This window comes from Halichoerus grypus, chromosome 13, assembly GCF_964656455.1.
Source record: "Halichoerus grypus chromosome 13, mHalGry1.hap1.1, whole genome shotgun sequence".
Lineage (NCBI taxonomy): Eukaryota > Metazoa > Chordata > Mammalia > Carnivora > Phocidae > Halichoerus > Halichoerus grypus.
In genome coordinates this window covers 35,412-140,789 of record NC_135724.1, presented here as the reverse complement: position 1 = coordinate 140,789, position 105,378 = coordinate 35,412, and the positions used below count along the sequence as shown (strand labels likewise).

The following is a 105,378-nucleotide window of genomic DNA, read 5'->3' as shown; positions in this document are numbered from 1 at the left end:
CCATCAGAACCCTGTATTCACCCTGCCTTGCCTGAACTTTTTTATCTCAGGCATACAACTGAGTTTCAAAAATCCAAATTTTAGGGACTCCCCTGGTGAGGACCCCTGCTGTTCCTCGGGGGTGTGTGTGTCTTGCTGTGCTTTTGCCATTTGCCAGGGAGTCCCAGGAAAGTGGTCACATGACTGTTCAGTGGTTCACACTTAATGGCAAAACAGAGCAGAAAGCCCCATCTAGACCCCCTGCTCTCAGCTGGCTTCCCTGCGCCTGTGCCTGGGAACAGTGTGGCACTTAGGCATCACCTGTTCTTCTTGCAACCCTGGAGATCCTGAGACCGTGCTGTCACACCTGGGATTCTGTCCCACTTCACCACCTGAGCACCTTTAAGCCAAGCATGTCCCCCACTGTAGCAGACTTCTAAAATTCTGATTTTATGCTTTGCTGCTTGTAATACTTTGTGGTAGCTTCCAGAAGCAGGCTCCCTTCCTGCTGCCGTATCCACATATATATACCCCCCAATTCAACTCTCTCACTGCCTACCTTCCAAAAGGTGGTTGCTTTTCTACTTGTAGACTTGCAGGGTTTTTTCTTTCAGATTGATTTCTTGGGTATTCAGAATGATTTGATAACTATCTAGCTGTGTTTGAGGGACAAGATAGGCTTAGGTCCCCTTAATCCTTGGCCATCTTAACTCCTCCTATTTATTTCTGATTTCATTTACTTGAGCCCTCTCTCTTTTTCTTGGGGGAGTCTAGCTAAACGTTTGTCAGTTTTATCTTTTCAAATATCCAGTTCTCAGTTTCATTGATCTTTTCTATTGTCTTTTTAGTCTATTTCGTTTATCTCTGCACTGATCTTTATAATTTCCTTCCTTCTACTAAGTTCAGGCTTTGTTCTTTTCTAGTTCCTTGAGGTATAAAGTTAGGTTTGAAATTTTTCTTGTTTCTTGAGGTATTGCTATGAACTTCCCTCTTAGAACTGCTTTTGCCACATCCTATAAATTTTGGTATGCTGTATTTCCATTTTCATTTGTCTCAAGTTGTTTATTTCTTCATTGACTATTTGGTTATTCAGTAGCATTTGTGAATTTTCTAGTTTCCTTTTGTGATTGATTACTAGTTTTGTACAATTGTGGTCAGAAAAGATATGTGAAGAATGTATATTTTTTGCTTTCAGATGGAATGTTTTTATAGATCTGTTAAGTCCTTCTGGTCTAATGTGTCATCTAAGACTGATGTTTCCTTATTTGATTTTCTGTCTGGATGATCTATTCATTGATTAAAGTTTGGTCTTAATTATCTCTACTATTATTTTATTGCTGTCATTTCTCCCTTTAAGTCTGTTAATATTTGTGTTATACATTTAGGAGCTTTTATGTTGGGTGCATAAATATTTATAAACATATCTTTTATTGGATTGACCCCTTTATCATTATGTAATGCTCTTCTTTGTGTCTTATTAGTGTGCTTTAAAGTCCATTTAAAGATTTATTTATTTATTTATTGAGAGAGAGAGCACAAGCTGGGGGTGAGGGGGAGAGGCAGAAGGAGAGGGAGAAACAGACTCCTCATTGAGCAGGGAGCCTGACATGGGGCCAGATCTCTAGACCCATGACCTCAGTCAAAGGCAGATGCTTAACTGACTGAGCCACCCAGGTGCCCTGTAAAGTCGATTTTTTTCTGATATAGGTATAACTACCCCAGCTTTCTTTTGGTTTCCATTTGCATTATTCAATCCCTTCATTTTCAGTCTGTGTGTGTCCTTACATCTGATGTGAGTCTCTTGTAGGTTGCATATAAATGGGTCTTGGTTTTTTTTTTTTTTAACCATTAAAATTATTTTTTATCTGTTTATTGAATTGTAACACAAATACAGAAAAGTACATAAATCACAAATGCACAGTTCAATGAATTTTTTTACAAAATGAATACACCAGGGGCAAAAAAGAGAACGTGACCAGACCCCCCCCCCCAGAAGTCCTCATGCTACCTCCCAGACACCCTCCCTGTCCTGCTCCTCAGTGATTTTACTGTCCTGCCTCCCAACACCATCAATTAGTGCTTGCTGACCTTCATATAAATGGAATAATTCAGTATGTTTCTTGGTGTTTAGCTCTTTTTGTTCAATATTATGGTTGGAGATTCATCTGTATTGCAGTACATAGCTGTGGTTTGTTTTCACTCCTGTAAAAATACCCTTATAAGAATATATTATTCTTATATATTTATATATAAATATATGTAAAATATAAAATATAAAAATATATATAAAATATAAAAAATATACTTATTTATCCATTCTACTGTTGATGAGCTTTTTGTGCTTTTGGTTTTGTACCATTAGCAATTGCTGCTATAAACATTCTTTTTTTTTTTTTTTAAAGATTTTATTTATTTATCTGACAGATAGAGAGACAGCGAGAGAGGGAACACAAGCAGGGGGAGTGGGAGAGGGAGAAGCAGGCTTCCCGCTGAGCAGGGAGCCCGATGTGGGGCTCGATCCCAGAACCCCGGGATCATGACCTAAGCCAAAGGCAGACACTTAACGACTGAGCCACCCAGGCGCCCCTCTGCTATAAACATTCTTGTACATGACTTGTGTTGTACTTGGGCCCACATTTCTGTCAAGTGAATTTTTTTTAAAATCCAGTCACTCTATGTCTTTTGATTAGAGAATTTAGTCCCTTAACATTTAAAGTAATTATCTATAGGTAGGTACTTACTGCCATTTTGTTAATTGTTTTCTGGCTGTTTTGTTGTTTCTCTGTTTCTTCTTTTCTTTCTCTCTTTGTGGTTTGATGATTTTTTCCCTAAACATAGTGGTATGTTTAGATTCCTTTCTCTTTTTTTTTTTATATACTTCAGGTTTTTGCTTTGTGGTTACCATGAGGCTTACATATAACAACCTATATTTATAACAACTTAAATTGAAAATAATTTGTTTGTACACATTCTAAAGCTGTACATTTTTAGTCCCTACCACATCTTATGTTTTTTTTTAAACTCTTTTAAAACTTAATTTTCTTCATTTCATTCTATTAAGATGATCATGAATCTTTTTTTTACGTTTTATGTTTTTGATGTCACATTTTATGTCTTTTTATCTTGCGTATTCTTTAATTATTGTAGTTATAGTTATTCTTACTACTTTCATTTTTTAAAGAGATTTTATTTACTAGAGAGAGATAGCGAGAAAGAGCATGAACGGGAGGTGGGAGAGGAAAAGGCAGGCTCCCCGCTGAGCAGGGTCCCTGATGCGGGGCTTGATCCCAGGACCCTGGGATCATGATTTGAGCCAAAGGCAGATGCTTAACCAACTGAGCCACACAGGCGCCCCACTACTTTTGTCTTCTAACCTTCATACCAGCTATAAGTGATTAACTACCATTACTATATATTTACTTTTACCAGTGAGTTTTATACTTATATTTTCTTGTTACTAATGAGCACCCTTTCTTTTAAGCTTAAAGAAGTCTCTGTAACATTTCATGTAAGGGTGGTTTAGTGGTGATGAATGCCTTTAGCTTTTGCTGTCTGGAAAACTCTTTGTCTTTTCTTCAATTCTGAATGATAATTTTGCTGGGTAGAGTAATCTTGATCGGAAGTTTTTTCTTTCAGTTTTTTGAATATATTGTGTCACCCCCTTTTGACCTGCAAAGTTTCTGCTGCAAAATCTGCTGATAGTCTTGTGGAGGTTCCCTTGTACATAACAAGTTGTTTTTCTCTTGCTGCTTTGAAGATACTCTAGTCTCTAACTTTTGACATTTTAATTATAATGTGTCTCAGTGTGGGTCTCTTTGGGTTTGTCTTATTTGGAGCTCTCTAGGCTCTGGATCTGGATGTGTTTCCTTTCCCAGTTTAGGGAAGTTTTCAGCCACTATTCCTTCAAATAATTTTCTGCCCCATACTCTCTCTCTTCTCCTTCTGGGAGCCCTACCATGTGACTGTTATCCCATTGATGTTGTTCTTGAAGTCCCTTAAGCTGTCTTCATTTTTTTTTTCATTCTTTTTTCTTTTTGCTGCTCTGATTGGGAGGGTCCCACTGCCCTGCACTTGAGTTCATTGATCCTTTCTTCTGCTTCATCTAGTCTACTACTGAACCCAGCCAATGTATTTTTAAGTTCAGTTATTGTATTCTTCAGCCTGTGACTTCTATTTGGTACTTTCTTATATTTTCTCTCTCTTTGTGGAAGTTCTCACTGTGTTCATCCATGCTTCTCTCAAGTTTGGTGAGCATCTTTGTGAACATTACTTCGACTTCTTCATCAGGTAAACCACCTATCTCTATTTCATTAAGATTATTTCCTGAGGTTTTATCTTGTTCTTTTGTTTGGAATATATTCCTCTGTTTCCTCATTTTGCTTGATTCTCTTCATATGTTTCTGTGTATTAGATGAAACAGCCATCTGTCTCAGTTCTAAAGGAGTGGCCTTCTGTGGGAGATGAATGTTATTGTTCAAACTTGCCCTAGCTCTTTGTTGTCTCTAGAACCTTTGTGATTATCCAAGCAGCCTATTTTAATAGCTCCAAGTTGTTGATGGTGTGCCAAGGCCTGTCAGTGTCCCAGTGGGTGAAATCTCAGACAGCATCTAGATTCAGGCTGATTGGAAGCCAGACATTCAGGCAACAGCTTTTGAAGTATACAAATATGTACAGTCCTGTGGGGCCACAAGCATAAGCCCTGTTGGTCACCAGAACAGGTGATCTGGAGGTCCCCTGGCCTAGGGTAGTAGACTCCCAGGAACTGTCTCTGTTACAGCTCCATGGGACCCAGTAATGCAAGCCCCCTGGCCACCCCAAGGGGGTGTCCCAGGGTGGTAGCCATAAAAACCAGGACACTAGATGGAAGAACTAGGGCACCAGACCTGTGTAAGAGCTCCCCTCTGCAAGACACTGGCACTCTGGAGCATGGCAGAGGGAGAGTGTGAAGATAGAACCTACCTTCCAAGGTCTCTAGGAGGGTTTACAGTCAACCCTTAGCTGTGTGTTTATTTAGAAGCCTGCTCCTCTGCCTGCAGCATTGAGGGTAGCTTATAGGCCTCTTTCTCCAAAAGACTGAACTCCTGGCTCTGTTCCTTCTTACTCTGCCCTGGCGTGTGGGGGGGTGGTTGTTTGAGAACTCTTTTTCCATTGGTTACAGGCCTAGGGGACCCATGAGCCTAAAGCCCAATTGACCACTAGACCCAGGTGATGTAGAGGAGGTCCCTGGCAGCAGCTTTGAATGTTGGGATGCCAGAAAGGTTGAAGCTCCTTCCTGGGAGATCCCAGTGAGCTGCAGTGAGGCAGAGGGAGAGTGCAAGGATGGAGTACCTTGGCCTCTCTCCCTGAGAGCACCTCCATAGCCTCTAGATGTGTGCCATACTGAAGCCTGCCCCTTTCTCAGAGCGATGGAGGTATGTTTCAGCCTGCTGTCTGTGCGGTGACCAGGGGGCGGTATTCTGCCGACAGCAGTCTCTTTGATCGTCACAGTCCTGTGGGACCCAAGAACAGGCCCCCTGGCTTCCAGAGCCAGATTTTTGAGGGGTGTTCCTAGGCTGCAGCTGCAAAAACCAGGGCACCAGATGTGTGTGAAAACTCCTCTCTGAGAGATACTATTATTGTGGAGTGTGGCAGAGGGGTAGCCTAAAAACGACTCTGTTCTGGAGGATATGTCAGGAGGCCTGGCCCCTCAGGCCGATGCTTCAAGATTAGCAAACGGATCTCTGACATAAAGTCTGGGCACTGTTCAAACAGCTGCTTCTGCACTGGCCCTGGGTTGGTGAGTGGATGCAAGACCCTTAGGCATTTCTCAGGTTGCTAGAGTGCTCTGGGTCTTGTGGTCACCTGCCCTGTTGCTTTTCAAAGCCAGATGTTTTGAAGGTTTGTTCCGCAGGTGCAGCTCTTAACAATTGGGGTGCCTGATGTGGGGTAGAACCTTTTGGTCCTCAGGGAGAAGGTCTGGGTTTGTGAGTTCCCTCCCAATTGTGGGTTACTGCACTGGGGGTGGAGATTATGGTGAAACCAAGACTTAGCCTCTCCCACCCACCGTGATGTGGCTCTGATTTGTGGATGCGAGGCAGCTGCTCAGCTAGTTTTCAGAGGAACCTGTGCCATATGTAGCTGTAGAGCTGGCATGTCCATGGAGGAGTTGGGTCAGAATCTGGGTTTTCACGGCTGTACTGGGGCTTTGTAGGAGAATGTCCTCTTTGTAGGAAATTGTAACTAACAGTTCTGGGGCATGGGGTTGGCAGCTTACTCTTCAGCTTTTTTGCTGTAACTTTTCTTTGAGTTTTTTTTTTTTTTTTTTTTGAAACTTCAAGTGTTCATACCCCCCCTTTTTTTATTAAAAAAATATTTTATTTATTTGAGAGAGAGAAAGCACACATACGGGGGAGAAGCAGAGGGAGAGGTAGAAGCTGACTCCCCACTGAGCAGGGAGCCTGATGTGGGGCTTGTTCCCAGGACCCCAAGATCATGACCTGAGCTGAAGTCAGACTCCCAACTGACTGAGCCACCCAGGTGCCCCTGTTCATAACCTTTGATACAGTGATTTCATTTCTAGCAATCTGTCCTAAGGAAATAATCAGAAACCTAAGCTAAGATTTATGTATAAAGCTTACACACTTTTTGTAATATAAACTCTGTAAATAACCTAGTATCTATCAGGAAAATGGCCAACTTAACTTAGGTATAGTTGCTATTTTGCAGCTATTAAAAATACTGCTTTGGAACAATTTTTATTGCTTCAGGAAAATTCTTGTGGTATGTTACATGAGAAAGTAAGATGCATCATGCTGGGTAGTCTCTCATTTAGTGTCTCTTGAGTTATCTCTCCGATGACTTCCAAGGAAGCACCTAAACATCAATGTGACTGTCTGCTGGGATTACTGTGGGTGGTTTTCTTCTTTATGTACATGCTATTTTTCAGATTTTCCAGAATGAGCATATATAATTTTTATAATCAGAAGAAAAGGTTTAAAAAAACCACATAACCCCACTGTCTCCCAGGAACCTTTCAGAGGCTTCAAAGGAGTTAGGACACTTGTGGTCCTCTAAGCACATGGCAGTCCTAAGATTTATCTGTTATTCTCATTTGCTCCATTTACTTTTTTTTTTTTTAAGTGAGAGATTCTGTATTTTTTTCTGACTTCAGAATGGATTGCTTGCATTTTTCTGAAAACCTCAAAGAGTCAGAAAGGAAAAGTCCACCACCTCATTCCCAGACAACTGGTTTTGGCTCACAGTATTTGTGCTTTTTGTGTCCACCTTGCTTTACGTTCCATTTCAGTGTTGACCTGTGTGGATGTCTACGCAGCTGTCTCTCCTCAGGGTTTGTATGTCCGTGATTCACGCTTTCTGGAGCACTTTGTGGGTTCAGGTTGTACACTTGAAGACAAGAGGGCAAGAACAGGCTCTGAGAGTAGAAATTTGGGTTCAGTACATGAAGATACCGGATATGAACTTCTGTACAAGGTTCAGATTTCTCCCGCCTGAACACCTAGAGGCCCTAGGGAAATCAAGGGCAGGAGAGACTATTTCTAGGGTACCATGTCAGCTCTGTGCAGTGCAGGAATGAACTTTGAGTCAGAAAACTTTGTGTTTGTCTCAGCCACATATGAGTGAGCAACTGGATTTAGCATGACCATGAGAGCACGTTTCCCACCTTCCTTGGTGGGGTTATGAGTGTCCGTGTAGGGTCACATTGTGAACTAGTGGCTCTTGGCAGTGCACGTCATTATGTAGAGAGGAAAAAACAACTGCAGCTTGAAAACTTAGGTCTCCGTCCTGGGATGAGATGTTTTCTCCCCCTGCAGTGCAGATGCATGGGGTCCCTGTCTCCCCTGGATGATTAGCTTGAGGCTAAGTGGGTTCAGGTCAAGAAATAATGTGTTCACTTTCAAAGCTCCCTGGGGAAGGGAATTCAGAAGATGGCACTCATTTCCTGGGCTGGAGAGACCAATGTTGAATCATTTTGTTTGCTTTTTATTAACAAAATAAGAGTTTATTCCATTCCTTAGAAACATGGTTCAGTAATGAAAAGTTCTCAGTCCCTGATCAAGTTCTCTTTTTATGAAGATAAAGGAGAAGGAAACAAGGCGAGGAAAGATAAGAGGGAAAAAGAATTTGTATATTGGCTTAGGGTGCCTTCTGAAATAGGGAATACTTAGCATACTTGGGAATTGGACATTAGAGGCAGAACGGAGGGTAGAGAGTGGTGGGGAACAGAAAGTGATTCACAGAAAGTTGTCTGCACATTGGGAAGGACATATGCAGGTGACCTGGTGTTATGTTATGGTCTGAGAGCCAGCATATAACACCCTAGAGGAAAATCCTGGATGCTTGTTGGACGGGCCCTTGGTCATTAAGGTCATTTGCTCTGAGGCAAATCCTACAACTCTCTAGGCAACACTTTTTTGGGGGATTAGCCAATGGTTCTCAAGGTGTGATTCCTGGACTGGCAGGTTCCACATCACTTGGGAACTTGTTAGAAATGAAACATTTCAAGCCCTACCGACCGGTCTCCTGCATTTGAGCCTCTGGGGGTGGGCGGGTTGCTCTGGCTGATTCTGACACAGATGCCACAATCTGGGCTCAGGACGTGGGAGCACCCTCCAGCTTGTGTCAAATGGGAAATCCTGAAGCTTACACTGAGTACCTTATCTTCCTAGAAGTTGGAAATCAGCTAAGTAGGTTTATACTTTCAATAGAAACAATGCATATTGAATATTTTTTCAAGTTTTTATTTAAATTCCAGTTAGGTCACATATAGTATAATACTAGTTTCAGGTGTAGAATTTAGTGATTCATATTAAATATTTGTGTTCATTTAGGGATTGGCTATGAGTTCAGCCTTATTATGTAATTTTAAGTTGAACTTTCAGACCACTGTGACTGATCTTCAGAGCTGCTACAAAAGCCACAGCATACTAATTCCTGCTATGAATGAGTTTTCTCCAACGGAACAACCTGTTACCACCCATTCTAGCAGCTATTTCTTTTCATGCAAGGACTAAAAGGGGGCATTTACACCATTTTTGGTTCATACTTGCATCAGAGCTATCATTCATTCATTTATATCTTTTAAAAGTACAATCTCCATTTTACCTGTTTCCAGAGAACACTTTTCCTTCAGTCCTTGAAGACTTGGCTCCTTATGTGGGCTTTGGTGGAAGTTGTGGGGCAGCAGCCGTGGGTCTAAACCGGTCCTTCTGGAGGGTGGTGCCTGACTACCCTGCTGTGGATGGCAAGGCTCACACAGGAAAGGGTTCACACACAGCTTGGCACACCTAGACAGCCAAGACGCTTGCTTCAGAAATGTCCCTGATGGCGGTGGCCTCTGTGCTGAACAACGACCTTCTTAATGTGTCCCTGGGCACGCCGGGTGCAGCTGGTGCGGCGGGAGGCTGCACGCAGCCCTGGTCCTTTTGGGCACCACCGTTACTCCTCTTTTTCTTGGTCATCTTGGAAACGAAGACCCCAGAAGTGCCTCAGAGCTTTCAAAAAACATTTGATGGAGACATGAAAATAACTTAATGGCCTTCTTTTGGAAGACTTATCTCAGATTTAGCTAAACTGGATTTTTTAACAATCAGGACTTTTCAGGTACCTTTGCAACTTGCCATGAGCCCCACTCCCCATGTGTGATCACTTTGAGTAATTCTGCAAGATGCTACATAAGGTCTGATTCGTGGACAGCCTCGTCACCCGCTGACAGGCGGGCTCCTCTGGACAGCACCATATGCCCTAGGGTGGGCAATATGGATTACTGGGTCAGGGAGACCGGCACCCCGTGCTGTGCATGCAGGTGCGTGCGCCTTGTACAAAGGCAAGCCCTGCATCTCCACCTCCTTCACCAGCAGCTCCATGTCCTTGGAATGTGCAGGGGACAGGCCAGCTATTGGGAGTTTCCCCAACTGTAAACTTGAAAAGCCACTGAAAGGGTTAGGTTGATGAATGCCTGTAGAAAGCACTTTCTTCCAGGAATTATTGGTGCTCACTGCTACCGCCATAACATCCGTGACGACTGAGTGAGTAGACCATGATGCTATGCACTCTATGTTTAGTAATGTCAGAGTGAGAAAGCATGAATGACAATTCTGCAAACCTGGGTATATTTAGGAAGAGCTGTATAGTAAGTATTTAGAAAACCTCTTTCCAAAGGACTTCAAAAGAAGTTTCTAGACCTAAGACACATCCATCTCCCATCAAATACAACTATAATTTAGTTATTTGAAATGACCTACTACCTGTTTGAGTTTGAGCCCATTTTCTCATCTGTAAAATGGGGATAATGCTACTTGCCTCATGGAGCACGTGTGACGATTAAGTGGAAAAATATGGCACATGACAGGCACTTGGTAAATATTAGAGGCATTCCATTCTGAGTGGCAAGTTTCTGCTCATCACTAACACTGCTAATCTCTCCAGTATTTAGAACACAAGTAAAAAATATTAAATGCAAAGAAAAAGTTTTTATTCTTTGATATATAAAACCAAGAAAACTTTAATGTGTAATACAACATAGTTTTTTTGTTTAAGGAGAAAATGGCAGAAGTAAAGATATGGGTACAAAAATACACTCAAGCAGCTGTTCCAAGAAATTGAGAATTCCTAAAATTATGAACAACAGCATACAAGTCTCAGAGGAGGCTTTTTTTTCTTTTGACTAAAAAATTATTCACATTTGCTTAACTTAAACATGGTAAGAAATATAACTTTCCTTCTTGGTAACAGATCCAGTTACTCAACAAGATATTCAATAACCAGCAATAACTTAGTAAAAGAACATTTCATTTGTGATAGTAACTAGCATTAGAGTTTTGGTTCTATAATACTTACTGTAGTAAAAAAAAAAAACAAAACAACACTTCTGACTGCTTGTGTGCCAGAAAAGATGCTCATACAGTTCACTGGAGCCCATAAATTTGGGTGTATTTGGACTCTCACCCCAGACCTCAAAGGGAGAGCACCTTTGGTCTTCCCTGTGCTTAGGAACAAAACCAACAGCGAGGCTGGCGTACAAATAACAAAATCAAACATAGGTGCAGAAGACCACAACTACTCAATAAAAACTATTTCTGCCCAATAAATAGTTTCCAAAAGAAAGAAAAATAATTGGCTTTTACACTTAATGAATTCAGGAAAAATGAAGATGTTGAGGTACTGTTTTCCGTTAGCGGCCATAAATCAGGACAGTTTTGCCACTGACCAGCAGGGGGCGCCGGACCACAGGAGAAGCAGCTGTGTGCTCTCCCAGGAAAGGCATCCTAGAAAAATATTTTTACCTGTATTTATATGAAAGCTTTATTTGGTCAAAGTTTAGTTCTCCAAGTATAAGTGTAATTTTCTCCTCGATATTGGATTCAAGCAAAATAGACTTCATATAAAATTGGATCAAACATGAATAAACTTTTAAAATTACTAAATATATAAATATTGCTGGAAGATCAAAGGGAAGTGACAATGAATTTAATCTGTGTTAAAAATCAAGTTCCCGGTGACTTGTTATTTAAAAACAAAGAACAGAAACTATACATCCAAATGAATATGAGCTTTCAAAGGCCTGGCTGGAGGTGTGTGGTAGGCTTATCCATCCTTTCTGCTGATAGTATTTCAAAAATTGCCCTCAGATTCAATCAGTCCACAGGAGAAGACAGTAAATATTGGCTTTTGGTCCCAAAGTATTGCTGAGCATCGCCTTCCAACCCAGCAGGGCCGGCACTTGCCCTCCGCCCGCCCGCCCGCGAGGCCTCGCTGATTCCGGCCAGCTCCTTCTCCCCAGCGGTGTTTGGGGGCCCAGCACCCCCGGCCGTCTGACCTACAACCACCAGCGATGTGGAAATTTGACGTCCATGGTCCACAGTCACGCGTCCTGTGGGTGCGGCGCCGTCCTGCCGTCAGCGGAGCGAGCAAGGCGGGGGAGCTCAGTAGAAACCGGCTGCGTCTGCAGGAGCCACGCTAAAAACACCACGTACGGTCTGTAAAAAAGTACTTTTAAAGCTTCATTTATAAAAGTATTCTTGAAACTGAAACATGTTCTGCACTTGGTCAGGAAAGTGCCGGGACGTGCGCCCGGCTGGGTACGGGCTGCAGGCGTGCGCACTTTACGTTCTGTGGAGAAATTCTATAAAAATAGCATTTGTGTTTTCTATCCGTAAGTTCGAGCCAAGCACGGGGTGTGCGAGCATCAAACAAAAAGGGGTGAGTCTGCGTCCCCGTCCCGATTTTCGGCTCGGACTCCGCCTGACCAGCGTCTGGCAGGGGCGCCCCGCGGGCCTACAGCGTGACGGCCGGGCCGTGCTCCTCCACGGCGCCCGGGGGCAGCGGCAGGGCCAGGCTCTGGCGCGGGTCTGCGCGCAGGGAGCTGAGCAGCCGGTGCGCCGGGCCCGCGCCGTTGACCCGCGCCTGGCTGCCCGGTGGCGGCGGCGGCCTGGGCACCGGCCGCGGCTCCAGGACGCCCTCGAGCACCACGTCGGGCTCGTCGTCGCTGTCGGCGTCGTCGGGCTGCAGGTGCAGCAGCGCGGGGGCGGCGGGCAGGCTGTGGCGGCTGGCCGCGCTGTCCGAGGAGCGGCCCGAGCTGCCCGACGCGCGGCTGCCGCGCACCACGTTGTTCCTCTGGTTGGCCGGCTTGACCGTGACGATGAGGTTGTGGCTGTTGGCGATCATCATGTCCGTGACCTGGTCCAGCGTCTTCCCGGCCACCTCGATGCCGTTCACCTCCAGGACCTCGTCGTCCACGGCCAGCAGCCCTGTGCTCTCGGCCAGGCCGCCCGGCACCATGCGCGAGATGAAGATGCCGGGCACCTTCTCCAGCCCCTGCGGGGCGACGCGCACACTCGTGCCGTCACGGATGTAGAAGCCCAGCGGCTTCTGGCAGCCGTGCCTGTACAGCCTCACGCGGCGGTGCGTCTCGGGCAGGATGTCCACGTCGATGATGGAGGACACGGGGCGGAAGTCGTGCGGCAGGCCGATGTGCAGGTGCGCGCGCCTGCGGGGGCCGTCCTCCCGCAGCGCCAGTGCCTTCCTCCGGCGGGACAGCGAGCCGGCCCCGAAGCTGCAGTGCTCCGCCTCCTCTGAAACAGCAGGGGGGACGGTCAGGACAGGGGCCACAGGTGTGGGAAAGCACCGACGGGCACCGCAACGCGTGCGCGCCGAGGCTGCCCGTACCTGGCAAAGCCTCTCTGCTGCTGGCGGGGCATCTGCTCCTCCGGTGGGCCCCAGGATCCTGCGAAACTCTGAGCAATGCGCCCCACAATCGCATCACGTCTTTCAGCTAATTCCCTACGAGTCTCACGCACATGCCTAGGAGTTACCAGTTTGTTACATCACACCTCACTTTTTGGGGAAGTCTCCACCTCCAGGAGGATATGCTGGAGTAACTTTCTGAGTTGTTTCACTGAGTCCACAAATAATCCTGGCATCCGTTGACCTGGCCCCAATAGTTCAAGTGCAATTGCCTCCCTAAAGTTAGCTCTCTGGAACTCTCCAGAACCACCCACAGGCCACCGACAAAATGACTGAAAGGTGGAGAGGCAGAAATAAGAAACTGCAATAAAGAGGATTAACAACAGATGGAAAGTTTAAAAGTGCCTGATTGGATCCTGGGAAGAGGGCAGAGCAGGGAGCACCAGGAATCTCTCCCCACCGGGCAACGACCACACGGCAGAATCTGTCTGATGGGACTATCTGGGGACTGCAGAGTCGGCTGAAGGCTTGCAGCTGTCCAGGAGAAGTAGTCAGTTTTGGTCTCTTCTAGCTCCCAGCACAGAGCAGCTACCCAGCCGTGCGGCAGGCAGCCGTGCACGTGTTTCTGGGGCAGCCTGCAGACGCCAGGTGGGCAAGAAGCACCCCGTCCTCCAAAGAGCAGGAGTCTAAGCTCTGACCACCGCCGGCTGCTTCTGATCACACAGGTGCAGACACAGAGCCTGGCGGCCGTTGCTGTCGGCACTCCAGCTCCAGTGACTCCAAGGGCATTGGAAGGGCGAGGGCCCCCTTGTCCCCCTTTTGCTTCTCACTTTTCCCCTTTTGGGAGCCACACAGTAGGACATTCAAAAAGAGGGGCGCCTGGGTGGCTCAGTCGTTAAGCGTCTGCCTTCGGCTCAGGTCATGATCCCAGGGTCCTGGGATCGAGCCCCGCATCGGGCTCCCTGCTCTGCGGGAAGCCTGCTTCTCCCTCTCCCACTCCCCCTGCTTGTGTTCCCTTTCTCGCTGTGTCTCTCTCTGTCAAATAAATAAATAAAATCTTTAAAAAAAAAACAAAAAACAAAAAAACAAAAAGAGCTGCATACGTGGGAAATTAGGAAGGGATCGCGCGTGCCCAAGGAAAGGCTCAGAAAAGACCTGAGAAGACATTCAGTTTACACCTCAGGCTGGTCCTCGGCACAGAGACAGCCCGCAACCATCAAAAGAACGATGACAACCAAACAGCAAACCCCGGGGAAGGGGGAGAATCTGATTTCCAGAGTTACCACGTCATGAGATTCGAATGTCCGGTGGTCAGCCAAAAAAATCACAAGGCACAGAAGGAAACAGGAGAGTCTGGCCCACTGAAAGGAAAAAGAGAACTCAACAGAATCTGTCCCTAAAAAAGACCTGAGGTCAGATCTACTAGACAGTCTTTAACACAAATGCCTTGAGACAGTGGGGTAAGATGGTGGAGGAGGAGGATCCCGAGCTCACCTCCTCCCAGGGACACACCAAGGCATCCACCACATAGAAAGCAACTCAACCTGAGAACAACCTGAGGCCAGCGGAACAGGTCTTCCACAGTCAAGGACAGAAAGAAAAAGCCACACCAAGAAGGGTAGGAGGGGCAAAGACTGAGTCAGGAAACACATTCCTGGCACACGACCCACAAGTGGGAGGGATATCACAGGGGCAGAGGTCCTCCCTGAGGACTGAGGTGATCAAGTCCCATGGGCACCCCCGGCACTAGGGACCTGCACCAGGAAGTAAGCCCCTGTAATGTCTAGCTCTGAAAATCAGCAAGGCTTAACCCTGGGAGCTTTAAAAACCAGTGGGGCCCAGTTCCAGGAGAGCAAGGGCTAGAGGAAATTGAGACTCTGCTCTTAAAGGGTTAGTGTACTGTATCGCTTGGCTCCAGAGGCAGCAGTTTGAAAAGTGCCTGAGATGTATTGACAAATTTTAGGGCATGTGCTGGAGGGGCAGGGATCTGTAGGAGCTTCCTCTGGGAATGGAAGTGCTGATGGGCACTTCTGTTCTTGCCCTCCTTCCGCCTAGCTGGCCAGGCACCACTTCTGGCACTCTCCATCTAACCTGCTAGGACTGCTTCACCTGCCCTGGCAGGCACCCCTCCAGAGCAGCCCCCACCTGCCACACCCAGGGGGTAGCCCCCAACTGGGACTGACACCCCTCCAGAGGGACTCTTGCCCCAAGGAGGGGGGTCAGCTCCACCTACCAGCATGCTCCAGCAGTCATGGCCCAGTCATAACAAGAGGGGGCATGCAGGCCACACAGGGGACAACCTTGAAGCACATGGTTCTGATGACCAGAGGGGACTGTGGCCCCAAAGGACACCTTTTATGTGAGGCTACTACTTTCAAGATCAGAAGATATAGCTGGTGGACTTAATACATAGAAATAAACACAGAATCAGGCAAAACCTCAGAAAAAGACCTAAAGAAATGGAGATAAACAACCTACCTGACAAAGAATACAAAGTAATGGTCATAAAGATACTCACCAGACTTGAAAGAAGAGTGGATGAACTCTGAGAACTTCAATAATGAGATAATTATAATGAAAATCACATCAGAGAAAATGAATAGCAGATTAGAGGATGCAGAATGGATCAGTGGTCTGGAAGACAGACATGGAAAGCACCCATGCTGAACAACAAAAAGAAAAAAGAATTGAAAGATGAGACTGGTTAAAGGACCTCCGGGACAACATTAAGTGTCTAATATTCACAGCATGGGGTCTTAGAGGGAGAGGAGATGGAGAAAGGGACAGAAAACCTATTTGAAGAAATAGCAACTGAAAACTTCCCTAATCTGAGGAAGGAAAGGGATCCAGGTCCAGGAAACACAGAGAGCCCCAAACAAGATGAACCCAAGGAGGTGCATACCAAGACATATAATAATCAAAATGGCAATGTTAAAGAGAGAATCTTAAAAGCAGTAAGAGAAAAACTACTAGCTACATACAAAGGGAACCCTATTAAGCTATCAGTTGATATTTCAGCAGAAACTCTGCAGGCCAGAAAGGAGTAACATGACATAGTCAAAGTGCTGAAAGGAAAAAAACTTACAACAAGAATACTCTATCCAGCAAGGCTATCATTCAGAACTAAAGGAGAGATAGAGTTTCCCAGACAAACGAAATTCAAGAGTTCATAACCACTAAGCTGGTCTTATAAGAAATGTTAAGGGGACTTCTTTAAGCAGAAAAGAGAAGGCCATAACTAGAAATACAAAAATTATGAAAGGGAAAAATTTCACAGATAAAAGCAAACATATAGTAAAGGTAGTAGATCAATCACTTACAAAACTAGTGTGAATATTAAAAGACAAAGGTAGTAAAATCAATTATATCTATAAAAATTAAGGGATACACAAAAAAGTAAAATATGTCATAAATTGTAGAGAAGTAAAGTATGCTTTCCGAGCGTATTTGAACTTAAGCAACCATCAACTTAATATAGATGTTGTATATATGTTTTATATGAATCTCATGATAACCAAACCAAAAACCTATAAATAGATATGCAAAAAAATAGAAAGGAATCCAAGCATAACACTAAAGAAAGTCATCAAATCACAAGGGAAGAGAGCAAGAGAAGAAGAGAGGAACCGAGAACTACAAAAACCAGAAAACAATGAACAAAATGGCAATAAGTACATAACCTATTGATAATTAAATGCTCCAATCAAAAGACATGGGGTGAATGGATAAATAAACAAGATCCATCTATATGCTGCCTATAAGAGACTCACTTCAGATCTAAAGACACACACAGATAAAAAATGAAGGGATGGAAAAAGATATTCCATGCCAATGGAAGCAAAAAAAGCGATCTGGGGTAGCCATACTTATATTGGACAGACTAGACTTTTAAAACAAAGACTGTAACAAGACAAAGAAGGGCATTATATAATGATAAAAGGATCAATCCAACAAGAGAATATAACAATCATAAATATGCATGCAACCTGAAACAACTAAATACATAAAGCAAATGTTAACATACTTTACAGGGGGAAACTGACAGTAATATAATAATAGTAGGGGACTTTAGCACTCCACTTGTATCAATGGATAGATCTTCCAGACAGTAAATCAATAAGGAAACAGTGGCTGTGAATGACACATTAGACCAGATGGACCTATTAGATATATGCAGAACATTCCATCCCAAAGCAGCAGCATACACATTCTTATCAACCACACATGGTTCATTCTCCAGGATAGGTCACATTAGGTCACAAAACAAGTCTCAATAAATTTAAGAAGATTGAAATCATATCAAGCATCTTTTCTGACCACAATGGTATTACTAGAAATCAAATGCAAGAAAATCTGGAACAAACCACAAACCTGTAAAGGCTAAGCAACATGCTACAAACAAAGGGTCAACAAAGAAATCAAAGAGGAAATAAAAAAAGTTCTTGGAGACAAATGAAAATGGAAACAGTAGTTCAAATTCTTTAGGATGCAGCAAAAGCAGTTCTAAGAGGGAAGTTTATAGATATGGGCCTACCTCAAGAAACAAGAAAAGTCTCAAACAGTCTAAACCTACACCTGAAAAAGACTATAAAAAAACAAAGCCCAAAATTAGTACAAGGAAGGAAGTAATAAAGATGGGAGTGAAAATAAATGAAGTAGAGACCAAAAAGACAATAGAAAAGATCAATGAAACTAAGAGCTGGTTCTTTGATAAGATAAACAAAATTGACAAACCTTTAGCCAGACTCATCAAGAAAAAAAGAGAGACTCAAGTAAATAAAATCAGAAATGAGAGAATTTAAAACTGACATCACAGAAATCCAAAAGATTTTAAGAGATTGCTATGAAAAATTATATACTAACAAATTGGACAACTAGAAGAATGGATAAATTCCTAGAAACATACAATCTTCTAAGACCGAATCAGGAAGAAATAGAAAATCTGAACAGACTGATTACTAGTAATGAAATTGAATTCGTAATCAAAATCCTGACAAACAATAAAGTCCAGGGCCAGATGGCACCGGTGAATTCTACTAAGCATTTTATTTATTTTATTTTATTTTAAGATTTTATTTACTTATTTGACAGAGAGAGACACAGCGAGAGAGGGAACACAAGCAGGGGGAGTGGGAGAGGGAGAAGCAGGCTTCCTGCAGAGCAGGGAGCCCGATGCGGAACTTGATCCCAGGACCCCGGGACCATGACCTGAGCCGAAGGCAGACGCTTAACTAACTGAGCCACCCAGGCGCCCAATAAATAAAATCTTAAAAAAAAAACCCAAAAAACTGAGAGAGTTTGTATCACTAGACTTGCCAGGCAAGAAATGCTCACGGGGGTCCTGCGGGTGAAATGAAAGACAACTAGACAGTAACTAGAAGCCATGTGAGAAATATCCCAATCAAGGTAAGTACATGGGCTACTACAAACGCTAGTATTATTATAACAATAGTCTGTAGCTGCTCTTTTTGTTTCTACATGATTTAGAGACTAATATATTTAAAGGATAAGCATTGTCTAAAAGCTGGTATTATTGTAACTTTGGTTTGTAACTTCAAATCTTGTCTTCTACATAATGTAAAAGACTAACGCATTTACAAGAATTATCAGTTTATGTTTTTGGTCACACAATATACAAAGATGTAATTTTGTGACACCAAACAACTAAAAGAGATGGGGATAGAACTGTTCTGCTTTGTTACTGAAGTTCTGCTGTTATAAATTAATATTAGAATGTTATATCCATAGGAAGTTAGATATAATTTCCATGGTAACCACCAAGAAAACAGCTACAGAATAGACACAAAAGAAATTAAGAAGGATTTAAACATTTAATTACAAAAAATTTAACTGAAAAGAAGAGAGGAATGCAGGCAATGGGGGACAAAAAAGCTACAGGGCATATAGAAAACAAATAGCACAGGGACAGAGGTAAGGCCCTTCTTATTAGCGGTTACTTTATATGTAATGAATTAAGCTCTGAAATCAAAGAACAGATTGGCAGAATGAATAAAAACACATGAACTAACAATATGCTGTCGACAAGAGACTCACTTTTGACCCAATGACATAAACAGGTAGAAAGTGAACCGATGGAAAAAGAGGTTCCATGAAAACAGTAACCAAAGGAGAGCTGGAATGGCTGTACTAATATCAGATGAAACAGACTCCAAAGAAAAAGTTACACAAGACAAAGGACATGATATATTAATAAAGGGCTCAACAGAGCAAGATATAACAGTTACAAACATTTACACACCTAGTGACAGACCATCAAAATATGTGAAGCAAAACCTGACAGAACTGAAGGCAGAAATAGTTCTACAGTAACAGCTGGAGACTTCAACATTCCTCCATAGTAACGGATACAAACCCAGACAAGAGAGGTAGGCAAATAGAGGACTTAACACAATAAGCCAAGTAGATTTAATAGATAAATACAGAACACTCCACCCAGCAAGAAGAGCATATGTAATTTACTCAAGTGCACATGGGACATTTTCCAAAATGGACCAAATATTGGCCACAAATTAAGCCTCAATAGATGTTAAAAGATAAATATCTTGCATGCAAAGTATATTCTTGGACCACAACATGATGAAGTAGAAATCAATAACATAAAGAGAACTGGAACATTCACCAAAATGTGAAAACTAAACACCACTTTATAACAACCAATGGATCAAAGAAGAAATCACAGGGAAATTAGAAAATACTTAGAGATGAATGAAAACAAAAACATATCATACCAAAACTTATGGAATGCAGCAAAAGCAGTGCTAAAAAGGAATTTTATAGCTATACATGCTTGCATTAAAACCAAGAAAGATTTCAAATCAACAACCTAACTTTACAACTTAAGGAACTAGAAAAATAAGAACAAACTAAATTCAAAGCTACCAGAAGGAAAGGAATAGTAAAGATTAGGGCAGAGATATAAGAAGTACAGAATAGAAAAACAGTAGAGAAAAATCAACGAAACAAAAAGTTGTTTCTTCAAAAAGATCAACAATATTGACAAACCTTTAACTAAATGAACTAAGAAAAAGAGAAGACTCAAATTACTAAAATCAGAAATAAAAGTGGGGACATTACTATCATTTCTACAGAAATAAAATGGATTTTAAGAAAGCACTATGAATAATTGCATGCCAATAAATTGGATAACCTAAATGAAATTGACAAATCTCTGGAAACACAAAACCTACCAAGACTGACTCATGAAGAAATAAAAAATATGACTAGATCTGTAACTAGAAAGGAGATTGAATCAGTGATCAATAATCTCTCAACAAAGAACAGCCCTGGATCTGAGGGCTTCACTGGTGAATTCTGCCAAACATTTAAAGAAGAACTAATACCAGTCCTTCTCAAACTTTTCCAAAAATTCAAAGAAAAGAGAACACTTCTTAATTAATTCTAAGGCCAGCATTACCCTGATACCAAAGCCAGACAAAGATACCCCAAGGGCAAAAACCGCACAGACCAATATTCCTTATGATCAGTGGTGCAAAAATACTCAACAAAATACTTGCAAACAGAATTTAGCAGTATATTAAAAGGATTATACACCGTGACCAAGTGGGATTCCCCCCCTGGAATGCAAGGATGGTTCAAAACATGAAAATCAATATGATACACTACATCAGCAAAATGAAGGGAAAAACACATGACAATCTCAATTGATGCAGAAAAAGCATTTTACAAAATACAACACGCATTCATTATAAAAACACTCAAGAAAACAGGGATAGAAGGAAACTACCTCCACATAAAAAGTCTACATATGAAAAATTCATAGCAAACATAATACTCAATGGTGAAAAAAAAAGCTTTTCCTCTAAGAGCAGGAAGAAGACATAGACTCCTGCTTTTATCACTTCTATTCAACATAGTAATGGAATTCCTAGCCAGAGCAATTAGGCAAGAAAAAGAAATAAAACCCATCCAAATTGGAAAGGAAGAAGTAAAATCATCATCTCTGTTTGCAGATGATATGACCTTACATGTAGAAAATGCTAAAGACTCCATAAAAAAGCTATTAGATCCAATAAATGAGTTCTGCAAAGTAGCAGGATATAAAGCCAACACACAAAAAGCAGTTTTCCATAAATAAGCAATGAATGATCTGAAAAGGAAATTACAAAAATAATTCCATTTAAAATATCATCAAAAAGAATAAAAGACAGGAATTAACTTAACCAAGGAGGTGAAGACTTGTACAATGAGAACTACAAAACACTGCTGAAAGAAATTAAAACATAAATAAATGGAAACACATCCCATGATCATGGACTGGAAGACTTAATATTGTTAAATGTCAAGACTACCGTAAGTGCTCTAGAGATTCAGTGGAATCCTTATCAAAATCCAATGGCTTTTTTTTGTAGAAACAGTAAAACCCATCCTAAAATTCATACTGAACCTTGAGAAAACCCAAAACAGCCAAGATAATCCTGAAAATGAAGAACAAAACTGGAGGACTTACACTTCCTGATTTTAAAACTAACCACAAATCTCTATTAATCAACACAGCATACCACTGGGGTAAAGGCAGATCCACCAATGGAACAGAATGGAGAGCCCATAAGTAAGCCCTCACAGGTATGGTCAGTGGGAAAAGAAGCGTCTTTTCTACAAACAGTGCTAGGAAAACTGGATATCCACAGGCAGAAAATGAAGGTGGATGCCTACTTAATGCCACACACAAAACTTAACTCAAAATGGATCAAAAACCTAAACCTAAACATAAGACCTGAAACTATAAAACTTAAGAGAAAACACAGGAGAAAAGCTCCAGGACACTGGATTTGGCAGTGATTTCTTGGATGTGACACCAAAGGCAGAGGCAACAAGAGTAAAAAGACAAACTGAACTTCATGAAAATTTTAAAAATTTGGTGCATTAAAAGTGCAATCCACAGAGTAAAAAGGTAACCTGAAAATGGCAGATGTTTGCAAACTGCATGTTTGATCAGGATCTAGATCCAGAATATAGAAAATTCCTAAAACTCAGTAACAGGATCCCAGTTCAGAAATGAGCAGTGTTTGTAGTATATACAATATCAAAGAACTGCTGCACACCTAGTATACACACATCGTGCGCAGCTGTATAACCGAACTCATACAACGTCGTACGTCGACTATTTCTCAATAAAAACCACAGTTGTGGTTATGGCGACAACAAAAGGCAAAGGATTTGGAAATATATTTCTCCAAACAAGATACACAAATGGCCACAAAACACTCAACAGCACTAATAATTAGGAAAATGTTCATAGCATCATTATTCACAATAGCAAAAGTGGAAGCAACCCCAAATGTGGTTGATCCACACGTGGACTATTGCTCAGCCTTTGAAGGGTGTTCTGACGCCTGCGACATCATGCGTGAAACTGGAGGACACTGTGCTCAGGGACACAAGCCCGTCACAAAAAGACAAATACTGCCAGTTCCACGCGGACGAAGTCCTGAGGAGTCCCCGTCACACTCACAGCAGGGGGGTGGCACTGGGCAGGCGGGTTCGTGTTTCGTGGGGACAGAGTTTTAGTTTTTCAGGATGAAAAGAGCAGGTGCATGGTGGTGATGGCGGCACAACCAGAGGGGTGTCTCATTCCACTGAATCCTACGCTCAAAAATGGTGAACATGGTAAATTTTATGGGCATTTTACCACAATAAGAAAACCTGAACAAAATCCATAAAATTCTCCTGGGGGACAGCATTATGTGTCATCCCCTACACTCCAGCCTTGTCCCCTGGTGTCCCCTGGGTGGGCTCAGGGAGGGGACAGCCAGTTACCACAGTATGGATTTTTATAACTTATTACATCTGACCAGGGAAAGATGTATATTAGTATTATGAGCAAAACCATTTGTGCTGGGAATGGGAAGCCCTGGGGCCACTTAAGAGTGAGGTGTGCCCTCGTTGGCTCCAGGAGCACGTTCAGGGGAGTCCAGTGCAGGGACACTCCTACCCGGCCACACTCGTGCCTCCGTGCTCCCACCGTTCCCGCAGAGGGAGTCAACCCCAGCAGGGCTCCAGGCACCAGGAGCTTTCATGGGGGCAGGACGCCCTGCACTTACCCAGTTGAGTTCCTGAAAACGGTCCAGGTATGTTCTGTCTTTCACCTGTAAATCAGAGACTCCATTCCTTTTCTAGGTTAATCAGAAATAAGCACCCATGAATGAAAGTGTTTGCAAGTAGCAGTTCGATGTAACTGAAGATGTGTTTGGTCCTCGGTAGAGGGAGTGAATCACTCTTACTTATTTTTGGTTAGTAAGTGACAGGATGGACCTTCTCCATTGAGTCCTTGGCCCTTCTCCTTTGGGTCCTTGGTCCTTGGCCCTTGGTCCTTCTCCACTGGGTCCTTGGTCCTTCTCCATTGGGTCCCTGGCCCTTCCCCAGGTCCTGGGCCCTTGGAGCACAGATGGGGGCACGGCAAAGCACCAATGGCCCGGGACCTGGGGAAGGGCCAGGGACCCAATGGAGAAGGACCAAGGGCCAAGGGCTCGCTTATAATCTCTGTTTCTCCAGTACTTAGCCTGCAAAGCATATCTTCCAGATCCACCAGGGCCTCTCCTCCCCATCTGCGTTATGTGCTCATGAGGCCATCCCAACTCCCTGCCACACCAAGTCCAAAAGACTGCTAACACGTGTTCTCTCTTCCTTGGAGTTGAAACCTGTCAAACTTCAAGGGGCATTCCCCCGCGCCCCATGATATTTTCTCTTCTTGTCTAAAGGGCTATAGAGCTTATAAAACTTTCATATTTGAGTATTTTTTTGTAGGGTCCATATTGTTCTTCACTAACATTGTGTCTGAGTGTTGGGTTCTGGGCCTTCTTGGACCCTAATACATGACTGGGTGCGAGGGAGCCTTGTTTACCCACCTGACAACAATATAAAGTATAATCCCAGCCAACTTCACATTTTAATAAATGCTTTTTTTTAAAAAGAGTGTTGAATTGCTAACCTCTAGGAAGCTGCCAGAAAACATTATCATTTATCATTTTCACTTATTTCCTGAGTGACAAAGCTACCACTCTGTCGCCATCTGGACTTGTAAACAAATGCCGAGTCTTCTGGTGTGTTTCCCCTCTGAAATGAAGGCAGGCCTGCCAGCAGTGCCCCCCCACAATACCGCCCGGCTCCCCGAGGCCATCTGGTCAGGTTGGCACCGGTCATTAACTACTGTGTTTCTGCTATCCACTGCATCCACCTCAAATAACATGTGTCCGGCAGTCCCAGCCCCATGTCTGGGAAACCGCGCTTCATTCTGCCAACGAGGCAGCAGTCCGGGGGCATCTGTGCGTGGCAGACGCTGCTGACCCGACCCACTCCACAGCCTGGGGGGCACCGGGACGACTCCTCATCTTGGTGGGAAGTTCTGGAATTAGGTTGTTTGGAGATGGGCAGGAGGCTGGCGGGAAGGCCAGGGGGCTGTGTTGTCTCAGCACGGGTGAATCATTAGCATTCCTAGGGTTCTCAGTCAATGGGAGACTTTCCAGTTCCTTAGAGCTGTTCTTTCTAGCAATTCACGTACAGAAATGCCAACTATTTTTTATATTTACCTGACCGCAAGTCAGAAAGTTACTTTAACAAAAGCCAGCTTGTACTTCCAAATAATACACTACAATTTTTTTGTTCAAAACACTATTCCATGCAAAAAGCATATCAGCATGAAGTTGGCAGTTTCTGAGTTCCTTAATCATCCTTTTTTGTACACAGTTTTGGTTTTGACACTTTTCCTTGAACAACATGTTGTACATTGTAGTGTTTCAACACAAGGTTGTTAACCTGTTTTCAGTGATGAAGTATTCTAACCCTACCAGATAAATGTTTAAACTGAACGTTGGTATTAATTATCCAATTACACGCACACACTTACACATACTCCCCCTCCATTTGAATCTAAAGACCAGCAAGTTTCCACCGTAAGCAATTAATTACAACCTCCCTGTTCCGGGCGTGGCGCTGGACCCGCCCCTTCCATCATGAGATGTCCTTAGTTGCGGGATAAGAAAACACAACTGCTCCGTGCCAGTTTAGTATTTAAAAACAAAACAATGTTTTCAATTTTCTGTTAAATGTCCTCAGTAGAGATTATCATAGGAGTGGGGAAGACTCCTGCCCACTTCAGCCTGTTCCTGCTTCTTACAGCCACCAAGCGCGTGCCGATTTACAAAATGCGTCTCTGTCCTCAGTGACCTTGGGGGCGGCAGGGCTGTGCACAAGGGCTGGGAATGTGGGCGCGAGGCTTCAAAACCCACAGCCAGCGGGCCCTGGCCATGCTCTGGCCAGACTGACCCTCCTCATCACATATCCCGAGGGGCTGACGGGGGGTTCTTTCCCCACACCATGGTGGCCTCCTTTCTTTAGGGACCCTACAGCCCCAGGGCTCCTAACCTCTGACCTTTATCATGCTGGCAAGACCCAACATCCAACACTGACCCTCAACCCTGTTTGTCCAGCTATTCTGATTTATTTAACAGCACCTCCGAGAAAGTTTTAGCAAATTTAAAGGTGACCCAAAGTGTCAACACACTGGAGGCTCATTACTTTTTGGTAGAAACTGGTCAGTAGAAACAAAGGAAGCAAATGGCTACCCCTGGGGGCAAGGAGCAGAAGACACTCCTGTTGTAGGTTCTCTGCTACGGTTCCCCTCCCAGGAGCACCTCGTCCACTGGGAAACACATATGTGGGCAGCAAGCACAGGTCCAGAGACCTGAGAAGTGCTCCTCAGGGGGTGGGACGGGGTCCCGAGAGGGGCCCCCACGATGGGCAGTGGCTACCTGCACACCTAGCCCAGCGTGAGCCCCTCTCTAGGAGGGAGGCATCTCAGATCCCTGAAACACATGTGTGTTGGCCGGGGCCCTCCAGAGGAACAGACTGATAGGATGCGTGTGTGTTGGGGGGAGGTTATGGATCCCTACAGAGAGAGGTTTATCATGCACTGGCTCACCCAGAACTCTGCATCAGTGAGCTGGGGACCAAGCGGAGCCAATGGTGGACCAAGCCCCAAAGCCCAAGAAGTAGGGCACTGACATTCCAGCAAAAAGGGAATCGGCCCTTCCTCCACCTTCCTGTTCCATTCAGGTCCCCGACGGATCGGGGATTGGATGAGGCCCATCCACACGGGAGAGGGTGGTTTGCTTGACTCAGTCTTCCAGAAACACCCTGGTAGACACACCCAGAAAAATGTTTTGCCAGTTGCCTGTATCTGAGGCCATCACAAGGCTCCGAGGGCTTAGGGGCTCCTGCCTTCTTTCTCAGGGTGTGGCTGATCTGGGACTTGTGGCTGGAGGTGAGGAGTACCAGAATGTGGCCCAGGATGAGTGTGTTCAGGGCATTTTTGAGGACCTGCTTTGTAAATGGACTGATGATCCTGGGCCTCATGCAAGTCTGACCACAGGGTCTGGGATTCGGCCCTCGGGGTGGCTGATGCCCTTGGTTCACTGGCTGATTCTGAACAAGGGAGCTGATGAGGTAAGGAATACCTCCACCACAGGCAACGATTGTTAAAACTGAGAGCTGATGAGCCTCTGGGCATTGGTCAGTGAGTGTTCAAAGGGCCTCTGGAGAAGAGAGAGAGTGAGCATGGGATTCTTAAGGAGGTGGGCCGACGGTCACAGCTTCTCCTGAACCACCTTTCCCAGCACCGAAAGGACAAACCATGTGTCCGCTTTCCAGTGAGCCGCGGCAAAGGCGTGAAAGCACGCACTCCCTCTGTGTCCAGGGCAGGAGGCGCCAGGAAGGAAGCGTCCAGCTCTGTGCAGTTTCCCCAAAAACCATCGCGTGTGCACTTCATTAGTCAAAAATTCCCAACTATCTTAAAAACAAAATTTGTTACAAAGAATATCCCACTCCTAAAATTCCAACGTTGGTTCCTAAATTACCTTTTACAAGAGCAGAATTGTCACAGCTTCTATCAAGCACTATGTTAAATCTCATGTTTTCTACAAAGCGGACAACTAAGGGAGGTCCGCAGATTCAGGCAAATGTCGACACGCCCTTCCCCCCATCCTGTTACACATTTTCAGTCAAATTACAGTTTTTTCTCTACCTCTATTTCCGCAGATCTCCAGTGGGAGGAGAAAGGTTGTCGGCCCCGCTTTTCCCCAAGCAAGCCAGAGCATGAAGGTGGGTGCGGGTGCCTGCTTTCCCTCCTGCCTGTCTCTCTCCCTCTGCCCAGGTCCAGTTCAACAGGCTCTGTCGCGAGGATGGCACCAAATACCTTGCAAGAGGCAGGTTTCTGCCGCTTCCCAGCCCCCCTCGTAGGTGAGGAGGCCAGCTCAGAGTCAGGAGCTGTTTTAACCCACGTCAAACACATACATCACACATGGGGACTCCTTTGTGAGAAAATGCTTCTCAGATTCATCTTTAGTTCGAAAATGTATGATGTCACAGCTTTTTAGGGACAGGTGCAAATGAGGGCAGGCTGACAGGCCTTGCTCCTTCTACCAGGGACCGACTCCTGGAAGGCACGCCAAGCAAGTGAGCCCACCGGCCTCGGCCAGGAAAGCCGAGCACAATCACAGGCACGTGCTGCTGCCGTGACCAGGATGCAAGCGGCAGCCGCTGGGCTAACGCGGGCCTCAGGGAAGTTCACTCTCTGCATCTAGGTGGCGAAGAGCCATATAGCTGCCTAAGAATGCTGATGAAAGAATTAGAGACGTTCTCATTTTAACTGGCAGATGAGCAGATTATTTCTCTTTGCTGCTGCTGTTACAGGAAGACTGTGACAAAAACCACGGCTGGGTCAGCAGCCCCACCAGCTCACCCCTCTGTTGGAACAGGTGGAAAGGCAGCAGCACACCGTGGCTGTCCCCCACTTCTGCTGACCCCTGGGAGCTCACCAGGAGCACGCAGGTGGGGTAGGGCTGTTCCTTTTCCGGAGCAGCTGCAGAGGAGGCATCCCTAGACCAGCAGGGTAGAGAGGGGAGTCCTTTTCCGTTCAACTGAAATGTGTTCTGAAGCGGCACTGGGTTAGGGACCCTCACAGGGGAGGAGGGCGATGTGTGCCGGGAAATGCGGGGCAGGGGCACCCCTGGTGGGTGCAATCACCTAGAGCAATGAGACCATGAACAGAAAGGTCGAGGAATTGCAGAATGGTGCAGCCAAACCACAGTGGAAGACAGTTTGCCGGTTTCTGGCAAACTAAACATACTCTCACCATATGATCCAGCAAATGCACTCTCTGGTTTTACCCAAAGAAACTGAGAACTCACGTCCACACAGAAACTTGCACAAGGATGTTTATAGCAGCTTCATTCCTAATTGCCAAAACCCGGAAGCAACCGCAGACGTCCTTCGGAAGGTGATGGATTCATACACCGTGGTGCGTCCAGACAACGGGATACTGCTCAGCACTAAACAGAAATGAGCTACAAGCCATGGAAAAGACACAGAGGAAACTTGAGTGCGATTCACTAAGTGCAAGAAGCCAGTCTGAAAGGCTACGTCCTGTAAGACTCCAGCTTAAGACGTTCTGGAAAAGGAAGAACCATTGAGACAGTGCAGACCCGTGGTGGCCGGGAGCTGGGGGGGAGGAGGGATGCGCAGGCCGAGCACGGGGTATTTCCAGGGCGGTGAGTCTCCTGTGGGTAGTGTCACGCCAGATACGTGACATCGTGCGTCTGGGAAAGCCCACAGAATAACCCAATACCGATAGTGAACCCTAATGTGAATGATGAACTTTAGTTAATGATGATGTATCAATATTGGCTCATCGAGTCTAACAAATGAACACATTAACATGAGATGTTATAGTAGAAAAGCAGCGTGTGGGGAGGAGAAGGGGTAAATGGGAACCTGCTGTGATTTCTGCTCAATTTTTCTATAAACCTAAAACTGGTTTGAAAAAAAGTCTATCGAATTTTAAAATACCTGAAAACATAAAAGGCTAACCATCATGAAATGGTTCAAACACAAAACAAACCATTCCCTTACTGCAACTGTTTTCTTTAAAAGTAAACGAGGCATTCATGGTTACATGCTGTAGAGCGGCGGGAGGAACCACGTGAAGGTCTCCACATGCACCTGCATGTCACCCTCGCACACCAGCCTGGACCGGTGAGCACCCCAACACAAGAGCCAAGAAGGAGCAGGGTCATGTGGGGGTTCTCAGCCGGGCCAGGACCCTGGGGACCTGTCGGGGGCCCTGGTGTGCCCTGGTGTGCCCTGGAGGCCAGGGGACGGTCACTCACATACCAGCACCTGCCCCTCTGTGCCCACAGCTGCTCAGGACGACGGTGCCCAGGACAGACGAAGCCTCCGCCTCACAGAGCCCACAGCCCGGCATCGGAGACAGGACAACCAGCAGTCAACAGCAATTTTCAACAATGCTCTAGGAAGAAACCAGGGGTGGGAGAGGGTCCAGAGTTTCCACACGCAGCCCTTGTACGATGGGGACAGTCCGCAGGCTCGGCAGCACCGAGAGACCGAAAACACTTCATTGCTTCAGGAAACGGGCAAACGTAAAGGCCTAGCTTCCTTTTTCAGTAACGCGCAGCAGTCCTCCAGGATACGGGAGGGGAGGGTCAGACAGACAGAAACTTTGTGGGGGTCCAGAAGTCACCATACACTTTCTCTTGTCCCTCGATGGAGCCACCTAAATCTTGTCCTGTCGGAGCCAGTCCGGACCCAAGAGGCCACCGAGGTCCCATGCCCTTCAGCATATCTGCAGCTCTGGGAGCCCGGAGACAGACCCAAGGGATAAAGCACAAGACGCAGTTTGCCGGCGTGAAGCAGAGGCAAGACTCTCTTCTCTTCCCGTGCCCACAGTTTCCCTGACTTGGGAAGGACGCCTGCTGGAAGACTCTGGCGAGCCCATCACTACCCTGCGCCCAGCCCCTCCCCCATCAAGGGGAGAAGCTTACAACACAGTCCTGGCCGCCGGCCCTCCCGTGTGGCTCAGTCCCTGGTGCCCTGAAAAGTTCCCAGCTGCTCCCTGCCACTCCTAGTTTCTCTCTGCCCAGCACTCGGGATTCACCACACGCGGGCTTAGGACGGCTGCAGGGTGATGCCCAAGGAAAGCACCTTGCTTCCCTCACCCATCACACTAAGCAGCTACTTTGGGGCCCAGGAAGGAGCTGCCTTGAGCTCCCCCACCGAGGGCAGGGACACTGTCTGCCCTTGGCCCTTGGCCCTCAATAAATCCTTCAGCAATCACAGAACCTGGAGACCCTTCCCCTCCAGCAGCACTCATAAAGCACCTTTGGGCATGCTGAAATATTTATTTCATAATTGGCAAAGACAGGAGCTAACTGGAAAGTCAAAGTTCGAACTTTACAAAACAGAGTAACTGCTTGTTGAATTAACGTAAACCAACTTGTGAGCTTAGAACTATAAACGGTTTGCCATTTGCCTCCTGGCCACCCATTCAGGCAGCACACAGTGATTTTAGAGTCTGCGGAGGGCACACTGGCTGAGAGCCACCTGCTCTCAGGAACCTGTGGTCCCACACATGGTTTCTGCACCTGCGACGAGCAGGAGCCAACTCCAGGGTGAGAAGTGCCTGCAGGCATGGACAGGGCACGGCGGCACAGGGTGACCACGTGGGCTCCGTAGACCCTGCAGACAGGGACAGCCTCCGGGGGGAGCAGACCGGGAGGGCAGAGAGGCCTGGGGTCCAGCCAGGCAGCTTCTTAACTTCAGCGTCCTGCCCGCCCTCCACCCCCTCTGGGACTTTAGGGCCTGTCTCCCTGCCTCCCAGCTCCAGACGATGGTGGGCAGCAGCGGCCACGGTCCCTGGGGCTCTCCTGCCCCTTGTGCCCGCTCCCAGGGAGGACACACACATGCCTCCCATCTGTTGTGGGGTCTGGGCAGCAGGTAGGGGCTGAAAGGCTGTCGGGCAAAAGTGAATGTTATCAGTCTTGCTGTGTATCCGGCAAAAATAAAGCCAAGCTCCACCTAACCAGCACGTGTCCTGCTCAGCTTCGGCTATTCTGTGTGTCTCTAGAAACCAGGAACACCCACAGTCTAGATCAAGAAATAACAGAAAAGGAGCTGGGCTCCCCTGCACTTGAGGACAAAGAGCTTGGTGCCCATGGAAGGCGTGTCAGCCATTCCTACTCACACAAGAGGGACGCGTGGCCCAGAAGAGCCCAGCCTGGCAGGACGGCACAGCGGCCGGAAGCAGGGCCCGGGCATCAGCACCAAGGAAGGCCTCCGTGCGGCCGCATGCCCCTGGCAGCGCTGGGCCTGGATGGCCTGAGAGCTGGCTAATACAGCAGGTGATCTGAGGCGGGGATCCCACGCCCGTCCACGCTCCGCACCCCCAAAGCTGACCCAGGGCTGCTGCCGTGCGAACCACCGGCCCGCCACAGCCACCCCCTCGCGTGGAAGAACACCTCATGGGAGCAGCCAGCCGGTCACACCCTGCTGGCTCCAGCCCCTTGCGGAATGCGACGCCGTCCTTGTCAAGAAGGGCACCTGTTTTCCCCACGGCTGCTCTTTTCTCCTGATTTCGGAAACAATACATGCTCACGGCTATATTTCTAAGCTGTGTACATACATGACATAACAAAATCATCTGCCCCCACAATTTGGGATGATTTTTCTGACCTTTGGCTGTTTCCCTTTTGTGTGTGTATGGGGAGGGGCTCACACCATGTGTCTGGTGTGATGCTTTTCTCATTAATGCCATGGTTTAGAAACACGTGCTCAGTAAATATGTGCTTTGAGATGCTTTTCAAGATGACATAAGATTCAACATATGAATTTTTTTTTAATATCATTTTTTTAAAGATTTTATTTATTTGAGAGAGAGAGAATGAGAGACAGATAGCAAGAGAGGGGAGAGGGTCAGAGGGAGAAGCAGACCCCCCTGCTGAGCAGGGAGCCCGATGTGGGACTCGATCCCAGGACTCCAGGATCATGACCTGAGCAGAAGGCAGTCGCTTAACCAACTGAGCCACCCAGGCGCCCTGAACATATGAATTTGCTTGAATTTATTTAAGCCATCCCTTGCAGTTGGACGTTTGATTTTACTTTTTAGTCTTACAAACATCAGGGAGGTAGGGGGCTGTGCACATCTCTCTTCCTTAAGGAAGATTCCCAGAACTGGACCGGCCAGGTCGGACGGTGAGCACATCAGAGGGCGTGTGCTGTCAGGGGCCTGAAAGCGTGCCCGGCACACCCCCCCTCACCCAGGGTCTCACAGGGAAACACAGACACAGAAAGGTGGGAAAACACCACCTCGGGTAGCTTTCATCTGCAATTACGGTAGTGGCCTTGTGCACATGCTTGCACACTCTACAAAGCAGCAACTGGGCCTCGGGCAGCAGCAGGACGGACACTGTGGGCGTGCACGGGCTGGCCAGGGTGAGGGCTGGGGTGGGATCCATGGGGCGCTCCACCCACACGCTCAGACAGATGCAGGAACCAAGGCTTTTCCTACGCAACCTGAGCCTCCTGCTGCTGCTGGCTCGGTGTCTCACCCCACGAGCTCTCTTTCCCTCCCTCGACTTGAAGAGAAGAGCCCACTCATCAGCCAGATTTGATATCAGGATCACAAGACGAGCCACTAACCCTAACCCAACCCCACTTCAGTCACCCAGGAGAGTCACCTGGGGGCAAGCCCTACAGGAAGCGTGCAAGCAAAGGGATGCTGGCTTCAGGATAAAAGCATTCTAGAAATAAAATGAAAGGAGGGAGGGGGCAGAGGCCAGGAGGAGGAGGGGGAAGGAGGTGGAGGGAGGGGGAGGGAGGAGGATGGGGGAGGGGAAGGATGGGAAGGGAGGATGGGGAGGGACAGGAGGGGGATGGGGAGGGAAGAGAGGGAGGGAAGAGGGGGAGGGAAGAGGGGGAGGGAAGAGGAGGAGGAGGGATGGGGAGGGGAAGGATGAGAAGGGGGGATGAGGAGGGACAGGAGGGGGATGGGGAGGAGGGGGAGGGAAGGGGGATGGGGAAGAACAGGAGGAGGATGAGGAGGAGGGGGAGGAGAGGAGGGGGAGGGAAGAGAGGGAGGGAAGGGGAGGGGAAGGATGGGAAAGGGGCATGGGGAGGGAGGAGGGGGAGGACGGAGGGAAGAGGGGGAGGGAAGAGGGGGAGGAGGGATGGGAAGGGGAAGGATGTGAAGGGGGGATGGGGAGGGACAGAAGGGGGAAGGAAGAGGGGGAAGGAAGGGGAGGGGAAGGATGGGAAAGGGGCATGGGGAGGGAGGAGGGGGAGGACGGAGGGAAGAGGGGGAGGAAGAGGGGGAGGAGGGATGGGGAGGGGAAGGATGGGAAGGGGGATGGGGAGGGACAGAAGGGGGATGGGGAGGAGGGGGAGGGAAGAGGGGATGGGGAAGGACTGGAGGAGGAGGAGGGGAGGGGGGGAGGGGAGGGGAGGAGGGGGGAGGGGAGGGGGAGGAGGCTAGAGGGGAGGGAGGGGACAGGAGGGGAGAGGACAACAGATTTTTCACTCTGGGTGGTGACAGGACACACACCACACAGGGATGACTTTAACCAGGCAGCAGCATGGCCATGTGAAAATACCTCTTCCAGTCTCAGCTTGTCCAAGGGTAGCTAAGACCAAATAGCTCCCCTTTCCATAATTAAACAAACATGCAGACACATACAAAAAACACTCTGGAAGAACTGCGCCACTGGATCAAAAAACAAGTCAGAACAAGATTTTATTTATTCTTAAAGATACCGGAAATGTCAACATTTTTAACACCTGCCACCTAAGTTGCAAAACAAAATGTGCCACACGTTACAAAGGAATCCACAACCCCCAGCAGTGTTCTCTCCCCCCAGACTTTGTCTTGAGGATGTTGGGGAGGGCCTGTCTCGGACTCAGTTCCCCCTGCCTCAACCCACACTGCACTCCAGGGAACTGCCCTGTGGAAGGAACTCAGGGGGCTCCTGGGGTCAGTCCCTTGGCCCCCCGGGGCGCAGGGCCCACAGCCAGAGCCCCCGCCCCTGCCCACCAGCGGTCTCCTCTCCTGCAGCCCCCGCCGGGCTGCCAGAAGGTGCTGGGTCCATGCATTCCACCAAGTGGCTACTGTGCTCCAACATCTGTCCTGGCCTTGCGGTTGCTTTTATCAGGGCTGGTCCCACGTTTAAAGTCAGTTTAATAAGCATTTTTACAAAATGACTCAAAGTGAATGCAGAGTAAGATGAAGGGCAGCAGGTCCATCCTGGATTCTGGTATCAAGCAGCTCAGAGGATGGAGGAGACGTGGGGCTCTGGCAGCTGAAAACTGCACGGTAGGCTGGTCACAGGTCAGCCCGTCTTCCTCCTGAGCCCCTGCCTCCTCCTTGCTGGGAGCTCCCTGCACACCTCTCAGCCCACTCCTCACTCAAGGGATGGGGTGAGGCCGGAGTCACGTGCCTCAGGCCAATCGGGGTCCTTGTAGTTGTGGTCCCAGGACCCCCTTCCAGAGCAACTGAGGTCATCACTGAAGGCAAATATGCATTTCAGTCCTTTATAGGAAGGGGCCTGGTCTGCACAGCTTTGGGGCATGCATCACATGACAGACACAGAGGGTCCCCATCTCACAACACCTGCTGCCCTCGGCTGCACAGCCACACAACTCTGCATGGACACGCAGCACGCGTCAAAGCTCGTCGGCTAATTATCCCGTCAGGGAAGGAGCTGGTAGTTCTGGGTCACCAAGGACCAGCTGTGGGCTGAGGGGGGCGGGTCCACGTGGAGGACAGGGCAGACGCCGGTGCTGCCATCAGGAGGCTCGGAAGGAGAGTGCCCAGAGGCAGGGGCCTGAGGTCACCCACAGAGCTCCCTGGAGGTGGGGTCCCTTCTTGGTGAGCTACCGTGTCCCATTGCGGGGAGGGTGCCTGGGTCCCTAAACTTGCCTTTTGGGGCTTTTACTTCTCCAGTTATAAGATCTGATTTTAACAGCACAGAGGATCTTCTAAACTTGTTTTCTGTTTGCAGTCACTCTGTTTTTCTCCTTCCTTCCTTCCTTCCTCCCTCCCTCCCTCTCCCCCTTGGGTCTTCTTCCCGCAGCCCCCGCTGAACTGCCTATCATGCCTCCCTAGCACCTTCCAGATAGGCTCTCGGTGGTCCTGTCCGCACATCTCACTCAGAGGCTGGTTCTGGGTTGACAAAGGTGCACAGGGTGGTCAGCAGGGCGTTGTCCTGAGCAATCCCCTATTCCTGTGGCAGGGCCCACTCCTCAGCCTGGGAGGAGGCGGCACTGGACAGGCAGAGCATCTCTGTCCCCAGCCCGGGCAGTGAAGGGATCATGACCCGAGCCGAAGGCAGACGCTTAACCCACTGAGCCACCCAGGCGCCCACTTTCTCCCCCTTTTGCTGGTGGGTGTCTGCCAGGGCCGGGCCACCTTTCCAGGCACGTCCAGTTCTTGTTGGTCTGGTCTGCCTCTTCTACTCTCCTCCGTGATAGACTTTTCCAGCATCCTAGAGCAATGTATTTCCTGGCACACATCACATTCATGTGAATTTGGAGAAACTGGCAGCTGAGCTCAGTGGGACTTAATTCCTTAAATTAGGACTTGGCACACTGGATAGCTGGTTGGTTCATTTTTACATCATGCTGGGGTTCCAGAAAACTTCTATAAATGCCTGGTATCTGGGGTTGGACCTCCTCTCTGGGGCAGACAGAAAGAGCTTGTAAGACCAGACCCCAAGCAAGGACAGTATTCATGTTTCTGTTTGTTTGAACAAGGGCCCTAGCCACTTTGCTTAGAAATGACCTGGGGGGCAAAGAGGGACTTGGATTAGGTGATGGTTTCCTATATATGACACCGAAAACGACAAAAGAAAAAAACAGATAAAATGGGTTTCATCAGAATTTGAAACTTTTGTGTCAAAAGATACTATCAAGAAAATGAAAACAATCAGCAGAATAGAGGAAGATATTTTCAAGTCATATATAAGAGACTTATATCTAGAATACATAAAGAACACTCACACCAGTATAAAAAGGCAGTCCAAATGAAAATGGGCAAAGGATCTGGATAGACATTTCTCCAAAGAAGACATACAAATGGCCCATAAGCACAGGAAGAGGTGAAGACCAATGAAAGCAGATGTGAAGAAATCCTGAGATGGTGCAGCCATCGTGGAGAACAGGTCGGGTCCTTCAGACGTTAAACACAGAGCTGCCGTCTGACCCAGTGACTCCACTTCCAGGGATACACCCGAGACATGAACTCACATGCATGCAGAGACTCGCACGCCGATGTCCAAGCAGCACTATTCACAGTCGCCAAGAAGTGGGCACAACCCAATCCGCCAGTGACGCGTGGATAAACAAAGTGTGGCCTGTCCACACAGCTGGCTCTGTCACTCGGCCAGTGAGACCCCGCCACCCACTACAGTGCAGATGAACTGTGGGGACATCACGCCGAGTGAGGAGCCAGACACAAAAGGCCACGTGTTGTGCGAGTCCACTTACGTGGAAAATTCAGAACTGGCAAAGCTAGAGACACAAAGTAGTATTTGCGCAAGGGTGGAGGGAGGAGGGCATTGTAACATGTGGGTTTCTTCTGGGGATGATGGAAAGGATTTGGAATTAGATCATTGTGATGGTCCCACAACATTGTTAATATACTAAAAACCACTGGGGTGCCTGGGCAGCTCAGTTGGTTGGACGTCTAACTCTTCATTTTGGCTCAGGTCATTACCTTGGGGTCCTGGGATCAGGTGCTGTGATGGGCTATGTGCTCAGGGGGAGTCTGCTTGAGATTCTCTCTCTCCCTCTGCCCCTCCCCGCCCCCTCTAAAAATGAATTTATTTATATAATATATATGTATACATATATATACTAAAAACCATTGAACCGTACACTTTAAAATAGTGTAAATGGTGAATTTTATGTTACATGAAATTTATCTCAATAAAATAAAGCTTTAAGGCAGATGCACAGGGAATGCACACAGGCTAGTGATGTAAGGAGCTGGGCAGATGCCTGGGTCCTGGACCACTCCGTGTTCTGTGCTGACCTCCCACCCTGGGGCGGGGAGGGGGGACTGGTGTCATCTGCCACAGGGGTCTTCTTGGGGAGGGTGGAAACACGTGCTGACTAGGGGGGGAACTGGGAGGAGGGGTGCCCTGGAGCAGATGGGGCAGGGGGCGCGGTGTGATCTTCCCAAGGGGATCCCAGTTGTGAGGAGATATGGTGAAATGCTGACAGTGGTAACCTCAGGGGGTTGCAGCTTTTTAGATTTTTTAATTTATTTTTGCTTCCATTTTTTTCCATAGTAAATATGGATCATTTGAGTTGATTTTTAATAGAGGGAAATAATAGAGAATCAGAACCAGAACAAGATGCTTCTTAAATGCTCTCAGTGAAAGTTTAAACTCTATTCTGCTGCTTCCTTCCCTGTGTCTCCTTGCCCTGGGCTTGGGGGGCGGGGGGAACATTCCAGAAACGAGACCCTAAAGTAAGTCAAGAATGTCATGCCCTAGGCTTCCTTTCTTCCTGTCGTAGTAGAAATAAAATGTTCTTTAAAAGTACAGAAAACACTACCTGGGTGAAAACTAGTATTTTGTGGGTTTTGTTTTTGTCAAAAGGAAAGCTTGTTGTCAGCTCCCAGCCTCCCTGAAATCTCACATGAGGAGAGTTTATTTTGCAAGAATATGTTTTAAAGCGAGTGGGAAGGAGGCCTCCAGGACTGGCGATCTCAGTGGTGGGTTTGGACTTTGTGACAATGGGGTCAGAGCTGCCCTTCCCCCCAGCACACCTGAGTCCCGCCTGTCGTCAGGTACCTTCGGCTCTCTGGCTCTCCGGGCAGACAGGTTTGTCTCAGCCCACCTACTGGGGCATTCCCTACTGAGTACCACTTGGCATCCTTCCACCTGGCCACCCACTAGGCACAGAGAGGACCCAGGGCTCCCGTCCATTGTAAGATGGGTCACCAGTACGTTAGAACTGCTAATAATAAAGAACTAAAGATTTTAATGATATAGTTTACAGAGAAGGGTGGATCCACAGATACGATTATAACCACTCACTTGCTCTCAGCCAGCTCCTAGGGAGGGGATCACAGCTGCCCCGAGGCTGCTGGCCCTCTCACTGCCCAGGCTGGGGGCAGAGATGCTCTGCCTGTCCAGTGCCGCCCCCTCCCAGGCTGAAGAGTGGGCCCTGCCGCAGGAAAAGGGGATTGCTCAGAACAACGCCCTGCTGACCACCCTGTGCACTTGTTAATGCCTACCCTGATCACAGTCCGTACCCCTGCCCCCCCGATCACAGTCTGTACCCCTGCCCCCTGATCACAGTCTGTACCCCTGCCCCCTCTGATCACAGTCTGTACCCCTGTCCCCTCTGATCACAGTCCGTACCCCTGCCCCCTCTGATCACAGTCTGTACCCCTGCCCCCTGATCACAGTCTGTACCCCTGCCCCCTCTGATCACAGTCTGTACCCCTGCCCCCCGATCACAGTCTGTACCCCTGCCCCCTCTGATCACAGTCTGTACCCCTGCCCCCCCGATCACAGTCTGTACCCCTGCCCCCTGATCACAGTCTGTACCCCTGCCCCCTCTGATCACAGTCTGTACCCCTGTCCCCTCTGATCACAGTCTGTACCCCTGCCCCCTCTGATCACAGTCTGTACCCCTGCCCCCCTCTGATCACAGTCTGTACCCCTGCCCCCCCGATCACAGTCTGTACCCCTGCCCCCTCTGATCACAGTCTGTACCCCTGCCCCCCGATCACAGTCCGTACCCCTGCCCCCTCTGATCACAGTCTGTACCCCTGCCCCCCCGATCACAGTCTGTACCCCTGCCCCCTCTGATCACAGTCTGTACCCCTGCCCCACCGATCACAGTCTGTACCCCTGCCCCCCCGATCACAGTCTGTACCCCTGCCCCCTCTGATCACAGTCTGTACCCCTGCCCCCCCGATCACAGTCCGTACCCCTGTCCCCTCTGATCACAGTCCGTACCCCTGCCCCCCCGATCACAGTCTGTACCCCTGCCCCCTCTGATCACAGTCCGTACCCCTGCCCCCTCTGATCACAGTCTGTCCCCCTGTCCCCTCTAATCACAGTCTGTCCCCCTGTCCCCTCTGATCACAGTCCGTACCCCTGCCCCCCCCGATCACAGTCTGTACCCCTGCCCCCTCTGATCACAGTCCGTACCCCTGCCCCCTCTGATCACAGTCTGTCCCCCTGTCCCCTCTGATCACAGTCCGTACCCCTGCCCCCTCTGATCACAGTCCGTACCCCTGCCCCCTCTGATCACAGTCTGTACCCCTGCCCCCCCGATCACAGTCCGTACCCCTTTCCCTCTGATCACAGTCCGTACCCCTGCCCCCCCGATCACAGTCCGTACCCCTGTCCCCCTGATCACAGTCTGTACCCCTGCCCCCCCGATCACAGTCCGTACCCCTGCCCCCTCTGATCACAGTCCGTACCCCTGCCCCCCCGATCACAGTCCGTACCCCTGTCCCCTCTGATCACAGTCCGTACCCCTGCCCCCCCGATCACAGTCCGTACCCCTGTCCCCCTGATCACAGTCCGTACCCCTGCCCCCCTCTGATCACAGTCTGTACCCCTGCCCCCTCTGATCACAGTCTGTACCCCTGCCCCCCCGATCACAGTCTGTACCCCTGCCCCCTCTGATAACAGTCTGTACCCCTGCCCCCTCTGATCACAGTCTGTACCCCTGTCCCCGCCGATCACAGTCTGTACCCCTGTCCCCTCTGATCACAGTCTGTACCCCTGCCCCCTCTGATCACAGTCTGTACCCCTGCCCCCCCGATCACAGTCCGTACCCCTGTCCCCCCCGATCACAGTCAGTACCCCTGCCCCCCCTGATCACAGTCCGTACCCCTGCCCCCCTCTGATCACAGTCTGTACCCCTGCCCCCCCGATCACAGTCTGTACCCCTGCCCCCTCTGATCACAGTCCGTACCCCTGCCCCCCCGATCACAGTCCGTACCCCTGCCCCCCCGATCACAGTCTGTACCCCTGCCCCCCTGATCACAGTCTGTACCCCTGCCCCCTCTGATCACAGTCTGTACCCCTGCCCCCCCGATCACAGTCTGTACCCCTGCCCCCTCTGATCACAGTCTGTACCCCTGCCCCCTCTGATCACAGTCTGTACCCCTGCCCCCCCGATCACAGTCTGTACCCCTGCCCCCCCTGATCACAGTCCGTACCCCTGCCCCCTCTGATCACAGTCTGTACCCCTGCCCCCCCTGATCACAGTCCGTACCCCTGCCCCCCCTGATCACAGTCTGTACCCCTGCCCCCCTGATCACAGTCCGTACCCCTGCCCCCTCTGATCACAGTCTGTACCCCTGCCCCCCCGATCACAGTCCGTACCCCTGTCCCCCCCGATCACAGTCTGTACCCCTGCCCCCCCGATCACAGTCCGTACCCCTGCCCCCCTCTGATCACAGTCTGTACCCCTGCCCCCCCGATCACAGTCTGTACCCCTGCCCCCTCTGATCACAGTCCGTACCCCTGCCCCCCCGATCACAGTCCGTACCCCTGCCCCCCCGATCACAGTCTGTACCCCTGTCCCCCCTGATCACAGTCTGTACCCCTGCCCCCTCTGATCACAGTCTGTACCCCTGCCCCCTCTGATCACAGTCTGTACCCCTGCCCCCCCGATCACAGTCTGTACCCCTGCCCCCCCGATCATAGTCTGTACCCCTGCCCCCTCTGATCACAGTCCGTACCCCTGCCCCCCCTGATCACAGTCCGTACCCCTGCCCCCCCTGATCACAGTCTGTACCCCTGCCCCCCTGATCACAGTCCGTACCCCTGCCCCCTCTGATCACAGTCCGTACCCCTGCCCCCCCTGATCACAGTCTGTACCCCTGCCCCCCCTGATCACAGTCTGTACCCCTGCCCCCCTGATCACAGTCCGTACCCCTGCCCCCTCTGATCACAGTCTGTACCCCTGCCCCCCTGATCACAGTCCGTACCCCTGCCCCCCGCTGATCACAGTCCGTACCCCTGCCCCCTCTGATCACAGTCTGTACCCCTGCCCCCTCTGATCACAGTCCGTACCCCTGCCCCCTCTGATCACAGTCCGTACCCCTGCCCCCCCGATCACAGTCCATACCCCTGCCCCCCCGATCACAGTCCGTACCCCTGCCCCCTCTGATCACAGTCTGTACCCCTGCCCCCCCTGATCACAGTCCGTACCCCTGCCCCCTCTGATCACAGTCTGTACCCCTGCCCCCCTGATCACAGTCTGTACCCCTGCCCCCGATCACAGTCCGTACCCCTGCCCCCCCGATCACAGTCTGTACCCCTGCCCCCCCGATCACAGTCCGTACCCCTGCCCCCCCGATCACAGTCTGTACCCCTGCCCCCCCGATCACAGTCTGTACCCCTGCCCCCCCCGATCACAGTCTGGTGTCCATTTCTCCAGCCTGTTCCCTGCAACAAAGCATGTGTGTAGTAGTTAGGGTTCTCAAAGAAACAGAACCAAGGGATGTGTACAGCACATGGGGAAGGGGAGCTTCATTTTGGGAACTGGCTCAGGCCGTCAGCGAGGGTGAGCTGAAGAACCAGGGCAGATGGTGGTGAGATTCGGTCCAAGTCTCAAGACCTGAGAATCAGGAGCTCTGAGGTCGGAAGGGAGGAGAACATGATCACCCCAGCTCAAGGAGAGACAGAAAAATTGGACACCCACCCACAGGGGAGGGCATCTCTTCACTGTGTCCACTGATACTCATGCTGGTCTGTTCTGGAGACGCCTTCAGAGACGCGCCCTGCAGAGAGGGTCTCTGGTCAGGCAGATGGCACCCTTGCTCTTCCTGTGAGGACCAGGACCACCCATGACCTCATTTCACCTTAATTACCTCCTAAAGACCCTCACACTGGGGTTAGGGTTCATCGGGAGGATTTAGGGTGCAGCATTATCCACAGCACAGGCTCACGAATCTGCTGTCTGCCCAGGACAGACCCCTCTTAACTCTGTAATGGTTTCAAGGGCACTTAGAAGAGATGTGCCTCTGTTTCTCCATTTGACCCCAAAAACTGGTCTCTAGTGAGCATCCATGCTTACCCTGAAGTGGGGATGCTGAGCTCTGAGCCAGCACATGGGATGAGCCAGTCTCAAGCCTGTGTGGGGGATGCTCTGAGCCAGCACATGGGATGAGCCAGTCTCAAGCCTGTGTGGGCGATGCTCTGAGCTCTGAGCCAGCACATGGGATGAGCCATCTCAAGCCTGCGTCGGGGATGCTGAGCTCTGAGCCAGCACATGGGATGAGCCAGTCTCAAGCCTGCGTCGGGGATGCTGAGCTCTGAGCCAGAACATGGGATGAGCCAGTCTCAAGCCTGCGTCGGGGATGCTGAGCTCTGAGCCAGAACATGGGATGAGCCACCTCAACCCTGCATCGGGGATGCTCTGAGCCAGCACATGGGATGAGCCATCTCAAGCCTGCGTCGGGGATGCTGAGCTCTGAGCCAGCACATGGGATGAGCCATCTCAAGCCTGCATCGGGGATGCTCTGAGCCAGCACATGAGCCATCTCAAGCCTGTGTCGGGGATGCTGAGCTCTGAGCCAGCACATGGGATGAGCCAGTCTCAAGCCTGTGTCGGGGATGCTCTGAGCCAGCACATGGGATGAGCCATCTCAAGCCTGCATCGGGGATGCTCTGAGCCAGCACATGGGATGAGCCATCTCAAGCCTGCATCGGGGATGCTCTGAGCCAGCACATGGGATGAGCCACCTCAACCCTGCATCGGGGATGCTCTGAGCCAGCACATGGGATGAGCCATCTCAAGCCTGTGTCGGGGATGCTGAGCTCTGAGCCAGCACATGGGATGAGCCACCTCAACCCTGCATCGGGGATGCTCTGAGCCAGCACATGGGATGAGCCATCTCAAGCCTGTGTCGGGGATGCTGAGCTCTGAGCCAGCACATGGGATGAGCCAGTCTCAAGCCTGTGTCGGGGATGCTCTGAGCCAGCACATGGGATGAGCCATCTCAAGCCTGTGTTGGGGATGCTCTGAGCTCTGAGCCAGCACATGGGATGAGCCACTCTCAAGGCTGTTTCTGTGAAGGCTCCATAGGCCATGTATCTGATTCCAGTGACCCCACTGCCCACCAGCACCAGCAACCTGCTGTGATGTTGTTCTGGTGAGGGGACAGTAAATCCCAACAGGCTTCCTGGAGGAGATGCTCTGGAAGGACTGGTTTGTTGTTTTACCCTGAGGGTCTGTGGGGAAGAACGCCTAGAAGGTGGAGGAGAGGAGCCACAGGTCATGGGGTCATGACGAAGACAGAAGGTGGGGGGAGGTCAGAAGGGATGTGGGGGCCTAAGGGACACCTCTTACAACTGATGGAACTCACATTTTACCTGGAAAGAATCTGTAACAGGGAGAAGTATGGGAAACAGGAGGGAATAGTGGCTGAAGGGACAGGAAAGCAGATGTCCATCAGAGCAGGTACCTGACGAGACTTAAAGTGTGTGCATGAGCCATCAAAAGAAATGAAATCTTGCCATTTGCAATGACGTGGATGGAACTAGAGGGTATTATGCTAAGTGAAATAAGTCAATCAGAGAAAGATAATTATCATATGGTTTCACTCATATGTGGAATTTAAGAAACAAGGCAGAGGCTCATAGGGGAAGGGAGGGAAAAGTGAAACAAGATGAAACCAGAGAGGGAGACAAACCATAAGACAAACCTCTTACCTCTAGGAAACAAACAGAGTTGCTGGAGGGGAGCGGGGTGGGGGGATGGGGTAACTGGAGGATGGACATTGGGTAGGATATGTGTTGTAATGAGTGCTGGGTATTATGTCACAGACCTGTACCCCCAAAACTAATAATACATTATATGTTAATTAATTGAATTTAAATTTTTAAAAAATGCAAAAAAAAAAAAAAGAAAAAAGAAAGAAAAGAAAGCCTTTAGGTAACCTAAGGGTGGGGGCTGGTTGCCAGGGAAGCCAGCCATGTGATTAGAAGGTTGAAACTTTTCCCAACCCCTGCCCAGTGAAGGCAGCAGGCCTGGAGATTGAGTATAATTACCAATGGCTGATGATTTATTCAATAAACAAAAAAAAATAAAGTGTGTGCATAAGTGCATCAAGTTTTTCCTAATGTCTCCACCTGGAAAAATTCAACACACTGAGAAGACATGGACACACCCGATATGTTAAGTCTGAATGTAGAAAATGGAGAATTTTTCAGAGCCAGTTATCCTACTTATAAAGTGTATTTCCTACTCCCATCAAAACCGAGAACAAAAATGCCCCAAAGCCCCAAACCCCAGAGCAGCTGCTCTGGGCTCCCAGCCACACGCAGGCCTCGGCCCAGAGAGGAGGGCACGTTACAGTGGCCTGGGGCGGGAGGAAACGGGAGTGGAGACTGGCAGGAAAAACGGGAAGAACTAAAAGCACAGGCGGACCTCACCGGCTTCTCCTGCTGACACTTCCTTTGGAAGGCCAATCCCACACTGGGGAGCCAGGCCCCAGAGCAGCACCACAGGGCGCGAGTGTTGACAGGTGTCAGACACAGGCCGTGGGTGAACCATTATCTAAGTAAGCAGCCCTTCACTGGGCCCCAAAAACACAGGAAGCAAGCACAGGATAAATCACAGTCTGATGAAACGGCACGTATTGCCACCGACGTAAACGGTGACTTTTCTGTGTGCGTTTGATTTTACCAGATAGTGCTGAGATTTGCCATAAGAAACTGCATGAGCACACACAACTGTGAGTGAAGCGGGGACATCTGAACAAGATGGGCGGACGGCATCAACGTGTCCCATCCTGCCGCAGTCCTGTAGAGCGTCACCACTGGGGAACCTGGGCCAAGTACCCAGGGACCTCTGCATTATTTCTGACAACTGCAATCATCTCAATAAAACCCCCACCCAGCAGAGCACCCTGGGCCTGCCCAGGGATCAGGGTGGTGAAGCCACCTCTTCGAGCTCTGTGGTCTTCGCAGCTGTGGCCTCTCAGGGCCCCGCCGGACCCTTGGGCAGCACGCAGGCAGGAAGGCTTCCCCAGAGCCTCTGGTGCTCTGGGAAACTGCTAAGCCCACACGCTGATTCCTCACTTGCCCTACAGGCTGGCCGGCCATCTGGCCACCCCTCCCGCAACAGGCACACACAGGCTCCAGGGTTATCTCTGGGAGGGTGCGGCTTGAGTCTTCAGCATGACCCTCTGGTCACACCCTTCTGGAAAACCAAAGGGTCTTTACCCTGTGAAAACAACAGTCAGTCTTGGAGAGGGGTCTGTGGGAGGATGCCGGGGGCCAGCTTTTCTCTGCTGCGCAAAAAGGACGTGGATCTAAGACAAAAGGGGTGAGGGGCACTGTTTCCGGGGCCTCTTGGGCATTCAACATGATTTCCTTGGGCGTCTTTCCCTGAGCCTGTCCACACTGAGAATAGGGCAGCATTCTCTCTCTCCCAGTCCCTTCCTCATTCCCCAGCAGCCTTGCAGGTTTACAGCACTTGCCCCTCCTGCTGGGAAGCAGTGGAAGAACCCCCGAGAAGGAAGGATCCAGTCTGGGCTGACCATTCATTAACAACGTGCAAGTCAAGGGAAAGAGTCAACCACCCAATTTCCTACATTTTTTCGGAAGCCACAAAGGGGGGCTGATTACAAAGCCCCAGTTGGAACTGGCCGTTCCTGCCTCAAGCCCGTGTGGGAGAATTTCTCGCCAAACCTCGAGGCATCCAGCCCACGAGCCTCTAAAAGGGAGGGCCTGGAAAGATGACGACAGCATGTTTTTTTAACTAGAGGGGAACATTTTTACTTGGTAATCCCTGGGAGCTGAAGTCACTCAGGTGTGTCTCAGGGAAGCAGCCGTAGACACAGCCAGGCTGGGGCAGGATGATATCATCCGCGCACAAGCTGGGCCAGGCCTCAGGCCGTAGCAACACGCCCCCACCCACTCGGCCGCGCAGGGAACATTCCTTGTCTTGCCAGGGCTGTGTCCTGTTGTCAGCAGGTCGCAGCCCCCCAACACCACCGCAGAGGGCAGACGGGAGCGGAGTCCCCCGTGATGCCACGCTTCCCCTCCCCACGCCTGGCTCTGGAGTCTCCTGTTGCTGCCTCGGGGCCTCCCCGAATCCTCAGCTGCTGGACCAGCCATGGTTCCCGCAGGTCTTGGATCAAAGGGGGAAAAGTCCGCCAGCAGCTGGGAGCAGAGCTTGTGCCGGTTGTGGGGTGGCTGGAGATGAGCACAGGGCGCCCGATGGCTTGGGGTTGAATGCTGCCCCAGCCCTGGAGGGCTGCGCCTGCACGCTGCGCGGCTGCTTCCCCACAAGGCCGTGCTTTGTCACAACGTAAGCGAGCACAGGGCCAAACACCAGTGCGGGGGGGGGGGGGTCACCTCGCGTGTTTAAGGGCTGCCCTGAAGCCTGGTGCTCTGGTTACCATGAGCAGTATGCCATCAGGAATCTGCCAAGCCCAGATACTGTCCTGTTAGAGCAAACGGTTGGGAGGACACAAATTCCAAAACAATCCTACAGATGGGTACGTTTCGGTTAGGAATGGAGCTCCAACACAGATGCTCCCACAGTCCGACGTGGAGGCAGGTCTCCTGGCCCCCAGCTAACGTCTTTGGGAGAGACAGACAAGGTGGGGGCCCGGCTGGCCCTGTCCCCGTGGACAGAGGCAGAAGTCTGGGAACAGTGCCCACTGTGACTCTGGCAAGGATAAAAGTCGTGCTCGAGAGAAGGGGAGTGCAGTGCCCGTGCATAAAGGACACGAAGACCCAGCTGGTGGCCCTGCAGTCAGGGCCCTGAGACTGCTCTGCTCTGGGAGGTACAGTCCTGGCTGGCCTGCTGGCCTCCCGCCGTGGGGCAGAACAACAGGCAGGCCGGGCAGAAGGCTGACAGGGCAGCGCTCAGCTCTCTACCTGGGGGAGCAGGGCTCTCGCTCCACATGGGCTCCCCAGGAGTCCAGAGTGTGGGAGGGACCCCTGCACCACAGTCCGCCCCCTGGTCTGGGCATGGTTGGGCGCTCTTTGGAAACATGGACGCCGGGCCCTACGGACACTGATCTAGCCAGCCTCTGGGTGGGCCCAGGACTCGGCGTCCTTATTCTCCTCAAGCTCCCCTGTGAGGTTAACGTGCAGCAGAGCTGGGAGCCACCCCAGTGGCGGGGGCATGAGAAGGACCACCGCATTTTTAAACCTTCTGGTCTCTGTCACGCTGCAGTGATGGGGTGCTCAGCATGATGGAGACACCTGATCTCCGTAAGAAGGTCTAGCTCTGGCCTGTCCCCTCAGCATATGCTGCATGTGCCCGAGACCAGGGGGCTGGCCTTCCCTGGGGAGGCAGGACCCTTGGCCTGCAAGCCCACCCCTTCCTCATCACAGCACGGGGAGCAGCCGTGAGGTTGCACCCCAGAGGTTCCCGCCCCCAGAGGGCACGTGGTGAGATGGAGACATCTGTGGTTATCATCATTAGGGGTGCTGCTGGCATCATGTGGGTGGGAGCCAGGGGTCCGGATGAACACCCCGCGATGCCCAGAGTGTGCCCCTCGGGTGTCAGCGGTGCCTGACGCACACTCCCCGTGGCTAGCAGGTGGCCCCGTGGACGCAGCTGCCCGGAAACTGAGGCGTAGCCGCTGTGTGAACACACGGGTCACGTAAGAGGACAGTGTGGGCCTACAGCGTCTGCGTGCGCTTGGGCCACTCCGAGGGTGCTGTGCAGGTGGGGGAACCCGGGTCCTGCCGGGGCGGCCCTGCCGGGACTCTGCGCGGGCCTCGGTTTTGGGATGCCATGGTCTCAATGCCTCACGCTGGCTGTGTCCTGCACATGTCCGAGGAGGACGGCACACCGGGGCCCCAGGAAAGTGGGTGAAATGTTGCTGTGAACACCAGGGAGCCCACAGGCCACCGGGAGGTCTCCACTTCCTCTTCTCTCTGCTCCCAAAGGGCAGGCAGGCACACCCCCTTTCCCCACATTCCGGTGTCTGGCCTGAACCGCATCTGGAGAGCCCTCCTCCTCCCTGCACTCCCTGCAGTGTCTCAGGAAGCTGGTGCTCAGTGGCCCTTCTCAGGCTTGGAAGGGATTGCAGGCCACAAACAGGGCATGGCCCAGAAGACTGGCCAGGCTACTGCAGACACTAGAAATACCAGGCTGTGGGCTGGGAGCCGGGGAAGCAGGCTTCCTGGGGCTGGCTGGCAGCCACTTCGGCCTGATAGTCCCCATCCTAGGCAGGATGTCCCCATGATGGAGGAGCCTGGGACAGTGATGCCACCACAAGGCAGACCTGCGGGCATGGCCAGGGATGGGCAAACCTGGGCGCTGTGTGCAGAGGATGAGCTGTTCTGGCAGGTGACAGGTGTGTGGCTGTCCTCTGCCCTAGCTGGGTCTCTGGGAACCCCACTGCACACAGTGGATCACATGGGCCGGGGCAGGAAGCAGCCTTCAGAGCACCCTGAGCCTGGGCCCTCTAGGAGGATGCACACCCAGCCATTCCGGGTCCTGACGAGGGACCTGGAGCGCCCACCGAGCCTCCTAGAGAGTTTCACCTGCTTTCACAGCCGCGTCCTCACCAGGGGTCTGACTAGGGCCCGGGCCCATGGCAGGATGGGACGGGAGTCTGGACCGTTCTCTTATTCTGGTGTGGCCCCTACTGGGAGCTGCCTTCTTCTCTAGGTCTTCCTGACAGTCTGGTCTTGCCCCCTCCGTGCGGCAGAAATGCGGGAAGCAAGCCCTGGCTGAGCCACTGCAGTCCTGCTGTGCAGGCCAGTCTGTGAAGCTGTCCAGCGAGTTGGACATGTGAAATCAGAGCTGGCCTAGCCAGACAGGACCTGCACTCTAGCAGGACCGCGTGCGTATCGCAGGTGGGAAGCCTGTGTGGAGCCCAGAGCTCTCACACACTTGTAGCTGCCTCCCCCGTCCTCACCCATGTTAGGAGGGAAACTGAGGCGGGGAGTCCTGCTAGCTGCTGGGCCTGTCACCCAAAGCACTCCAGGTCCTTCTGCATCCATACTGTGAGGCTGCCTTTGACCTGGCACTGCTGTGCCCCTCTCCCGAAACGCCTGGGCCACCTTGGAAGCCTCTGCTGAGCGGCTCAGAGAAACGGCAGCCCTGCTTTCCATTCCCACTCGCACTCGAGTAAGGGGTGACGGGGCCAGAGGAAGGGGCACGGCAGCTAGCTCTAGGCTCTGGAACTGCACTTGCAAACGATCAGCTGCCACTGATAATAGACTCATTGGTGTGTTTGCTAATAGCTGAGGAACCAATCTTGACACATTTTGATACCTCAACTCTAAACTTCTTTTTTTTTTTTTTAATGTTTTATTTATTTATTCATGAGAGTCAGAGAGAGAGAGAGAGAGAGAGGCAGAGGCAGAGGGAGAAGCAGGCTTCCCGCCGAGCAGGGAGCCCGATGCGGGGCTCGATCCCAGGACCCCGGGATCATGACCTGAGCCGAAGGCAGACGCTTAACCATCTGAGCCACCCAGGCGCCCAACTCTAAACTTATTTCTAATAATACCTGAAAATATGCACTAAAAATTAATTCACACTTTACGGTAATAATGTTTTTGGCCAATGTGTTCTGAGAACAGACACAAAGTGCATGAAGACAGCTTTCACAGGGAAAAACAGGCACTAATCCAACACTTCTCTCAATCACCTGGAAATCACCTGGAAGGTGATAAGCAGCCTTAGTCTCTTCTGCATTAGCTGTGCCAAAGAGCTGAAGCAACATGCCAGCCAACAGAAATCCCTCCGCAGCCTGTGGGCCAGTGGGGTCGGCCGTCTGCGTAGAGGGGGCACGGGAGTCCTCCAGAGATGGGCCTGCATCCCAGCACCCTCCCACAGGTTCACTGGTGGAAGGAGGCGTCTGCAGGGAAATCAAGGAAGGAATGAGGGCTGCGGTGGAGCAGACGGTAGGTAAGATGCAGAGCCGAGGAGTTTCCGTGACACTGGCCATGAATGAGCATGGGGCAAAGCTGCTGGTCTTCCCAAAGGTTCCTGCAAAAACTAAAGGCAAACAAGGGCCAGCATCCTTCAGACAATTCTCACTGGCCCTGAGGGCACAGGCTGCGGGCTGGGCTCCTGCACGGAACAGTGACCCCAGAGAAGCCCCACTCACACACAAACCCCAAGATCCTGTGTCTCCACCCCTGTGCTATGAATAACATGCAGGAACCCTGCAGACATTCTTTTGGCTTTAGGTCCCCGCCGGTCCCCAGGCCGCAAAAGTTGAATTTAGTAAACCAGTCACAGTGAGCTTTCTATATCAAAACCAGCCTCGATGACTTCTTACATAACTTTTAAGTAAAAAAGAAAAGAAAAGAAAAAAAAAGAATCCTATAAATAAAGCTGTGGCATAAAGTTACAATTCTCCAAGTCAGGAAATCAACTCACACGTCCTCGTCTGAGCTGAGCACACAGACAATGAAACCACACATACAGACACGGACTAAAACTCTAACTCCAGGGACGTCGACACTCAGAAAGAGCTTTAACTGCTGCTTTTATGGACTTTTTCTTTGGTAAATGTTAGTGCTTGTAGCTCTGTCTTCCTTGGTCCTTTTTATTTCTCAAACAAGATGAAATCGAGAACTTGCCCCCGGGGCATTTAACCCCTGAATAAGAAAGAAACACTAGGTCTTCAACCCGATGAACCCACAGCGAACCTCCTACTCGGTGGTGAAGGCTGATGCTTCTCACTCCAGGTCAGAACAGGACAAGGACGTTGTACTGAAATTTCTAGCAGGCAGTTAGCTAAGACAAGGACAGAAGAGGCACCCAGGTGGGAAAGGAAAAAGTAAAAGTAACCCTCAAGTGGGACTTCTGGGCCACGTAGTAACTCCACATTTATCCTTTTGAGGAACTGCCAAAATGAATGGAACCCACATGTCCGCACAGAAACTTGTTCACAAATGTTCACAGCAGCCAAAAGGTGGGACCACTCAGGTGTCCATCAGCTAAGGAATGGATAAACAGACGGTGGCCCATCCACACAACGGAACGTATCCACCACAGGAAGGGATGCAGCACGGACATGCAGGGCTACATGGCTACCCTTGAGGAACACGGTGCGGAGTGAAAGACTCCACCACAAAAGACCACATATCTCACGACTCCAGCTACGTGCACCGTCCAGAACAGGCAAATTCACACACAGAGAGCAGACTCGTGGTTGCTGGGGCTGGGATAGGGGGATGACAGAATGCGAGCAGACCTTCTTTTGGGGTGATGAAAAACTCTAAAGCTGACTTTGTTCATGGTTGCACAATTCTGTGAACATCCTAAAAACCACTGAATTGCACATTTGAAATGGGTGAATGATGTGATACGTAAATTATATCTCAATAAAGTCTTTATTCAAAAAACTGTATTGAATGATAAAATGGTCCCTTCCAGCTCTGGGGGAACAGCAGGTCCCACTGGCCTAACAGAGCGGCCTCAGCAGAATGCCTCTTAGCCGTAAAGATTTGTCAGTGATCCTAACGCTCCCCCCACCCGCGACTTTTCATCTCTTGTCCTTCCCAAGTGGACAACAATCACTGCTACTGAATTAAACCACACTACCCAGGGCACGCCGCGCGCTATCCAGAGTACGTTCGTGTCTCCATTTCCACACACGCTTCCTGTCCCTGGGATGAGGGCCTTGTGGGAGCAGGGATGGGGCTGCCACCCCGAGACGGCAGTGCAGGGAGCCCTGGCTGACTGCAGACCCCCGGTGAGGTGCCATAAATCACAACCACGCGGGTCTCCAGCGCGTCTCCAAACACAGTGGCCATCCCCTGTGTTGACAGCTCTTCCTCCTCCTTTGTCCGTACAAACTTGGAGCTCTCAGTCATTCTAGACTGTTCCATCCCAGCTTCTGTGCAGGTCTCAGGGGGCAACAGTGAGGACAACAGGATTTGCAGGGTGATCCCAAACATCTGCCGTTAGTTTCAGTCCACGGGAAGACAGGTGAGCAGCAAGACGGACCCCCTTGTTAGTGCAGCGTGAGTGATGTTCACACAGACACCGGACCTTGCTTCTCAGTAATCTGCCAACGTTATTGCATTAAGTCTAGCAGCACATTTATCAGATAAGCAAGTGAGAAGCAAGATGATCTCCATTCTGTACAAGGCAGAAATTAAGGTGGCACAGTAGGGGTGACACCAGTCCAGGACGAGGTTCAGAAAACAGACTAGCTGCCTCATTGACTCTGCAGCCACCCCTTGAGTGACCTCTGCCACCCTGGGCAGCCCTGAGAGCCTGCGCCCTCCTCATGCCCACAGGGAGCAGCGTCCACTCGGCGGGCGAGACGCTCCCTCCCAGTGGCCAGTGGACAGGGGTCCTCACTGCCCTGGGTCAGAACCACGGCCTGGTTCTCTGAGTGGGCAATCAAAGGCACAACAAGATCTCAGCAGACGAGCTGCCTGCCGGTGCAGTGAAGACAGAGGCTACACCGAGAAGATAAACCCAGACAACGTGGCCGGGCTTGCTCTCGGCGACTTCCCGTCCTTGCCTGCGCCGGGTTCTGGGGCTGCAGGCTTCTGGTGCCTTGAGCACACTGCAGCCGCTCAGAATCTGACACAAGGCTGAGTGTGAGTCTAAATCAGCCATCTTATTACCCTCCAGGTTCTGCTCTGGACTCAAGGAAACGATTCTTTCGGATCTATTACTAGAAGAGCGCATGGTCTACGATGAACTGGAAGGTCCTGAACGCATCAGATGTGCAGCCCGGATGGCTTCCAGTAATCTACTCGACTTGTGAAAGTCTGGTGAGTGCTGGTCGCTTTGCTGGCATGAGCAATTAATTCCCTTGAGCCTACAGGTGGCAAAGCCACAGAGTTTCTACTTACAAATCCATTTCAAATGGCCAATTATATCCTCAGAAGGTGTTTTAACTTCTAACACGTTAGGAAGAAGTGATTTAAAAACAAATGTTAATGAAAGTAAATTAACTTTGGGCGCCTGGGTGGCTCAGTTGGTTAAGCGACTGCCTTCGGCTCAGGTCATGATCCTGGAGTCCCGGGATCGAGTCCCGCATCGGGCTCCCTGCTCGGCAGGGAGTCTGCTTCTCCCTCTGACCCTCCTCCCTCTCATGCTCTCTGTCTCTCATTCTCTCTCTCTCAAATAAATAAATAAAATCTTAAAAAAAAAAAAAAAAAAAAGAAAGTAAATTAACTTTGTCTTTCCTATCTTGCTAAACTTAGAGCCAGTTACCTGAATGTCAGGCCATCCTGAAGCAAAATCACTCCAGACACATAACCAAAGACCCTGGGTCCCAGCAGGACACACACACACATGCACGCACACACATGCATGCACGCACACGCAAAACACATGCACACCCACGCAAACACATGCACACACGCAAACACACACCCATGCACGCATGCGTGTGCACAAACACACATGCGTGTGCACACACATGCACACACGCACACACACCCACCCATGCATACACACACGCAAACACACACGCATGTGCACGCACACAAACACACATGCACACACACATGCGCACATGCACACGCACCCTCTAACCCCGGGCAGCGGCTCAGTCACATCTATAACAGAGGCTAATAAGTATTTCACAGCAGCTGCTGCTCCTTCCACTGTTTTAAAAGTAACATAAAGTGGGGCGCCTGGGTGTCTCAGCCAGTTAAGCATCCGACTCTTGGTTTCAGCTCAGGTCATGATCTCAGGTCGTGGGATCAAGCCCCATGTGGGGCTCCTTGCTCAGCAGGGAGTCGGCTTGGGATTCTCTCTCTGTCTGCCCTCCCCCACTCGTGCACACTCTCTCTCTAAAATAAATAAATAAATCTTAAAAAAAAAAGTAACATAAAATTTCACCCCCAATCCTTAAAGTCTGCTTCATGGTCAATGTTTTCTCTTCTTTTCTGCTCTTCAAAACCAGTGTAAGAAATGGAGGAGGAATCCAATTAAGAGTCGTTCTCATGGCGTCTTCCGTGGACACAGGACGATGGCCCCCAAGTCTCTGCACACCAGGTGCCTCCCGGTGAGAGCTCGGTGTGGAAGCGGGCTTCACTGCTCTTGAGTTTCGCTCCGGAGTGGAAGGAACTCTGTCCCACAGACAGGACACACATGATGGGCTGTGTGAGGACCGGGCACGTGGGACGGCCCGGCTACCAGCGGTGGCAGGGGTGTGGCTCGCACTCAGGGAGGTCCTGGGGTGCCTGCGCCCCACCTCCTGCACCCGCAGCCCCATCCCCACCACCCGAAGGGCCACAGGAAGGGGAAGGAGCGTGGCAGTAGCTGACACAGCTCACCCAGTGCACCAGATGCCGTTCTGACAGGTCTGATGGGTGAGGAGCCTGAGGTACAAGAGAAATGACCAGAACTGCCCAGTGCTGTATGGCTGCCGAGCTGAGAAGCTGGGGGGCTCGCCTTCCCTGTGGTCCCCTCCGAGGACCACGGCTGACCCAAGGGAGCGAGACTCAGAAAAACTCAAGTTCTGGGAGCTGATCTCAGACAACAGACTTCACAAAAAGTACTCAGAACCAGAAGTGGGGGTCCTGGACCCAGTCAATCCCTCCCACTTTAGAGGGTTCCTGCACTGCAGTGCAGTTGGATGCTGTTTCGTCCTGTATCCCTGATCCAGACTCAGGAACCACCGAGAAGCAGGTGTGTGTGCTCCCACGGCCTCTAGGGGCCCGGCTATGACCGGCACAGCTGGTGGGCCCCAGGACATGGAGCTGGTGTCCCCCAGCCCGCCTGGGACACCTTCTGAGACCCAGAACTGATGGTCTATGCACCTGCTCTGCCACCCTCCCAAGCTCGGTTCCAACCAGGGCAGCTAAAGAGCCACGGGCTCTGCCCGCTCGCCTGCAGTCTGCACGTGGCATTCCCAATGGTGAACAATAACCAAGAGCATGGTCTCGCTTCAGCAGGCCCACCCAACTGTGCTGGGGGCTGAAGTGGCTTAGGTCCTGCCCCCGCTCCCTCTCCAAGAAGGAGCGCCCTCACACTGAAACCTTGTTTGTGGTGTAGGAGAAAAGAGCCGGGAAAACAGGAAGGAAACGAGAAACCCCAGTTGCCAATGAAATGGGAGGACTGACCTCCCACAGCCTGTGCGGAGCCTGTCTCAGGAGAAGGGTGGCGTCTCTATCAGTCGCTCCGTGCTGCCATTGCCAGGGCAGAGAGCCAGCTTGTCTGACACACGTCCAGGCCCGCAGGGGCTGCCCCGGGAGTCAGGGCTATGTGCGGTCACTGCAGCTACGCATGCCCAGTTCAGGGGGGGCTCCTGCACAGGGAGCTGCCAAGTCAGAGACTACAGGCAGCACTCACCGGCTCTGCCTTCTCCGAGACGCTCCTTAAAGCCTCACAGGGTCACCGGCACCTCCAAGGAGGAGCAGGACCATCCACGTGTCTGCCCTCCCGGCCCTGGCTGTGCTTCAGCCTGTATTTACGGGACGTTATGGCAGTTACCAAAGCCGACAACTGTAATCGAAACAGCCGAGAATAGCTCCTGGCAGGGAAGCCCACACTTACAGCAGACCTCCTTCCGTGCTTCTCATTGCTGGAGTTCAACAGTCCAGGCTTGGCTGGCACGCTGGACCGACCACCCTCCTTCCTTTCTTTTTTTTTTTTTTTTTAAAGATTTTATTTATTTATTTGAGAGAGAGAATGAGAGAGAGAGAGAGAGCACATGAGGGGGGGAGGGTCAGAGGGAGAAGCAGGCTCCCCGCCGAGCAGGGAGCCCGATGCGGGACTCGATCCAGGGATTCCAGGATCATGACCTGAGCCGAAGGCAGTCGCCCAACCAACTGAGCCACCCAGGCGCCCCAACCCTCCTTCCTTTCAAAGAGGATGGCAGGAGCCCCAGAGAGGCCTGTGGGTGAAGCCCCTCCTGACTCCACCAAGGGCCCCAGCCCTGCAGGAGCAGCCCTTCCTAAGTAGAGGCCACTGGGCAAACGCCTCTGTTCCTCTGAGCCCACCAAGAAGACCCCCGATTCCTGTTGTCTTCCACCCTGCACACGAATACCCGCAAGAGCCCCACCACACCCCCCAAGGCACTCTTTCCCACACCGTGCTCAGGGACAGCCCCTGCCCTGACTCTTTCCTGGAGGCACGGCTTCCCGGGGCCCCCTCTCACCTCTGTCTCCTTCTGGAGGGAGGGGGCAAAGCGCCAAGAGTTCCACTGGCGTTAAGTGACTGGACGGAGGCTCCAAGCCAAACGCACGCTGCTTCAAGAAGACGTTCTGACTGCGACATCACTCGCTGTTGGTTTATCCACCAGAGTGCCCGCCGAATGTGTGCAAACCAACGGTCTCTGGTGCGTCCGCAGAGCTGTGCAAGCAGCACCAGCACTGCCAAGTCCCAGACCATTTCACCGCCCGCACAGAAACCCCAGACCCAAAGCCACTGTCCACCTCCCCCCATTTACTTTATGTGTCTAGAGTCTATTTATGCAAATACGAGCAAATGTGAGCACAGATTCTCACCCTCTCGTTCCGCTACAGAGGGTAATGGAGCATAGACACTATTTTGTATCCAGTGTTTTCCACTTAATACGTCTTGAAGACCCTGGATTTTAAGAACGAACACGTCATCTTCCCTGCATTTCTAAGAAGCTGCCCAGCACAGCAACAACCATCTGGGCCAGGAAAGTCCTGCCCAGTGGGGTCATCCACGGTGGGCAGAGCGCTGCCGGCCGAGCACCATGGTGTGCGTCCACCTGCCATCCAGATGTTGCCGTCCAAAGGAATTTGCTATCCTAGGCCACCTCAGGTGAAAGGAGACTCTAACCTATGTGCCGTTCAGTCTGCGCACCGAGGGCTCTGCTTCGTCCACAACTCCAGCCGTGGGAGGAAATACCAGAGCAAAGACGATGGAGGCAGACCCGGGCACAGGCTGGACCCTGACCCTGGTGGCTCCCTGGGGCTCAGGTTTGTCCTTTGTGAAAGGGACCGCCCACTCCCACCTCCCTGGGCTTGGGGAGTGGCGGGCAGGGGGAAGGGGTGCCGTGGGGTCTGTGGGCCAGGACACCCTGACTCGTCCGTGACGGGTGCACAGCCCTGGGACCCTCACTGGCCCCTGCAGCCCACCCAACAAAACCACTGTCCACGTGCAGGAAACAGGGCCCATGCCTCCTGTAACACAGACCTAGAAACTGCCCGATTCCCGTGAAACACACAGCATTTCTGCAGCCCCTCACCCACTGTCCTAGGAACGCCTAGCAGTGACCACACAGGCCTGGCAGCACAGGGACATCTAACTGGGTCTGCAGCAACAGGTAGATGAAGGTTTAAAAGCAACAGAGGGTAAAGAGGACGTATTTTCACTTCGGAAGCACCTGGCAATCAGCAGGAACCCCCCGTCCCCAGGAACTCTTCCTGCGGAATCGGCTCCTTAAGACCTGCCGCATAATGCGAGGGTCTGTTTCCTCACCTGTAAGTCAGGGGCTGGACCACACAACCCCTGGGCCTACCGCAATGGCAAATTCCTGTGAGCGCTCACTAAGTCAGTGTGTCTGGGTTGGGGGGGCACCCAGAAGAGTCATCGGCTAGCGACATAGTTTACATTAGGAAACCCCGCTCCAGGTGGGGGTTCACCTCCTCATGCTGCCAAACCAGTACCCCAAACCCCAGATCCTGAAGTTGGTCAAAGGTCTCTGAATCTGCCCTGCTGGTGACTCTGAACACTGAAAGTGCATGCTCTGGGACAAAGCCCCTCTGTCCAATCACTGAGGGAAGCTGGAGAGTCCTAGGAGGTGCTCAGGTCAAAGGTGAGAGGGCACTCTAAGGACAGACGCCAACAAAGCGCCCTGTCCCAGGGCAGGTGCTCCCGCAGGCAAGCAGTATCGACTCAGGCTTTCTTGGTGGTCTCTGAATCTGACCTCTCCACTGAGGTCACACAGGGATGGGCAGGGGCCCATGGAGAGGCCTCAACCAAACGTCCACCCCAACCGAAGCCCAGAGTGGGCCAAGGCTGAGGGGAGAGCAGACCCAAGCTGCTCTGACGCACGGCAGTCCAGCAATGCCAGGGAAGGCAGGCAGGATGGAGGCAAGGATGGTCACTGGCCCCAAACCTCGCCATTTTCCTGCACTTAGCTCTGTCAGCACAGCCTCTGGGCTTATTAGCAACAGGGAGGGAGCTGCAGAGCTGGGCATCTGAGAGATGGAAGGAGACATGTCCAGAGGGAAGCGCATCTGCAGCGTTTTGTTGGCAGACTGGCAGAGAAGGCCCCAGAGCTGTCAGGGGTCTCCCGCCCCAACACATAAAGGCAACACAGAGGCTGCCATCCCAAGACGACACACTTCCCAACCTGGACTCCTCACAGTGCAGAGGGTCCCAAGCAGGTGGCAGACAAGGGTAGGGTGACAGACTCTTCTGAGTCACCACCGCTGATGCCCTGGTATGTCCGGAGGGTCTGGGAGGTGCTTCTTCCTGGGGTGACTTGAGACTCACAACACGCAATCTAAAATCCAAGAAACACAGCCGTCACTGCCGCCTCAGGTCCCCACGTGGTCACTGCCTGAGACTCAGGTGTGAGCAACCGGAGGGAGGAGGGCTGGCCAGACACTGCCCCTGGGGAAGTCCCAGGCCTCTCCAGGGACTCAGAGACTCGGCAGCAGGTGACAAGGTGCTTTTGGAAAAAGTATATTTTCTCACCTTCTGATTTGAAATTTCTAACAAGATGATAGACAGACATCAGACAAACGTGGATGTGTTGTAGGAATGTATCCAAGCAGAGTGTGACTTGAACTCACCCAACACATAAGGTTTTAATAGGTACAGTTTCAACGGGGAGGCTGGAAAGGTTCAGGAGATGGGTGGTGACCGCACAACAATGTGAATGTACTTGACTCTACTGTACACTTAAAAGTGGTTAAAATGGTAAATTTTATGTTATGGATGTTTTTCCAAAATAAAAAAAATTAGCCTTTATCATTGGTCAGTACACACTGTGGTAACAATGCCCTTCACAGTCTAACAACGCGCAGCACTCCCAACCTGGCAGGGGTGGGGCTGGGCGGGCCAAGGGGGCGCATGCTGCACCCACGCTCCCCAACCCAACTGTCGGCCTCGTCCCAACTCTGTCTGCATGTGTCGAACGCCACAAAATGGCTCAGGGCTTGGGAGAAGACCTGGGGTGCCGGGGGATGTGCTGTGGCTGGTGGCCTCCGTGCTGAATCATTTTCCCACAGGACAGGGTGGAAAATAGAGATACCGGGCAAAAACAGGAAGACAAACCACTGTGCAGGAGGAAATCCAAGTCTTGCTTACGCTTCTGGGAGAGAAAAGTTCACAGTGGAAATTTTTATATCTCTGGACTCCAAACTAGTGCAGGTAAACCATTTGTTGGTGTGTTCTGTCCAGCACGGCCGGTCCAGTGGAGCCGCAGAGACACACAGAAGGGGGTAAGCCTGGAATAATGGTGCTGGAAGTAGGGAAACAGGCCAGCATTTGGGAAGGAACAAACGAGCTGTGAGTCCAAGGGCCTAGGATGGAGGGGGCACCCTAGTAATTTCCTTCAGGGCTTTGGAAACCATTTCTAAAACACAGCATCCCCTTTCCTGCCCAACTGCCAATGGGAGACAATACCCTTCTCTTCCCTGGGAACCCTGCTGAGGCCAGATCTCAGCTGGAGTGTGGGCTTTCGGCAAGCCCCCCTGGATTTCCACGGTCTTCGGGCCTCCCACACCTGCCCTCTGGAATGAGAAAGACATGGCTACACAGGGCGGGTGGAGCCTGTCCCAGGAGCGTCCACGTGCGTTTCTGGGTGGGCCGCACCCAGGGTCCGATCCCTCCCTTGTGGGGCCCTCCCGGGCCAATGGTAACTACAAGCTCTCTTCAGCAACCTCATTCCTTCCTAAAAAGATTTTTGTCCAAATGGAATGGCATTTGATTGGGTTCAAAATGACTAGTAACAGGGCTGTAAGTAGCGTACCCAGCTTGGTTACCCTAAGGCCACAACTTAGGTGTAGATTCGGTGGGCTAGCTTTTGGCTCAGAGGAAGAGCTTAACTGTGTTCAGTATCCTGGTACCTTTTTCTAGCAAAGATGCTTCCAGTGCAAAATGCTGAAGAGAACACAATTTAACATGAATATCCATCAACTACTCCTCACTTACACAGGACATTTTAGCCAGCCACTTCATAAACACGCTAAAACACGTCTCAGCTCAAGGTAATCTGAGTACCGATTCCCCGTGAGATACGCGACTGGTCACAGAGCTTGTACGTCACTTTGGGTGCTTTCCCTACGTGTCCTCTCCGCCTATCTGCCCGTTCTGTGCAGGGTCTCTTGGCTGATGGTGTCCTCTGCCAGGGGCTTCCTAAGGTAGTCCCCAGCTCATTAGTGTACACCTACTGTTTGTAGGCAAGGAAACAATCATCAGGCTCTTTGGGGGCTCGCCAGCCCCCTGGGGCCCTCCCACTGTCTCTTCCCATTGCTCACTTGAGCCTGGCACTTCTAGACTGAGCCCCCAACCTTGTGCTTCTCCCGGGTCTTCACACACTTTTCAGCGTGCCTGTTAGTGCTTGGCCTGGCACCACCTCCTCATGAAGCCCCCTGGACCTTCGTCAGGGCTCTCACAGCACACTCACCTAGGTGGTCACTGTTTTCCTGGGCAGCATGTGGGGTTCCCGAAGCCCATACGTGAGGTGAGCCTGTAACTGCCCAACCCGTGGGTGCTGGTAATGGGGTGCTAACCTGAGGAGCAGAAGCACAACCACACAAACTGAGATGAGCGCATCCATGTACTGGGTTAGCTAAACGAGGAAATTAGCAAAGAGCTAGTCATTCTGTAACCATTATGAGTGATATCCTAGAAGCTGAATCCTCAGCGGAAGGCTCTATAATGTATGGTGCAAAATTAGGGCTGGCTGACCTCCCTAGGTACCGTCATCCAGGTCAACGGGGAATAGCAAGAACCTGACTTTCAGAAGGTACCAGAGGCCAGATCATCCCTCCAAATTCCTTGTGCTGATACCTGTGGCTGCCAATCCCCCAAAACCACCAAGAAAGTTCAAATGTAACCCCTTGCTCACGAAGGCCCAAGGGGGCTGGCATTTCTCATACTGTCAGCTTTTTGCAATGTTTGATAAACAGCACATCAGATTTCAATTCCATCCATTCTAGACAACTAGGTCCCAAGTGAACCTAGGTCCTGGCTGAGGGAGACACTTCCAAAGACACTTCTGCCCCCAGAGCGTGTGGTCCAGGACATGCAGGAGCACGTGGTTATCATCTGGCTTTGGAGAAGGCAGCTCGGCAGGTTTCCCATAAACCACCACCTACCGCAACACCTCTGTCAGGTCCCACGGAGGCCCTGCGAATCCTTCCCATGGCTCTCCATCACCCAACACAACCTGCATGCCCCTGTGGGACTAGGCCCATTTCTAGGGCTCTGTTACACACCCCCACGGCCCCTAGTAGACACCTGCACTCAGCCGGTGGGAAGTCTCCAATCTGCTTGCCATGGTGCCTGAGGAAAGCACGAGATCTAGTGAATCCAGGAAGGAGTGGCCAGTGTGCGGGCTTGTGTGGTCAGGTGGGCACCTCCCATGGGAAGCGCCTGTGTCCAGCTCTGCCAGCTTCCAAACAGCCAGGCACACGGAGGAGGCTGGGGTGTAGGGCGTGCAGCTTACCAGGCAGGCCATCCAAAGGGCCTTTCTTCTAAAAATAGGTGAAGGCACATAACCCTAACCCACCCTGGAAACAGAAACACAGCCCTGTTATATTATCTGAGGAGTATGCTGCTTTTTGTTTAAAAAGATTTGTTTCAAAGAGAAATCCTGCCAACACAGGCAGCCTGACAACCAATCACTCAGCTCAGGATTGTCAGCTTAACCGTGAAAAGAAAGCCCCACGCTGTGCCTCCATGCTTGGCCTTTTCCCTCTCAAATGGGACATCCTTGAGCTCATACTCTTTGAGAACTGGCTTAAATATAAACATGTTAATCACCCTATGATCAGCCACTGTAAGATGATGGAAAAGAAACAGTGAGATGGTCACCTCCGGCCAAACAACACTCTGGCCTCCACAGAAGCTACAGCAGGGACAGTGTGGCTCGTGAACCAACCACCGTCTCCACTTTAAATTTCAGCTCCAGGGGTCTGCAGCTCCCACCCAGCAAGGCCAGGCTGAGAGGAGCTTCCTAAACTCAGGACATAAGACACCAGGTGTTTGGAGTAGGATAACTGCCCCCTGAGGTCCCAGCTGAGGTCCCAGACTTGCAGGGTCCCAAGCTGGGTGCTGTCCTAACAGGAGGGCAGCCCACAGCCCACACTTCTGGCCAGACCCTCACTGGCTTTCACTGCAGAATTCAAAGAGGATAGATTCAAAGCTCATGAGTTTTCATGCCACACAAGGACAGTTTTTAAAGATGTGTTTAAAAAGATTCCATTCAAATGTCATTCGAATGCCCTGCTGAAAAGACCACTGGCAGTATGTATCTTAGTCCAAAGTACGCATGGTTTTTAACCTAGCAAGACTTTTCTGTTAATTCACCCCAAAGAAATAACCTGACACATATGTAAAAGTGCACAACACGGTTTATAAAAATAAAAAGTTGGACCAGTTTAAATATAAAATAAGGAATTGGTTACATATTGTTACATTTATATAACTGAGATATGCTAAAAGGCTAGTGTGTATCTACACACATCTACAAAAAGTCAAAAATACAATGCTAGCTTGATATAATGTCTAAAGATTAAAATTAATTTAAAAGTGTATGTGTTTTATTACCCTATTTATGAAAAAGCTATGTTCAACTGATTTATCTATATGAAGCAGTCTGGAAAGGGCTCACCAAAATGCTAATGTGGTTACCTTGGGGTGGTGGAGTTATTTCCACATTGTTTGAATTTTCTTTTACAAATATGTCATAAGCAGAAAAGACTTTTTAAAAACAAAAAGGCTGGGAGCCTGGGTGGCTCAGTCGTTAAGCGTCTGCCTTCGGCTCAGGTCATGATCCCAGGGTCCTGGGATCGAGCCCCGCATCGGGCTCCCTGCTCCGCGGGAAGCCTACTTCTCCCTCTCCCTCTGCCCCTGCTTGTGTTCCCTCTCTTGCTGTGTCTCTCTCTGTCAAATAAATAAATAAAAATCTTTTAAAAAAATAAAAAATAAAAACAAAAAGGCTTACAAAGAGTTTAATGACAGGATATGCTTATGATATATTAGAGTTTTAAAAAGCATGAGTCCAAATCATAAGCATACCATGGGCTTGAATATGAAAAAGTAGGACTAGAATATGAACTAGAAAAGAGTAGAATCCCATTCCATCTCACCATTCACGTACGAGGTGTTCTCTGGGACGGGGCATTCTCCCTCCCTCCCACAGGCTCAGCTAGGGGGAGAGGCAGACCCGGGGCACAGGTGCACTGTGCCACGTCCAGGGGATGCCGATGACCTCGTGGTTTCCGACTCCCTGCACAGATGGCTAGCCTTTTCAGGACCAGCCCCTGGATTCTTCTGGATGGTGGGTGGCTCTGGCTTTGTTTTCTTTTTAATGAGCTACATCAGCACATTCTCTCCCCCCATCCACTCCCACTCCAGGGGTGAATGCGGGCTTCAGGCATTTTGTTTTCTGCATGTTCCCACGGTGGAGCAGTGGGAGAGTGTGTGCCCTTTCTTTCAATTAAAAAAAAAAAAAAAAGAAATTCTCCAAATATGCAAACTTTCAGAAATCAGTGGCAATTCAAGAAGCAAATGTGTCTCATGAAAAAGCTCCCACAACAGAGGGGTGTCACATCTGTTCCTACAAGCACAGGGACATAGATAAGGTTAATTCAGCAAAACTATACTTTCCCCTGCCTCAACACATGCAGCCTCAAACCCGGGGCAGTGTCTGAGGAAAGAGAATTATAGCAGCTTAAAAAGTCAGAGACACTGAGTGCAGCTCTTTTTGCCCATGGGTCCTGTCACAGTGCTATAATAAAAGGAACTTTTTGCACCAAAAAAAAAAAAAAAAAGAAAGGGGCACCTGGGTGGCTCAGTCGGTTGGGCGTCTGCCTTCGGCTCAGGTCATGATCCCAGGGTCCTGGGATCGAGCCCCGCATCGGGCTCCCTGCTTGGCGGGGAGCCTGCTTCTCCCTCTCTCTCTGCCTGCCGCTCTGCCTACTTGTGTTCTCTCACTCTGTCAAATAAATAAAATCTTAAAAAAAAAAAAAAGTCAAAGACACTGAGTGCTTCCTGCTGAGTAGTGAACCCCAACCTAAAACCAAACACACCTCCAGCTACTGAATGAAGAATCTGAGAAGAGCAGTCATCAGCAGGATTTGTAAGATTCTGCCAGTGTGTATAACCAAATTCTCAATGATTATATACATTTTACTTTGAAGAACATCCCGTAATCACTTTTTCTGGCAACTCACTTAAGTGACATCATAAGCAAATACCTCCCCACCATCTCCAATCAAGCAATTTCTGATAAATCAGACATATGTGTCTTCCTCATTCCAGGTACCGAGAAGAGTGCCAGAAAACCAAAAACAGTTACCAGACACATGGAAATATGCAGCATTTATGTTTCCTTTAAAAGTAAATATTTCAGAATACTCTAATTGTGCTGAAAATCTTGTGGGACAATTAAGTCCTCACAACCCTCCTGTGACATCTGGAGATGCTAATCACCTGAGGGACAAAATAGCAATCAAAATTCAACTAGGATTCCACCTCTAGTTCTGGGCTGGGGCCTGGGAGGCAAAAAGGCCCATCTCTTAAATAACAAGAGTGCTAGGAATGCTGATATTGGAGGGGTTTATTTGATGGATAAGTGGTGAAAAGTTAGTGTTTGCACTTCCTGTTTATTCTGCTAAAAATAGAGATACTCTGAGTATCTCTGCTGGTCTTGTCTGCATTCTCTGGTTTGGGCCAGCTTTCCAAAATGTTTCTGTGTCCTTAGGGAGGACCAGAGGAGCATGCAGGGGACAGAGAAAGTGGTTCCTCAACACTGGCTGAGTGTGCTATCCAAGTTTGAGTCCAGATTCTCCCACTGTGACTACTTGATTCTGTAACTTATTTAATGGGCAAAGCATTAAAGTGAAAGCCATAATGACATCTGTTATAGACACACGGAGAGATGCCACAGTTTTTAGCAGGAGTCCAGCCCCAGACAGAGGATTGCAGAAGCCTAGTAAATGCTGGAAGAGAGAAGCCTGGATATGTGAAGGCCAAAGGCATGGTCCACAGCCAGGACAGAAATACCATCTAACACCCTAAGAAGATGTCCCTGACTCAGTCCCAGGGGGACAAAAATCTGAGGCATTCCGGGCCTGTCATCTGAGCTCCCCAGTGCAGACTATCCAGAACTGGGTTCTTAACCCCGAGTGCTCCAAGGACCCTCAGCAATCTGATGATGCTGGGAAACTGCTTCTCAGAATAACATTCTTAAAGGCATTAAGTAAAATACATGTATTTACAAAGGAAATTAGTTATTTTGAAGACAATCAAAATTCTACAACAAATACGTGATACAACACATGTGTGCTTTCATACTAGTGCATTAAATAACAATCTGTACCGCTGTTTTAAAATAATGATTACTGCAAATGATGTGTAAGACATCTGGCTACAAGGAACACATGAACACACCACATGAAAATATCTGTGGTTTCTACTGGCAACGAAGTGGTGGGTCCTGCTAATCCTGCTGTGCAGTGTCAGTTACATTCCTAATAAGTTTATCAATGGACCCAAGACAGAAGCCCCTCAGGAGCCAAATGTAGGGTCCTGAGCACTGTCTTGAGTTTTGATGCCAAAGAAATTAATTAAAAAGTGCAAGTATTCACACCTATTGAAAATGGCTGAATTTTGGAAATAAAGGCTAAATATGAGCCCAAATGACATCACCCAGGGTTGAAGCTCAGATCCAGGAGAGTCTGGTTTAAATCTCATACTTTTCAAACAGAGATACTGAGATATAATTTATTTATTGAAACATAATTTACATACCATAACATCTACCCACTTAAAGAGTATAATTCAATGGTTATGAGTATATTTACAAAGCCCTGTAATCAACACCACTATTGAATTCCAGAATATTTCCACTGTTCAGTAAAGAAACCCTAACCTCCCAATACCCCTCCCCCTAGCAACCATGAATCTGTTTTTGTCTCTATGGATTTTCCCATTCTGGACTTCTCATACAGAGTTGATTTTCATTATTCATGGTAGTTATGTTCCATAAAGTCTCCTTGAACACTGAACCATGGCTCCTGGGAAAATACAGGATTAGGGTCCTGTGAGCCTCTTAATCATGTTTTTATCCACCGAGCAATACAAACCTTTGTGCTATATGTGTTTCTATTTAAAGACATTACCAATTCATAATGTTGAACTCACAGCCAAGAGCATTTTCTACATAAAGCACAGCGCATCCCTCTTGCACTGAGGAAAATTCAACAGCACTTCTGCACTATGCTTGGGGTCATTTTCATCAGTGACATCATAAGAAAAGCACAGGCGGCTCCTGGGAAGAGGGCAGAGCAGGGAGCACCAGGAATCTCTCCCCACCGGGCAACGACCACACGGCAGAATCTGTCTGATGGGACTATCTGGGGACTGCAGAGTCGGCTGAAGGCTTGCAGCTGTCCAGGAGAAGTAGTCAGTTTCGGTCTCTTCTAGCTCCCAGCACAGAGCAGCTACCCAGCCGTGCGGCAGGCAGCCGTGCACGTGTTTCTGGGGCAGCCTGCAGACGCCAGGTGGGCAAGAAGCACCCCGTCCTCCAAAGAGCAGGAGTCTAAGCTCTGACCACCGCCGGCTGCTTCTGATCACACAGGTGCAGACCCAGAGCCTGGCGGCCGTTGCTGTCGGCCCTCTAGCTCCAGTGACTCCAAGGGCATTGGAAGGGCGAGGGCCCCCTTGTCCCCCTTTTGCTTCTCACTTTTCCCCTTTTGGGAGCCACACAGTAGGACATTCAAAAAGAGCTGCATACGTGGGAAATTAGGAAGGGACTGCGCGTGCCCAAGGAAAGGCTCAGAAAAGACCTGAGAGGACATTCAGTTTACACCTCAGGCTGGTCCTCGGCACAGAGACAGCCCGCAACCATCAAAAGAACGATGACAACCAAACAGCAAACCCCGGGGAAGGGGGAGAATCTGATTTCCAGAGTTACCACGTCATGAGATTCGAATGTCCGGTGGTCAGCCAAAAAATCACAAGGCACAGAAGGAAACAGGAGAGTCTGGCCCACTGAAAGGAAAAAGAGAACTCAACAGAATCTGTCCCTAAAAAAGACCTGAGGTCAGATCTACTAGACAGACTTTAAAGCAGCTGTCTTAAAGATGCTCAAAGAACTAGAGGAAGATGTGGATAAAATCATGAAAAAAAAACTATGAGAAAAATGGAAATATCAATAAAGAAGTAGAAAACCAGAAAAGAAACCAAAAAGAAGTTCTGGGTGTTATAACAACCAATGAATCATTGAACACTACATCAGAAACTAATGATGTACTATATGCTGGCTAAACGAATATAATAAAAAAAAAAAGAAGTTCTGGAGCTGGAAGTACAGTAACTGAGATGAAAAACTCACTAGAGGGATTCAAAACAGATTTGAGCTGACAGAAGAAATATCAGTGAACTTGAAGACAGGACAGTGGAAATGATTAACACTTTGGAATACAAAGTACATGAAAAAAACAAACAGAGCCTAAGGGGCCTGTGGGACACCATCAAGAGCACCAGCATTCACACTGTGGGAGTCTAAGGAGGAGAAAGGGACAGAGAGAATATTTGAAGAAATAATGGCCGAAAACCTTCCTTCAAAACCTTCAAGACGCTCAGCAAATTCCAAGTCAGATGAAGTCAGAGAGACCCACTCGGAGATGCATTATAATCAGACTTTCAAAAGACAAAGAGAGAACCGTGAAAACAGCAAAAGAGAAGAGACTCATCACATCCAAGGGATCCTCAGTATGATTATCTGCAGATTCTTCATCAGAAACTTTGGATTTCAGAGAAAGTGCACCAATATGGTCAGAGCTATAAGAAGAGCTATAAGAAGAAAAACCGAGAATCCTATATCCAGCAAAACTGTGCTGCAAAGTGAGAGAGAAATCAAGTCATTGCTAGACAAACAAAAGCTGTGGCAGTCGGTGACCACTGGACCTTTCCTGCAAGAGCTGCTCCCAGGAGTCCGACAGGCACAAGAGAAGGACTGGAGACAATAGCAGGGAGCCATGCACGGAGTAAGGTCTCAGGGAAGGCTAACACGTGGCCAATTATAAAAGCTAAAAACCTAAATGTAAGACCTAAAACTATAAAACCCTTGGAAGAATACTTAGGACAAATGCCTCAGGACATTGGATTTGGCAGCGATTTCTTGGATTCAACACCAAAGGCACAGTTAACAAAAGAAAACATTGACAAATTTGACTTTGTACAAAATTACAAATGTTGTACATCAAAAGACCCAATCACAGAGGAAAAAGGCAACCCACAGAATGAGAGAAAATACTTGTGAGTCATATATCTGATAAGGGATTAACATCCAGAATATAAAGAACTCCTGAAGCTCACCAACCAAAGAGAATCTGGTGCAAATATGGGCAAAGAACTTGAACAGATGTCTCTCCAAAGAAGTTGTACAAGTGGCCATTAGGCACTGAAAATATACTCGACATCACTAAATATTAGGGACTTAGAAATCAAAAATACGAGATCCCACCTCATACCCATTGTGATGGCTACTACTGAAAAATCAGAGGGGCACCTGGGTGGCTCAGCTGGTTAGGTGTCCGACTCTTGATCTCAGCTCAGGTCTTCACCTCGGGGTTGTGAGTTCAAGTCCCGTGTTGGGGGGATAAAAAGAAAAAAGATAAAAAGAAAATCCAGAAAACAACAGGTGTTGGTAAGGATGTGGAGAAACTGGACCCCTGTGCACAGTTGGGGGGAATGCAAAATGGTGCAGCCACTGTGGAAAACAATATGACAGTTCTTCAAAAAGTTAAAAACAGAATTACCATATGAAGCAGCTATATATATACCACAGGGTATATACCCAAAAGAGTTGAAAAGAGGGTCTCAAAAAGATATTTGTCTCACGTTCATAGCTGCATTATTCACAATAGCTAAAATGTGGAAGAAACCCCCACGTTCACTGATGGATGAATGATGAACAAAATGTGCTCTGTCCACACAAAAGAATAGTATTCAATCTTACAAAGGAAGGAAATTGTGCAATATGATACAACACGGATGAACCTTGAGGACACTGTGTTCAGTGAAACAAGCCAGTCACAGAGACAAATACTATGGGATTCCACTTTTATGAGTTTCTTAGAGGGGTCACAACCATACAGACACAAAGTAGGGTGGCGGGTGCCGGGCAGCATGGGGAGTTAGTTAAAAGAATGACTCAGTTTTACAAGATGAAAAGCATTATGGAGACAGAGGGTGGTGATGGTTGTACATCACTATGAATGTATTAACGCCCCTGAACAGTACAATGGCAAATTTAATGTCATATGTATTTTACCACAATTTAAAAAAAGAATACGCAGAAAAAGTGACAAATAGGACACTGCATGGACTGTGAAAAGGACACGTTTTTCAGCCTGAGAGCAGAAGCAGGAAGGTGGAGCGGTGCCCTTTCCGATCTCAGCTGCATTGGCAGCTGACCCTTCCCCGCTCTGCACGTCAGCGAATGGCCTGCCAAGGGCCTGGAGTATCAATTTTGGGCGACAAACAAATGTGAGCGACTTCACCTTGGAGGACAGACTGTGAAGGGAGCCCCACGACAGCGGCCTGTATGCCCGGGTGCTCTCATCTCCCATTCTTTCCAAGGTACCTGCATGCTGCGTCTGTGACCCTTCGGCCCCCCAGTCCTGTCCCACGGCACATCTAGTCTGTCCACTTGCCGGTCTGCGGCCATTGCGGACAGTACTGCCGTGAGCAGCCCTGCACAAGTTCTGGTGGGGGAAGATGAGTCCCACATCCTGGTGCTTTGGTGAAGGGACATTGGTCTGGAGTTTTACTGTGATATCTAGGTAGGTTTGGGGGAAGAGATTAGTAAGAGGCAAACAAAGTATTTTTCCTAAACCTAACTGTGGGTTTACTTCAACATCTGTTAGAAGACTGATGACTCTTCACTTGGGGTAGTAATATAGTTTTCTCTTAAAGGACACATCAAGGTTCATAAAGTTAGTAAGTGAAGGACAGAGTGGGTGTGGCCACAGTCAAGCCATGAAAACGGCATTATGTGACTGACATCTCAGAACTCGTGCTGTAGGAAAAGGACGTGGGACTTGGGTGTCACCTCCCAGGGCAGCCTTAGCAATGCCCTGCCCGCGGATGGACACTCCCACGGTTATCAAGTCCGTCCTGAACACGGAGGGCGTCAAGATGGCGCCTGCTTCCTACCATCCACAGAAACACAACTGTCCCTGCCTCTCCCACCTGGACCAGCATTTACAGTGACTGTCCCTTGAGGATGGCGAGAACAGAGCCCCAGTCTCCCCACTGATGGGATCATGAGGCTGGGCTTTGTGAAAGTTAGGGGCACTTTCCTATTTAAGTCTGACAGCTACCTGAGGTGGGCACTGCTGTCTCATTTTACAGACCAGAACATTAAGGATCAGTTGGTCACAGAGCCAGTGACAAGGGGCTGGAGGTAGGGTCTGAACTGAGGTACCCCCAGGCTCCTTGCTGTCACATGACAGAGAAAGGCAGGGGTTGCAGGGAACATGCTCACACTGGAAACCCTGGGGGTTCAGAAACCCTAAGCCAGCCAGTTAAACTTTGGGCTATTTCTCTGAGGACAGTGGAGAAGGGACAGTAAACAACTGAGACAAGATGCAGGGCCTCAGCAACAGGCTGAAGAGGCGAAGGCATCTGACCTTCCGGTGGGAAGTTAACACACTCCCACTTGCAAACACACAAAACCCGGAGCTTCCTGGGTCATCTCAGCTTCGGTGAATCAGCAGCATGGGGCACCTAGTGCCACCAGCACTCAAGAGAGAAGAGTGGCCTTGGTAGGGCCTCGGTCCCCAGCCCCGCACGCACGAGTCGAGCCTGTGTGGCAGACGACAAAGCCTGTGTGCAGATCTGTAGCTCACACGCTGCTCCACACCCACCTTGTGAGCAAACACCATGACCTTGGACGGCCAGGGCAGAGCGGTGGAACGTGGGGTTTGGCGCCTGGAGAACAACTGATAAACACAATACAGGGAAGCAGAAGAACAGGACAGAGAATGGGCTGAGGGAACATGAGGTAACAAGGCAGAGCAGCTTGAGACCAGGCTGCTCTGAGAGGGTGGTGTATGAACAAACACGGGAGCGATGTGAGTGGCAAAGGGTTCCAGGCGGGGCAGGAGGCTGCCGGTGTGGCCACAGGGAAGGGGGACAAGAACAGGAGGACACCGAAGGCTATGGCCGAGCCAGGGGCCACGCAGAGGCAGCAGAGCATGCACATGCCCAGCAGCACGGGGGGCCGGGGACGAAGCAGACGTCACTGTGAGGAAGTGACAGCTGTGCGGGCTTCTCGGTATCATCAGCAGGACACCGAGCTCAGCAAGACCGCAGATGCAAAGCTGTCTGATCTTGCGCCAGAGGACCAGTCAGAAAGGGAGGTCAGCGGATCTCCTGCGGTCCCTCTCTACGCGTTCCCTTCCATCACCACAAACAAAACTCAAAGAGCACGGACTGCCGGCCAGCGCTCTGGGCACCTGCAAGTGTTGCCTATTTATCTCAGGATGACCTGAGGGGCACGTATGTTCAGACGGCCCTCATGTGCAGGAGGGACTGCGGCATCTGCCTGCCTTTAGAACCAGGCACCTGGCCCCACACCTCCTCCTGCCCCAAACACTGTGGCTACTGCCCCCAGTGTGTGCTCAGCAACCCGCCCCCCCACCGTGAGCTGTAGCTGTCACTCTGCGAGTGTCCCCGAGGCTGCTCTGCCCCGTGCAGGCAGCCAGTGCGCTCACTATGGGCACAGAAGGTCCAGTCATGACCCAGTCAACCAGGAAATGCCATTTTCCAAACGTCAAGCCTCACCTACAGGCGGCTCTTCCCTTCAGTATTTTATTGTGAAATGTGAAGATTCACCCAAGTTTAGAGATGAAAAGATGCAGTTCTGAGAAGTGAGCAGCACAAGGACCCACTTTGACTCAACAGCAGGGCACCCTCCCTTTCAATCATTAACCTACATTAGCAGCTTATTTTCCCATAAAATGATAACTGTTACAGCAAAGCTAGGCCCTCAGAGTGAAAAGTTAACCAAAGTTATAATTTAAAGCTAGCATCATTTTCCAATCCTAAAAAGACAGTGGAAAACACACACTAGCAACCACAAGCTTCATTCTTTGGTTACTGGCTAATGCCTTTTTGTTAGTGAACTCCCTTACTTCCAGTTAAAATATGAAAGCATCAATATTATTTTTTCCTCAGTATTAAAAAATCAGAAGTCAATACTACTGAAGATGGAAAATGCATTTTAAATTTTTTAAGCCTTTCTAATAAATTAATGTTGAGCAAATAAACATTACTTTCTTTCACCTGCCCCAGAGCCTAGAAACGAGAACCCTATGGCTCTGTCCTGACAGACGACAGTGGGAGCTGCATGTGTGTGATGGGCACTGAGCAGCACCCCCCAGTACCTCGTTTCTGGATGAAGACCCGGAGCAGAGGGTTTGCGCTCGAGACCGCCTTGCAGAAGTTGTCATCGTTGTTGATGGGCAGCAGGTCCCCGTGCACGTCCGCATAGCCGATGGTCACATCAGTGTTGGAGATGTGGTGCGTGTGCACGACCAGCTTGTAGAAGTCTTCAAACTTCCCCGGCTTCTGACGGTCCAAGGAGAACCTTCGGAACTCCGCCCCAAACTACAACGCAAGAGACAGGGAGTAAATGAGTGGTGGATAAAAGTACCAAAATAAGGCTTGTTCACTGAATGACATGTGTGTGCCATCCACAAGGCCCAGGACACAGTGGTGGACAGTGTCCTTGTCCTCACGGAGCTTGTGCAAAGACAAAAGTGTGGGAATCAGTTCCACTAACACTGAGGACAGGACGGGTGCTGGAGCTTGGGCTAGAGAGGAAAAGCAATGTCAAAATTAATTACGAGGATGGTGGATGAAATGAAACAGGAGCCTTGGGGAGGGTATTCACCTGGGGTGGCTGTGCAGGCCCAGGTTAGGGTCTGAACAACCCTGAGGCAGGGTCAGATGCTCAGAGGCAGGAGCAAAGCAAGGGCCAGCTGAAACCTCTGGACTTTTTCCTAAGAGCAATGGGTAGTCCTGTAACAATTTTAAGCAAGAAACTGATTTGATATGATTTGCATTTTTACAAGATCAAATGGCTATACTTCAAAAGGATCAGAAGCGGAAGCAAAAGTGAAGGAAGGAAGGAAGGAAGGTGGTAAAAAGGAAGGAAGGTGGTAAAAAGGAGGCTTCAGAAATCTCGGGAGACAGGGCCCTGGTACTGGCCAAAAAGACAGAGCAGATTTCTCCCCCCAAAAGATGGTATTCAGTCTGTCTGCCCCAGGGAATGCCCAGGGCCCATCTTTTCTGACAGTCCCTGGCCTTGGCTCAGGTGCCCACGCAGTTCTCTGCTGGGAGAGGACCCTAGGTCACCTCCCACGGGCTGAACCATCCTGGGATCTGAGGACACCACGGTTTGGCCTAAGGTTTTCTGGATTAGGACATGCTGTTGTTCCTTACTTGGCAATAGAGACTTTTATTCATCAGGACAGATTCAGTGCTCTTCAATATAACCGAAAACTAATTATAGTGGTTCCAAAATACACATAAATGAAACGTCTAATGTTTATACTAAACGAGTCATTATATCATCTAGACATTATGTCAACTAGTCAAGGGCAAATCATCTCAAACCATGTGGGTTTGTGTGGTTCTCAAACTGGGCAGGCATCAGAGTACCTGAAGGCCCTCAGAGATCTGGACTGGGCTGATTTGGAGACCAGCCCAAGAATTCGCATTTTTTTTTTTTTAAGATTTTTTATTTATTTATTTGAGAGAGAGAGAATGAGAGAGAGCAAGCACATGAGAGGGGGGAGGGTCAGAGGGAGAAGCAGACTCCCTGCCGAGCAGGGAGCCCGATGCGGGACTTGATCCAGGGACTCCAGGATCATGACCTGAGCCGAAGGCAGTCGCTTAACCAACTGAGCCACCCAGACGCCCAAGAATTCGCATTTTTAACAAGTTCCCAGGATAAGCTGATGCTGTCGGGCTGGGGACCGCACACAGTAAACCACTGATTTTAAGGGAATCCGTCTCCAAATCTCCACGTCCACAGATCTCTGAGAACCAGAGTCTCCTGTTCCATTCCTCTTTTTAAAAAGCAAAAGAAAACAAACTCCTCACCCATCCTGCATTGCCCCAGGAATAAAATACTTCAAGGCACACAACAGTGGGACATTCCAAAATATTGGTTTGGGAAAAGCCACCTTCAGTGCGTAAGCAAAACTCCTAAGGCCTGCCTCCCACATACTGGGTAAGGGAAGGAAGGGCTCTGAGCTCAGCGCAAGGGGCCAAGGCAAAGCTCTCCCCCATCCCTCTGCCGTTGGGGGTACACGGCACAGCAAACCTGGAAATCCCTCCCCGCATTAAAGATAAGCGATATAAAGATTCCCAATATTTATTCCAAGCATGCAGGATGAGCTGGCCCAGGGTGAGCAATACGGAACCTCTCATACACAGGGGCTACATCCTGTGGCCACAAAACTTGTCAAGACTCAAGAACCCAAGCCTACAACATAAATTTAATGTGATTTTTTTTCAGATTTGGTTATGTCAGCACATCATGAATCTTTATTTGAACAATAGCCATCATCTCTGCCATCTCATATCTAATACAAGTTAACTTCCAGAACAGTTAGTTTTTATCTGTATACCCCTCTTTTCATTAAATACATAAAGAGAGTTGGGTGGTGTCTAATGAAACTAGTGAGTATCTCTGACTTTCATGATTACTCCCCCAAACTGGACACCACGCACTGGCTCTAAGGGACTCCGGCTGTGTCTCTCACTCCTGCAGGACTCAGGACATCCCAGTGTGAGCATGAGAATCAGCACGTTAGACAAGCTCATTCTGCGATGTTTCTGTCGTAATTGCATTTGATCTAAGACACATCTAAGTTGTTTCTCACTTCTTCTAGTAGTTGTCTTCAAAATACGTCCTAACGTGTTGATTTGAAATGAAAATCCAGACTTCTTTGTGATAGAACGCAAGTCTGACCTGTTTGATAATGAGGCTGACTTCATCAATCCAGCAGGATGGTGAACACGCTTTACATGTTGAATGAACCTCCAAGTTTAGCAAAAAGAGGTATGAAATGGGATATTAGCATTTTTCCTATTTTTTATTGTGGCAAAATACACATATAAAATTTACCCTCTGTGCCAGGTCCCCACCATCCATGTGCCTTTTTATCCTGTGAACTGAGTCTGTCCCCATTAAACACGACGCCCCAGCCCCTCCCCCAGCCCCTCGCCGCCATCTACTCCAGGATCTTGGACTGTGACTCCTCTACGTACTTCATACAAGTGGCATCATTCAGTTTATGTCTTTTTGTGACTGGCTTGTTTCCCTGAACAGATATGTGATTTCTCCCATTCTGTGGGTTGCTTTATTCTGTGGACCCTGGTCCTTCTAAGGGGAAATGTCACGGCTGTGGTCAGAGCACAAGGAAGAAAAGGTGGACTGTCTGAGGCAGCTAACTTGTCTGCTAACCTAGAGCAGGCGCCCCAAGAGGATTTAACCCTAACATTTTATCCTAAGAATTCATGCTTGAGTACCCTATCACTCTTCTATGCAAGAAAAACAGATAAATTGAATTAAACCTTCTTTTTCACATCGCCATAAGGCTCTATTTGTGGAGAGTATTTCTACATTGCTGTCAGTGGGTATGGAGTTCTAATTTTGCAAGATGGAAAGAGTCCTAACACATTCATAACAATGTGAATGGAACCAATCTTGCTAAACTGCTCAAAAACTGGCTAAGATGGTAAATTTAATGTATGTGTATTTTACCAAAACTATAACATAAAATAGATTTTTTACAGTAAAGAAGGTTCTAGCTTGAGTCACTACAAGTATTAAATCACAATTAGAACAGTTACAAAATTTCATAATTATTAAACATCCAAAGTAAACATTTAAAAAATCTTTCCCTGAATGAAAAATGTTTCATGCTACACGAGGCAAGTGTAGCATTGGCTTTTTGGCTACTTCTGGCCCTGAATGTCAGCACTGAGAGGCCTTCTCTCAGCAGCAACAGATGGGACTGAGGGCTCTGAAGGCATGCCAGACCCCAGCTCTCCGACTCTTGACAAGTAATGTGCCAAAAGTAAATAATCATATCATTAAAATTATTTTTAATAATCTATTAGCTGACAATTTAATTAGGACAACTTTCAATGCCGTTGAAAGCAAAGTACTGGAAACAACTGGACTTGCAAGATTTCCTGCCCAATCCTTGGAACAATTCACTTTTTCAGTTTCTGGTAAGTTCATCAAGAATTATATGACAATGAATTGTGCCTGCTAATTATTGCATCTAGAAGAAACTTGTGTAATCTGATATAAAGGGGAAGTAAAAATATAAGATTAGTACCCCATGCCATTAATTTTTTAAATAAGATGCTTTTATTACAATGAAGTTGGATTCTTATGTGACACCATTACCAAGAGTCATTCAAATGGGTAAATGACCTAAATGTAGGACCTAAAACTATAAAATTCTTAGATGAAAACTTAGGGCAAAAGCTTTAGGACACTGGGTTTGGCAATGACTTCTTGGATATGACATCAAAGCACAGGTAACAAAAGAAGAAATAGACATTAGACTTAGGGAAATCCACCTTTTGTGCATCAAGACATTATCCACAGAGGGGTGGCTCAGTCAGTTAAGCACCTGACTCTTGGTTTCGGCTCAGGTCATGATCTCAGGGTCCTGAGATCAAGCCCTGCCCTGGGCTTTGCGTTCAGCATGGAGTCTGTTTGTCCCTCTCCCTCTGCTCCTCCTCCCACTCTCTCTGTCTCTCATAAATAAAATCTTTTTTTTTTTAAAGGACACTATTCACAGAGTATAAAAGCCTGTAAAAGGGATAATATTCAGAATATATAGAGAACTTCTAAGTATAAAGTGGCATATATCCATACAATGAAATGTTATTCAGCCTTAAAAAGGAGGGATATTCTGGCACCTGCTGCCACACAGTTGAGCCTGGAGGACACTGTGCCGAGTGACGTGAGCCAGCGCCGTGGGACTCCTCTTGTATGAGGTCCTGGAGCCACCAGATCATGGAGACAGAGGGCAGGCGGTGGTTGCAGGGAACTGAGAAGTCATTGCTTAATAGACTTTGGGTTTCACAGGACAAGAGAGTTCTGGAGATGGTGGGGACAGCTGCAAAACACTGTGAATGTACTTAGGGATACTGAACTGCACACGTAAAATGGTTAAGTGGCAAATTTTATGTGATGTGTATTGTACTACAATAAAGAGATGGAGGGGAATAAGATGTCCACAGGAAGCTGTGAAAAGCTGTGATTCATTCCTCTGATACAGACGGCCACACACATATGCAGGGCTGTGTATGTGATCAGGAAAGGCCCGAGAAGGCTAAAATCTCTCCCACCTGGCTGATCTTGGGATTCTGTGAGTCAGGAAGTGAAGGCTAAAGCAAAGAGTAAGTGGCTAGAGTATTGAAGATATGCCCCAACACACACACACAGCCCCCAAGCAAGGGCTAGGGGACTTACTGGTTCAAATCATTTAAGGAAATCTCTGTTCAATCACCAGATGACCAGGAAGCTAACAGTAGTCACACATGACAAATAATACACTTTACAGAATTGGGCTAGGAAAGTCACTAAAACAAAAAGCAGCAACATCCACAAACCCTTAAGAGGGAAGGGTTTGATTTCCAGAGTTATCACATCATATTATTTAAAACGTTTAGTTTTCAACAAAGTTATGAGATACATAAAGAGCCAAAAAAGTGGCCTCCGTGCAGAGGAAAGTAAGCAGCCAAAGCAGTCACTGAGGGGGCCCAGATGCTGCACTTACAAGACAAAGATCTGAGATCAGCTATTATAATTATGTTCAAATAATTGAAGGAAACCATGTCTAAAGAGCTAAAGAAACCATGAAAGCAATAAACAGAGATTATCAACAAAGAGATGAAAATCATTTAAAAAAAAGAATCAGAAATTCTGCAGTTGAAGAGTATAGTAACTGAAGTGAAGACGTTCCCTAGAGGGACTCAATAGACAATTAGAGGCGGCTGAAGAAATAATCAGCAAACATGAGGATGGGTGAAGAAAAATGAACAGTCTCAGAGATCTGTGGCATGCTACCACGCATCCCAAGGAATACATTCCCTGTTGAGAGTCAGAGAGCTGGGGTCTGGCATGCCTTCAGAGCCCTCAGTCCCATCTGTTGCTGCTGAGAGAAGGCCTCTCAGTGCTGACATTCACGGCCAGAAGTAGCCAAAAAGCCGATGCTACACTTGCCTCGTGTAGCATGAAACATTTTTCATTCAGGGAAAGATTTTTTAAATGTTTACTTTGGATGGTTAACTAGAGAGAAAAAGGCAGAAAGAATATTTGAAGAAACAATGTCCATAACTTCCCAAATCTGATTAATTTAATCTACATATCCAAAAGTCCAAACTACAATTAAGATAAACTCAATGCGATCCACACCTAGAAGTATCATAGTCAAACTGTCAAAACCTAAAGCCAAAGAGAGAATCTTAAAAGCAGGAGAACAATTCCTTACATATAAAGAATCCGCAGTAATATGAATGACTTCCTGTCTGAAATCATGAAGACTAAAATGTTGTGGGATGACATGTGGTGGGGGGGAGGGGGGGAGAATGTCAACTGAGAATTCTACATCCAGCAAAACTATCCTTCAAAAATGAAGGAGAAACGACATAGTCCCAAACACACAAGAACTGGGAGAATTTGCCACCAGCAGAGCTGCCTTATAAGAAATATTAAAGCTATCTTTCAGGCTGAAATAAAAGGACACTATACATTAACTTGAATCCAGGAAAAATCAAGAGCACTATTAAATGTAACTACAGAGGTATATATAAATGATAGTCAAAGTGTATTTTTGCTTGCTTGTAACTTGTTTCTTCTGATTAAAAGACAACTCCAGAGGCAGTGTGCTTGGTACACACCAGCACGCTGACCCCACAGCAAGACTAGGGTCTGAAGAAATAACAGTGGGTGTGGGGCCACTGGCTTTCCCTGGATAGTGCCGGGCTCCCATGAGTGGATCCTGGCCTTATGTTGTCCCCCAAAATGCAGTGCAGATATAGCCTACAATAAAGATGAACCTTGAAAACAGTATTTTGAGTGAAAGATGCCAGACACAAAAGATAAGACCATGTACTGATTTTTTCATGGATGAGTCAGTTTACATGCAAGGTACAGGATAGGCGGAGTCATAGAGAAAATAGACTAGTGGTTGCCAGGGGCTGGGGATAGAAGGAATTGAGAATAGCTGCTAATGGGTAGGAGGTTTATTTTTGGGGTGAAGAAAATGTTCCAAAATTAGATAGTGGTAATGATTGCGCAACTCTGTGAATATACTAAAAACTACTGAATTTATACTTTAAAGTTGTGAATTTTATTTCACATGAATTATAGCTTATAGAGCTGTAATTTTTTTTTTTAAGTTTCAACTCAAATAATAATTTTTTCAAATAGCCAATTGAAGGCTGATTGGAAGCTGTGTTCAGAAACATGGAAACCCCAGAGAGTGACACTGGACAGGTTCAATGCAGGCACTGCTTTTGTTCTAGGCATACAGGAAACCCTAAGGGACCAAGTATCCAAGCATCTGTTGTCAGCACACATCAATTTAGAAGATAAAGATTTAAGAACTCAGGGAAGCCCCCCCCCCCCGCCCCCATTACTGCTGGGTCTTGCAGAGCAGAAACAGGATGCGAGACTTAGTCCAAGCTGGTAGGGCAAGCTTTTCCAGTTTGAATTGGTCCCACAGTGTTGAACTGGTAAAGACAGAGGGCAGGCATTCTGAGCAGGGTAGAACTTGCCTTCCCTCACACCCATCTCCACCCTAGCTCCAAACTGCAAAAGGCCCTCAGTCCCTCTTCTCCAATTCAGAAACTAAAACTCTATATGAATGATATGTCTGGAGTCATAGGACTCTGGCAATACAAATCTGTTTTCATCATTCAATGTCATGTGACTTCAAGGATGATCCATTAGCGCTACCATGATTATTTCTTATTTTCCAGGTTAAAAATGTTAAAAATGTAAAATTTTCTTTTTCTTGAAACCTAATGAGATCTCTCTACACTTTCCTGTATGTTAAAAAAAAAATCTGTTTTGTGTAGAACACTGCAGAGCACTAAAGGCTTGTTTGGGTTAGCTGTCTTCATGTCCACAATTAAATTTTAAGCTTCCTCATTGGAAGTGTCTCTCCAAGCATCCATACTGAGGGTCTCAGAGAGGGTGAGAATCTGCCCAAGGCCACAGAGCTCCTGGATTCCAGGCTGGAAATAAGACCCCATTTCCTGACTCTGATTCAATTCTATGTCTACAGCACTAAGCGGCTACCACTCCAAGCTAACCGAAAAGTCATTCTTCCTACAATGGAAAATATGGTCCCCAGCTTTCCTCTTAAACTCGCTCAGGTACTATTTTCTTTAAAACTCTAAAACGGCACATTTTTTGATGACTAAGAGGCAGCTGTGGCTCAATGTCATCCCTCCTGTTAGGGCTAAAGTCAAAGGGAAGAGGAGGAAAATCAAACTGAGCACTTTCTTCTCACTGAGGCCCTTTCCACTGCTGTTTTTCCAGCTAGGGAGGGTGTTTAGGGCTTGAACCCCATATGATGTCCCTGCATGCCCCAAAGAGGATGGGGGGGGGGCAATTAATCACTGTTTCCATCACTTGAGGATTCAAGGCTCACACATATTTGTGTTTCTAACAGTTTCATGGGGGCAGGAGATACACATACTCCATTTTTAATCTCAAGCCACTTGGGAGAGATGCATTACCCCCTTCATCCCCCTCACAGAGGTAGGCAGCTCAAACCCAAGGGGGCAACATAAGTGGCTCACAGTCTCTCTTTGCCACAGTGTCTGACTCAACTTCCCCCACCCCCAGCTCACCTCCTCTTTCAGGGTGGTTTTCACAAAAAGGGGAGTTGAAGGGCAAAGGTCTCTATTTCTGAATTTCTACCCTCTTTCATCATTTCCTTAAAATACTCTGCTTTTAAAAAAGCATTCTTTCCTTTTATGCATATAAATCAAGGTAGTCTTTGCTCTGAAGCAGTCAGAAAAGCTGGCCACACATGCCTGTGAACATAGCCACCATGGGGAAAGCAGGAAGATTCATGCAAGACAAAAAAAAAAAGGAGGAAAATCAAGGTCTAGTATCTGGTATGATGCTTGAGGTGCCATCTGGAGCTGAGAGCTCACCTGTTCTGGAGTTGGTCTAGTACCTGGGCTGGCTCATGAGGGTCCCACACAGGGGTATCTGACTGAGACATCTGTGCAGTGTGTGAGGGCCTGTTCTTGCAGACCTCTAACATGCATGCTTTAAAAAAAGAATTGGAACCACACTGTTTGGTATGTTTTTCTTTATGGTTTGAATAGGGATAGAACCACAGAGCTCAAAATTCAAAATGTTTTCAGTAAAAAGTCTCCCAGCCACCCAGTCCCCTCCCTACAGGAACCACTGATTTCAGTTGTATGTGCCCTTCAAAAGCATGTGAAGGCATTAAAAGTGAACTGTATCTATTTTCCTTCTTTTCTAAACAAACAATAGCACACTATCCACACTGGTCAACGCTGTGCTTTTTTTCACTTATCTGCTGTATTTTGAAAACAGTCTTTTTCTGGATGCTTGTGGTCTTGTGGAGGAGGTACCTCTAACTCTCCGATGCCCCTGAAGTGAGGAAGGTTGAGTCGCTGGGCCCACAGGGACATGACAGGGTATTGTCAGACTCACCAGGCACAGGAGCCAGGCATTAAGGTAGAGTCTTTACCAGTTAAAATTTGCTTAGTAACTGAGTCACTTCTAAGACTCTTCCCAAAACCCATGCAGCCACAAATTTGTAAGTACTGTATGAGTTACAGTAGCAAACAGCTCACCACTGGAGTACCAGCCCATGAGAGTCTGCTTGTTCTAGACTAGTATAGTTCCAACACACAAATTTTCGTTTAATCAATGAATTAAGTCAAAACAGGAGCATAGGAGGAGATAGGAGCATGAAGTCACAACCAGTTCCCATGCCACACACCAGCCCAGTCCTGTGTATGTGAGATCTGAAGGCAAACATCAGCGCCCCCCGCCCCGCCCCCCAGGTGTCAGTACAAAGATGTTTTCACCATCAAAACCAAGGAGGCAATGTTCCAACACTATTTGCAAACAGGTGAGTAAACAGGTGACCTGGAAGGGTCTTTAACCATGTACAACATAATCTCTATGGTAATCAGTTTGTGACCATATTTCTGATGGCTCAACGTTAAGTGCCCATTTTAAAGACACAAAGGCTCACGGGGTCTCAACCACACCCAGGGGCTGCCTGAATGTGTTTCTGAAAAAAGGCCTTGTTTCCAAATGACTTTCCCAGGAAGGAAGGGCAGTAGGTTGCTCTGACCACTTGCCTTCTGCTCGGGATAAATCAGGTGGGAGCCCTTGGGTCAGTGACACTAGGCTGTGCCCTCCACTAGTGACCATGCAGTAGGCACCACACGCTTGCTGAAGGCAGATGGACTCTCCCGAGAGGCTCTGAGGCCCCGTCCCACCTGCTTCCCAGCTCAGATCCCTTCCTTGACTCTAAAGAGAAGAACGTCTGAGAAGCTTCACTCACTCTTGCTGCTCCCTTTCACCAGAGCGTGACTCCAAGAACCACCACGCACCAGGACACCTCCAAAAGTGTCCTATCAAGTGACACATGTGTCTGTACTTGAACTCCCTCCTCCAAACTACGAAGTAGGAACTTATTCACCAAACAAATATATTCCTGCATTGGGCTTTGCAGTTGTAAAAGAAAAATATGGTCTCCATTTTATCCCGCCCCCTCCCGCCCCGGACCCTGGAGTATAGTAGGCACACAAAATTCATTTACTGAATAACTAGCGTAATGCATGCCTCCTGCTTTTATCACCTAATCAATATGTATGGAGTGGCTCTAAGCAACAGGTATCTCCTACATACTGGGTAAGTGAGTGAACCAAACAGAAAAAAGGCCTGTCCTCATGAAACTTACGTCCTGGCGGGGAAGACAGGTAGCAAACAGTAAAAATGACGCATGCAGGTAAATCATATAGTAGTTAGAAGCTGGTCAACGTGCCATGGGAGAAAGGACAGAATACACTAAGCAGGCGAGTGTGCTCCCTAATCTGCCGGGAGCTACGCGGGAGTGCAGACCGTCACAGCACAAGGGCCCCTGGGTCTCTTCCCGCAGTCCGGGATGGGTCAGCCTCCTCCGCCACTGCGCGGGACTGCGGGGACTTGGGACAACCCCCTCAGCCTGTCTGCAATGTCGGGCGCTGTGAAGGCTCCCACACAGCGCAGGTTGCAGCCGCAGCCGCTCTACTCCTGATCACTGTATTAATACAACGATTACTACCAGAACAGTGTTTTACTGAAAAAAACCCTTCAGGGCTAGACCCCGCAGTTATCCTGAAACTGCTGTGATCTTGAGGGGTCAAGGAGGGTACTAGACACTAAGTCTCATACTGACACCCACTGACTGGGGCCCGAGGCTGAAGCACCCGGCATTCCTAGGGTCACCTCCTAGTGTAATAGGTTCTTTATCTTGGATAAAAGATACTCCCGAGGGGCATCCAGCGGCCCACTTGTCCTTTCACGCACGATAAACGCAGACTTAAAATGATGCACTCATGTTACCCTGGTTATCCACGCAGATTATCCCCGCAGCTCTCTGAGCTCTCTCTGCAGGGCACCTCCCCGCCCAGCCTTAGGGACCCGGCGTCCCAGGCCCCGCCCCCCGCGGAGGCGTCCCTGATGAGCTGCCGGCGAGGCCCCGCCTCCAGCTCGGCCCCGCCCCCTCGGCACCTCCCCCCAGGTCCCACCTCCAGGTCCCTAAGGCGAGAGGAATCAGGGGAAGTCATCAGAAACAGATTTTCAAGGAAAACATTCACCAAAATATTTACAGTTGTCAAAACTGTTAACTGTAAAATTTTCACCAGAGGAAGCACATTCGCGGGATGAAATATAATTAAGCCAACAGAAATGCTGTGTTAGAGGGACGCCTGGGCGGCTCTGTCAGTGAAGCGTCTGCCTTCGGCTCACGTCAGGATCCCAGGGTCTGGGGTTCGAGCCCCGCATTGGTCTCCCTGCTCAGAAGTCTGCTTCTCTCTCCCTCTGCCCCTCTCTCCTGCTTGTGCCCCTGTCCCCCGTCAAATAAATAAATAAAAATATTTTTAAAATATTAGAAGGGGTTGGGAAGTGAGAGAATATAAGGCAAAGCTGAATCTAGTGTGACCCTTAGGGCGCAGCACGGAGCAAAGCCAGAAGGCCCAGCCCAGGGCTGTGACTACTGCCTAAGCCAAGAGCCCAGGGAGCCGTGCACCCCTGGACCCCCTGTGGCCAGTGAAAGCAGGCTCTCTGGGGCTGGACCTCCCCAGCGTGTGTCCCTTGAACCAGCAGCATCATTGTCACCTGGGACCTGCTGGAGATGCATGACCTCAGGCCCCAGGCCTAGGGAGGGAGTCGGAATTCTACTCTAGAGTCCCAGGGACTCGTGCGCACATCAGTCTGAAAAGCAGGGTTGTACATATCCCAGCGTGCATCTTGCTAGTCACTGCTAGGGGCTGTTGCTTAGTGTTGGTTCCTTGAACAAAATCTTATTGAATGCCAGATATGGGGGGCAGTCAGTGCCTGTGTTGAGTGTCTTCATGGGGCTGATGGCTGTCTGAGAGCCCAGGGTGGGAGAGTAATCATACATGCAAATGTGTAATTACAAACTGAGAAATGCACACAAAGAAACTGTAGGACACAGGCCCTGATTCAAACTATGTTTATGAGGAAAAGAAATATTCAGGTGGAGAGAGGACACAGCCCTGGATGTGAAAGAGCTCAGGTGCCACTCTGTAAAGTCATGCAACCACCTCAGGCCGTTTGGGGGCAGGGCCAAGGAGCAGGAGTGCATGTGCATACTACAGAGAAAACTGTGGGAAGGCTCCCACTGAGGGAATGGTCAGGAAGCACAGGGTGTTATCCTCATGTGGCATCTGTCAGAGCGTGGGACCCTGCCATGCGATGACTTCTTGGCTGACATGTTGAGACACTTTAAAATCAGGCCACAGACCTGTGAGTCAGATGGGGTGGAGCCGACAGCAGAGCCTGGCCCCTTCCTGTGCCCCATCCACACACCCTGATCCAGAGTGATGATGGCCAGCCACCAGCAGCCACAGAACTGCTCAGGTGAACATCCTTTGTGAGGCTGCTGGGCACTAAGAACCCACTGCACCTGGGTCACCTCAGTGAGCATATGTGGGCTACAGGTCACATGTGTGCTCTTCTGCTCACATACATGCTCTTCAGCTCATACGTGCGATCTGATCCGTGGACCCACCACTGGCTAATGAGATGTGGGGTAGGGCTGAGAGTGGAGGACACAGAGATTTAGGAACAGGGTTTACGGTTTCTGTCTGGCAGGGATTTCCAGTACGGCAGAGCAGGTGTGGTCAGTGACATGCTTTGCGTACAAGCTCTCTCTAATCCTAACAGCCACCCAGAAGTGTCACTGGTCCCATTTTAAAGGCCAGGAGATTGAGACCTGGAAGGATTCGATCCCTGACCACAGTCATGAGGGTGCTCAATAGAAGAACTGAGGCTAATACCAGAGGGAATGCAGAAAAGAGCTAAAGAGCTCCAATGGTGAGTACTCCATGTGGGAAGTCAAACACTGGGATACCCCACCGGGAACAGACTTCCCAGGTAGGAAGGGGCGCCTGAACCCGACAGCATGGAGGAAGGAGCACTGTCGGCAGGTGGAGCAGAGTGATGAAGAGCCGGGCTGCTCCAGGAGCTGAGGGTCAAGGTGCAGGAGACCTGGTTGCTATGACAGGTAGAGATGGCAGACTGGAGGGACCGCAGACGTCAGAGCATGCAGGAGGTGAAGGCCAGGTTTCTCATCTGTCCCTGCCTTCATGGGACTTCTCAGAAGCAGAAATCCACTCCAGTAGAAGCCTGGAACCTGGCCCCCAAGGAAGTGGGGTTACATCCCAGTACGAACTCACGATTCACAAAAAAGGGGGCAGTTTCCAGGGATGGGGATGGGCTGAGGTGGGACAGGGTCTGGACCAGTGGTGTCTCTTATCAATACAGACGGGAGGGCAGAGTCATTCATTACGCACAAGGCTCTTGAGGTGCAAATTCCTGACTCGCCTTTACTGGCTGTGTGACTCTCGATAATTTAAACTTCTCTGAGCATATTTCCTCCTTCTAGAAAAGGGACAAAAACATATTTTTCATAGGGTTTTTGTGAGACTCAAATACATGTGCCATCCTGAGAGTGTAGTCCCAGCAAAGGGCCGCTGTTCACCAGAGTGCCTGAAGAAGGTGCATCATGCACAGACGTTCACAGGGCTGTGGTCTGAGCCCTTCTCAAAGACTGAAACTTGCAAACACAATAAAGGCAGCCCTTTTGCTACGCACCCCTAGTCATGCAATTCAAGGGGCATCTGCTAAGTGACATGTCCAGGTGTGCCAGGGACCAGGAGAGTCGCCAGTACTACTCTGCACACAGCTGTGAAGAGGAGGAAGTGGGAGAGGTGGTCAGGTTCTCCCTGGACCCACCATCTCCCAGCAAACAGAGAGTGCACACAGCTCAGAACTCATGGGGCCGCCTGGGAGAGAGGGTTTCACAGGATGCACGAGGGCTATTGAGGAAGTAGCACAGCCCTGAGCCAGTGTCTAGGAGGTTCGGGGAGGGGGGTGGAGAGATAGAGGATATAATTTCAGACTGCGTCCAGGCAGGTAGGTGTTGTCTATTTTCCAGGAGGTGGGATCAGCAAATAATGTGAAACAGATGGGAAGCAGTTGAGGGTTTAAGACCTGGTTTTGCACTTGCAGGTGGGATCTTGGTTAGGTGACCTAACAGGCTGGTCAAGCCCCCAGGGTCCTCCTCTCCAGGGCCCATGCACAGGCTGGCAGAAAGCCCAGTGCACAGCTGATGCTCCAGGAAGGGGAGCTGTAACCACGAGACTTCACTGGAACTGAACACAGAAGGTCACACCCGCCCAGACTCTCCTCGAGGTGATGTGACCCAGTGGCAGCGGCTCCCACCAGGCTGGCCGAGCTCCCAGTGCAGGGAGGGAGCCCAGAGACCGTGTGCCTCCCAGAAACACAACCAAGGGGAAGTGTGGGGTGTCCCCAATGGTACAACACTGGGCCACTCTCAAAGCAGTGCCCTGACTAGTCCTCTGCACCTGGGCTGAGAAGAGGTGCCGCTGACAGACAAGCAACGGGGCCACACCCCTGGGAGACTGCTCCCAGCTTGTGTGGTGGGGGGACAGGGCAGGCGACTCCAAGCTCATTGGGAGAAGGGATCACAGGGCAGCTCATCTCCTGAGGAGTGGAGGGGGGTCCTCAATACACCATTTCCTGCAGGAGTTCTCCAGACATGCAGAGCCCCTACATCACCTTCCAGTCAACAGGAGTGCATTCCGGTGAGGCTGGGGTCTGCGCCCCTTACGCCTGCACCCGAACAGCTGCTGATGGGCCTGAGGTGACCAGAGTCCAGAGGCTGGGCGCCTCCTCCTCCTCCACATGAGGGACCACCCTACAGAAACAGAAGTTTGTTTCGTCCCATAGCAACACCCCGTTATTATCGCAGACCGGTGAGGGAAGTGAGGTCAGGGAGTGGGTGGGGGGCCAGTGGCTCAGGCCCCCGTGCCGTGGAGAACAGGATACTGACGTGACTTTTGCCTCCAAAGCCCTCCAGCATGGCAGCCATATGGCCCTTACAATTCTCTCTTCCACAGAAGAGCCCTTACCCAGGGACCTCAGGGTCCTTCCATGAAGCACATGTCCCCAAAAAGAGGCCCCTTGTCTGTCCCTGCCCTGTCTCAGAGGCAAAGGAACCAAGAGAGGTCTGCCTTGTAGACTGACTGATGCCTAACCTGCCTTTCGGCAAGCATGCTGATGTGATAAAATGGAGAATAAGTACCTCCACTCTCTAGCAGGAGCAGACAAAGCCCCAAAGGTGGCTGCAACAGGATTTGTCAACATCAGCAGGTGTGTGAGAGTGGTGAGCTGTGGGGCGACACGGCAAACCTCCCAGGGTGAAGGCGGTCTAAAGTGCTTTCCTCCACAGGTGTCCACAGCCCACCAAGCTGGAGGCTGCTCATGGGGTCTTCGTTCTACATGTGAGGCTCAGACACTTTTTAGAAGGGAGATTTCCCATCCTCATTGAAGAGCCTGCGCATGAGATGCCCCAGGACCATCAAGCAGCCCCCAGGCCCAACCTTGTTCATCTGGAGTCTCAGCTTCACCATGATGCCGGGCCCACCAGAGGGGCCCACGGAAGCTGGTGTGCACTAAAGGAAAGCCAAGAAAGGCACGACAGCCGCAACTGGAGCCACGCAGCCACATGAAGGAGTGTAAGAGCCCCTTCACCCATCAGTGACGGGCACCTTAAATTCTGCAAGACAAAGAATCTCTTCCTGAATTATTTTATTAATCAACAATCACTTAATAAGTTGTAGTTCAAGGCCTTCGGGGCTCCCAAATGGTCAGACCTCCTACAGCAGCCCTTCCCCCCAAATCCAGTCTAGTCCAGGGTTAGAGCCGAGAACAGCCACACTGGGTGGTGGGTTAGGATAACCAAGACCACCCAGGCCAGCTCTGTGTCTCCTGGCACGGGAGTACAGCAGCATCGGCAAAGGCTAGTGAAAAGCATGAGCACCCCGAAGAGGCACTCACGTATGCAGCCAGCAAAGGACATGCATACAGCTTGGGGTGCCATCTAAACAGGCGAATGTCCCCTTCGGACACAAGAGTATCTCATTACATCATATCCGAGAACCAGCACACTCATCCTTAGTGACAGAGACCCTGATGGTGGTTACGCTGGGGGCGGACGAGGGAAGCTTCCTGGATCTGGAATGTTCCATACTTTGATCTGTATAGTGTTCATCTGGGTATGCAAACATGCAACATTGCATCAGGCTGCATGCCTGAGATTAGTGTTACTGTCACACAGGAGAGAACCCACCACATTCAGGAGGTCTGGCCAGCCTCCTGAAAAGACAGCTATTTCAGCCTTGAGGCAAGAGCAGGACAGGGGCGGGTTGTAAGAAGGTCAGCCCGCGGAGCACGGGGAGGAGACAAACCAAGGATTTAACAGGGCTGGGCCATGCATGAGGCCCTGCATGGTTTTCAAACTCTGTAAGCAGCAAAAGCTTTTTTTCTCCCCCCAAGTGAAATGCAACGCACATACCCCAAAATACAGAGCAGATGCTCTGGTTGGGGATGAGGAGGGGAGCCTGCCAGCAAGCACCTACTCAGAGCCCCAGTGAGGAACACAGCCTTGGGAAGAGAGAGAGAGAGATGGATGGTGGGGATGTGGGAGACACATCCCTGGACCCCAGGAACCTGGGACAGACTGAAATTAGGGGACAGGCAAACAGAGGCAGGGAAGGTAGCTGACGTCACAGCTGTGACAGTGAGTGTCCTCGGCCTGCTACCCTATCTGTAGGTAACACAGGGCTGTGCAGGGGCGTCTGCAGGAGGAAGCACGTAGAGTTGACAAGGAAGGGGTATGAGCACTGCTCCTGGAGATGCACACAGAGCTGGCTCTGGGGAGGGGACCCACGCGCTGTGCCCCCTGGAGCTCCCAGCCTGTAATCAAACACTGAGGAACTCAGCAGACACCAACACTGCAGAAACAGCAACATGGACTTTGTTTTTTTTTTTTTTTAAAGATTTTATTTATTTATTTGACAGAGAGAGACAGTGAGAGAGGAAAGCAGGGGGAGTGGGAGAGGGAGAAGCAGGCTCCCCGCCGAGCAGGGAGCCCGATGCGGGGCTCGATCCCAGGACCCTGGGATCATGACCCGAGCCAAAGGCAGACGCTTAACGACTGAGCCACCCAGGCGCCCCTCAACATGGACTTTTAAATCAATTTCCTTTTGACTTCAAAAGTTTCTCTTTTTTTGTTCAGCTCATCTTTTGCCCCACTTCTGTCTGCTCTCTCTCTCACGGCACTAGCAGGGAGGGGACAAGGCCACTGACCCCTCTCAGAGGTGCCCTGGGAATAATCTTATCAGGGAGTCAAGCTTGCTCACCTTCCTCAAAAAGTAGTTCTTTTCTAAAGTATCCTAACAACTTCTGAACTAGTAGCTATTAGAAAAATCAAGTTGTTCCTTAGCTGAATTCAACTCAGCCAACATTTATTGGGTACCTGCTGTATGCAGAACATTGCTCTTCACACTTCAGATGCTGAGTGCTTCCTTGGAGCATACTACTGAGAAATGCAGCTAGTTTCCTGAGCTGGCCTCTCAGTCTAGTACAGTGGAGAGCCCCCAGCTAGGGAAAAGTGGAGGCCAGAGCCCAGCTACTTCTGGAAGCAATGAGGGGAGAAGGTGCTCTGATTTCTCTCAAAGCAACCGCAGCAGACTTAGACATTGCTGAGGCTGGAAAACAGACGGGAACGGTTCCTGGAGGCTGAGCATCATGACTGGCCTTGCTGGGTGGGCAGGCCTGCCAGCTGGGAGGCAGTGGAAACCTCTGAGCTCAAGGAGATGTGCAGTAGTGATTTGGTGACACTATGGATATTAGAATGAAGAACCCCCCCCCCCCCCAGATCTTCTCACTTACCAGACCAAACCTTCGTTGGGTCGTAAGTCTCTACGGAGGAGACACTGTCTACCTTGACTATCTTTGTCCCTCAGCACATGTCTTATACGTGGCACATGGTAGTTGCTCCATAAAAGAATACAAGAATGGATCAACACGTGGCAGAATCCGACCTTTAAGAACAACTACTGAATAGAGGACTTCCCTTGACACCAAGCCACAGAACCTGCTGTGGTGATGTACGAAGGATAGAACTTTCCCCCCAAAGCACAAGGGCTGTGCTTACAAGCTCTAGATCCAGACAGGCCCGGGGGGTCAGTCTCACTGTGCACAGGGCAAGGGAGGGACACCTGCGTCAGTACCTGGACCTGGACTTCAGGGCCTGTCGGAGGAAGAGGAATCAGGAGCCCTCCTTCCCCAGAGGCCACTGACAGTTCGTGGCAAAGAGCGTGCACTCTGGAGCCAGACTGCTCGGGCTCTCTGACCTTGGGTGGCTTCACAAAACTCCCTGGACCTCAGTGTTCCTCTCGTATGATGGGGGAGATAACAGAACCCATCTTGCAGGGTTGTGATGGAGGTTAATGAACTATTATTTGCAATTGCAATATATTTAGAACAGTGTCTGGCATGTATACACATTTATATATTGGGGCAGATGGTTAAATAATCTTAAACACTTCTGAGTGCAACCTATACACAGAGGGCAGTGTCCAGCCTCAGCCACGTGTATGCCCCCAGCGTGACCAGGGGCAGCCGCAGAGGGAGGTTGCAGGGTGTGTTGGGGCTAAAAAGGGTCACGGTACCTGCCATTGCTCCCCACATTCACAGAAGGTAGAAATTTGCCAAGAGGAAGTGGCGAGCCAGTAAACATGCACACAGCCAGCTGAACGAGTCTGACACTAACCCTGATGCTCCCTTTAACCACTGCGGTCACGGATGCTTCTGTCACCGCCATTCCAAGCTCACTGGTTGCTTGCCTCTAAAAGTCTGGAAGGCCTCTTCCAGAAGGAAGGGGCCTTCATGGGAAAGGGTCAGGATGATTCTAGACATGATTCACAAATGTTAGAGCTTCTGATACCTTGAATGGTTGCACCTTCCAATCCTTGACACTCCTTTCCTCAAGGTGGGAGAACTCTCTATCGGAAATGCCATGGGTCCCAGGAAAGGGCTTGAACCCCTGGCTAGTTGGGGTGCCCCCCTGGGGAGAGTGCATAGGGCTTCCTGTTGCTTCCAGGCCAGAGACCCACATCAACATCACTGGCACCCACCAAACTGACAGTCGCTACCTGGGTCCCTGGTGAGAGTCCCCTCCAGAGGCAGCTTCCCACAACAAGTCACCCAACCTGTCTGAACACAGGCATGCACACATACAGAACCGGAATCTTAAGAGGGTGTAGCTGACACACACAGGTGAGTCAAACTGTGTCAGGCAGTTCTCAACTGGCCCACGGGAGGCAAGTGCTCAACCACCCCATGGGGAGAGCCTGGCCCAGCCCCCAGCCCCCCAGATGGAGAGACGTGTCCCTGCAGCACTGGGCAGCCAACAGCCTCAGCCAGAGATAGGGTCTGAGGACCAGGGGAAACATACAGGCTTAAATCACTGTTACCTCAGCACTGACTAGAGTCTGTTGTCAAGCAGTTACCATAACTCCATAAAAAATAAGAACACTAACACTGCAGGAAAGAAAGAGGCAGCTAAAAATAGATGAATAGCCCACAAATATAAAAATGTTCAATTCACTAATAATTTAAGGATCTAATGAAAACAATGGGATGGGGTTCCACTTACGTGATCGGGAAAGAAGAAAATACCCAGGGAGGGAGGGGAGAGAGAGGGACAGACAGGAAACAGTACATAAATCTGCACAAGAGCCTTCCTGCAAGAAGATTTAGCAATATATACTCAAAGTCTTCAAAACCTGTATACTGTTAACATAGTAAGTGCACTTCTAGGAATTTGTCCTGAAGAAATAGTTCTTTATATCCTTTATGTAACAAATCTCTACATACTCTGCATATAATGTTTATGTAGATGTTTAAGTACAAAGATGTTTTTCACAGCATTGCTTATTATAGAAAACATTGGAAATGACCCAAATAGGATACTGGCTAAATTAATTATGGTTTACACATAAGATAGAATACAGGTATTCTTTAAAAATACTAATGACATGACAAAACACTTGTAGGGTTAAGTTGAAGGGGGACAGCAGGCTACAGCATGACATGCCTATAAAATATGACCCTGATTCTGTAAAATACAGATGTATGTGTTGCATGTGCATATAGAGGGTCAGGAAGACATGCAGCCACACTTAAGAGTGGCTCCGTTTTGGATGGTAGAATTACCCCATTTTGTGCCTGATATGGTTTCTAAATTTTCAGCAATGACAACGTATTTCTTTAGAGTCCAGAAAAGCCTCCAACACGATTTAAGCAAAGCAGCAAACACTGGACCAAAACCCTCCGTAGTGACTTTCCCCCAAACACAGTGGACATGCCATGCCTGGGGGTGTAAACATGGTCCTCTGTCTCTGCTCTGAATAATCACGCTGTGCCGGTGCTGAGACAAGGGCCATAAGATGAGCGGGGGTCGGAGGACAGAGGGAGCTCAGCCTGGTGAAGGCATCGGATGGGCTTGGTAGGAGAGGGTTGGCGCATAGGGCGGATTCTCAGAGAGCACGTCAGGTGGGGGAAGCAACATAACCAGAGCAAACAGACTACCAGGTTAAGAGAACGTGAGTGAGGCCCAACTAGAAGGCAGGGGCTCGGGGGGCACACTGCGGACAGAGGGTAACATGCTCCTTCACATAGCTGGAGTCCTCTGCTCCTTGTAGAGGCCTCCCCTAGCACAGGTCCTCCTGCTACCCCTACAAGGGGCCAAGACTTGCTCCCCTGGGCCTGAAACATCCCCAGAACTGTGCACAGCCCCTCCCTCCACACTGCAGGTCTTATGGGAGGAGAGGCAAAAGTCAAAAGCAAATGGGAAAATGGCAGCCTCGTTACCAGAACTGAGGAGTCACAAGTGCATTCTGCTGGTTTGGGGAGGAATAGATGAATCACAAGTATTAAAGCAGAAACGTTTGGGGAATATAAGGGCATGTGTGACAGGGGAGAACCACCAGGTAAAGACAATGTCCCCAGGGCTTGGGAAGTTGACTAGCTGTGGCACATGGCCCAAAATTCTGAGAGGATGAGACGTGAATTTCAGACCCAATATTCTGAAACTCCACAGAACCCTGAACTGCAGGGACTGACCGGTACCTCTGCAGGCAGGCCGTAGATGTCAGAGTGCGTTCATAGTCATCACTTCATTTTGTCCTGGGAGGTAAGAAGAACAGGAACAATGCCCATTTTACAGGTGGAATAACGAGGCTCTGAAGGGCTGAAGGACTTTCCTGAAGGTTCCAAAGAGTAGTAGGCGGCAGACCTGGCTGGACTCAACCCCCAGCACCATTTTCCCCACATGCAAACCCAGGTTTCTGGTGCTGCATTTAATGTGAATAAAGACATCACTGTCATAAAGTTTTGCTTCCTGTATTTTGACAACAGCAGCTGCAGAGATGGATTCCAGGGTAGCAAATATTAATTTTTAAGGGGGCCAGTGGGAGGGTGTGTACAGAGGGAAGAGCCAAGTGGACTCTCTGGACAAACAGTAAGGCAAGCCCCATCATCCAAAATGGTGTGTGTGTGTGTGTGCGTGTGTGTGTGTGTTGAACCAGCCAGCGTGTGTGTGTGTGTGTGTGTGTGTGTGTGTGTGTGTTGAACCAGCCAGCTCAGCAGGGCCCACCCAGGTTGGTGTGGCCCTTCCAGGGGTACTCCCAAATTCAACCAAAACTCCAGCCCTGCCCCTCACCTCCAGGGGAAGATTCACTGCATCTGAACCTGAGCCTGAGTACCCTTCTTCACTGGGGAGCCAAAGGGGGTAGGGCAGTCGGAGGCAGCCTGCTGGGCAGCCAGGACATCCACAGCCCCCCACTCCCCTCCTGGAGGAGACGCAAAGGCAGGCTCTTACTCTCCATCTCCCAGCGGCCTGCATGGTACCACCAGTTCAGCTGTGCATAAGGCCTGGTGAGGGCAGTGTCTCCAGATCGATCCTTCTAGATAGATCCTCCGGAGCTGTGCATGTCACCAGGCAGCTTCCAGGTGCACGTGCTACGGAGCACGAGGAATGTGGCTTGTGTGACTCAGGAAAAGTGTTTAATGTTAGTCAATCTACCCTTAAAATCAAGTAGACTCTGGAGGAGCAGCAGGAGGGACCCTTGCTCGAAGCGTTCTGTACGTTCACTGTGCTTGCTGGAGATGGCAGGGATTGCATCCAACGAAGGTGCGCGACCAAGCCCGCGCTACCAGAACGGACATTCATGGGAATCTCTATATTCTTTCCTACAACTGCCTGTGAATCCATGATGATCTTAAAAAGTTAAAAAAAAAAAAAAAAAAAAGACCCATCACATGTGCTCAGTGCCTATGATAGTGGTCAAAGAGCCACTCTCTGATCAGCCACATTCCCACACATAACTCAGAGCGGGCACATTTGATTTGCGAGGGTGGGGGCACTCCTGGGCGAAAGAGGGGATGAGTCCCGGGCGAGGGTCACAGAATTAGCATTGGGGAAAAGCTGCGATCTTAAGAGAAGTGAGGAGTTCATAAAAAGACCGTCTCCCCAAGATGAGAATGAAATCCTGCAACTCACTGGTTCATTGCAGAGAAGCCGCCCCCCATCCTCGGCGGATGCCCTGTAAATCCTTTACCAAAGGACCCCTTTGGCCCTTCCTTGACCGGCAGGGGCGGCCTGGGCAGGGGGGCCGCTGGACTCCGCTCCCTAGGCACAATCGCCCCGCGCGGAGTTGGGGTTCTGAGCACCCCCCCTCCACCCCCTCTCCAAGCACTCAGGCTTCTCCGCCTCGCTTTACAGGAGGCGGGAGGCATAGAGAAAGGGCGAGAGGGCCGACTCCCAGGCAGCAGCAGCGAAGGGCCCGAGGAGCCCCCTCCTCCGGGACCCTGAACAACTGCAACCAAGACCCTCGCAGACAAAAGCGTCAGCCTCCAAGGAGCCGCCCCCGCAAAGGGCAGAAGCGCCAGATCCTATCAGCCAATTAACCGAACGCGCACAGCCACCCGCAAGTTGGGGCACGCTCGGGCCGGGGCGCGGGCAGCGGGAGGGGCCACCGGCCGGGCGCGCCCGGAGAGCCTGGGCCTGGGGCGCGCCGGCGGGGCTGGGGGCCCCGGCCGGCTACCGCTCTCCCCTCGCGGGTTCCGAGGCTCCTCCGCAGTGAAGGAGGAGGCGCGGCCCGGCCCTCCCCCGGCCCGGGCCCCCAGGCTCCCCAACGGCCCCACTCCGAGCAGCCCCCGGGTCGCCCCGGAAACGCCGCCCCTCCACCGTGCTGCGCGCCGGGTCGTCTCCCGCTCGTGGAACAAAAGAGCCGCTCCCGCGGGGGTCCGTAGCCCGCGCGGCCCTCCTAGCGCCGGGCTCCAGGGGCACCCATCGGGCTGCCGGGCTTTGTGTCCGTGCAGGGGCGGGAAGGGCGGCGGGACCCCCGCGCATCCCGCGGCGGCGCCCGCACTCCAAAGTTGTCGCCAGCCCCCCTACCTCCCGCAGCGCCCAGTCCCCCCCTCGGGGCGCTCATTCATTCTCAGGGGGGCGCAGACCGCCGGCTCCGGCTTACCTTGCTCTTGACTTCCACCGCGCTGCAGTCGTAGAAGCGCAGGGTCTGAGACTTGTGGAAACTCCGGTTCATGGTTCCGGCCCCGCTCAGCCTCGTCTTCTCCCTGGCTCCTCGCTCCAGGGGCTGCAGGAGGACGCTGGGGGCGGCGCCCCCCGCCCCGGCCCCGACCCTGACCCAGCCCGGCCCGCGCTAGCTCGGCCGCCCAGCCGCTCCGAGTGCGGCGGCCCGAGCTGGGCTGGCCGCGCGCCTCGGGACTCCAGGGGCCGCGCGCGGGAGGAGCGGGGGACGCCGCGCGCGCCGCCCCGAGGACCCGCCCCCAATCTCCGCCCCGCGCCCCGAGGACCCGCCCCACGAGCCCCAAGGACCCACGTCCCGCCCCGCGTCCCGCGGACCCGCCGCCAACGCCCCACCCACGCCCCCCAGAACCCGCCCCCAAAGCTCCAGGGGCCCCTGTCCCGCCCGCGCCCAGAGGACCCGCCCCCGAGGACCAGCTCCACGAGTCCTAAGGACCCACGTCCAGCCACGCGCCCCGAGGACCCGCCCCCGAGGGCCAGGCCCCCCAATCCCGTCCCGCGCCCCAAGGACCCGCCCCACGAGTCTGAAGGACTCTGGTCCCGCCCCGCACCCCAAGGACCCGCCCCCATCCCCGCCCCATTCCCCGAGGACCCGCCCCATGAGTCCCGAGGACCCTGGTCCCGCCCCATGAGTCCCGAGGACCCTGGTCCCGCCCCGCGCCCCAAGGACCCGCCCCCAGCGCCCCGCCCCCGAAGCCGCTGCTGCCCCGGGAGGTGCGCGCTTCTGTCAGCGCAATCCCGAGCAGGGAAGAGAAGCTTGGATCAACCCGGGGCGTCTCATTCCCATCTGGGCACCCACAACTTCTCTCTCATGCTCGCCTCCGCCGTGATTTTGTTTACCTCCACTGGGCGGCCAGGGGAGGGGGCTGATTTGGGCCGATTTTTGCTATTTTCCTGGGCGATGCGGGAACCAACGGAGGCTTGACTGACTCCTTCGGGCCACACCTGTCTGTACTAGCTGACAGGTAGTAAATGGTTCTAGACGAAGGTTCTGCAAAGAGGCAAACTCCTAAGGCACACTTTAGCACAGGTAGAAGTCAGGAGAGGGTCGGAAGCACCTCTAGGCCTAGCTGATGGAGAAGGAAGTCTGCGAGGCCGGTAGAAAGAAGAGTATCTTAGGAGAAAGACGGAATCAATTGTTAGCAACGTCACTGAGTACTTCTTTTCTAGCGGGTCTGGAAGAGGAGCTGCTGAAACCAAAATCCTCAGATCTTCGGGAATTTGTGATGGAGCTAAGAAGACAGGACAAATAGGTGTTTAAAAATTATTATGAATTATATTCTAAATAGTCGTAATTTATAAGTTATATAATTGTAAAGTTACTATAAATTCATTGTAAAAGAGATCTGGAGAATACAAAGAATTCAAAGACAAAAGTTACAGTCACCCATAATTATACTAGTCAGCAATCAATTCTGTTAACCTTTTGGTATATATTATCTGTTCCTTTTTCTGTATATATATTCATATATTTTACAAAATTGTGCTCATGCTGTTTAACCAGTTTTGCAACCTACTTTTTTCACCTTATGTTATATAAGGAATATATTCATTAAGTGTTCTTAAGAAATACGGTTTTTAAGAGCTGCATATATGAATACAGGCATAACTTTTAATCATCCCACTATTGGATAATCAAGATGTTTCCAATATTCAGTTTTTTATAAAATACTGTGTTTCTTGAATTCACTTATTTCTAATTATTTCATTAGAATTGACTCCAAAAAAATGGAATTACTATGCCATGGGGTACACATATCCTTTAACACAGATTGCCAAACAGTATCACTCTGAATTTAATTTTTACTTCACTTCACTAAATATCCTCTTACATACATGTCAGGGACTACAACCGCAGAAACCCACAGTTACAGTCCTACCCATAAGAGAAACACCAGTCTGGCCAGGGGTCCAGACATGTAGACAGAATTCTGAATTAAGGCAAAATGCCAAAAGGTTCCCACAGAAAGTCAGTAAGAAACCATTCCAGACAAAAGATTTAGGATGTCCACTAGTCTGAAAGCTGCAAAAGGCCTTGTATAATGGTTTATTATCAATGTAAATTTTAATAAATTCCAGGTAGAATTTTTTTTTAAATGTCAAAGAGATACACACTCTGTGCACAGAAGTGCTGACTTTCTTTCAAAGAGAAATCCCCTAAACTTCATGCAGGTCTGTTGTTGTTGCCAATTGCAGAGAACAGTGGTCATGCTGTGGGGAGAGCTCCCACCTAGACTTCTTAAGAAGCAGGGACAAGGGGCTGATGGGAGATGAACAGCATTCTAGGTGATGGGGAAGGTACAGGGCACCACTGGCCAGCTCAGGGCCTGGAGATAAGGAGGGAGGGCTGGAAGCTACAAGATTCTGTCTTTGGTGGAAGTGAGGTAATTTCTGTCATGACTGTGGCCCAGTGTGGTCCAAGGCCCAGCGCTTGTTATCAATACCCCACTCAGACCCTGAGCGGAATCTGCACCTGAGCAAGATTCCCTCGTGGGCTGTGTGCCCCATTTTTGTAGTTTTCTACAAAGCTGACTGGCATGGTCAGCAGGAGGAAATGCATGTGGAGGGAGCCTGAGTCTCCAGTGCGAACCTGAAGGTGATTCTTCTGGGCTTCAAGCTTGTGTGTGAGTTGGGTGTAGACAAAGCGGAGTGGCCAGGCAGAGCCTGAAGATGGAAAAGCTTCTTTCTCGCACAGCAGCATGATTGAAAACCTCCCCACAGGTGCTGGCCTGACACACAAGCACGGGAGCCTTGGGAGGCCCTGTTGTTGGGCTCTCTTTGGCTGGCAGGTGGGCTCCCAACGGACACATAGGCCGGACACACAATCCTAATGGCCATTCTGTTGGTTATCGCTAAGCTAGCTGCCTCAGGACAGTGTTCAGAGATTCAGAGGAAGTTAAATGAGGAGACTATCAGCAAAGGTGTTGGAGTGTTGGAAATTTTGGTAATTGCACTGTGTGCTCTGCAGGCATCCCACAAAGGACCTGCATCAGGTGAACTTGAGCATGTGGCTTACCTGAGCCTCAGGTTTCTTTATTTTTGAGGTGGGTGCTCGGTGCCCCCCCCCAGCTTCCTGGCAACATCCCAGTAGTGAGAAGACACGGCGCATGTGGCCCCACTGGGGAACCTAAAAGCGCTCTACCAGTACAAGTGGTCGGAGGGGTCTCCTGCCTGGCCTGGGGCAGGGCTGGGGCCCGTAGTGCCGCACCTCCCTTGGGGGAATGGACATGGCTGAGCCGGAGGCCCGGGTCACAGAGATACACCCTTACCATTTGTTGCAGGGTGAGCAGCTGGTTTCAGTCAGAGGCTAACAATGAAAATGGAGAGGGGCCTAATCCTCTTCAAATAATCCATCCAAAACTGGTGACCAAGTCCCTTAGAGTCAAAAGAGAAACATTGTAGACCCAGAAAAATGTGTTCCCCAAAAACCCTAGTTTTGACCTTACGGTCATCGGTATCCACAATGGAAGGAGCAGTAGAGTTAAAAATCTCAAACTGCTAAATACATGAAGACAAAAGGCATCTTCATCAGAAAGAAAAGGGATTTAATAATGAAACACATACAGATAAATTGTTTTTAAAACTCTGATAATAGAGAAGAGAAATGCCCTCATGTGAGTCACTGAATCAGCTGTCAACACATCTTGTTGATTCCAGATGTGATGGAGAGTCAGTGAAGGAGCAGAGACCCAGCGCCCCCCGCCCCCCAGCCCAGCCCCACCTCCCGGAGTGCCCCCTGCCCCCCAGAGTGCCTGGCTAGGAGCGGAGGTGTGCATACATGGTCAGCCTCAGGGCAGGCCAGAGCCTGAGTTTCTGCAGCAGGATAGGTTCAGGGTTCCTAAACAGAACTCCTACCCTCTCTCCCCAGGGGCACTTGGTGATGTCTGGAGGGTATGGTGATGGCAGGTAGAGGCCAGGAAGCTGCTAAACACCCTACAATGCACAGGACAACCCCCACTGCAAAGTACGATATTGTGCAGAATGTCAGTGGTGCCAAGGATGAGAAACATGGGCATATGGGAATGCTGGCCTCCAGGAGAAGCTCAGGATCCCAGCCCATCCCTCTTCCAGCCCCCACAGGCGGTCCTCTCCTCTAGCTTGGTCAAGTTTAAGGACCTTTTGTTGTCTACTGATGATGGGTGATCCAATGTCCCATCCTTAGAAGTCAGGAAAAGAGGCCTTTGTTAGCTCTCTAACTTTCATGGGATCAGAGTGACCACCCCAGGAGCACCCCCACCCCTCCCTCCTCTGCTGTGGAGCGGGTCCCCAGCACCCCCAACCCTCCCTCCTCTGCTGTGGAGCAGGGTCCCCAGCACCCCCACCCCTCCCTTCTCTGCTGTGGAGCAGGGTCCCCAGCACCCCCAACCCTCCCTCCTCTGCTGTGGAGCGGGTCCTCAGCACCCCCACCCCTCCCTCCTCTGCTGTGGAGCGGGGTCCCCAGCACCCCCACCCCTCCCTCCTCTGCTGTGGAGCGGGGTCCCCAGCACTCCCAACCCTCCCTCCTCTGCTGTGGAGCGGGTCCCCGGCACCCCCACCCCTCCCTTCTCTGCTGTGGAGCAGGGTCCCCAGCACCCCCACCCCTCCCTCCTCTGCTGTGGAGCGGGTCCCCAGCACCCCCACCCCTCCCTCCTCTGCTGTGGAGCGGGGTCCCCAGCACTCCCAACCCTCCCTCCTCTGCTGTGGAGCGGGTCCCCGGCACCCCCACCCCTCCCTTCTCTGCTGTGGAGCAGGGTCCCCAGCACCCCCACCCCTCCCTCCTCTGCTGTGGAGCGGGTCCCCAGCACCCCCCACCCTTCCCTCCTCTGCTGTGGAGCGGGTCCCCAGCACCCCCACCCCTCCCTCCTCTGCTGTGGAGCAGGGTCTCAAGAGCTCGGTCAAGTGGTTGCAGGCTTTAGTGCTAACAGGTTTGGTGTCAGTCATACTGGTCATGTAGGCTGTGGTATTTGGATTAGAAAGAGACAAATTAGGGCAATTAGCAGTGAGGCCGGGGCTGCTCTGTGCACAGTCCCTGAGTGGTGAGGCTGGTAAGTAGCAGAGGTCTGACGAAGACACACCCCCACACTCCTACTCCAAGCCCAGGACCTTTCCAGTCCACTCCCCAGAAGGCTCTCCCGGTTACAGACACCTCCCCTTAGGCTCTCAGCATGTGGCCCAGCTGTGTCCCAGGAGGTTAAGGAACAGTGTGTGGCATGGGGTCCACTCCAGATGAAGCTCCAGGTCAGAGCAGCACAGCCTGAGGCAGAAGGAGACCCGTCAGTAGATTAGCAGTGGGGTGGCATCCCAAGGAGTATGTGTTGTCTCCATTGTCTTTTGCATTTTGAAATGCCTGCCCTAAGTATGCATTTCTGTAATGAGTAACCTAATAACATGGCAGCTCAGTGCAGGTTCTCAGCTTTGCAAAAGTGTCCTGTCTGGCTCTTGGCCATTACATTCAGCCATGGCTCCATCAGCAATGGTGACCTCCCAGAACACTGTTTCCCAACTTCCATCTGTAGACTGGGCGTGATCCTGGTTGGGGGACTTGAGTTCTGTGATTCTCAGTTTCTTCCTCTGTGGAGAAAAAGGGCCGATAATGTCTACAAATGTCCAAAATGGCTCTTTGAGAATCTGCCTCCAGGCCCGGACATTTATGTGCTAGAGAAAGAGCAGGTGATGCTGGTGTCTGCCTCTCACAGCTGAGTCTCAGTGACTCAAAATAGAACTATCCATTTTGTTTCTTTTCTTTTGCAGACATTTGTTGAGGAGAGTCCTGATACTGCACTGGACTTGGTGAGAGTCTGTGCTTGAGTGGAGGAAGGGGCCGTGAGAGGGTCCACATGCTCTTCCTTCCCAGCCACATGTATCTCATCTCTCCTCAAGTTCTCCCACTGTTCCGATAGGTAGCAGCTTCTTCCTCTTCTATTACGTGGGCTCTCCCAATCTGTCTTCCATGTTTTCCAGACTTGCCGCCTGAGGTTGGAGTAACTTGGCAGTGAAGATTATTTAAGAGCCTTGAGTGGATTTGTGATAAGGATCCAGCAGGGTCTCCTAGAATCTGAGGTGGGATGTGGCTGCATTTCATGGGGGGCTGGAACCAGAACCTTCCTTGTATGTGAGGCATGGGTTAAGAATATCTGGGTGGTTTCCAGCTCTGATCACTCATCGTGTGTGGTGTTGGATACTTTACTCCCGTGCTCTGCCTCAGTACCCTCATCTGTGAAGTGAAGGTAATAGTGGTACTTGCCCACCCAAGGTTGGCATGAGGATTGAATGTGTGAAGTAGTCAGCACTCTGAACAGCCCCCCTTACAGCAAGAGGCACCTGTGTGTGTGTTGTTATTACCATAGTCTGACTCCACCTCTTCTCCACCAGCTCTTTCTTCAGTGGGAAAGCAAGGAGGGACATTGGAAGAAGGGAGAAGAGAGTGTTAAGAAAAATGAGGCAGAGGGAGGTCCATGGGATAAAGGTTTCTGCAACCCATGGGTGGTCCTGGGAGGCAGGCTGAGATGTAGGGTGTGTGTGATTGAGGGAACATGGGCAGGAGCAGAGCAGCTACCAACTGGCATGTAGGTCTGCACAGACCAGGAAGACACCAACCCTCTGCTACATCCTAGCTGTTAGGGCCTGCAGTGGTATTCTCTCCCCTGCCCCCGGTCCCGCAGAAATGGAGAGGTGCTGGTCAGGGTTGCCAAGTATGCAAGGTATGGAACATGAGTAAGTCCTGAGAGATCTGTACCACATGGTGTCTGTAGGTAATGATGCTGTGTTGCAAGGTTAAATTTTCTAAGAGGATGAATCTTGTGTTAAGTATTCTTACCACATACACAAATGATGAAGATGATGGTGGTGGTGATGAAGATAAATAGGGCAGGAGGAGGCTTTTGGAGGTGATGGATATGTTTATGGTATAGAATGTGGTGACGGTTTCATAGGTATAAACCCATCTCCAAAGTCATCAAGTTGCATACATCACTTATGTGCAGCTTTTTTTAAAAATGTCAGTCATACCTCCATAAAGTGGTTTAAAAAGATAAAATAGGAGAGAATATAGTCAAAACACTGAGCCCATTACAGGTCACAGTAAATACACAAATAATTACAATTATTGTTAAACTTCAGCTGCGGACTGGGAGTTGGTCCCGTAGGTACTTGACAGGTGCCATCCATGGCCAGCTCCCCTCTCCCCCCTTGGCTCAGCACAGCTTCTGCTCTGCCTGAGGGCAGCCCAGAGAGAGGGGCCAGGTCCAGGTATGACCCCCTCGTGTGAGGCATGGCTCACTCTCACTAGGTAGAGAAGGTTGCAGACACCATGACACCTACTTTTGGCTACTTGCTATCTTCCCCCTATTTTCGTCACCTAGGTCCCTAGCCTTTAGCTCACTTCTGTGGGAACCTGAGACATTTCAAAGTATGTAGGTTCATCTTGACTTTGTTTCCTGTCCTTGGTTCTGGAGATAAAGGCGGGAAAACACAACATAGTGTGAAATCAACAATAATAAATATCAGGCATACTCTGCCCCTGGTGTCTCAGATTTCAGAGAAATGGCAAACTGCACACCTCATTTAATACACAACCTGCTTTAAGGACTCATATAAGGACTCATGTAAAAGGAAAATGTGCTGAAAGAAATTTCATAACTGAACTTTGCCTTATAGAAGACACTTTGGGATAAAAGTCCCCAAGAAAATGATTTTTTTTTAAAGAGCATAAATGCAAAGTATGTTTCATGGATAGAGTTCTTTCCTTCTCAGTGAAGGGGAGATGAGCAGAAGGTATAGCTCAGATTCCAGCTGCATCTCCATCACTACCATCAGGGGTGTGTTGGGGGGACCCCAGAGGGCTGGATGGCTGGGAGCAGCTTATAGTCTTTGGTCCCCTGACTGCAAGGACATTGGGCTTCCCTAGTGCTTTGGGTAGAGCAAGACCAGAGGTGGGTGAGACGGGAGGGTGGGGATGTGTGAGGACACAGTTTGTCCTGACCTAACATGGCAGATGGAGGTACCGGGAGAACAGAGGGCCAGATCAAGCATGGCTGAGCCTGGGGTGCAGGCTGAACGTCTTGGGCTGGGGCACCAGGCTTAGGGCTAGGAGTTAGGGTCAGGGTCAGGGTCACGGTCAGGGTTAGGGGTCAGGGTTAGGGTTAGTGGTTAGGGGTTAGGGTAGGGTTAGGGGTTGTGTGAAGGTGCTGTGAGTGGATGGGTGGGTTGGCTTAGGTTTTCATTCAGGATACTCTTGTACTAGCTCCATTCCAGTCTTCCAAATGGCATGACTTCCTTATGTGTTGCTGGCTGAGTCTTCTGTTGTTGGACAGGTGTCCTCAATCCTCTGTTTTTCTGACCTAGGCTTTGGGCCTGGGTAGTGCCAGAGCCATGACTAGGGTTAGGGTTAGGGCCCAGGAATTTGGAAGGTTCTATTATTTTATTATTATTATTCTGGTTTTCTATTCTGTTCCATTGATCTATGTGTCTGTTTTTGTGCCAGTAACATACTGTCTTGATGATGACAGCTTTGTAATAGAACTTGAAGTCCAGAATTGTGATGCCACCAGATTTGGTTTTCTTTCTCAGTTTTTCTCTGGCTATTCGAGGTCTTTTCTGGTTACATACAAATTTTAGGATTATTTGTTCCAGCTCTGTGAAAAAAGTTGATAGTATTTTGATAGGGATTGCATTGAGTGTGTAGATTGCTCTGGGTAGCATAGACATTTTAACAATACTTGTTCTTACAGTGAGCATGGAACATTTTTCCATTTCTTTGTGCCTCCCTCAATTTCCTTCATAAATGTTCTATAGTTTTCATGGCACAGATTCTTTACCTCTTTTGTTAGGTTTATTCCTAGGTATCTTATGGTTTTTGGTGCAATTGTAAATGGGACCAATTCCTTAATTTCTCTTTCTTCTGTCTCATTGTTAGTGTATAGAAATGCAACTGATT

The 105,378-nt window shown here is 49.8% G+C and overlaps 1 protein-coding gene across 1 annotated transcript; it reads right to left on the bottom strand.

Moving 5' to 3' along the window:
• Positions 1–10,428: 10,428 nt before the first annotated feature.
• On the bottom strand, positions 10,429–96,645 carry PARD6G (par-6 family cell polarity regulator gamma). The gene is made up of 3 exons (XM_036067829.2): positions 96,391–96,645; positions 72,540–72,762; positions 10,429–13,049 (listed from the first exon to the last, which is right to left on the bottom strand). The coding sequence occupies exons 1-3, from the start codon at positions 96,460–96,462 to the stop codon at positions 12,253–12,255; spliced, it is 1,092 nt and encodes a 363-aa protein (XP_035923722.2). The 5' UTR covers positions 96,463–96,645; the 3' UTR covers positions 10,429–12,252.
• Between the last annotated feature and the right edge of the window lie 8,733 nt (positions 96,646–105,378).

Coding starts and splice junctions, on each gene's coding strand:
- PARD6G (XM_036067829.2), bottom strand. CDS start 96,462: ATGAACCGGAGTTTCCACAAGTCTCAGACCCTGCGCTTCTACGACTGC. Junction 72,763..96,390: donor CGGTGGAAGTCAAGAGCAAG/GTAAGCCGGAGC, acceptor CTTGCGTTGTAG/TTTGGGGCGGAGTTCCGAAG. Junction 13,050..72,539: donor GGTCTTCATCCAGAAACGAG/GTACTGGGGGGT, acceptor CTGCTGTTTCAG/AGGAGGCGGAGCACTGCAGC.